The 141,638-nt window shown below is 47.1% G+C and overlaps 19 protein-coding genes across 19 annotated transcripts; 11 read left to right on the forward strand and 8 right to left on the reverse strand.

The window, feature by feature from the left end:
- Positions 1-5,368: 5,368 nt before the first annotated feature.
- Positions 5,369-12,335, forward strand: PtA15_7A650 (uncharacterized protein; the record flags this gene model as incomplete). The annotated part of the gene is made up of 13 exons (XM_053171279.1): positions 5,369-5,512; positions 5,596-8,058; positions 8,127-8,384; positions 8,459-9,719; positions 9,803-9,969; positions 10,050-10,253; positions 10,355-10,532; positions 10,605-10,714; positions 10,806-10,973; positions 11,054-11,179; positions 11,261-11,515; positions 11,592-12,190; positions 12,272-12,335. 13 exons carry the CDS (start codon positions 5,369-5,371, stop codon positions 12,333-12,335), a joined length of 5,997 nt encoding a protein of 1,998 aa, XP_053022476.1.
- Positions 12,336-13,333: 998 nt separating this feature from the next.
- Positions 13,334-15,177, reverse strand: PtA15_7A651 (uncharacterized protein; the record flags this gene model as incomplete). The annotated part of the gene is made up of 8 exons (XM_053171280.1): positions 13,334-13,505; positions 13,560-13,774; positions 13,855-13,932; positions 13,995-14,138; positions 14,212-14,328; positions 14,389-14,550; positions 14,629-14,846; positions 14,925-15,177. The coding sequence occupies 8 exons, from the start codon at positions 15,175-15,177 to the stop codon at positions 13,334-13,336; spliced, it is 1,359 nt and encodes a 452-aa protein (XP_053022477.1).
- Positions 15,178-15,779: 602 nt separating this feature from the next.
- On the forward strand, positions 15,780-17,249 carry PtA15_7A652 (uncharacterized protein; the record flags this gene model as incomplete). Its single annotated transcript, XM_053171281.1, has 6 exons — positions 15,780-15,825; positions 15,907-15,942; positions 15,997-16,514; positions 16,645-16,951; positions 17,024-17,148; positions 17,238-17,249. The coding sequence occupies 6 exons, from the start codon at positions 15,780-15,782 to the stop codon at positions 17,247-17,249; spliced, it is 1,044 nt and encodes a 347-aa protein (XP_053022478.1).
- Positions 17,250-20,848: 3,599 nt separating this feature from the next.
- On the forward strand, positions 20,849-22,207 carry PtA15_7A653 (uncharacterized protein; the record flags this gene model as incomplete). The annotated part of the gene is made up of 1 exon (XM_053171282.1): positions 20,849-22,207. The coding sequence occupies one exon, from the start codon at positions 20,849-20,851 to the stop codon at positions 22,205-22,207; it is 1,359 nt and encodes a 452-aa protein (XP_053022479.1).
- A 10,253-nt stretch (positions 22,208-32,460) lies between these two features.
- On the reverse strand, positions 32,461-37,654 carry PtA15_7A654 (uncharacterized protein; the record flags this gene model as incomplete). Its single annotated transcript, XM_053171283.1, has 5 exons — positions 32,461-32,612; positions 32,925-33,027; positions 33,337-33,612; positions 34,872-35,071; positions 37,201-37,654. The coding sequence occupies 5 exons, from the start codon at positions 37,652-37,654 to the stop codon at positions 32,461-32,463; spliced, it is 1,185 nt and encodes a 394-aa protein (XP_053022480.1).
- Positions 37,655-49,109: 11,455 nt separating this feature from the next.
- PtA15_7A655 (uncharacterized protein) lies at positions 49,110-49,447 on the reverse strand (the record flags this gene model as incomplete). The annotated part of the gene is made up of 2 exons (XM_053171284.1): positions 49,110-49,209; positions 49,332-49,447. 2 exons carry the CDS (start codon positions 49,445-49,447, stop codon positions 49,110-49,112), a joined length of 216 nt encoding a protein of 71 aa, XP_053022481.1.
- A 1,325-nt stretch (positions 49,448-50,772) lies between these two features.
- Positions 50,773-51,150, reverse strand: PtA15_7A656 (uncharacterized protein; the record flags this gene model as incomplete). Its single annotated transcript, XM_053171285.1, has 2 exons — positions 50,773-50,938; positions 51,059-51,150. 2 exons carry the CDS (start codon positions 51,148-51,150, stop codon positions 50,773-50,775), a joined length of 258 nt encoding a protein of 85 aa, XP_053022482.1.
- A 68-nt stretch (positions 51,151-51,218) lies between these two features.
- On the forward strand, positions 51,219-54,490 carry PtA15_7A657 (uncharacterized protein; the record flags this gene model as incomplete). Its single annotated transcript, XM_053171286.1, has 4 exons — positions 51,219-52,106; positions 52,189-52,722; positions 52,825-54,285; positions 54,365-54,490. The coding sequence occupies 4 exons, from the start codon at positions 51,219-51,221 to the stop codon at positions 54,488-54,490; spliced, it is 3,009 nt and encodes a 1,002-aa protein (XP_053022483.1).
- Positions 54,491-62,789: 8,299 nt separating this feature from the next.
- PtA15_7A658 (uncharacterized protein) lies at positions 62,790-64,419 on the reverse strand (the record flags this gene model as incomplete). The annotated part of the gene is made up of 6 exons (XM_053171287.1): positions 62,790-62,916; positions 62,987-63,306; positions 63,411-63,517; positions 63,610-63,771; positions 63,918-64,247; positions 64,377-64,419. The coding sequence occupies 6 exons, from the start codon at positions 64,417-64,419 to the stop codon at positions 62,790-62,792; spliced, it is 1,089 nt and encodes a 362-aa protein (XP_053022484.1).
- A 4,680-nt stretch (positions 64,420-69,099) lies between these two features.
- PtA15_7A659 (uncharacterized protein) lies at positions 69,100-72,162 on the forward strand (the record flags this gene model as incomplete). The annotated part of the gene is made up of 2 exons (XM_053171288.1): positions 69,100-69,147; positions 72,058-72,162. The coding sequence occupies 2 exons, from the start codon at positions 69,100-69,102 to the stop codon at positions 72,160-72,162; spliced, it is 153 nt and encodes a 50-aa protein (XP_053022485.1).
- Positions 72,163-75,901: 3,739 nt separating this feature from the next.
- PtA15_7A660 (uncharacterized protein) lies at positions 75,902-77,586 on the forward strand (the record flags this gene model as incomplete). Its single annotated transcript, XM_053171290.1, has 9 exons — positions 75,902-76,061; positions 76,165-76,319; positions 76,424-76,434; positions 76,519-76,682; positions 76,750-76,829; positions 76,910-77,042; positions 77,120-77,228; positions 77,316-77,447; positions 77,520-77,586. 9 exons carry the CDS (start codon positions 75,902-75,904, stop codon positions 77,584-77,586), a joined length of 1,011 nt encoding a protein of 336 aa, XP_053022486.1.
- Positions 77,587-79,019: 1,433 nt separating this feature from the next.
- On the reverse strand, positions 79,020-79,521 carry PtA15_7A661 (uncharacterized protein; the record flags this gene model as incomplete). Its single annotated transcript, XM_053171291.1, has 2 exons — positions 79,020-79,413; positions 79,487-79,521. 2 exons carry the CDS (start codon positions 79,519-79,521, stop codon positions 79,020-79,022), a joined length of 429 nt encoding a protein of 142 aa, XP_053022487.1.
- A 213-nt stretch (positions 79,522-79,734) lies between these two features.
- PtA15_7A662 (uncharacterized protein) lies at positions 79,735-81,385 on the reverse strand (the record flags this gene model as incomplete). Its single annotated transcript, XM_053171292.1, has 3 exons — positions 79,735-79,919; positions 80,057-81,295; positions 81,364-81,385. 3 exons carry the CDS (start codon positions 81,383-81,385, stop codon positions 79,735-79,737), a joined length of 1,446 nt encoding a protein of 481 aa, XP_053022488.1.
- Positions 81,386-81,872: 487 nt separating this feature from the next.
- On the reverse strand, positions 81,873-83,179 carry PtA15_7A663 (uncharacterized protein; the record flags this gene model as incomplete). The annotated part of the gene is made up of 3 exons (XM_053171293.1): positions 81,873-82,055; positions 82,151-83,068; positions 83,135-83,179. 3 exons carry the CDS (start codon positions 83,177-83,179, stop codon positions 81,873-81,875), a joined length of 1,146 nt encoding a protein of 381 aa, XP_053022489.1.
- Positions 83,180-83,795: 616 nt separating this feature from the next.
- Positions 83,796-85,575, forward strand: PtA15_7A664 (uncharacterized protein; the record flags this gene model as incomplete). Its single annotated transcript, XM_053171294.1, has 4 exons — positions 83,796-83,921; positions 84,035-84,454; positions 84,573-84,603; positions 84,701-85,575. The coding sequence occupies 4 exons, from the start codon at positions 83,796-83,798 to the stop codon at positions 85,573-85,575; spliced, it is 1,452 nt and encodes a 483-aa protein (XP_053022490.1).
- A 37,030-nt stretch (positions 85,576-122,605) lies between these two features.
- Positions 122,606-123,438, forward strand: PtA15_7A665 (uncharacterized protein; the record flags this gene model as incomplete). Its single annotated transcript, XM_053171295.1, has 4 exons — positions 122,606-122,661; positions 122,752-122,871; positions 122,935-123,022; positions 123,082-123,438. The coding sequence occupies 4 exons, from the start codon at positions 122,606-122,608 to the stop codon at positions 123,436-123,438; spliced, it is 621 nt and encodes a 206-aa protein (XP_053022491.1).
- A 3,838-nt stretch (positions 123,439-127,276) lies between these two features.
- PtA15_7A666 (uncharacterized protein) lies at positions 127,277-127,620 on the forward strand (the record flags this gene model as incomplete). Its single annotated transcript, XM_053171296.1, has 2 exons — positions 127,277-127,547; positions 127,610-127,620. The coding sequence occupies 2 exons, from the start codon at positions 127,277-127,279 to the stop codon at positions 127,618-127,620; spliced, it is 282 nt and encodes a 93-aa protein (XP_053022492.1).
- Positions 127,621-129,095: 1,475 nt separating this feature from the next.
- Positions 129,096-131,956, forward strand: PtA15_7A667 (uncharacterized protein; the record flags this gene model as incomplete). Its single annotated transcript, XM_053171297.1, has 2 exons — positions 129,096-129,546; positions 131,931-131,956. The coding sequence occupies 2 exons, from the start codon at positions 129,096-129,098 to the stop codon at positions 131,954-131,956; spliced, it is 477 nt and encodes a 158-aa protein (XP_053022493.1).
- Positions 131,957-137,787: 5,831 nt separating this feature from the next.
- On the forward strand, positions 137,788-138,345 carry PtA15_7A668 (uncharacterized protein; the record flags this gene model as incomplete). Its single annotated transcript, XM_053171298.1, has 1 exon — positions 137,788-138,345. The coding sequence occupies one exon, from the start codon at positions 137,788-137,790 to the stop codon at positions 138,343-138,345; it is 558 nt and encodes a 185-aa protein (XP_053022494.1).
- Between the last annotated feature and the right edge of the window lie 3,293 nt (positions 138,346-141,638).

Genomic DNA, 141,638 nt, shown 5'->3' on the forward strand with positions numbered 1-141,638 from the left:
TTCAAGAGTGTCTTCAGATAGAGGGCTTGTTTTTAGATATGTGGGTCGCTTATATTTTTCCACAATCTTCTTGGCCATTTGTGACTGATCAAGAAAAACCTCTCCTGATTTCTTCTCAATATTTATCCCAACTAGACGTTCAACCTTCGCCGACCACTTGATCTCTAGTTCCTTCGTCATACCATCGCGCAATTGATCGAGTAGGGCTTGGTTTGAGGCCATGGCGAAACCATCATCGACGTGTAGCCAGATGACTACAAAACCGGATTCCTTGCGAAAAAGGTAAAGAGAAGGCTCGATTTCACTCGCCTCAAAACCCAGTTTTTCTACAGTTTGCTTGAAAAACTTCCACCAGCATCTAGCGGCCTGTTTCGTCCCGTAAAGGGCCTTTTTTAACTTCATGACTTTCCCTTTAAATTGCGGCATGATTTCGACCGGCGGCTGGACGTAAACTTCCTCCTCGATCGGACTGTACAGGTACGCCAAACTGACATCAAAAGTAGCTGTGGGTAAGAAGAACTTATTCGCCATTGATATTAGAAGACGTAAGGTATTCAACAAGGCAGTGGGTGCATAAGTCTCGTTGCAGTCAATCCCCATCTGTTGATTGAACCCTTTCGCCACGTAGCGAGCACGGAATTTTTCAATTGATCCATCCGGTCTCCTCTTCAGCGAAAACACCCAACGCGCCCCCAGCACTTTCATCCCTTTAAAAGGATCGACAGCCTCCCACACATTGAGTTCGCCAAACTTTCCCATCTCGTATTCCGCCGCCGTTCTCCACGAATTCGCATCCAATCCCGCCAGCGCCGCCTTGATGGTCTTTGGTAAGTCGATTTCCGGCCCTGAGTCCAATTGCGCTAGTTGTTTCGCCTCTTCCGCGGCTATCACATCCGTTCTTTCTTCTCCCAGCTTTAGCATTATTTGGTTTAGCACAAAATCTAGGTCTGATTTCTTGATGCTCTTTTTCACAGGAAGGTTCAGAAAATCCGGAAAAGTAGCTGAGGTCGAGTGGATAGCCCTCCGTTCACAAGGCAAAAAAAATAGCCAGCCAGCTCCCGCGTCTGGATATCCAATGAGAATTGCCTCCTGCGCACGTTCATCGAGTTTCTTACAACGATCACTGGGAATATGGATCAAAGCCTTCGCCCTGAACGGATACAAGACATCAGGATTGGGTTTTATCCCATAGAACGCCTCGACAGGGGATTTATCTCCTGTTCGTGCATTTGGGATTCAATTATGGATGTGTCCGGCTGTTGACCACGCGTAACTCCAAAAACGGCGCGGCAACCCACTCTCGTGGAGCATTGTACGTGCCATGTCACCAATTGTCCGATTTAACCGCTCTGCCTCACCATTTTGTTGGGGTGTGTAGGGGGCACTTGGTGCTGTCTTCACTCCAATCACGTCTAGTCTCTTCCGTAGCGCGTGGACATACTCCGGCGCATTGTCACATCAAATGTGCGTGGGGTGGCGGCCGAAATAGTTCTTCAGGTGAGACATCCAAGACATGATTTTGTCTGGAACATCGGCCTTTCTCTCAATGGCACCAACAAACGAGAACGTACTAGCATGATCGCGGAGGGTGACACAGTACCGCATACCATGCAAGTCCGTCTCGAAAGGTCCCGCAACATCCGACACCATCAGATCAAGCGGCTTACTTCGACCGATTTGCGATTCAACTCCTAACAACTTGCGATTTGTGCTCTTTGATTTTACACACCGATCACAGAAGAATTCCGACCACTTTACTTTGACTTCAGGGTAATTGATCTTTAGGTACTTCTTGACAACGTCATCGGACGCATGGCCGAGGCGGAGATGCCATTTGTAGGAGTCAAAAGAAGGCAATTGAGACATCCTATTGATTTGGGGTTGGTTGGTGAGTGTTTCGAGAGACCAACAGTAATTGTGGAAGATGGTTGTATAGCTATTATTACAAGGGTCTAACAATGTCGCTTCTGTTCCCTCATATTGAAGTTTCCAACCACTTGCAATTAACCGCCCAGTCGAGAGGATTATACCGTCAACACCAGGAACGTGATAGACTTTGTCAATCGTGATCTTCCCTGTCGGAGTCGGGATCGTTACTTTTCCGACATCGACAACAGTGACGTTACAATCGGTGACCGCGAGGTAAAACGTCCGTGGGATCGTCAGCTTACGAGTCGGTTCAAAGAGTGTAGAGTTGCCACTCACATGCGCCGATGCTCCAGAGTCAAGAAGAACTCCCTCCGTCATGCCTGGGAAGTTGACCTTTCTCACGTGATGCTCAGAACGCCTTGGAGGAACATATTTCGAGTCCTTCGCTTCGAAATCCGCGGGGGGAGGAGCAATCTTCTTCATCGCCACTGCACGCCAATATTCCGAGCAGTCAGCAAACCAGTGGCCGTGTTGGGAGCAATAGGCGCAATCGAGGCCGTATCTCTGAACTTGCGCTTCCGTCGGCCCCTTTCCTTTGTAGAATTTGGCACGTTCGACCGCTAAGCGTGGATGGTTAAGCTTCGATGACTTATCTTCCGGTGTACGTCTTTGTGGAGCGACGTACTTCCCACGGCTTCCTTGGTTAAACGCATGAATCCGGTCTAAGTCCATGGCCATGGTATCCGCGCCTTTCTTGGTGACTTTTCCGGTCGCAGACTGGATTACGGTGGCAACATCGGCGAAAGATGGATCTTTCTTGTCGTTCAGGTTTTGATCTACTGTGAACTCGAACTTCGTCAACGCCGCACCGGTAACTGGCTTGAAGTTCATCTGGAGCAAGATCCCAACCGCTTCGTTGAGAGTGAGTTTGGTTTGTTCAAGCTCGCTCATGACCTTCGCCCATGCTGACATCGTCACTTCGGTCGCTATACTGGTGTCGTTATACAGCTCCATGAGGGACGTCATAAGGTCGATCTTGTGCCGACGATCCAACCGTTCACACTTAAGTTTCAGCGCCTCAAAAATCGCTTTGGCTGTCTTATGACCGGCTGCTTTGATAATCCCAAGCAACGACTTGTTGATTGTGTTCTTCATCAAGCTCGCGATTGCATGATTATATTCGGTCGCCAAATCACTGAAGTTGTTCGTTTTTGGGATCATAGGCTCAGTCACTGAGAACGCATATTGGAGTGTCGCTTCTATCGACTCCTCCCATTGCGCGTAGTTAGCCGAGTTGTAGGACAGAACCACATGGTCCGGGTTCACTTCTCGGTGGAGTTTGAGGGGGGATTTCAAAAAGCTACTGAGAATAACTTCTTGGCGATGCTCTTGGGCTCGAACGGCGGCAGACACAGGATCATGCACATGGGGTGGAGCCGCTTTCAGATGATTTAATTCAGCCGTCATATCGGCCATCTGTTGTTGGAGGGTGGCGAGCGCATCGTTTGGATTGGCTGCCATGTTGGTCGGGTTATGAGGGTTCTGGGGGTATTTTTCCTGTATGATTTTTTCAATTTCTTCCTCAGGGATTCCTTCTTCCCGTAGACAGATCCTTTCGATTTCAATTTCCTGTTGAGACCTGTTCATTAACCGACCTCCCGTAGATATGGAACACACAGTCTGCGACAAACGTGACCTAGGAATGAGCCGGCTTTTAACCTATTGAGGCACGGAATCTGCACGATACAGTCCGGCGGTGGGTCAGCTCTCACGTGTCAGTCCCGGGGCTCCAATCTCGGTATGAATTGCTAATAATGTTGACTAACCTGCACGATACAGTCCGGCGGTGGGTCAGCTCTCACGTGTCGGTCCTGGGGCTCCAATCTCGGTGAGGAAAGAGAAAGGATCCCGGGCACGTGAGGCCGGAACTATACGTGCGCGTCGGTGACAGTTAAGGTTGGTACCTGTCACCGACTGGGTTAGGATCTATGTACATAATGGTGAAGTACATAGATGCTAAAGACAAGTTTTCGCATAAGTGTATACCCAAGCTCTAACAAAGGAGAAAAGGTGCATTAATACCCAGAAGCCGTGCCGCAATGTCTCCGTAAGATGGACAAAAAACCACCCGATCCTGATGGCGGCCATGCGAAAATAGCTTCTTCGATTTCCCGCTGGCCACCAAGCCCCACACATAAATCATATGTGCTTCATCTACCACCACCAACAAGACACGATCTTGGAATGTCTCATTATAAAAGATCCGACTGAATATTGGGTTGTTCAACAACACCTCGGGGCTCTGCAAATCTGTCAGCTCAAATCTTCCTGCCAAGGCTATTCAATCTGCCGGCTTACCAGGTAGATAAAAGAATAAACCCCCTTCAATATATCTTTTTCGACTGTCTCATTCAAGTTCATCTTTGTCAGATTGATTGCTGGTATATTTAGATTCCTTTTCTCCTGTACCTACATGTGCAGTAGGAATTAGTCTTTAGCCTTCCTGTCTTAATTTGACAATAGGACATACCTGATTATCGCCGAGAGAGTCCAGAGGGTTCAATACCAAGACGATCGGCTTTTTATACTTGGGAAATAAATCCCAATACATCTCAGCAATGCGCGTCTTCCCAACACCTGTTCCGGCGAGGACGAACGTGTCGCGACGGTGAATCAAATCGATAACCGAGTCCAGCTGGACTTGCTTTGGCGGCTGGGGTCCATATACCGCTGCGGACCGATTGTTCTGTAGTTAATTTTCATTAGCTCTTCTCTATGTAGTTCCTCTTTCGTTAATTATAGCTAGTCATCGATATGACATGATGTTCTTCATTATAATGTGACCGCTTAATTAACTGGGATGATTTATTTCGAATTTCTTGTTATCCGTTTTCAAAAATGAAGGAATGGAATAACAACCACCAAAAAAAACAGAAAAATCACGAACATGATAAGCAGTCAGAAAAACAAACCAACAAGAAATGGTGACGAGTAGTACAGAAGCCAGAAGGAAAAGCCTTTAAAATGGCCTCTATATCACGCCACGCTCACGCGAGCTTGGTGTTCGAGTGCATAAGCCTCTCTGGTGAGACTGGGCTGCCGCCCAGACCCGCTCACCACGAGTGTTGGCTTAGTTAAGCTCGGGATGTCACGCAAATCAGGAGTAAATATTGTACCTCGCTGTATTTATCTTGTAGACATCTTTTACCGAATTGAGTTCGGTTGGAGATGACCCGACTCAGTGCACCACCGACAAATTGTCTGCATGACGTCACCACCCACCAAGTCACCGCACTCAGCATCGAACTTGGACAACTCCGACCGCCTTCAATCAACTCAGCAGCACATTGGCCATCGTTCATCCAAGCACAGCGGTATGTACAGCAACCTCCCTTCTGCTTTCAATACTGAGAATGCAGCTTGGAAACTTCACGCACTGACGAAACCATTGGCTTCCATCTCAGGTTCCTAATATCGACCATCTTGGGTTCGGGACAGGATGGATTCCCTCGACCTCAACGTCCATTCGGCTATATTGACCTCACTGGCTCAGTGCTATGCCACGTCTTCACCAAACGATGAACCGGTTGCCATACTTACGAAACTTTCGGCGTTGAGCCTGAGCAATGGGACCACTAAGGATGTGAGTGTCTAGATTTCAATTCGTTGGTGTCAACCACAACCAATGCCTCATCAATGACTAATGTGATCTCATTATTATATCAGTCTGATACTGGCGATCAACATTCCAGTCAACCAGAAACCTTCTCCAATGCGGCATCATCCGTCGAAATAAAAATTACCGATTCTCAAGCCCATTATGTGGTTGCATATGCTGCTTACATTTCGCAATCAGCTGTCTCGCGGACCTCAATTTCTTCAGTTGAAATTCAACGGCTTTGTGATATGATCCGGAACCTAGGTTGCTGGTCTATCGAACTCAACCTCAGTACGGAGAACGCAGCAGAATGGCCTATTGTCGACGAGATTACATATCGCTTGGTATTGGCCATGTTGGAGATCGGCGTGCTGGCTAAGCCTTTGGACAGAGAGAAGCTCGTCGGTGCATTATGCGCTTTCATTTCTGAACTTGGGATCGGATTATCCAACGGATCACCTATTCGCATCGTAACCCACTTTCTACCATCGCTGTCTGGCCTGAGACGCGCCCTTGGATCAGGTTTTTTCCCATTCACCACAACTCACCTCAACCAACTATTCTCGTCAACCGTCAACTGCCCATTCTTTCCACTTTCTGCACAATCGAAGGAGCATATCGAATCGGCGCTCGCGGCTTCCTCCGAAAGTAACCTAACCGATTATTATCGCCAACAAATCGACCATTTCAAGGCTAGATATTTTATGATTGGGTTTCCGCTTTCACCAAGCATGATTGTTTTTGCCGGATTGCAGCAATTCCGAAATTGTCTTGAGCAGTGTCTTATTTCTGTTGACCTGGCGTCATCGACTGAGGATTCGGAAACAGAATCTAATGACGGCGGATGGACTCATCTCAAACATTCAGCTAGCGCGAAAACGGGGATTGGCTTCAGCTCGGACACAGTTCATGATATAAACTCGAAAATGACTGTTCTATTTGAAGATTATTACAGTCTCTATCAAGAAGAATTAGATACCGGAAGTCCTGACGATTATACTATCAAAATTATTTGCGAAATCATCAAGCTTTCGTCTGTTTGCGCCGTTATTCTGGACAATGTTTCGGATCAAGTGTTCGATCAAATGTTGACACTGCATACTGAAGAGGCTATCATTTTCCACCCTGCTATCCAATTCGCAGCATCGGAGTCACTCATTGTGCTGGCCCGCAACTTCCCGGACTTACTCGATAGAATCACGGAAACCTTGCGCGCCTATGTTTCCTCCACAATCCCTCCGACCGAAATGGATGCAAACCACGGCGATGAAGCTCCCCAAGCGGTGCTTGCTGCTGCACACGCATTGGCCGTATGCCTCGAGCTCAAGAATTCTCCGGACTTCACGAAAGCTGCGATTTACGCCCTCCTCAATCATGTCAACACCACTCAGGTCGATCTCACCTTGCAAAGGCCTACCAACGTGGAAATGACGCCACCCCTTCAGACTTCCTCCAAAGAACAGGCAGAATCTGTTTCCCTCGATAATCAGCAGCTTGTCTCAATGAACGCCCTCGGCACATTATTGATTCTATTAGAAAAAGCGGATCAAGTCGAGTTGAATTCAACCATAGCGCCAATGCTCCTCCTCTGTCTGAAAGGCGCTAGCTCAAACTTGGAAGCCGCCATCCTAAACGTTGTAGCGGATTTGGCTGTTCATGTCAACCAGCAGACTTTCGAAGATGTGATTTCTACCTTTACATCTCTTACGAAAACGGCAGGCGTAGAGCTCGGGACAACCGATTCGAAAGAAGTCTTTCAGCTTGGAATTTTCCGCGCTCAAGCTAAGCTTTCGAAGAACTTGTGTGAAAAAGAAGACTTCAGCGAGATTTACTTGATAGAGCTGTTGACGTTGTTTATTGACAAGGGCCAAGCAATTCAGAGCTCCCATGCTGGTCTACCTAGCTTTCCTCATCTTATAAACCAGCTTGCTGTGCTAGCACCCCTCATAGCAAATCTTCTACAGCCTGATAGCACTTATAATCCTAGGAAGACCGCTTCGTTGAAGATCTCGGAATTATTCCGAAATTTTTGGTATGTTTGTGTCATGTTCGGCTTCCTCTCATCAACCAGCTCCCCCAGGGCAATAGTCGGTAGTGCATCAGGATCTCCGGATTGGCTGATCGAAAGTCTCCGGCAAATCGCTACGAAATCGCCCACCTTGACCCACTTGACATCAATAAACTACCTGACTACCGAGCTTGATTTCAACCCAATCTTGAAATTCCCTGATCCTGTATTAACAACACCATCCAAGTCCAAGCAAAACCATGCTCACGTTCCAAGCCCACACCAGATAGCGTTGGATCAGGCTAAGAAGCAGGAACTAGCCAGCTTGATCCCTACTCATTCCGGACAGATCAAAAGTTTAAATTTTATACAGACGATATTTCTTTTGACGACTACTCGGCTTGAAATCTTCCGCGCCGAAGATTGTAGGGCTTCCAACATATTGGAATACTTCAGTCATGTTAGTCCTGATGAAGTTGATGTCCACAATCTCTTCGGGTGCCTGGTCACGATATCTGAAAAAGTAAGCCTGACCCTAAAAATAACTTTTTGGTTCACATTCCCAGGTCTGATGAATCGAATTTACTGCAGGTTCTTGGCGCATTTGTTAGCTCATTCCAGCAGCACGCCATCAGACATACGGCAGTTCCGCATGCCCATGATCAAATCCCTGAAATCCTGAAGTTCACGTGCCATCATTCAACTCGGATTCGGGGAATTGCCTTGAGATACTGTCAAGATATGATCATCGCGTTTCCAACTCTAGTCTGCGACTTCGATACTGTGCTCATTATGCTGGAGTTAATAACTTTGCTGAGAGTTTCGTGCGAAGGCGAATACGAGGATGAGGTATTGCTTGTTTTGTCTGCGGTCTCATTGTTACATTTACATCTTTCTGACCACCTTTTTCTTCCGAAAATCAGTATTCTCCCAAATACGAATTTTACTCCGAGAGAGCTGATCTCACAATTCAATTGATTGACGATTATGCCGTTCGTCAGCAAATTCTCAACGATCTCTGTCGATCGGTTAAAAACTGGTTATCTATCGCGTTGGCTCGTGCACCTTTGGAAATGAAGAGCATATTCTTGAGATACTTGGATGCTGTTACGTCTCCCATCTCGATGAATCCGATGGGTAACATTGAGATGGGCAAATCGATCGCACTGGAAATGGCCAAGATGATACCATCCAATTCGCAGTTGTCTCATTTACCATCGTGGGGAAACTGGGCTCCCGATTTATCAAGCGATCTCGCGCGTTCGTTTTCAAACAGGATGTTCTACAATGGACAAGCCATCCATCTTTCTTCGCTCCCGGATAATGAATGTCAGGCTCGCTTGGAGGAATGCCGAGCTGAACTGAAACAGATCATGAAACAAATCACATCTGGCGGGAAGAAGACTTCGATAACCCAATTATCAAGTGCTCTCTACCGGGCTGGTTCTCATGTGATCGCCAGTCCCAAGCCGGATCTCGAACTGTTACAGCGCTTGGTTTCTCTTCCTATCAGAATGTTTACCCCGTTGTCGGTCTCACTAGGTCTGGAAGTGTGGACTTGGTTGATTGATGTGAAGCCTGAAGTCCAAATCAAGTTGATCGCTGAGGTCATGACCATGTGGAATTGGACGCACCGTCAACGAAAAGGACTCTTCTCCAACTCTTTGAATTCGAAGAACCCGTTGAATCAAAGTATCCAATTCAATCCTACCGATCGAGACGAGATGCACCACCATCTTAATTCGATCAAGAGGATGCTCAAGCCTCATAGCATTATGCTCGACTTTCTCTCGAGCAGGTTCCAAGCTGCCCGTTATCAAAATCGCAGTTTGGTGATGGCCACCATGCAATTCTTGCGGAAATCTTTCGAACATGTTTCCGATTGGTGTAAACATCCCTTGAGCAGGGAGTTGCGGATTCGAATGCTAATCTTTGGCTTTAGCATATGCCAGGGTAGTCGAATGGAAGATAACGTGGAACACCTGTTGCGGGATTTATGCTACCACGCTTCGTTTGATTGGTTCAGTTTGACCAGCAGTTTTGGTTTTGGGCCAAACCGTTTGCAGCATGAATCCGAACTCCGCTTGCTCCAAGAGCTATTGGAAATGGTGAAGGTTGACGTACCGGTCAACGCATATCACCTCTCTAGCATGGATTTGAAGGCCAATCTTCGCTTGCTCCCAGGTACGTGTTCTGTCTGATCAGCTTGGCTCCGTGCCATATGTGATGTGTAAAGTGACTAGGTCTGCTCTCGAAACAAAACCCAGGCCGCTTGAGCCCCTCGGCAGCATCCCTGGCTCACACCGATCGCAATCGACTCCTTCAACTGTTTTTGGAGAACGAGATTCTACGCTTGATGGTTTGGCATAATCCTTTGAACGATTCGAAGAAGGGGAAGGACGTAGAGGCCAATATATCAAAGTTAAAGGGAGAAGTGAGATTGCTTGCTTGTAGTCTTCATGCTTAAAAAGCCAGAGCTTACTTTCATCTTTTGATCATTACGACTGCTATCAGTCGGAAGTAAAATTAATGGTTCAAACCGCTTGGTCCATTAACCCACATCTGGCGTTGAGGTTGGCCGAACGGTTCAAAAATATTCACATCGAAGAAGAAACTCGTTCTCTGGTCAAAAAGTTTCCACACCAAGCTCGGAAAGTCCCAGAAGCTTTAGATTATTTTGCCCAACAGTTTGACCCATCAATCATTCCCAATTTACACGTAAGCCTTTTGATTGATGTTATTGGTCATTGTGACGATGATCTCAATTCGCCTAGCCTGATAGTTTTTGTTGTTATTTGGAATCAAATCGATCAACTCAGCAAATCTTATACTGGAAGAAAACTCCGGTAATGACTGCGCTCACCTACTTTCTGCCTCAGTATGACAGCGATCCTGTCCTGTTACAATATGCTATGAGGGTGCTGGAAGAGCACCCTGTCGATGTCACATTCTTTTACATTCCGCAAGTCGTCCAGGCCTTGCGCACAGATACTTTGGGTAAGCATGAAAATGCAATCAGCTCCCTCAGATAAAATTTCGTCTATAGCTTAGAATTGGAATTCCTTGCAGGATATGTCGAACGGTTTATTTGCGAGACTGCTCAAGTTTCTCAGCTTTTCTGCCACCAAATTATCTGGAACATGAAAGCCAACACTTATAAAGGAGATGATGCGACCGAGGTAAGGTTTCTGCCTACCGCCCCTCGTCCGGGCCGTGATTGGTGTTTTTAGTCATGGTGCCGCGTGCTAAAACCTGCAATCGTTTTATTAGGCCGATTCTTTAAAACCCACATTAGATAGGATCATGGAATCAATCATCGGCTCTTTGTCAGGCGAGGCAAAAACGTTTTATGAGACCGAGTTCTCGTTTTTCGATGAAGTAACCAGTATTTCCAAGACGCTGAAAGACTATCTCAAAAAGGACAAAGCCGAAAAAAAAGCAAGTCAAGACAATGAACAAAGGATTTAAAGAACTCTAAAAGGTTTTCTTTGAAGCTGACCCTAACTTCCTCTCCGCAGGCAAAAATCGCTGAGGAGTTGGCCAAGATCAAATTGCTCAAAGGTGTCTATTTGCCTAGTAATCCTGATGGGACGGTTGTGGATATTGATCGCACCTCTGGCCGCCCTCTGCAAAGCCATGCAAAGGTTCGTTGTGTGCATTTAAATAATATTCCAAAACCGTCCCCTTGACTGATCTCAATTATCTCGCATCTGATTTGAATTCAGACGCCATTCATGGCGACGTTCAAAGTTCTCAGGGAAAAAACGGTCCATCTCGACGATGATGGTAACGATGTTGAAGAAAGCCAGGACGTAACTAAATCTGTCGAAACTTGGCAGGCAGCAATCTTCAAGGTTGGCGATGACTGTCGCCAAGATGTCTTAGCCTTGCAACTGATTGCTATCCACAAAACGATGTATGAGAGTATGTGCGTCGATCTTCATCTCGTACCGTACAGAGTTACCGCGACGGCACCCGGAGTAAGTTTTTTTTTGTCACCAACGCATCTCTGCAAGTCGATGAACAGTATCTGACGTGTCTAAACGTGTACATCAGTGTGGAGTAATTGATGTGATTCCTGATGCAACCTCACGTGACGAGATGGGTCGTGCGAAGATCAACGACTTGACCTCCTTTTTCATCGGCAAGTTTGGCCCAGTAGAATCGATTGGTTTTCAAACGGCACGAATGAATTTCATTCGCTCGATGGCAGCCTATTCAGTAATGTGCTATCTGATCCAGATCAAAGACCGACACAATGGAAATATCATGATTGATGGACAAGGGCACATCACTCACATCGATTTCGGCTTTCTATTTGACATCGGTCCTGGCGGGATTAAATTTGAGCCGAACTCATTCAAGCTGACGGGCGAGATGATCGCGTTGATGGGCGGACAGAATTCGGCTGGCTTCCGGGCTTTCCAAGAATTGGTCGTCAAGGGATTCCTGATCTCTAGACCGTTTTTCAAGGAGATCGTCACATGTGTGAAGCTGATGAGCGACACCCAGCTCCCTTCTTTCAAGGGCGAATCCACAATCACGAAATTCATCGAGCGCTTCAAACCTAACTTATCCGACCGAGAGGCCGCTATCTTTATGCAATCCGTTATTGCTAATGCTAAGCAAAACGGTCTCTCTTTACTATACGACGAGTATGTTGTTGCTCTGTCATTTTGTTATGGGAGAGAGAATGAACTTTGAATTTGACAATCTTATTTTTCCGATTGATCTAGGTTTCAATGGGTGACCAATGAGATTCCTTACACCCAAAAAGATTGGATAACAAGGCCAAGTTAATTCGAAAAAGGACGCAATTAGTCAGGAAACATGACAAGCATGCGCATACAGCCGAATGTTTTTTCTTGTCAAGTCACCTTTCCATACTTTGAATTTGCTTTACAATTTTTGTGTGTGTAGGTGTGGATTCAAAATAGAATTAGAGAGGACATCAAGACATCCTAGTACAACCTTCATAGAACTTATTATTCACTTTCATTAGATCTTTCGTCTCTCATACTCTTCAAGGTATTATTCTTCATTGTAATAGCATTTTGGTTTTTCTTTGACGTTTGAGTTTCACATTTGAGGAAACCAAAAATCTGTAATTTGTGATTTATCTCCTTATTTCCTCTATGCGTATGAATGGATCGCTTTTGCTATTTCTATCATTGCAAGGGTCATGTACACCACGGGCGCACTAAGCCGTCCCAAGGACAGCACTCTGTGGGATGACGCCAGGACGGCGCAACATACTCCACAGCCCATCCCAGGGGCATGCTCATCCGAATATAAATGATCATCACAGGGACGGCCCTACGTACCATCCCCGAAACGGCTTGAGCATACAGCCTGGGGCTGGATCAACACTATCATATTGCCATTCCGCGGCATGAAGGCTGCTAACCACGCACGTGGCCTGAATGGCCCATGTCTGTCCAAATGCCAACAACCAAACATCCCCGCCCAGACCACCCGGCCGTGCCACAGCACTGGGACATTTGTACCACACCAGGTGGAGTGCCCAGTAGCATGCATGGCCGGCTTGGATGCATCCACAGGGCGTACTCGCACTGCACGCCACCCAACAGACTGGCTGGAAAAGCGCCAGCAGAGCGGCAGCTCCGCTTTCCAGAAAGCAACTGACGGAGAGGGACGCGCGTGTCCTGACCACCATGGTCACAAAAGAACGAGAGACATGTTTGATTGCGCCGGCACAATTAAAAAAATGATAGAGAAAAAAAAGAATGTACAAAGAAAAATATGTACAAAAAACAGACTGGAAGGTATTAAACTAATCAAAAATCAGCTGCGTCATCTTGCAAAGCCGGTTCGGCGGTCGATTCGTTGGCTTCCATGCGAGCTAGAATCTCCTCCTCGGTTGGCAAAGCAATGCTTGCCGAGTCCATCTCAGTCCACAAGTCATGCCCGAAAGTGGCATGATCATAGGCCAGGACCAGCTGGTAAAAACTGTAAAAACATTGAGCGCTTTATCCAGCTGGTTATGTAGAAAAAATTACTCACGCCAAGCGGTATGGACGGCGCTTGAGCGATAATTCACACAGATGTTCATCAATATTCTTCCATTGCCGACCAACATCCCCGCCTCCCCGGCCTGCAAACTGTATGATTGTCTGGATCCGCAGGTAGGCAAGTCGTGCTTTCAACAAAGATTGGTTCCCCTGCGGCTCTGGCAGCTCAGCTGCTCCAGCAATGGGTGGTGTGAAACTCGCCTTCATCTGCAATATACATATCAAAGGATCGATGGCTTAGAAAGATAAAAAATTGCGATGAAAATATGTGAATCAGTTGCGCTTACCTGAACCAGTAAAGCACTGATTGTGGGAACTGGATGCAGTATTTCCCTGCCAGCTCCCGCATGGATGTTGGTCAATAGCTGCAAGTGATCATGTATGTTAGTTAAGTCGATGCCTCATCAAAACTTGCCAAGGTACTCACTAGGTCCCTCATTTTTCCCCGACTGTTACGAAGCTTGTCACGTACAAAAGTGTCTACACTACCCAAGGCCGCAAGCTCACCATCTATGTAACCTCGCGGCAGGTAATCACGTTTAAACTGAGTGTTCTGATTATTAATCGCCTCCTTCAAAAAATTGAGTCAAGATGCGCGCAACGTCAGCTTGAATCAGGAGGGACGTTGTATTATTGAAACATACTAGAACCAAGGTCAACAAGCTCTTTGAACGGCGAGGAGAATTGCGGGGCTGGTCGGATCCGTATACCGCACAGCTTCTACTCATCAGTATGTTGCGAGCTGTCCTCTTGACAAAGTCCTGTTATAACATGTACTTAGTCAGGGTAGTACATCCAACCAGGAGGGAGACAGCACGCACACTGAAGACCGATACATAGTGAAAGCCCCTCGCGGCGGGTGTGGCTGTCTCGGTTGGGAGGGGTCGATGAATAGTGAGGAGCTCCCCGCTAAGCCGTTCAATTGCTTGTCGGAAAGCCAGCATGCTGTAGATACTCACTACATATTGGCGAGGCGCGGGCACCTACACATGTTTATGGGACAATTTCAATTCTTATCAAGTGTTCTCGGCTTGATTTAAAAAAAAGAAACGAAAACATACATATGCCAGCTGCTCAGCAAGTTCTGCATATGCACCTTGCAGCTGGAAGATGCCCTCAATGCGGTCAACAAACTCGTCGTCTACAGGTTCGTCCTGGTGATTCATGGCTGCAACAGGGTGGGGCCAGCCTTCCAAAATGCGGTTTGTTGGGTTCGACCAAGGTGACGGGTTTGCTATGGCCGGGGATTGTGCGAGTCCTGGAACTGGAGGTAACAGACCTTTGGAAATTTTCCAAGGTTTTCCGGTTCATTCGGTAAGTTCAGATGGAGCAATAATTCCACAGTTGATGTGCTTACCTGGTCGACTGAGCTCACCACGCGCAGTGTTCGCCCTCGTCGTCTGCGTTGGAACTGTACTTGGAGTCCTTCCAGAACGGCCAGGATTCACTGCAGTTGTGTCAGATCCCCGAACTCTCCTGATAGGTCCTGCATGTGATTCTTCAGAAGCGTCGTTTGTGCGGCGGTGATTTGGGTCTGGTGTGTTTCTGGCTGGGGGCTGATCATGATCTTCGTCTGAGTGCTCGCTCTCGGACGACAAGGCAAAAGACATCGGACTGTTAAAAGTAAAAAATGTGAAGAAATTTGAGCCGTGGCGGAAGCAATCAACGATTCCTGGATTGTGAATTTGTGTGTGCTGGGGGAAGTTGAGGCACTTGGAGTGCAAGTCCCTGTTAAATAACGTCTTCCGCTGCGTGCTGGATCTCCCCAATGCGGAATGGCACCCACCCATCATATCACCTCACCTCATCTCGCATTTTCACCACTTCTTCTCACATGTGCAAATTTGGATGGGATTGACCCTTAAAACCCCGGTGAAAACACAACTGGTAGCTAGAGGCATGAGCAAGAAAAGCCGCGGTGGTGCGAGTCATGAGCAAGCCATTCGGTTATGAGCAATAAAAACCACATGAAATCAGCCTATTCACACATTCACAGCTGTTGTGCATCATGAAATATTCATAGAACCATGAGCAAGCAAAACCATGGTGACTTGGGCCTCGAATTATTCACCTTGGCATTATTTGGAGAGGCAGGAATTTTTGGCGGTAGAAGCCTGTCAAAATCAAGTGAATTTATTTTCCCCATCAACCTTTCTGGTACATCCTTGAGTTTAATATACATCACTAATCCCCGTGCTAGACTGCTAGGATCATGCCACGAAAGAAACAGATCAAATCAACTCGGGTGCTTGACCCTGGTGAGTGAAAAAACTTTTGAGAAGTACGGCCTTGCCAGTATGAGTTGATCAATGATTCTTGCCAACTCCCCTGTTCTGAAGCCGTATGGGATCAAGTAGTTGATTCACCTGAGGGAGGTGTGTATGTATGCATGCTCTGCCGCTCACGCAAAATATCGTGGGCATCTGTAGCAAAACACGAAGCATCCGCGAAACATGTCGCAAAGCTGGGTGATTTTCATGCCATGCGCGCCACAGCTGCAGAACTCCGGGAGGACAACCAACAAAATCTCGATGAAGGTGGCAATGTTGAGCCAGCTAGCGCGGTATTGGCGCCGGAAATAGGAAACCCAGCAAACGAGCAGGTGTGCCCACCAGAGCTGCTAACATGGGCCCCATACGCGGGAATTGCACATTTCCCCGATGGCATGATCCGTGAGGATAATCACACAATCGATGGAGCTGGTAGTCAGTTTAGCAAGGAAATCTCTGACTCAGACTATGTTCCATCTGAAGCTCGGTCTGTACTACTCTCTGAATTGGACTCCGACAATGAGGCCAACGGCGAAGGGTGGGAGATGAACCCCGGGGATCTCAGAGCTATGGTTGAAGCAGTCATGCCTTCAGTACAAGGAACTCGTCCTCAACTGCCACCGACCCAAAAGCATCGGCAGACTGATAAATCGTGGTGGCCCTTCCGTTCCAAAGAGGTGAGCTCACAGTATTTTGTCAAAGTTGATGGTAGCTGACAGTGCCATCTCTTTCCAGCACTCAATTGCTTCGCTGGTGATAGGCTATACTCATTCTATTGTATCTCGAAGCTTGTACAATCACCTCAAGTTAATGTTCCGACTATTTGGAATCAAGCTACCTGATTGGACCACCATTCGTCGGGCGAAGGCCGACATGCGGGCCCTACTTAAAATGGATGTCCAGTATTCGAAATCCATCTTCAACACACCCACCTACGCATTAAGTCTCAAGCAGATCCTTGCCCAGGAAATAGCCAACCCCTTAGTTAGTCCAGTCCTAGAATTCTATCCCCAAGACGCACGGGGTAAAGATATATACAAGTTGTCTCAGTCTTGGAAGTGGCTAGAGGGGCTGGACTCATCTTCGCGTGCGCCCATGGTCCGAACAGAAAATGGTGATTTCTATATTTTGGAACCACTGCAGCTCTTAAATGATGTAATAGTGGTACCACTATACTTTTATACAGTCGGAGGCGAAATGTGGTCCAAATGTGTCCCTCTTGAATTCAATCCTGAAGTCAATGGGCCCCATCTCCGGTTGACGATCCCGGGGCATACTTCTTTCACATCGGCACATGTGCTCACTATTCCGGTTGGCGATTTTTTCCGTGATTACAAAGGGATTAGAGGACCCGAGGGGCTGCTTCTTTCTGGCCGATGCAATGGAAAACTTTATGGTAGGTGGTGTTGTGATATTTATGTTGAATCCTTTTATTTTATTAACAATGATCTACAACTCGAATTTCTCTGGTCAGAACTGGGGAACAACATCACATTGATCCATTGCCTCCCAAACCCGTGGAGGGAACGCGCCAAAGGCAAGATCATTCGACATATGCCAATCACATTATACTGCGACGACACCTCGGGTAATCAATCCAAGCGTTGGAACAAACACATATCTTTTTTCTTTACGCTCTCGGGCCTACCGCCAGAGATGACCAACCAACAATACAATTGTCATTATCTTACCACATCGAATGTAGCTGGCGCCATGGAGTTGGCAGTACCAATTGTAGCGGATCTTAGGTGTGTATTTCATTGACTTCCGGGGCGTATACACAATTGTTGTGGCTTACAGATTCGCTGAATCTGAGTTCTGGCAGGCACTTAGCCACCGAAGGAGTTGTAGGCTGGGACTGTTCCATTATGCAGGAGGTCCTCATCACATCAACATTGCTTTGCTTCCTGGGGGATTCTCCCATGCACGCGGAAATTACAAGCACTCCAATCCCTGGAAACTGTCTCCATCCTTGCCGTGCATGTGACCTTTCGGCTGAGAACATGAAAGGGAAGGCCACCATTGAATATGTATGCTCTTTTTGTATGCTCGGCTTGTCAGGAGAATGAGTGGGTGGCTTGCTGTGCGATTTGTGCACTTGGCTACCAATTTATGATGAATATTCTTCTGACTGTTATCATTTTGAAAGATTTCCAATCCAATCAGGTCTTGGGCCACGATAAAGGAAAATTGCTACAAAATTTGGCACACGTCTCATGAGCCTCGCAGCAAGACCGCTGTTGAAAATTTACACACCCAGTTAGGAGTTAAAGATACGCTGAACAAGACTATCATCGATAGGAAGTATGAGATCATCACCAAGGACAAGAAAAAGGAGGCCACTCGGGCTGAGCTGAAGTTCCTCCTTGATCATGGGAAATTGGACTCCAAACGTCAGAAGACAATTTTCAACTCGTTCTTTGAGCTGGACGGTAAGAGGGCGGGTCTACTATCTGATACACAAATATGTACTGAACTGATCCTTCGGATTGCAAGCAGGTTTTGATGGGTGTCTTGACACTCCAGTGGAGGTGCTCCATGTTTTCCTGTTGGGAGTTGTGAAATACCTCGTTCGCGCGTTCATGAAGGCTTTGGCTCCGGCGCAAATTCCGAAAGTAACGGCCCGTTATCAATCTTTCGACACAAACGCACTCAACATACCATCCCTGCAGCCCCGATACCTCACTAGACATTACTCAAACTTTATTGGCAAAGACTTCAAGATCGTCCTCCAGACCGCGCCTTTTGTTCTGTTTGAATACATGAGCGAGCACGAACGGCTTTTGTGGTCTGCTCTCTGTCAACTGGCCCCATTGATATTTGAGACGCGGATAAAAGACATGGAAACTTATCTATCTGAACTCACTCTCCGTATACGACTGTTTGTTTGCCTTCTGATCAAGGGGACGGCTCAATGGGTGAACAAACCCAAATTTCATATGCTCCTTCACCTTCCAGATGCGATTCGTCGATTTGGACCGCCAGCTTTGTTTGCAACGGAAAAGTTGGAGAGCTACAATGGAATCCTGAGGAATGCATCAATACATTCTAACCGCCAAAGTCCAAGCAAAGACATAGGTGTCACATTTGCCAACTTCCGCAATCTTCGACTTTTGTATTCTGGCGGGTATTTCTGGGTCGAAGAGCGCAAAACATACGAGACAGCAGCAACATCTGTGATTAACTTGTTCAAAAGCAACGACTCTGTACAGAAGTCGATGGGTTACAACACCTCACTCTTTGCAAATTCCTGTGATTCCTACCCACGTGTGCGAGACCGCAAGCTTACTGCTGCACAACGGTTTGCTGTGCCTCCCGCACTGGCAAGTCATCTTCCGGGGTCCTCATGGCGCCAATTAGCTGAGATAAGTCTAACCAGCAAGGACGTTTTGAGGGTATCTTCATTTATCCTGGTGAGTTCAGTGATTTTTGCCGTCTAGGGCTGCCGGGTGGGATGCATAGCTGATACAATTTCAATCCGATGAAATTAGTACCAATCTAAGGGGGGTACAGGAAGGCCAGATGTAGGACGTGTGGACATGTTGTGGGAAGCAGAGAAGCCGACTGGTTCTTTTCTTTTTGTCTGTCTCACTCCGTTCGAATTCGGCGGTATCAGCGAATTCTACAACATGAGGGAGATCTTTCAGGCTGGGGAGGGTCAATTTATCAGTGTACAGGTAAGTGCAAAATCTGTATTCGTCAAATAATTTTGTATCCATTCTCACTATATCATTCATTGCATTCAAGAATATCGTTGCGGTCATCAATGTACAGCATGATTGCCACAAAAGCAAATGCTCTGTAACTTTGTCAAAGAAGGTGCGAGTCGAGCGGCAGGATACGGAAAACTTGGTTGGCGAGCTCACCCATGCCAATAAGACGAGCTATATTGTAAATGTGGCGGCGTTATCTTCGCCTTTGGTGCACCGGGAATTCTCGGAAATCCATTTACAGCGAGTTGAGCCTCTTGCTCAAATCCGTTGCCTACATGAGGGCATAACACAGTGGCACTTAGCGGGGACGAAAACTGGGCCACCAATGCCCATGGAAGTGGTAGACCCCAGCCTGGTCTGACGAGGAGTACAGTGAGCATTGTATTGTATGTAATATATTTCTTTTAGTGAAACTAGATATTGCCCCCTGCGGGGCTTCGCTTGGGTTGGCAAAACGCTGCCTCTTGGAGATGTCCCTGTCACATCCACTGTTTCCTGGATGCCAGTTGGTTATGTGGGTATATGTGGGGGTAGCCCAGTGGCGCAGTTTTCCTGTTTCTGGGTTATCTGACTCTTGCTGTTGCGAGAGCATCGGATCTGCACCCATTTCCTGCCTCGGAAATGGTCAGCTGCTGCTGCCCAACGCAAGGGGGCAGCTGTGGAGCAGGGGTGGCAATACGATAGACCATTCGCAATGGTTACCCATTGTGCTGATCTCATGGCAGCCCGGGGACGGCTGCCCAGCTTGCGGGACGGCTGCGGAGCAGTCACATCCCAGGGTTGGCTGAGGCTGGGCGGTTTGCGCCCACGGTGTAGATTACTTCGCATCTCTGAATTACCAAACTTCGGCTTCGCCTTCAACAACGTGCAATTTTTGGCGACGCTGAGAACTTGGGCTTGGCTGCCATCTGGGTTTCTCTGTCAGATCATGCTATGTGTCATCTGGACCGCTTCACACCAGCCGCAGCAAGTGGGGGACTTCCCGTCGCGAACAGGATTTGGATTGGAAGCCAAAACCACAAACCAACTGATCAGATTTCCCGAAACAGCTTGATTGGATCATGAAACAAGCAGATAATACTTTTAATGGCACGGCTCAAGTAGTACACATTTGTGTCCTCCGAGATCCCTGAAGGGAAACCTGTAGCGACGTGCGGGTTTAAACTCAACAGTGATTGTTGGGTCATGGCCCAATGGGCACGCGTCTCGATTCCAAATACAAAGCAGGAAGCCGGTTGCTCCTCAAAACAGCTTCGACTATTTCTCCCACTTTCCGTTTCGACTAGAATTCGCCAAAAATGGGAACGCCATTCTTTGTCGCCTGCTTGGTCTCGCTGTTGGTAAGCTCAGCATCCCTGGGGAAAATCAAAACATTTGATGGACTTGAATTACCCGATTTAAACGGACCGGCACCGGTTCCACTATCGTTCGAGGAATCTAATTCTTGTGGGCGGTCAATTAAACACTGTTCGCAAGCTCCAGGGCTTATTAGTGTTCGCAAGTCGGCACAGGTGAATCCGACGACGGTATCCATGGATATATCGCGTGGCCAACATTCATCTGTTGGCTCCCGTAGGCAAATATCAGTTGATCTAGGCTCAGATGAAAGTCGAAAGCGGTCGAAGTTAGAACATGTTCACATGCCCCAGGCTTCGATCCAAACTGAAGCACACAAACCTCAGAAGAGTGGACCAAGCAGCCCAACACAAATTACCTCCTCCCAGGTAGAGATATCAGAAAATGTAAAGCAGCTCAATGAAGCTGGCCAAGGCATAACACAATCCACGAGCTACGACAGTCGGGGAAAAGAAACAAGCGAAACCACTCCATCATCTTTCAACGTTTACAATTGGGATTTTTTGATAGCTCGCGAACTAGACAATGACACAAGGAATGAACCTCAGAAGAACAAACTAGTGCAGCTTTTTAAGACATTCGGATTTCAAGAGACTGGGGGTTTCTATTGGGTTAACCCAAGTAATCTCAAACAATTTAGGAAAAATTTCAATAAACAGCGCCACGAAATTCGCGGAAACAGTAAAATCTATCTGAGAGAAGAGTCATTGGGTAAACTTGTGTTGACGCTATCAGATGAAAAGCTCGCACTCGATCGAAATCCAACTTTCCGCAAAATCATGTCTGACTTCAATTCTAGAATTGAAAAAAGAAATGAAGAGCTTGAAACGCTAACAAATCTTCCCAAAATAAGCAACAAGAAAATCAAATCGATACAAAACTATATATCCAGTGTAACAAAGATGAGCACATTCTTAGCAGTCGTCCATCTTTCGCTTTTCAAGCAACATGATGTTGGTGATGGAGATCAACTTCTGCTGAGCCAAAAAACAGTCCAAGATATCTTGCTTTTCATCGAAGATTTTTGGATACAAGCTGAATTAACCGACGGCCATTTACCATGGGAAAAAACATGGGCTATCCAGCTATCCGAAATGCTACGACTTCGATTTGATTTCTGGGAGATTTATCCCATACGAGCGCATTATCACAGAGCCTGGAGTCTAGTGGAATACTGGGCAATCGGCCACGGGAAAAAAGTAATAGCACGCGATGGTCCCACATTCCCCGTTGAATTAGTGAATATCATGTTGATCTATTTGAATCCTGCCTTTTTCCTTAGCCGTCCTGAGAAAAACTAGATCCACTTCTTTTCATATATGCAGGTAGCAAGATAAACCTTTCTTGATCAATGAAAAAGCCCTGTTATTTTACTTCTTGATTGCCAAATTGGTACCTCAAACCATCTTAGCACTGGCAGTTGTTAAGTCTCCTGGTCAGTGCTCCAATGTTGGCCTGCAAAAAAAGGCCTTCCACCTTCCAATTAGCCATCTTTTTGTTTAAAAATTCACATCCCTTTTAGTAGAGAAAAACTAGCTCTTACATTGAAATTCATACCACTTTGAAGCATAAACAAAAAAATAGATGTTGATAGACTTGTTTTTAAGCAAGAATTATGACCGGAAAGTAGTAGAGGAGTAAATTATCAATTGGGCCAGGTGTCCATTTGGCTTTTTTGGCCTTTTTAAAACTGAAGCACTTGTAACTCCCAAACCACAAATCCAATCAACCTGCATCAAACTTTCCCATATAGGCATCTTGGCTTTGTGGTTATGTATGTATTTTTTTTAAATATTTTTGAGAATTAATATCATTTCCTTGGATGTTAGCAAGAATCACCGCTGGAGGTTGGATTTTGGAGTTATCCCCTACTTGCTCTGAAAAATGTCAATTTAATAAATTAATTAAAAGTGAAGGACATAACCTCTGGCTATCTTTCCAGTGCAGAAAAACAAAGAAAAAATCAGGCCTTTTGGCCAGTTCATTTGACTCAATGGATTTCCTCCAGGAAGGTGAGGCAAATGGCAGGGAAATACTTTCCCTGCCAAAACACCTCAAGCTCTCAGGCCAAAATTTTGACATTAGTCGTAAGTCCCTCCTTCAGAGGCTTGCGCTTTGTGCAAGGGGCTCTTTGTGCCAGCGCAGGCTATACCAAGGCCCTCTGAAACAAGTTACTTATGTTAATTTAGAATACCCCAATACCTGTAACCTACCCAAGCATGTAAATGGATGTGCCCTTGGCCAAAGACCCTTCATGGGATCTCTGAGAATATGCAGTATATTGTACACAAATTCACCAGACCAATGTGTCCACTTTCCTATTCTCACTGTGTTGTTAAAATATCTATAAAAATTATTTATGTTAAAAATAGGGTCTTGGAAAAACGACTCCCAAGTTTTGGGAAAACAACTCCCATACGTCCTTGCAACCATTTTTCGACCAGCGCTCAACGTCGACCTAGACCCTTTTTTTGGGAGTCGTCGACCCAAAAAAAATTATTTTTGGGAGTCGTCCGCACTAATTTTTATGAATATTTTTATTATTTTTTTCTTGGGGGGTTTGGGAGTTGTTCACCCAAAACGAGTGCCCCCTGCGTTATTTCGGGAGTCGGCCGCGGGGGCCACGGAAGCCCCCAGGGAGTCGTGACGACTCCCCTTTGAGCCCCCCACCCATCACACAAGTCACACACCACAACCGCCACACCAACCGCCCAATCACCGCTCACCCGTCCACACCTACCGCCTGATCAATCAAAGAATATGATTAACCCAGCCGCCCCCGCCGCCGTCCAGGACCAGGACTCCCAGGCCCCTGTCGCCGCCATGGAGCACGCCGGGCCCCCTATGACCGCCGTCGAGCTCGCCGACCCCCCTGTCGCCGCCATCCAGTAGGCCAAGGCCCCAGTGCCTGGCGAGCACGCCGAGGAAACCCCAGCCGCAGGGCCAGGTAAGCTCCCTCCCCCATCCAAAATGGAGGCACTGAGCCCCCAACACCCTTGTTCACACCCTTGATCCAGCTGCCGATGAAGACACCGCCAAAGGCCCCGCGAACGGGTCTGGCATCAACACCGACTCCCTTGCAATCGCGGCCCAGGACCACGGAGCCACCCTGGCCATTCTAGACCCCCAAGGAGCTGTCCTAGCCAGCGGTGCTCAAGGTCTAGCCCCCGCCGACTCCCGTGATCAAGGTCTAGCCCCCGCTGACTCCCGTGACCCTGTCGACTCCCCACGTCCCGCAGCCGCCGACTCCCAACCTCCTGCAGCCGCCGACTCCCAAACGGCAGCCGCCGACTCCCAGGCCATTGCCGCCGTCGAAGCCTGCATTCAGACCACTGAAGCCCTTCAAGACGTCACCCTAGACCCCCTCCTCCTTCAAATTACTCAAGAAATTGCCAAAAAAAAACTAGAAAACGAAATCCACAAAGAAAATGAGGAAGAAGTATTTGAAGATTATAGGTTAGATAATCCAGACGACAAGAAGACACTTGAGGAATATGTAGAGCTAGCCAGAGAAGAGAAAACCATAGAAGATTGTATTGTAATGTTAGAATTAGATGAAGATAATACTAACAATGATCCAAACTCTGGAACGGTTCCAACTGAAAAAAACGCAGAAGAAATTGAGAAAATACTTGAGAAAATTGCTGAAGAGAGAACTGAGAAGGAGCTCAAAGAAATGGAACTTGAGAAAAAGAATCAACCGGATGATGAAGACTCAGTAAATGAAGAAGGAGAAAGGACAATCTACGGCAACATTCATGCGCCGCCAGCTGGAAATTATGACAACATTGAATCGGTTAAGGAGGCCATCCAAGAATTTGCTTGTGCGCATGGCTATGGGATATTGGTCAAACACTCTGTTCCTGGAAAGAGTGTCCATTTTAAATGTGTCAGGTCTGTTATTCCCCACTTCTTTTTCATTCTTCTGTTAGTATTGACTGACATTAAATCCACATTGAAATGATACAGAGGAGGTGATCCTGCAAAAAACAAACGTAAAGGTGATACTCGTGAAAATATATCATCTCGATTGATTGGCTGTCCGTTCGCCGCTGCCGTATACAACCAGAAGAAGAAGGGCCACTGGAAATTCACAGTCTCCAACTTGACTCATAGTCACCGCCCCACCGCCGCCGTTGCCCACACTGTTCACCGTAAGCTCAGCGACACTCTCTACGAAGAAATGAAAAGACTTGGCGAGGCCGGATTGCGACCGGCACAAATACTTGAATGCCTCAAGAAGCTGCACCCTGACCAGACAATCCTGGCCACAATTGATACAATTTACTCAGCACGAAAGCGGGCTGCGCAAGAGATGTTGCAAGGAATCAGTCCCATCATTCACCTGAATGAAATTCTGGCTGGAACCAATTTCACAACTATGACGAAGGTCGACGAATCTGGCGAGCTCAAGGGCCTTTTTTTCTGTCATTCCCTCTCTGTGAAGCTTCTCCATCAGTACCATTCAATACTTTTCCTCGACTGTACGTACAAGACGAATAAGTATCGGATGCCTCTCCTCCACATCACCGGTGTCACTGGAGCCAACAAGTCTTTCAGTTTGGCATTCTGCTTTCTTGCCAAAGAGACACAAGATTATTACAACTGGGCGCTCAAATCTCTCCTGACAGTTTTCACCTCAAACAAGATTCCCCTTCCTGCTGTTGTTCTGACCGACCGAGAAGAAGCTCTCATCTCCTCTCTCCAGTCCAATTTTCCCGATTTGACCCACATGCTTTGCACTTGGCACATACAGAAGAACTTGGTCTCCAATGGCGCAAAACACATCAAGAACAAGGTGAAGGAGTTCGAAATGCTTCAACACTGGAGCAACTTAATCAAGATGACTAGTCCTGGCGATATCCGTTCAAGCTTCAGTCGGTTTTGCGCAAAATACGGCGAAGCTTTTGGAGATTATATGATTGAGACATGGCTTCCAGTGTGTGAGAAGTATGCTAACGCTTGGACAAAGGATATACCTCATTTCGACCATTGGACAACGTCTCAAATTGAATCATTGCATGCTTTCATCAAATCTTATCTCCTGGGCCCCAACAATTCTTTTGCCGCCGTCATCAAGTTAATCAAAAATGCGCTTGAAGCTCAATCCCACAAAATATCCGCGGCGCATCACAAGGAGAAGATTAGAAGCCTTCAATCAATAGGGAAGATTTTCTTGCTCTGTCACGGCCGGATCACCCACTTTGCTCTCCAGAAGGCGCAGGATAACCTGAGAGCAAGTGTTGACCTGGAGAATTGGCACAGGTGCAACGGGTGTTACAAAAACCGGATGGGAATTCCCTGTAAGCATACACTCCGGCAGCGCGCAATGGATGGCGAGAAGATACTCCCCAAGGATTTTCATGTCCAGTGGCACATGAAGGTAAGATCTGGGTTTTTTTTCTCTTTTTGTCATGTGGGGGGGCCTTGGATGGCCGGTTCTCGTGGACGACTCCCGTTTTTCCTATGACGACTCCCATTTTTCCGCGGACGACTCCCATTTTTCCGTGGACAACTCCCATTTTTCTCCAACAACTCCCGTTTACCCCCGCGCGCCCCAGGGACAGGAACGACTCCCATTTTCCGTCCGTGCGGCATGCCAATTGGGATAACAACTCCCAACGACTCCCAAATCCCCCAGCCGCGGAGCCTTGATTGGAAGAACAACTCCCGCCGACTCCCATTTGTCCAGCCATTGCCACCCCCCCTCTGCCACCCCTCCCTCCAATTTTTAACCTCCCCTGCGCCATTCCCTTACTAACTGGAGTCTTTTCATTCCCCCCAGGATATTCATGCTCTTGGCACCAACGCTGATCTCACCCAAATTGAGCAAGTCGACCGGATCCGCGAAAGGCTCCTGCAGATGAATCCCGCGCAGATGGCGGCCCAGTTACAAGCTATCAACAGCCTATTGGAAGGCTCTGGAACCTTCGTGAAGATCCAGGAACCAACACAAGCTCAGACCACCCGTGGACGTCCAAAAGGCGCGCCAAACAAACCAAGAACTACAAAAAGGGACCCCTCCGCCTTCGAACACGTTGAAAATAAAAGGAAGAATGAAGAAGGAGCAATGATGAAGTCCAAGAAACAGAAGCTAGCGGAAACCAGAAAAGCGGAGAAGGAAGAAATGAAACAAATTAAGAAAGAAGAGAAGGAGCAACAAAAAAGCAAGAAAGAAGAGGAGAAGAAGAAGAAGCAAGAAGCAAAGAAGAACGAACCAGCACCCAAGAAGAGGAAAATCCCGGCCCAAAAGTCAAAGACCGCCAAGAAAGTCGCTCAGTCTCCTTCTCCAACTCCTTCCCCGTCGCCGTCTCCATCACCACCACCCTCCTCACCTGCGCTTCCTCCTCCCCCGCCGCCGAAAGCCCAAGTCCCAACAAAGTGCTTCAAACCGGTCCGTGTCGCACCTAAGAAGCCAGCTTCCCCTTCCCCTCCTGTGAACTCCGCCTCGTCTGCCGCCGCCCCTCCGCAGCAACGTACGTCCCGCGCCACTGGGAAGATGTGAGCTCTGCCTTCCCCTTCCCCTCCTTTTCAATCAACCTCGTCTGCCCCCGCGCCTCCGCCGCAACGTCCGACCCGCGCCACCGCTAAGAAGCCAGCTCCACCTTCCCCTCCTGCTCAATCAACCTTGTCTGCCCCCGCCCCTCTGCCGAAATTGAGCCAGGTACCTCCTCCGCGAGCCGCGCGAGCCACGCGAGTCCCTCCAGTCCCTCCACCACCAACAGCACCAGTCCCCCCACCCCCATCCAAAGAACCAGTCGACCGACCAAATTGGCTCAATCAACTCCCAGTCATCATCAGATCCTCGGTCAAGCGGATACTTGATGTCAAGTCAGATGGCCATTGTGGATTCCGCGCGGTGGCATGGTGCTTGGGGAATGGTCAGGGCGCTTGGAGTGCAGTCCGAGAAGCTCTAGCCGACAAAATCAGCAAACGAGGCGAGTGGTACGTGAAGTTGGGACATTTTCACAACATCAAGTCGACTCTGGCCAGAATAAACGTTTCCGGTACCAAAGGTTGCGGTATGGCTCATTGGATGGCGATGCCCTCCTCCGGCGAAGCACTGGCCAACACTTTCCAACGGCCAGTTTTTTATTTCACTGAAGAGTGGTCTCAAACTTTCCTTCCCTCCTTCTGCCCTCCTAACCAAAACCCCCCAATCTTCTTGACTTTCATCCGGCGACTTGATCACTTTGTGGCCCTAGAACTATCCTCCCCTCACGTCTTCCCTGCCCCAATGGTGTATCCGCTGCGCTGCGTTTAGCGCAGCGAAGCGGGTAGCGCAGCGATTTTTCGGGTCGCTGCGCTACGCGCTACGCGCAGCGGGCAGATCGCTGCGCTACACGCTTTTTGATTTTTCCGGAAAAAAAATCAAAAAATAGCGCGCTAAAGAAGCAAACACGTAGCGGTCAGCGCCGCTTTTCTCTATGCCATGTGGGAACCAAAAAAAATAAATGAAAAAGGTTTTAAACCACATAAAAACATGTTTAGAACATAAAACTGTTCTGCTATCCGCTAATTTAGCGGGTAGCGTAGCAAATTTTCGCTTTTGCTGCGCTTCTGCTAATGGCCCTGGGAGGTAGCGGACAATCGCTGCGCGTAGCGAGTAGCGCAGCGGTGTTCTCGCTGCGCTATTGCTTTTTGGTCTGGTCACGTAGCGGTCAACCGCTGCGCTACGCTAAAAGGCCGCTTTTTTTAGCGTAGCGCAGCGGATACACTGTTGCCTGCCCCTTCCCTACAAAAGAGCTGGAAGCTAAATGCCAACCCAGAGGCACGAGGTTGGGAGGCAAGATACTCTGATTGTTTTGCTCAAACAGGTGTAAGAAAGCTCCTCTTTCCTGATAAGAGTGGTAAATTTTACTGGTATTTCCATTTGTAGTTTTCATGTATTGGTGGTTCAGTTGTTCTAGTCTTTTTTGAATAAATATTGTGAATATTATTCCTCTCTAGTATTTTTTGAATAAACACTTTTTATATTTTCTTTTCCTCATTATTTCTGGCAGCTCTGAGAGTTTGTGTCATCAAACATGAGGTACAAATTGTGCGCTGGTAGGGAGCATGTCTATTGTGGAGCTGCACCCCTCATATCTCATGTTCTGATGGCACACTAAGGCCCCGTTTGGCTGACACGTTATACGTCATAAATGGTCGAATTTATGACGCGCGACCCCCGGGGGTTTCAAAGTTTTGGTGGCAACGGGGGGCGAACTTTGGGTCGCGGCGTCATAAATTCAACAATTTATGACGTATGACGCGGCAGCCAAACGGGGCCTAATGCCACAAACCTTATAGCGCAGAGGAGTTACAGTCTTGAAATATCCCTGAAAATTTTAGACTGTTTGGGTGTGTAACACAAAAGTTACACAGTTAGCAGTCATTTCCTACTGAGCATTTGGCACACCCCTTATGTGTCATGTTCTGATGGAAAAATAATGCCAGAAATTTTATATCACAGAGTTTATGCAGTCTTAAGATATCCCTGAAATTTGTGGACATTTTGGGTGTGTAACGCAAAAGTTACACAGTCAGCAGTTATTTTCCTACTAATTTTGGCGCACATCCCTTATATCTCATTTTCTGATGGGACAATACTGCTAAAACTTTCAGTATTGTCTTTTTATTTATGTTTCTCTGTGCTCTCAAATTTTTATGTCTCTAGTACGTGGAACAAAAAAGTTATACATATTAAAAATAATAAAAAATAATATGGAAAATTAGTGGGGACAACTCCCAAAAAATAATTTTTTTGGGTCGACGACTCCCAAAAAAGCCGTACCAAAAAAAAGGGTCTAGGTCGACGTCCAGCGCTGGTCGAAAAATGGTCGCGCGGACGTATGGGAGTCGTTTTCCCAAAGGGTCAGGCTTTAGGCACGCCAAAAAAAACCCAGATGCACGCCAAAAAAGGCGTGGACCTCCGACCACGCCAAAACTGTTTGGCGTAGGGAATAGTTCACGCCAATAAATTCTTTGTTTTGGCGTGTCCAGAGGATCACTCCAATGTTTAATGGAGTGAACATGGCTGCACTCCAAGAAACATGGAGTGTACTCAAGATTCACTCCAAGAATTTTTTTTGCGTACGCCAGCATGTGGATCTCTGGAGTGAAGTGCCACCCACTCCAAAAAAATTGGAGTGAAGCTAGTGCCACCCACTCCAAATAATTTGGAGTGTGGACGGTTAGGCACACCAAAAATTGTTTTTTTTTTTGGAGTGCAGCATACTGCATTCCAAAAAAGTGGAGTGCAAGTATGGAGATTCAAAACAAGTAACTAATATTTCATATGATCACCTACCATTATTATCAAGAAGAAAGAAGAAGGGGAAACCAAACATCAGAGATGAAAACAAGTGTATCTACTCTTTCAAACCCTGGTTGTATAAATTGATGCCCTTTTGTACAAAGTTCAACCAATTTTTCCCGCCTTTTAAAGTATTCGCCGCTGCAAATTTGGGCTTAGGCCTCTACAAATTAATTACACAGTTCACCATTATCCCTGTTTACATTAGTAAATTTAACACCAGTTTCCTAAGGTTGTTCAAAGTTGACTTGTGTAAAATCATATTTAAGCTGAAACAAAGTGGTTCCAACCAAACTCAAAAAAGAGCTAATTTCTAGAATGGTACATAAAAAGTTATCACTCAAAGGTGTCATGATTCATGATTTCAGAATTCTTCCCTTCCAACCATTCTTTTTGTGACAATCATCAGTAAATTGGTGTTTAGTTTACCAATGTGAAAAGAGCTGTTGTGATAACTGATATAAAATTTAATTTTCCAAACAAAATCTAAATTTACACTTTGAGTGGTAGATCACTATACTCTCAGCTGCACTTCAATCTTTTCCTATTTTCTGTTCTTATCTGTACCAGAGACAGACCACAAGCCACTGGAGGACTTGCCATCAAGTCTGGGAGCCTCCCAGATCTCAATTTACACACCCAGACTCTTAATTTTTGGTAGAAGGGAAAATTATTTCCTAACCCTACATCTCATGACTTTCATGTGCACTGATTGTTCATTTGGTAGAGGTCTTAGTTTAGGAGTTGGAGGGGCATCTAGATCTCTCTGTATTCCGACAGGAAGTCCTCCACTCTCAGGTACACATGTTTTTCTTCTGGGGCAGGCTAAATGCACTACCAACTGTTACTACATGTACTCCAAAATATTGGAGTGGACATTAGTCTACTCCAATAATTTTGGAGTGAATATCAGTCCATTCCAAATTTATTGGAGTAGATAGACCAATTTTCACTCCAAAAATGTGGTAAATTTTGGAGTGGAGTCGTGGACCACCTGTGCACTCCAAAAATCTGGAGTGCACCATGTGTGCACTCCAAAAATGTTGGAGTGCACAATTTATGCACTCCAATGTTGATCCTGTGCACTCCAAAATTTTTGGAGTGTGCACTCCAGATTTTTGGAGTTCACAGGTGGTCCTCTCCAAAATTTACCACATTTTTGGAGTAAACATTGATCTATCTACTCCAGTAAATTTGGAGTGGACTGATATTCACTCCAAAATTATTGGAGTCAGAAAAAATTTGAAAATGAATTTCTTTGTTAAATCAACTAATAACTAAAACAAGAAAATAACCAAAAAAACCAAATCATTCTGTATGGATAAGGAAACCAAACAGAAAAAATAGACAAGGGATCAAGAAACTTGGCACTCTGTATGTATAGACTCAAGTCAGGCCATTTTGAACAAGTTAAAGCAACCCTGGAAGGTCTTGGAGGTTGACCTTGTGTTTAGTATAGGAGTGCATTGTGTTTCACTCCATTTCCCAGAGCAAAAAATAGATAAAAAAGTCAAAAAAGGAGTGCACAATAGTGCACTCCAAAATATTAGTAGTGCAAGGATTGCACACTCCAAAAATTGAACATCTTTTGGAGTGGCTGTATGTTTACTCCAGTAATTCATGGAGTGGACCATTGTACACTCCAATATTTTTGGAGTACATGTAGTAAAGTTTGGTAGTGCATATAGCCTGCCCCTTTTCTTTTCATCTCAGTCTCTGAGCTTTTCAGATAGAACCATGATTACTGAGAAATAAATGCTTCTTAGTTGTGTGAATTATTTTAATGTTTGCTTGCTCTTGGCGCAAAATAATTCCACATGGTACTGATTTTAGCAACGTTGCCAAAGTTTCAAAAGCTACAAGAAATTAGATATTCTATCCAACAAATTTATGGGGGTAGTCAAGTGTAAAATTTTGGATTCTTTCTTGAGAAGGTCAATCAGATGTACAATCAACTTGGAGGTTGTGGGGATGGGAGATATATGTTACTAATAAGGAGGCTCCTTAGTACTAAACAATTATTTGACAAGATTGTTGAGTTTGAGTGATATTTTGGGGTGATGTGGATATCTAAGATGTAACTCCTCAACACTGCCTACAATTTTCCTGAAAAGGAGTGCAGCAACTGGAAATTTCTCTTTTGATGGAAGAAATTGAAGAGCTTGGTGCAGTAATTGTATTGGACCTCAATTCTGAAGTTAGTGGTGGCTAAGGACGGGCTCTGAAGCTGCTCAAAGATAATGTTTGGGAGAGTGTTCAGGGTTGGCGTACGCTTGCTTTTGGCCGCCTGAAAGCCGTTCCATCATGGACAAAGGCATCACAGAGGACGATAGGAGAGGAGGACTCGGCAGATGGCATTCGCAGGCGACATCCCAAAGTCACGGATATGGAGCGGGAAAGCCTCGGATCTGTAGGCATACAGTACAGGCTATCAACGGAGAGGCTATTTAGCAAGCCAGCATTGAGAAAGAGGAGAAGGGAAAGCTCACACTCACGCCTTTGCCTGGAATTTAGAAGGCCATGTAGAGGTAGATTGCCGCCGCAAACATTTGAGTTTTGATGGGAGAAGTTGACCTCGGTGTATTAATTTTAGTGGACATCAAATCTGCATTTAGCAGTGGCTAAGGACGGGCTCCGAAGATGCTCGAAGGTGATGTTTGAGGGAGTTGGCAGGGAAGGTGTATGCTCCCTTTTGGCTTGAAAGCCATGTCATGACTGACAAAGATAGAAGAGGAGGGCTCTGCAGATGGCTATAGCGGGCGACATCCCAAAGTGACTGATGTAGAGCGGAAAGGCCTCGAAGCTGTAGGCAAACGGCACAGGCTATCAAAAGAGAGACTCTTGCCAGCGGTGAGCAAGATAAGAAGAGAAAGTGCCCACTCACAGTCACGCCTTCGTCCGGAATCGAGAAGGTAGATCGCCGCCGCCACAAAATCCACTTGAAAGTGGTCACCAGGCCGTTGACTGGGATAAACCAGACCCTGCATAACACGACTAAACAGGGTAAATTCGCCGGGAACGTCGCCAGGAGCAGGTTTCATCGCCCAAACCTGTGCGCGAGCTATTATAATAAGTGATCTAAAAACATAGGAAAGAGTGAAATGAGGGGAAGAGATAGAAGAGAGGGCTTACCATAATGCCAAGGGATTTTGCATAAGCATTACAATCCCCAGGGCCCAAGGCCTGAGCTGCGCGGCGGACTCTGGGGATGCAAAGGATCTTTTTGAGCTTGCGGGTGAGCGTGTTCACCAGACATTGCGCCTTGGCCTTGAGTGTGTTGATGAGGTCCTTCTGTTGCTTTCTATCTCTGGCAGCACATAGCGATCTCGAGGTGGCAGTCGAGCAGGTTGGGTCGGCTCGGCCAAGAGGTGGCAGTCGAGCAGGTTGGGTCGGCTCGGCCAATGCATTCTGGGATGGAAGAAAGGGTTGATTTATTTTACCTGTATCTTGCTGCGGGGCGTGTTATGAATGAAATTGGGCGGGCCCAAGGGGCTGTTGAAAACGCCAAGTTGGTCAAATACACGGCCATGCAGATCAGACGTACCTACAGGGAGAGCATGGCGGTGGCGGTGGCCGTAGTCGACAAGGCGAGGCAGTTTCACTGGTGTATTTCGAACCTCGTACATACATATAAAAGGTAGGCTTTTGTGTTTGCTTTACCCCCCAGGGCGTCCTCTGCCGCTGTACTTCCAGCGTGCGGTTCGTCCTCAACCCCCTCCGCTGTTGCACTTGCACAGTTTGAGGGGCTAAAGAGTGGGCCCCCCCGGGTTCTGCAGCCTTCGCTGCGGGATGGGGGCCTTCAACGCCCTTCCTTTTTGACCCGTGCGCTTGACGCGGGCTGAAGGTTGGCCCAGACGCAACAGCCATTGCTGTTCACAACACCTTTGGTGTTGTTTGGGGGCATTTGAGATTTCATTTTTTTCCAGTTCTGTTGTGCGTAGATTAAACCTTGTAATTTTTTTGGTGTTTTATAATAAGGGGAAACCCTTCATGTTTTTTTTGCTGTTTTGATGTGTTTACAGGGGGAACCCTTGATCTTTTTTTTTCTCAGTTGTGGAAAAACTGTGTCTTTAATAAACTTGGATGCTTCTTTACGAGAATGGGGGGAGGGATGGGTTTGACCCCATTGATACCCTCAACAGATGCCAAAACCCAGTGATTCCCGTTGACATAGACCAGATAGATCGGCGGAGAATCAGTCAAATCTTTTGGGGGGCCTAGTCGTAGAGGGAGGAAGCTACTACATGAAACCAATGATAAAAAAATTATTGGACGGTTATAAGTGTTAGCAAGAATTTGTCCGTGTTCCAACTTATTGAGCCATTTTGCCGGTGGGATCAGTTCTGTCTTGCATGTCACGTTGAGTGCGTCTGAGATCCTGTTGATTTTGATGTCGCCACCCTGTAATTTTGAGTATATTGATTTGTTGTTGGCGATCTTGTCAATCATTTCCTGCCTGACGCGCCGCCATCCTTCTGTGCGCTCGTAACCAAGAGCCTTTGACATGCAGTGAAAGCCACAGTTACCGTCTCCGTTTGGATCAAAAACATCCTTAATGTACGTTCGGAGGTGCACTGGAATCTGCTCGAGGTAAGTGGCCTATACAGTTTAAGTTAAATTTTCAATTAGTCACATTTATGATTGTTAAAACATAAAAATTTGCATACCTGGTTTGACTCGCACTGGTCACTTTTTGACGGTGAAATTGGGTCTGCTTCTTGCTTTTCAACTGTCTCAAACTGATTGTCAGATTCGGAAGCACCACTTGTTCCATTGTCTTTAGCTTTGTAATCGTCCAAGTTGCTGTCTTCAATGTCCTCTTTGGGGCTATCCGAATCGGACTCTTCGGGGCTATCCGAATCGGACTCTTCGGGGCTATCCGAATCGGACTCTTCTGAGAAGTTATCATGTTTGATTTGCTTAGATCTTCGTTCTGGCAGGGTAGAAGCTTTGGCCGCTCTCTTTTTCTGTAATTGCTGCTTCTACAACCTCAAAAGCTGAAGGATCTCTCTTGGTTGATTTCGACGCTTGCTTCTTCATTTTTGGCTGGCCTTTTGGGTTTTTCTTGACTCCTGGGGCTTGGATGGGGACAACAGAATGAGTTCCGGCGACTAGTTGGTGGATTTGAACAAATATATTTTCTAGTCTTCTTGGTGGCTCCTCGGACAGGGCCAAAGTCAGCTTCTTAATTTCGTTGTCAAGGTTAAGTTTGATTTCATCTTTTTTCTACATAAGATCAGTAGAAGCTAGCTACAATCAAGTCCAATAAGCGTTATCACATGCCAAGTACTTACGTTGGACTCTGGATTGTACTGCAAATTCCATTGAGAATGGAAATCACTTGGCATCAATGCCCTTCCATCCTCCAAGATTTCGGAAATCTTATGAGCGCAAGGAATTCCAATTCCTTTGGTGAGAGTTTGAGAACAGGGTACATTTGGGTCCAGGTTCTTCAGGCAATCAAATTGTTCAATTGCTTGCTTGATCACAAAAGTCGAGATCTTACCAAGGATCGGAATGAATGCTTTGGGGACGTTGATGAGGGTCTTGATGGTGTCTGTACCAACGGTTTCATGTACTTTCTTGATCTGAGCATTGACCGCGAGTGATAATGATTGAAATACCGATAGCAGATCACCTGTCGAGTTGGTTACAAACGTTTTGAGATATGCGTGACCAGATTCAACCCAAGACGTGTTGAGATTGCAGAGGTGTGGATACTGGCAAGCCCAGGCCACAACAAACCTCTCTTTTTGTGGAATAATCCACTTATCAAGATATTTGAGAGCTGCCGGGCAAGTCGCTAAGAAGATCTTCAACTGATTGTATTGTTCCACATATATTTCGGCCGTTTTGGAGTAGGTGACCTGATTCCAAAGATTCATAAACTTCTCCCACGGGTGTTCTTTTTTCTCTTTTTTCTCCTTCTTGTCCTTTTTATCTTTCTTGTCGGCGGCAGGAAAGTACTTTTTACAATTAGTCGTGATGTTCTTGTTGATGTGCCAAGTACAGAGGTTGGCTCTAGCATCAGGGAAAACAGTTTCCAGCGCTCATTGTAAAGCTGCATCTTGATCGGTAATAAAAACTTTTGGAGTTTGTTCCGGATGCCAGACAAGCTTCTTGAGAACTTCAACAGCCCACAAGTAGCCCTTGTTGTCTTCATGAGTCAAAAAACAGAAAGCTATTGAAAAAGATTGATTCGTTGCAGCCTGCCCGATGATGTGTAAGAGTGGGATGTCATAGCAATTCGTCTTGTATGTGGCATCTAAGAGTGCTATGTGATGGTTGATTTGGGCGAGGTGGATGGATCCTGGGTGAGCAAAGAAGATTTTCTGGACGGCTCCACTAGCGTCTACCTTGAATTCCCATGCCCAGTTCATCTCCTTCAAGATGGACAACATCTTTGCCATTGGGCTCTTACCGTCTAAATCCTCCCGTCGTATCTTCTGTAAAGCGTTTGAAATGGTCTTGTTAGTGGCGAGTGTTTGATTGTTGGAAGTTCGGAGTTGGAGGAGAATTTGTGCAGGCTTCAGTTTTGCCTTTGAGAGCCTGCGGATATCGTCAATTTCCTCTGGCAAAAGTTGCTTGTAAGCTACATGTGAAAAAGGTCCAGGCAAAGGCTCGTGGTTGTGGGCGGCACATCGAGTATCCAAGGTCCAAGTCTTGTCAAAAAATATTTTGCTGGTTGGAACGGTGCCCCTGAGTTGAAACGGGCAGTCAATCTTCACTGTCGAGGTTTTTTGTCCACTTGGATTTGATGTCAAGCCACAATATTTTCCTGATTGATCACAGCCAATATAAATGTTCTTGTTGGGTACGGAGTTTATCTTTGCCACTGCGTATCCGTGGGTTTTAGCCCATTCTTGACAGAAAAAAAACTAGGTCGTCCATTGATAAGAAACATGCGCTCGGAGGAGGGTCCAGTGGTTCTAAGCGCAGGAAAAACCCCCTTTTGATTCATCTGCACAAAACAAAAGCCAAGAAAACTGTACATACCTCCTTGTACATAGTTATAGCTCTTGGGGTCCCTGATCAAAGTTGGGGTACTTGAAGAATCAAGCTCGCCGCTGGGAGTGGATTGGGTAGGTACACTTGAGTCGGGCTTATTTTGGTCCGCTTGAAGATCGTTGATTGGAGCCTTTTCACTAGAGTCTTCAGTAGATGTTTTGGAATGTTTGCTTGGATTTTCTGGAAGACAGTTGTTCAGAGCTTTTGGACTACACTCATTGCTCAGAGCTTTTGATTGGGATAAAGACGTGACTAGATTGGGTAGAGATTGATTGTTGTCCATGATGGAGCCTGCTTGTTCGGAAACCAAATCTGTGGGCGCTGAGATTGGATTGGGTGGTGCTGGTGGTACTGATGCTGGAGCCGAGGGGACTGGTGGTACTGATGCTGGAGCCAAGGGGACTGGTGATACTGATGCTGGAGCCAAGGGGACTGGGAACATCGCCAGAATGCTTTGCATCTGTTGCCACATTTCCGGGGAAACAAGAATCCCGTTTGCCATTGGAGTGCTTGTTTTTTCTGCCATTTTTCAGCCTAGAGAAGAGCAAAGACGAAGAAAAAGTTCGTTGGATCTAGGTGTACCAAGGGTGAAGAATCAGGACTTACAGCTGAACGTAGTGCGCTGATTTCTTGGCAACTGATGACTTTAGTGCTGGGTTGAATCGGAGAGGTTGAATCCTGAGAGGTGGAGCGCAAAACGTGGAGGTTGGATTGGAGAGACACAGGTTGGAGCAGGACTTTGTTGCTCTGGAAGCGGGTGGCTTGGAGTGCACGGGAGTATGTACATTTGGTGTGCACTCCAGCTTGAATTGGTGTGCACAGCGGTCCACTCCATTTCTGAAGTTCACAGTTGGAGTGCCTGGGTGTCCACTCCTTCTTCTTTGGAGTGGGCTTTGGTTTACTCCAATTGAGACTAGCTTTTGGAGTAATCCCTAGTTCACTCCAATACTCGTTGGCGTGAACTATTCCCTACGCCAAACAGTTTTGGCGTGGTCGGAGGTCCACACCTTTTTTGGCGTGCATCTGGGTTTTTTTGGCGTGCCTAAAGCCTGACCCTTTCCCAAAACTTGGGAGTTGTTTTTCCAAGACCCTAAAAATATTCATTTCTTGAACTTGATTGCAATTTTCATGTTGATTGTACCACTTGTTTCCTTCAGTTTTCACATCAAAATCTTTATCTGTTGGCTCTAGCCACCTCTGTGTTTGGGTCAGGCTTTAGGCACACCAAAAAAATGCCGGATGCATGCCAAAAAAGGCGTGAACTCCGGACCACTCCATAATTTTTGGAGTGGAGGATTGTTCACTCCAAAACCAGCCCCCTATAAGACACCAAGGGTGAATGCAAATCTGACGACAAGATAAGCGTCGCAGGTCAGCTCAGGCACGGCCGGTATCGGGTCCAATCTCGGTGAGGAAAGATTGGAACCGGTACCGGCGAGCTGAATAAACTAGATACAAGGCGCAGCCGCAACTATGCATGTAGATACAAGATTCGGTTACATGCATAGTTCAGATGACTAAACTTCTGACTAAGTTTACCACCTTGGCACCCCGGACTCCTCACCCCCATTTGGAGTGCCCAACCCGGCACTCCAGGCTGGTATGGAGCGAACACTCTGCCACGCCAAAACCAGCCCCCCCTCGATGGCCGGTCTGCGCCGGCCATCGAGGGCAGTATGTACACTCGATGACCGGCACAGGCCGGCCATCGAGGGCAGTACACTCGATGATCGGCACAGGCCGGCCATCAAGGGCAGTACACTCGATGACCGGCACAGGCCGGTCATCGAGCGGACACACCCCTCTCGATGACCGGCATAGACCGGTCATCGAGAGACACACCCCTCTCGATGACCGGCAAAGACCGGTCATCGAGAGACACACTCCTCTCGATGACTGGCATAGACCGGTCATCGAGAGGATCCATCCATCTCGATGACCGGTTTGTACCGGTCATCAAGAGGACACACCCCTCTTGATGACCGGCATAGACCGGTCATCGAGAGGATCCCGGTCATCGAGAGGACAGATCCCTCTTGATGACCGGGATAGGCCGGTCATCAAGAGGACACGCCCCTCTCGATGACCGGGACTGACCGGTCATCAAGAGGGATGTATCCTCTCGATGACCGGTCTATCCCGCTCATCGAAAGGATAGATCCATCTCAATGACCGGTACAGACCAGTCATCGAGAGGGATATATCCTCTCGATGACCGGTCTATGCCGGTCATCGAGAGGGATGGATCCTCTCGATGACCGGTCTATGCCGGTCATCGAGAGGAATGGATCCTCTCGATGACCGGCCTGTGCCCGTCATCGAGTGTACTGCCCTCGATGACCGGCCTGTGGCCTGTGCCGGTCATCGAGTGTACATACTGCCCTCGATCCCGGCGCAGACCGGCCATCGAGGGGGGGCTGGTTTTGGCGTGGCAGAGTGTTCGCTCCATACCAGCCTGGAGTGCCGGGTTGGACACTCCAAATGGGGGCTGGTTTTGGAGTGAACAATCCTCCACTCTTGGAGTGGTCCGCAGTTCACGCCTTTTTTGGCGTGCATCTGGCATTTTTTTGGCATGCCTAAAGCCCAACCCTTAATTTTCACTCAATTATCATTTGAAGCAAATTCAAAGCTAATTTTTAGTTTTGCGCCTGAGGTGTGTGTTTTTCTGTCTCATCCTTGGACCTCTACCTCTCATCTCCATCCTAGATCAAACTTGTTTTTTTATGTCTTTGTCTTCTTTTTATGCAATCAATCTTCTCTCCATTTTTTTTCTTTGGTGGATGGGCTGCCCGCTTTACCTGTCTATCTCTAAGCCCGCCCAAGTCGCCGGCGAGCTGCCCGTAGAAAGGGTTTGGGCTAGACTGTTATGAGCCGTAGCGTGGGCTCTGCAGCACAGACTCACATGCACATAGACTACATGTACATGTCATGGACCATACTCAAGGTTTGAGAGGCTGGAGATCCAAGCTTCTTCCTCATCCTGCAATCTACCATCTTGGATCCAGAACCCCCAGACTCCATCTTCCTCTCCATAGAACAGACCATAACATATTGCAGGATCTACTCTACGGAGACAAAGACCAAGAACCAGATTCCTCCACCTCCAAAAAACTTGAACATCCCGACTCCAAAACCTTGAATATCTTGCACTCCGCTCTCAGAAACCCAACTCCATTCTTAGAGACCTTGAATATACCGCTCCAACGTCACACAGCAATACAATGGACGCCTCCAAAGCCGCCAAAATCTGACAACAACTGGCCAACATCACCAAGAAGGCCAACAAAGAAGAGAAAAAACACTGTGAGAACTCCTTTGGGACGTGTGGAAGTTCTGTGAGGGGGAGATAACAAATATAATATTGCAGTTAAGCAATATTTATGTTACAGGTGGTTTGAAGGACCAGCCCCTCTATTGTACTACACAAGGATTGTGACAACAAAATTTATTTATTGTTGTGGCAAAACCTTGATAGAGATCACTATGTGCAGTAGTCTCTATCAGACTTAGATCAAACAATGCAGATGATGTGAAATGACAAAATCTATTTAAGAAGCTGATTATGATCACAGGTGTTGGGTGAGTGGATGTTTGAGATCACACTGTTAAATGAATGAGTGACTGGTTGGTTGGTGGCTGCTATTCACAGGCTGAATTCAGATGAGGGGGGAGGAAGGGCTCCTTATTTAGCCTATTCACAAGGCGGCCGGCTTATGGTTCTAGCCCTAAGTCTAATTGCATATGCATACAAATATGGCCAACTTGTGGTTATAGCCCTAACTGTAATTGAATACATATGCACAAAAAAAGGCCCAGTTGTGGTTGGCTTTAAAACCATATTATGTACTACCAATGTACTACTATACTATGTACTTATGTTGGATGAAAACTATTTAAACAAAATAACTTTTGACTGAGTGGAGCTATCCTAGTGGTTCAAGTGAGTGACTAGGGGTTAAATGACCTGTAGAATCTAATTATGCAATAATAAATCTAAGAATATACCTCCTTCTCATATTCAGCCATCACTTTATGTAATTTGATACTTGAAACAGATTTGGCACACCACAACACCGTCAGGCCAAGGCCAATTTGGAGGACGCACTCCGCAAGCAGAACCCAACCCCCCCCCCCCCTACCAACCACCGGAGCGGAGGTAGCCACAACCAAGGCCCCCAAGGTTGCCCAACCCAACAAGTTCAATGGGGAACACAGAACAGCGGCGGAGACGTTCGCCAGGCAGGTCGCCATCTACATGACCTTGAACAAGGCCTTTTTCCCAAACAACTCAACACAAACCTTATTCGTGTCCTTGTACATGACCGGAACCGTGGGCGTATGGGCCGCCCTGTTCCTTGACCAGGCGGCAGCGGACCCACCCACCCTGACCTACGCGGAGTTCACGGCATCCTTCTGGGCCATGTTTTTTGACCCGGAAAAGAAGACAAAGGCGGAACAAGCCCTCCAAGCGCTGAAGCAGACCGGTTCCGTGGTGGACTACACCCACTCCTTTGTCCAGCATACTTCCGCAGCGGGATGGGAAATCCCCACCCTGATCTGCCAGTACCGCCAGGGCCTGAAGCGGGACATCCAGATGGGGCTCATAATTTCCCGCACCACATTTGCAACTGTTAATGAGGTTACTAGCTTGGCACTAGAGCTTGTCACGGCGATGAGCAGAGCAGAGACCGGAACAGCGCCAACCAAACAGAAGATTGGCCCCAACGCTATGGACCTATTGGTGTTAAACAGACGACTCTCCGACTCTGAGAAGGCCCGGATGATGCAGGAAGGACTCTGTTTCCAATGCGGAGTGCAGGGCCACATATCCCGCAACTGTCCCACCAAGAAGGGAAAAGACCCTGGAAACGCCAGGATTGTGGCAATGGAGGATCAGATTGGCCAACTAGTGGAAGGGATGGCGGCAATAGGCGGAGGGAAAAAAGGCTGGGCCAACTTGTCAAAAAATGGAGGTGCTCAGGAATGAAGGTTGTGCCTTTCCTGACGTGGCGGAGTTGTCTTGTAGTATTAGTGCTAGTCAAACTTTAAACAGAGATGAAATTGATCCCCAATGTTTTATCTCTTGCACCATCACAACTCCCAGAGCCACACCCCAGAATCCCTTTCCCCCTGCCTCCTTCTTGATTGATTCCGGAGCAACCCACGATGTGTTGAGTGAATCCTACGCTGCCCCGGCGGGATTACTCCGCAACACCATCGCCTCAAGGCGGACCGTCTCAGGATTTGATGGATCCACATCCCAAGTGGCATATTAGATTGACCTGACTCTGAATGAAGAACCCCGCCCTTCAAAATTCATCATTACCCGACTGAAAGACATGTACAATGGCATCCTTGGGCTGCCATGGATCCGCAAACACGGACACCAAATCGACTGGACCACCTGCACCCTCCGCCCCAACCACTCCAACATTGCAACTGCCTCTGCATTTTTTTCCACTCCAAAAACATCCTCCACAGAGGGCCAAGGGCCCATGATGGGGAAATCTAGGATTTGTGACAAGGGGGTGTGTGTTTTACCGCTGTGGTAAGCCAATCCTGATCTACCCAGAAAACCAGCAACCATAAATCACAAGGCTGTCACACCTCAAGACTAAATCTCATACCTCTGCCCCCCTTGTCAGCAAAGCCCAAGGCCCTCAACATCCCCACTCAATGGTCATACCCTGGATAATAGTATTTCCTATTCCCACACTCCCCCTCTCTTGGGTAAACCCTCTCCCTACTCTCAAACATCTACCCAGTTCACATGTTACCCCCTTCTTCTAGTATTTCCTTAGAACCATGTGCTCAAAGATGTATAAGCAACCTTGAAACCCTTCACCCTCCAAACCCAACATGATACACATTATACTAGACATAGCCCCAAACACCACCTAGATTATTACTTCCTGAAACACTTCATGAAACACCTGACTCCTCCTATCTTAGATCCTTAGATTACTTCTTCCTGAAACACTTCCTGAAACACCTAACTCCTCCTATCTTAGATCATAGAATATTCTACCCCTGTTATGTCTCACACATCCCCTCCTCTAACTAGGAAGATTGCACCATAGCCCCCAGAAGATGGCATCATCCCCACCCACTATTACACCATCATGTGACTCCTTGACCCACTACTCTGACCACATGGCTGTTTCATCCTATAGAAGTAGAATGTTCTATGCTTCCCTCCAGTTTATCCTTGTTTCCTCATGGCTCCTCTTTCTTGTGTATATAAACCGGGTTGTTTTCCTCTTCATTTGTTCCCCATCATATCCTGTCAAAGTAATTCAGATCACTGGTCACCTATCATTAGCCTTGCTTATGCCAATAAATCAGATTGGACAAGCTTGTTATCTGTGTAAAAAATATTAGATTAGTAGAAAAGTAACCCTCAAGACATATCTCAAGAATCCTCTATAGCCACACCTTTCCATAAGAGTCCACACTCTTATATCTTTTTCTTTTTCCCAGAGAGGCAGCCCATTAAAGCACCAATTCCCTCTCAAGCTCTATACATCCCAAAGAGTAGTTCCACACCGCCCCCGCAATGTGAGTTCTATAGACTACCCTCATCCATACTCCCTGAAACGGCTGGCAAGCTTGTTTTCCCCGTAGATAGTACTCCACACCCCGACTGGAATCCTGCCCCTCCACAACCTGAATGGAACCCCGCCAACCCCGCCAACAATTTTGCTGCCGCTTTGGCGGTATTTTCCACTCCGCAAACATTCTCAACAGAGGGCCAAGGTCCCATGATGGGGAAAGCTAGGATTTGTGTTGGGGGGGGGGGGTGTATTTTACCGCCCCCGCAATGTGAGTCCGATAAAGTTTCTCCAAAATCATTCTCCGAAGAAGCTGGCAAGCCCCTTTCTCTCCTAGAACATTACACCACAGAGATTAGCGCCACCAAAACATTGTGGTTGACCTCTTCCCGGCTAGCGGTGGCAGGAAAGGCCGCTATTGCAGCGCGGACCACCAAAGAACTAGTCCCACAGTGCTACCATTGATTCATTGACATGTTCCGAAAATCCAGGGCTAAGAGCCTACCTCCACAAAGAAAATATGAATTTTGTGTTTACCTAGTCCCCAGAGCCACACCACAAGCAAGCTGGATCATTCCACTTTCACCAGCGGAGAACAAGGCACTTGACAAACTGATTGCGGAAGGACTGGCCAGTGGAACAATCCAGCAAACCACATCACCATGGGCAGCCCCAGTTCTATTCACCAGGAAGAAGGACGGAAACCTCCACCCCTGTTTTGACTACCAAAAACTCAACGCGCTGATAGTGAAGAACCGCTATCCCCTTCCACTGAACATGGACCTGGTTGCCAGCCTGCTAAACGCCGACACCTTCACAAAACTAGACCTCTGCAACACCTGCGGAAACCTCCGTTGTGGTAGACGGAAAAGTGGAAAAATAAAAACTTTTTCCTATGCCACATAATTACTCATACTAGGACTCAAGATACCATCAAATGGACCCCAGAAATGGATTCTACGGCCAATTTCACCGCTAGTCACCACTGGAAGCACCCCTTGACCCCCTCTAGTGTGGAAGTTACACCTCATGGACATCTATCACACGGCCAGCCCCAGTAACCCAGCTGTCACCTGCCTCAACCCAAGTTTCACAGTAGTACACATATACACATCACAGGATACAAACATACATCTCCCTGTCCGGCTACACTCATTACATATTAACTACATACACTCCTTTATATACATAATATGACATCATTTACACTGTTTCTGCAGCCTCAGACTTTGTGTATACACTAATTCCCCCTGTATGACAGCTCATGCAGTCTACTGTCACCTCATGCATGCGTTAGAATTTTCTGTTGTATATTCTTACATCATGTATGCACCCCTGGCATGTTTAGAATGTTCTGTTGTATATTCTGACACCATTCATGCGCCCCTGAGGGGTTATGACATCATTTGTATCTACTCCCACCAGCTAAAATCCCTCACCCTGTTGTCTAGATTAGCTGAAACCCTAACCCACAAGCCCCTTTGGGGCTCCACTTTTGTCTATAAAAGGAGCTCTCTCCACCCCCAGTGGCCTGCTCCCCAGTTCCTCACCCGGAACTCACAAGTCACCCAACACTCATCCACACTCAAATCCTAAAACCCTTATAACAATAAATCAACCCTTATAACAACAATTCAACCCTTATAACAAAGTAATTAAAACACTTACATGTTGCCAGTCAAACAGATTTCATCTGGAACAGACCAGACCTATCACTTGATAAAACTTGCCAAGCTGAGCTTGGTGGGTCTTGTTGACTGATAACAGAAGGGCAGAGCTTGCAACTCCATCATACCCTTCACCATTCAGCAAAAGGGTTTCATTACCACTTTTGAGTCTCACACCGTGTGGCGGAGGGAGATGAGGATAAGCTAGCTTTCATCTGCAAGGCGGGGCAATTTGCTCCGCTCACTATGCCATGTGGACCCACAGGAGCGCCAGGATACTTGCAATACTTCATGCAAGACATTTTCCTTGGACAAATTGGAAAGGGCACCGCCACGTACCTGGATGGCATTATGGTGTACACACAGAAAGGTTACAATCACATGGCAGCCGTTAAGGGAATTCTGGAGACCCTGGGCAAGCATTGATTATGGCTGAAACCAGAGAAATGTGAATTTTCACAACCAGAGGTGGAATATCTTGGCCTCATAATTGTGTGTAACTGGATTAGGATGGACCCCACAAAAGTGAAGGCAGTGAAGGAGTGGCCTGCACTGCGGAAAGTTACGGAACTCCAGCGGTTCATTGGATTCTCAAAATTTTACCGCTGGTTCATTGTCCACTTTTTGGGGAAGACCAGACCCTTACACAACCTGACCAAAGCAAAAAACCCCTTTGTTTGGGACAACAAATGTAACTCCGTGTTTGAATGCCTGAAGACCACCTTCACCTCCGCTTTGATACTCAAGATTGAGGACCCGTACAAGCTGTTTATTTTGGAATGCAACTGCTCCGACTTTGCGCTTGGAGCATTTCTGTCTCAAGTCTGCAACAAAGACAAAGAACTCCACCCCGTCGCTTACTTATCCCAATCATTGGCGCAGGCGGAGAAGAACTATGAGATTTTTGACAAGGAACTTTTGGCCATTGTTGCCGCTTTCAAAGAGTGGTGGCAGTACCTTGAGGGAAACCCGCACCGCCTGACCGCCATTGTTTACACCAATCACCGGAACCTAGAAAGCTTCATGACCACCAAGGAGCTCACTCAAAGACAGGCGCGGTGGGCGGAGACCATGGGTTGCTTTGATTTCCAAAATCATCTTCCGCACGGGCCGCCAAGCCACCAAACCCAATGCTCTTTTGAGAAGACCGGACCTAGCCCCCGCCCCTGGCGAGAAACTGACCTTAGGGCAGCTGCTGAAGCCCAACAACATCATGCAGCGGACCTTTGCGGCAACAGTGGTTCAGCTATGCTACCATAGCTGTTGGCGTAGCGTAGTGCAGCGCAAATGCACCATTTTTTGGCGTAGTGTTAGCGCAATTGCGTGCATCTGCGCTAACGCTACGCGCACAGGGTGCAAAGCTATTTTAGCTTTTAGCGTAGCGTTAGCCCAGATTTGCGCAATGGCGCTAACGCTAAGCACGCAGGGCGCAAAAGAGCGTACGCTACGCTGCGCTACAGCGCTTTTTTGAGGCAAAAGAGGCTTTTTTTCCGCTAAAAGCGCCTTAGCGCAACGTAGCGCAGCGCAGCGGCTGTAGTGTAGCGCTAACGCTAAACAAAAATTGGCGTGCTGTTAGCGCTGCTGAAAATTAGCACAGCGTAGCGGCGCTAACAGCGAGCTAAAGCTATTCAAAAAAGGCCAGCAATTTTTCCCGCTACGCTAAACATTAGGGCTAAAATAGCGTAGTTTAGCGTAGTGGCCCACTGTTGCTACTGTGCACCCATTTTGACCGGTGTCCCACTGCAAAAAAAAGAAAAAAAAGTTCAACTGCTCACAGTTGAAATGCAGCATAGTGGATTAATTCCTGTCACCTAAGAGCATCCTTATAACCAGTCAAGCTAAGATTGTGAAAGTTGTGAATCATCACTATTGCTAGCCAGAGTAGCAAGAGTGATATCAAGTGTACTGGTAGCTAGTGAAGCATTGAGTTCAGTTTTGTGAATGGCTGATGGCAGTTAGCTTGCAAGCTAAATGTTGCTAAATGTATCAACAGTTAGCTTGCAAGCTAAATGTTGCTAAATGTAGCAACAGTTAGCTGGAATCAGAGCTTTCAGCTAATTTAGCTTGGGCTTAGCAGGCTTATCTCAGCCTGGTGTGGTTGAATCTGGTAGCTAACCTTGGTGTGGTTGAATCTGGTAGCTAACCTAGTTAGCTGCCAGCCAAACTAGCCACTGGTAAGGATTCTCTAAATGGATAGACTGTGTGTTTGTACTACCTGAGTAACTGGATCTGTGGCTGATATGCCCCATGTGCCAATTGAACAAGGTACCTCCAACCCTCACTCAAATGCCAGGGAATGGGTGCTATTAGCCCCAAATATGAAAAAAGGTATGGCCATAATGCCAAGATGCTATACTTCATGCCAAAGGTCAGCATGTTAATTGGCTTGATGGTTTAGGAGTTACAAGGGTCTGAGTTGCAAAAAGGCAAAAAAAGCCACAACAAGCCACAGCTCTCAGGCCATGGCTGGGACTTTACTCACAAGCCCCTCTTTCAGAGGCTTGCTTTGCAAGGCACCTTTGGTGCGCTGGGTCCCTTGGCACCTGAAACAAGAGGATTTTGCTAAAGCATTACAGGCAATTGTGGGAGGAATTGGAAGCAGTGGTCCTGAAATGATTTGTGGTGTTCAAAATTGATTTTCAAACCACTTTCTACATAAAATCATAAGATCTACATGTCCGAACTTTTGATGGGGTGAAATTTGAGGGTTCTCTTCATTTCAAGTGCCTCTCAAAACTTTGACAAATCTTATGATTTTATGCAAAATGATATTCAAAAATCAATTTTGAACACCCTAATTGTGAGCACCTGTTTTTGGCAGGAATGTTATTCAAGAAATCCGTATATACAAAGTTGCAGGATTTGCAACAAAAGTAAGCAATCAGAATTGAGACAGAGAAAAGGGATACCAGAGGGGACAAGAATATGAAAGGAGTGATCAAGATAACAAGTCGGAATGTATTTTAGATGATAGAGAAATTCTGTTGGTGAAATCAAGAGTGCGAGGTTGGGTTACAACTTTTTAAATTTTTCTGACAATGAGATGAAGGAAATGTTGAAGGATTGACGATGCAGCGGATCAGAGATGTTTACAGAATCAAATACTTGGTAAAAAAAAACGGTGTCTGTTTCTGGTTTAGTTTTGTTCTCCGATGGAGAGTTTTCTGTTTTGTTGAGTTGTTGATGCAGTCGATGGATCTAGTGAGTGAGTGTGAATCCAAGCGAGGCCAATGAGAAGAGAAAAAAAAGTTGAACGAAGGTATAAATTTTCGGCAAGTGGGATCTAGCCCAAGTAGATGTGAGATATCGACGCATGCGCGTCTGCCTTGATTGAAAATTCCGATCGAAGAAGGGCCGAGCTGATTGAGAGACACATGCGCTAAGATCAAATGGAGGTAGAAGTAAAAGTCTTGTTAGGTGGGTGGAAGTACTTGGATATCTACGGAAGAAGATGAGGCCTACCTCGCTACCCAGTAGCTTGCTTGTATCTCCGACAAAATTGAAAGAAGAAAACTCAACCCAGTCGAGAAGTACGAAAGACGATGGATGAAAGGAAAGCGAATGACTCCAGAAAGACGCGTCGTGCCTGTGATTTGGGGTGTAATGGGTAGATCGATTTCGGGTGGATGTAAAGCGGAACAGGACGAGATATGGTTGCGAGTTTTGTGAAAGATAGGGCTCAAAAGCCCAGCAGCAAGTTTCTGATGGTTTTCCTCGGATCGAAGTAAGCACAATGATCGGACAGCCTGACAACCAGCGAGGTTTCGCTAGTAGTCCGTCTAGGTATGGTGACAAACGAGCAGAACCAGAGAAAAGATTAGTCTGCTGCTGATCGGGGTCGGATGTCTTTATGATACCGTGTGTAAAGCTAAGCGATGCGGGTGACAACCAAGTGACTTACGATCCCCTTTCTTGTTTGAGTAGTTCAGAATGTTTCTTGATTAGTTGGAGGTTGAGCTTCCGAATAGCCGAAACGAATAAGTAGATCTTTGATATTAGACGGATGATCTTGAGCATGTTTGATGACTGCCTACTCTGTTGGATTGCTGGATCCGCGTTTTCTCTTGAATACCAAGGATATTGACTTGTTTGTGGATGGAATCAAGGTGAGACTGGCCCGGTGGGGGTTATTAAGAGCAAAGAGAGTGGCGAAAGTCTGCAGGGCGACAAGTTTTCCTGGGTTGGTTGATGAAGGTGGTTTCTCGGGACTGCCGATCGGGATGACTGTTGCTGACCGTCGAGGATGGCCCCCGGGTGATGTCCAATTTCACATGGGCTGGACGCCAGCCTCGCGTCACCGTGTGAGAGCACCGCAAGGTTTGCCACCACCCTTCTTCCACTTCGTCCACAAACTTTACTCAGTTTATAACACCACTGCAACGCGCTCCTCCCCTCACACAACCCTGCGGCTATCCAAAAGCCTCCGCCAACCATGCCAGACCACCTTCCGCTGACGGGCAACGACCTGCAACGACCTGTCCGGTTTGGACATGTGTGCTGTAAACATACGTCGGTGAGGGCTCCCCACCAGCGACAATGGAAAAATTGACGAGACGAAGCTGGCCGACACTTGGCAAGGCAGACAGATCACTGGACCTTACTCCGTGTACAAGCAGGGTGACATCGATCCACGAATCCGATGCCTAAAGCTGTCAGGTGCATGCTCATGTCGAAATAAAAGTGCAACCATGAAAAATATGTAAATTAGGTACACTTTGTCTGGCTTTCCATTTGCCCTCTTCTGGTTGCATGGTATGATGAGAGAACTTGGTCCACAATTCTCAGTGTTTGGGTTAGGGAATCAAACCCCACCATTGCTTCCGGAACTTGCTAAGGCTGTGCCTTGTCCCCTACGAGCCTCGGCTAACCTCACTGATGCCTTTTTCCCCGGATGGAGCGGGACATGAATCCTGGTCGCACGGCGCCAACCGGAGCGAGGTTCCTTTAGGATCCTTCGAAGGGACCCTGCGGGAAGGCCCTTCAGTTACAGAGGAACTCTGGCACCAACAAGAAAGCTAGTGAAGGTTATGAACCCTACTCAGAACGTGCGCCATGGGAGGAGACTAACTCAAGAAACTCCCAGCTCGCTGCTTGCAGAGTGGTGAAATGGAGAGTGAACTTATAGGTATATTCTGCTGACAAAAAGCGCGTGGCTTGTTAACTCCTGACAGCTTACAGCTGAACACAGCTTGAAGGACCTATATTTAAATTACTATCACATTGCAAGAACGGCCTCTAAAGAAAGAAGTTGATCGTATTACAATATAGCAGTGGGAGATGTGAGAACCGTTTGACAGTCACCTGACCAAAGAAATACACAACCATGACCCAGATCCGAAGATCTAGTGGTCAGGGTGCCGGGCCGAGGCAACTTCTAATACGAGATCTCTGGTTAATCTTCGCTTTGACTCTGAATCTCCTGAAGCCGTTAAGGGGATGATCTCGGACGAGCCGAGATGATCGTACGGATCGGAACTGTCTAAAAGAGTGCGGGGGTTTGTAAACTCACTTCGGGATAAAAAGGGTCATCGTTAATCGTTGATTGGTTTGATTGGGATTTGGATTGGCTTGCGGCTGTGTAAGAGGTGAGCGGCAAGGTGGTGGGTTTTTTATGGAGAAGCAGTCGACTGGGCGAGCTGTGGTTGGCGAGGGAGGGGGGCTCGATTATGTAATCGGCTAGCCCTCCTGGGAGAGCTGATCGGGGGGCTGGAGTAGGTCATGGTGGTACCAACAGCCCCACAGCGGTCATCGACGCACACACCAACCAAAACAAGCACGCACCCGACCCATGTGGATCATCTCATCATCCATCATCACGCGGCCGAGGAGAAGGACAAGGACCGCCAACAGCCCATCCTGGTCCATCCTCACCCTGCTGGTCATCTGTCTTCCGCAGACACTCCTCATCGCAGCCAGACAACGGCCTCAGCCACGGTCCTACGACTCGCATGCCTACTACGTCATCGAAACCAGCTCGACAACCTCCGAAGCAGATCCAGCCTCGATCCAGTCGATGGCACGGGATCTAGCAGACAGGCTGGATACCGAGTTCGTCGAACGGGTAGGCGAACTAGAAAACTTCTGGCTCGTCAAAGCACCCAAGACAAGGGTCGAACAAGGCTATCAGCTGTCTGTCGACTCCCATCATCCCCGGAGTCTGCCAGAGGATCCTTCTCAGCAGAAACCACGCGACTCGGTCCTCGAACATTTCCAACTCATCAGGCGCTCAGCTTATGATCCCCTCCTCGAATCTCAGATCAATCACTTCGATCAGAAAACCCGCCAGAAACGTTCCCTCTCCAAATCCACACTCTCCGCACGACATCTCGCATACTCGATCAGATCTCTCGAACGGCAAGTCCTACGTAAACGTCACAAACGGGATCTGATCTATGTACCCGGCCCAGAGGGACCAGTCGCACTGGAGCCCCGCCAGACTGTCTCAAGACCAACCAAGGGTGGCAAGACCCTCACTCCTTCCCAGAAAGTCGCCAGGCAGTTCGAAATCTACGACCCTCTCTGGCCGAAACAATGGCATCTCGTCAATGATGTCATCCACAAACATATGATCAACGCATCCGGAGTTTGGGAGATGGGAATCACCGGCAAAAACGTCACCGTGGCAATCGTCGATGACGGTATAGATATGTCGTCTGATGATCTCAAGTCTAACTTTGTGCATATTATCTCCCCCCCCCTCTCTCTCTTTATCTACTTCTCACTTATCGTTTTTTATTTTTATTTTTATGTGTGTGCAGTTCGAGGCAGGCTCATGGGATTACAACGATCATACGCCTCTACCTGAGCCACGTCTACCCGATGACTTACACGGCACGAGATGTGCTGGAGAAATCGCAGCGGTGCGGAATGACGTCTGTGGGGTTGGAGTGGCCTACGATGGGAAAGTAGCAGGGATCAGGATCCTTTCGGCATCAATCAGTGATGCCGATGAAGCCTCGGCACTGAACTACGGCTACCAAGAAAACCACATCTATAGCTGCAGTTGGGGCCCACCGGATGACGGCAAGAGTATGGAAGCACCATCCCGATTGATCTTCAAGGCTATGCTCAATGGGATCCAAAAGGGAAGAGGCGGCAAGGGCAGCGTTTTCGTCTTTGCTAGTGGAAACGGCGGAGCTGTTGGTGATCAATGCAATTTCGATGGCTACACAAATAGCATCTACTCCGTCACCATTAGCGCGATCGATCGACAGGGGCTCCATCCATACTACTCCGAAGTTTGTTCTGCGAATATGGTGGTCACCTATTCATCCGGTAGCGGTGACAACATTGTAAGCTATTTCTCCGTCGCTTTTTCGCTCTTGTTTTTGAGGAAATATGTTCATGAATTTCCCTCGCCCTCAGCTTATCTTCATCTTCATCTTTTCTTTCAGCACACGACTGATGTGGGCAAGAACAAATGTACGGACCGACATGGAGGCACCTCGGCAGCAGCCCCATTAGGCGCGGGTATATTTGCGCTCGTCTTACAGGCCCGACCCGATCTGACGTGGCGGGATGTGCAGTACTTGGCAGTCACCACGGCAATCCCGTTCAGCTTGGAAGACCCAGAATGGCAAAAGACGGCGAGTGGAAGATTGTACAATCACAAGTTCGGATTTGGAAATCTGGATGCTTATCAGATCGTCCAAGCGGCCAAGACGTGGAAGTTAGTCAAACCACAGGCATGGTGGACGAGTGCCAACGTCAATGCTCATAGTCAGCCGGTCACTGCCGCAGGAGCCAATGCGACCATCGTCGTCAGCCAGGCCGATCTTGATGGGGCCAACTTCGAATCCTTGGAGCACATCACCGTTGCGGTGAACATCAAGCACACTCGGAGGGGGAACGTTCGAGTCTTACTGGTCAGTCCGCATGGCTCGGTGTCCATCCTGGCGGCCCATCGACGGTACGATGATGCCTCCACAGGCTTCCCGGGATGGGTATTCATGACCGTCAAGCATTGGGGGGAGAATCCGGTAGGGGCATGGACATTGAGCGTGCAGGATCCGATTGGGGCGCCGGGGACCAACGGGACGTTTGAGGACTGGGCCATGGGCATGTGGGGCGAATGCAAGGACCCGACGATCCAGAAGCTGTTCAAGATGCCCGATGATGCTGAGATCCTGCTCCCGCCGAGCCCGCTTTCCGGCGTGGCACTGGAGACGGTGATGCCGGCATTGAGCTCGAGCGTGTTTGGGGCGACAAAGCCGACGGCTGTGAACCCACCCCCGCTGGTGACGGACACCAGCATGGGATTTTCGAAGACGAAGTCGCTCGTCAAACCGACGGCCCATCTGCCACCGGACCATGCCGGCGTTCCAGGGGATATGGTGACGGGGATGGGGAGCATGTCGGGCTACCTGAGGGGCAAGTCCTCCTGGGTGTTTGTAGCCTTCGGGATGGCCATCGTGCTCGGCGGCTGTCTGTGTGGGTGGTTCTTCCTGCTTCGGATCCGTCGCCGACGCGATCGGGCCCGCTTCGAGGCCGACCCGGACCCGGACCAGGGCGTGGGTCTGCTCTCGGGTGCCCGGCGCCCCGGCGGGCTTTTCCAACAGGTGCTCGGAAAGGCGACGACGAGACGCGGGAACGGATATGGCTTCGAGCCGGTCGCTGGGGAAGAGGACCTTCCGATGCGCTCGTTGGGCCGCGGGCCGCTCGATAAGCATCCCAAACCTAAGCCCAAGTCGACCACTAAGGATCTCTATGACGCCTTCGGGAACGCCTCTGGATCCGAGGACGACAGCGATCACGAGAACGTCGATGGCCGGGATCAGCAGGAACAGAAAGAGGACACCGATGGTGAGAAGAGGCGCGCAGCTCCATATAACGATATCGATCCCGACGACGAATATGTAATGTCCCCCCGCTCCCTCTCCCTCTCTCTTCCTTGCTTATCTTCTAGAGGAATCTGACCTGGTTCTTGGTTTGTAGATGGACTCGTTCTTGGAAGACCCTGATGCCCACTCTCCTCTCGTTTCTCGGACCTCCCCTGCGGCCGAAAACCAGCATCAAGATGATGACGACGACGATGATGATCTCCAGGATCGGGAAGATTAAAAAGTTTACCTTTCCTGCGCCCATCCTCTCGCGTCTCTGATCACTCCTGGTCTTCCTCCCCCCTCAATCTACTCCCTACCCCCCCTGGAAACAACTTCTCCTTTTAACAACCAACTAACAAAATAAGGTTGGACATATAAAAAGCCCATACCTTCTCCCAAATCTCAAATGACGAAACAAAAACTGGTTGAATTTTCTTTTAGATTTACACCGATAGAGACCACCCCAATCCTTCTGTGCTTTTCATTTTTCGTCGTTTTATTTAAATGAATCCTTTCTCTCGGTCATACATAAGCAATTCCTTCTCTCTACTTGACTCTCCTCTCCTCTTTCTCTCTCTCCTTTTTACAAAGAAGACGAAACAAAACGAAACAAAATGAATGCATTGTGTTCATATCCATCATCACCATCATCATGATGTTTAATGGTTGTATGTATGGGACAATTTGGTTGATGTATTAGATACTTTATCTCACTTCTTTTCTTTTGTTCTTTTCGAAAAAAGCATCCGTAGATATGAATATATTAAATAGAACTCTACTTGTTTTGTTCCTTTTCGCGAATCTTCACATAATTACAAATCTTCTTTTTTTTCTCTTTTTCTTCAGTTTTTGACATTGATATATTATTGAGGCTTGTTTCTTGACTTGAATGTGTGCTTCTCTCTGATTATTACAAGAAAATGAACAAACTGCTCTTAAGATAAATAGTTGAGAGGTTGTTCTGAAGATCTTCAACGTGAGAGGAAATTGATTACAAGTTGGCCGGAGTACTACATATACCTGTCCTCTTTTGGGGAAAGGGTGGATGATTTGCTGGTTAAGTCTGCTTGAGGTTGAGTTACACAGTGTTGGGCCCTTCTTAAATTGTTTGAGCCTCATGTTGCTTTTCTGGATGACAGCTGCTGGGAAACATTGCACTGCTGTGACAACCTGAAAAAAATATTATGCTGTATTGGCGATGTCCACACTGAAACGCCCTCAATCCCACTCAAACCATGCCCCACCTCCAACTCCGACGATAAACCCAGGCTGCGTTTTGTTTCGAGTACCTTGAACGGCGACTGCCGCAACTAGTAAGTTATTTCTTTTTTCCTGTCTGCTCTAACCCCTGCTAAGCTGCTCTTCATCATCTGTGTTGTGGGTGATCCAGGAAGAAAGCGACAAGGTTAGAATAGGTCATGAAGGTTCGCAGCCCATCCCACTTGTTCTCTTCCTTTCCCCGCCGTTTTGAATGTCTGCAAGCCATCAATGGCTTGATGACCAGCTGACTCTCGACTTGTATGGCAGTTCGGAAAGCAGCTTCAAGCTCAGCAGATTCCCAGCTGGACCGCGTACTATCTGGACTACAAGGGCCTCAAATAGGTGCGATTGACCGCTCTACGCCACGCCCCCTTTCTTTCTCCCTCCCCCTCCTTCTTTCTCTTGGTCTCCACTCTTGAATTGTGTCGGGGTGGACGCGCCTCAACCCCAAGATATTCTCCGACAGATCATCAATTCTCTGGCCAAAGGACGACCCGCAGATGCTGCCCTCCTGGATGCTGGCATCTCCCCCGCCATCGCCTCTCCCAGTCCTGCAGACCCCCTTCAACACTCAGAAGCAGACCAACAGCTCCAGCTACTCCCCGAGTCCTACAATGGCCAAACTGCAAGTCCGGAGAGCAACCTCAAACTGCACAAGGCTGCTTTCTTTTTCAAGCTGGAGCGAGAACTTGAAAAGGTCAGAATCCCTCACCCACCTCTACAGCCTACATAATAGTATTTCTCATCTTAGATATCTCCCCGGATTCGCGGCAGATCAATCAATTTTACTTGCAAAAAGAATCTGATCTCAAGGTCCGGTTGAGAACACTGATCGACAAGCGCAAGGTGGTCCAATGCAGCCGCACTCGCAAATTGACTAAGGATAACTCAAGTTTCGCAACTCTCTACGAAGGATTTCGACATTTTGAGGAACATCTCCGCAAGCTCCAAGCCTTCGTCGACATCAATCAGACCGGCTTTCGAAAGATTTTGAAGAAGTGGGACAAGCGCTCGAAATCGAGTACCAAGGAGCTATATCTGTCCCGCCAAGTCGAGGTTCAACCGGTCTTCAACCGTGAATGCATTGCCGAATTAAACGATGCAGTGGCCGCAAACATCCTCGAATTGGAGGAGCTTCTCGTCGACTCCGACGATCGCCAGCCCCGCTCGCATGCCTCCGATCCTAGTGCTGATCAAATCTCAACCGATTGGAAGCAACAGCAACAACGAGTTGTACTTGACCATCCCGCCTCACAGCGAACAACAACCCTCCAAACCGCTGTCGAGATCGACATCATCGAATTTGAAGAGCTGGAAACCAATCTGATCCAAGCCGTCAAGGCTGACAATCGGGAGCAGGTTGCCGAGCTACTCCATCTCTTACCTCTTCCCAGCTCCCCTCTCGAACAGACAACGTCGGTCCGGAGCAGGCTGGGCCGAATCCTTTGGAAAGCCGCTCTCAGCGTCGAAGAACCACAGACACAAGCCGGTCCCAACAGGCATAGCGCTCAGATTGGCAGCAGTCGGATGGCCATCCTTACCCCTTCAACCGCCATGGTTGAAAACGACTTGATCCCATCATCCCGGCTCGATTTCTCATTCGTGGATGACATTAGTGGTCGATCGTGTTTGCACGAGGCTGCCAGCGCTGGTCGCACTCGATTGATCCGCCAAGCCATCGAACACAAGGTCTCGGTCTCAACTCCCGATGTTTACGGTCGACAGCCCTTGCATTATGCAGCCATGAGCGGCTTTGCCCAGGCATGTCAACTACTACTGAGCTACAACGCAGATCCATACTGTGTTGATCACGACGGCTATACACCATTGATATACTCAGTCACGAAGGGGCGAGTAGATTGCGTACGAATCCTGCTCGATTCGGGTATCTCCTTGGAGCCTGCCAGGCATGCCGGTCTGCTTCCTCTCTCACTAGCATGTCAGCATGGCCACGAGGACATCGCTTTGCTGATGCTCAAACGTGGCAGTCAGGTCCTTGCCAATCAGGAGGGGATGTGGCCTCAGCACCTCGCAGCGCGTGAAGGGCATGCGGCATTGCTAGATGCGGGCGCAAACATGGATGAGCGGGACACATTCTCTCAATGGACCCCACTGTTCCATGCGGCAAGTGAAGGCCATACCGAATGCGTCGAGGCGCTGATTGCGTCAGACTGTGATTGCCAGGTGTTGGACGAAAGCCGCAAATGTCCGATCCATTACGCTGCTTGGCAAGGGCACATTGGCTGTGTCAACTTATTACTTGCTAAACAGCGATCGATGCGGTTGAACGGCGTGGCAAAACAAGATAGCGAAATGACCACTTCCACTCAACGCGCTCCTTCTGTTCCTAATGGAGCGCTTCCTTCTGATGTAGCGAAATCCGGCAGCTTGATGACGGGCTCGTCTACAGAGATAGAGCTGGCCGACACCGATATGGATTTGATTCCTGATCTTTCCCTTCCACCGCCAATCATCCCATTCAGAATATACGGCCATACTTACTTGGACAAGAAAGCGTTGGTGCAGCTCTTCCTAGGACATCCGAACACGGCCCGGTCGACACGCAAAGCGATCCAGTTATACGGACAACCTGAGCTCACATCGCTCAAGCTGGTCATCAGCAACCGTTCAGATGTGGCATCGGCGGTCCACAGTACGATTTTACCGCTCGACTATGAGCGTGAATCATTCTCTTTCCACACGGATAGCGTTGATCACTTTGCGCTGGAATTCGAGCTGTTCCCCACCTTTGGAACGAAGGTCATGAGCAAGGCCGTTGGTCTGCCCTCCAACTTCGAAGGGCCCTGCAATCAGAAACCCTGCGTATTACCACTCTTGGATAAGTACCTCAAGGTGATCGGCGAGGTGGCATTTGAATTGAATGTGATCAGGCCGTTTCGAGATGTTCAATTATCATTTGGAGGGCGGGTTGAAACGTACTGGAAAGCCATGACCAGCTTCTCGGCTTCAACCATCCAAGCCGACTCGCCAATGGGATCGCCCTTTGGAACTCCATCCATCAACCTCGCCTCAAACGCCTTTGTAACGGCATCGTCTCTTTCTGGAAAGTATGTTCAGGTATCCGTGCAGGTCACTCGGGATGGCGTCCCTGTCGTCTATTCCGGCACCACTCTCAACGTCTATGGCTTCGAAATCCCGATGTACAATGTAACAAGTGTCCAATTCATGAAGCTTGCCAGCGATCTTTCACGGACGTTTGAGAGTTGCTCGTTGGCTCCCGACGATCAATCGGCGGACCATTGGCACAACTTCCTCAAGAATAGCATGGTCACCTTGGAATCCGTCTTGGACCGACTCCCGATCAGCTTGGGGCTCGACCTCGAGATCGCCGACCCTGGGCTCAGCCAACATGGCTCGTTAGACCTCAACACTTTTGTCGATGCTATCCTCAAAACCATTTACGACTCCACCACCAAATCGACCCCCCAGAACAATTCGCACAGACGCCATCGACGTCGGCTTGTTTTATCTTCCTTTGAACCTTTGGTGTGTACCGCATTGAATTGGAAACAACCGAATTGTACGCGCACCATCCATCCAAGTCCTCTTCAGAGAAACCTTTCGAAGAGATCCTCACTCTACCTCCTCTCTTGCTCCTTCCTGTGCTTGCGCTTTCCCACAGATGCGGTCTTTTTCGCTTCGGATTGCGGGGTGTCGGGATGGAACGAGGCCGCCGGACAGCTCGTTACGCTCTCCACTCCGACAACAGAAACAAGTACTGCTACAGGGCGTGGGAATCACGAGCTGGGTCGCCGGAGGGGGAGTATTCTCGAGGCCGCATAAGTGGCTAAAGCCAATAACTTGCTCGGAGTGAGACTCAATGCCACACTATTGGTCCGCTACCCTTCCCTTCATCCCAGCCTCCCCAAAAATATACTCCTCCTTTTTCATCTAACTGTTCCTTATTTATTTTTTTTGGCTGGGATTTTGTTTTGTTTGTTTAGTTGCGGGTCCCGTCGTTGATCCAAAGCACCAAAGAGATGAGCCTGTTGTTGTGCAGCTTCGGGCCGGAAAGTAACGCGACTATCGGCCTCGGAGTCGACGGATATATGTCGACTGCTGGCGTCTTCGAATACGCGTCGCACGTCGAACACGACTTGATCGAATCCTAACTCCCCTTCTTCCTTCCTTCTCTTCCCATGTTCATCATCCCAAACTCTCACTTTTATTTTGTTTTCTCATCAGTCATAGATCCAATTTGTTTCTCTCATTCAAGATTCTTTATACATATATACTTGTTTCGTAATCATGAAATAAAAGCCACTGGTCCTTGTAGTTGGAACGCCGATTGATCTATCTGAGTACCTTCGCAGACCTGAATGGCTGACCGTCCGTGGAGGGGACATATCAGCCATGGAAGGTCAATTTTCCATTGGCCTCTACTCTACGCTCTCCTTTTGGCCCGTTTGGATTGGTGATAGTATTTGGGCTCTGACTGAAGCCACCGTGGAAGGCATCTTTGGATAATGGTAATATTGGAACTGACCCCGGTGCAGACCGGTCTCCATCCTCGAATCGGACACAGGAGAAGTAATGTCTATAGCACCAATGATGACGGCTATGCTTCCATGGCAGACTTACCAGGTGGCAGTACCTCAGTGATTCATTTACTAAGCACCCTGTAGTCACAAAAACATTTGTTTTGCGAGATCGGCAGTCAAAGTACTCGGGCATCTGCTTCTCAAAGATGAAATTTCATTTTGAGTCGCTAGAATGGACTCCACCCACCTCCCGCTACTCTCCTGGTAACATACCACAAGGATTTGCCCCCGGGCCCGTGCCAATGTCAATTCCTCCCTGGACCCAGAGGGCGGTGAGTCTTGGGATGTAAGTATACGTAGACATCAAAACACGCCGTCCAGCCTCTGGAACGTCCGCTGTACATCTGAGTGGGATGTAACATATCAGTACACCTCTCCGTCAGAGGCTCCTTCGGCCACCTGGTGATTGACGGGAAGCAAAACCTTGGCAGCCAAGAACAGCAACTACATACAATTACTCACGTATGGCCTGCAGTTTCATTGAGGAATAAGCATCGCTCCACAAGACGCTCCCCGAGTCTAAGCAGTTGTTCAGTGTGTTCATTTACAGCCCAAATAAATAGTACCCACATGGCAACCTTTATGATAGGTGACTCCAACGATGTGAATTATGCGGCAATAGTTATATTTTCTAGGTAAATCACCAGCTAGCAGCACCTTCTCGGCTCCAAATTATTCTGTAGGGAGTCGTTCGCCCGAGAATCCCTGCAGTTTGACTGATAAAATCGTTTAATCTTCTCCGATTTGACTGATAACTTAATAGACGAATCGCACCAGGTAAACCAAGGGTGGAAACAAAAAATGGAATGAAAGGTAATACCTTGTTTCTATAACGTAAGTAATCATAGTACGAGCCAAGTCACGAGACCTACAATGGTCGGTAAGATTGAGTGTCTGGATAGTCTTCCCATCGGGTTTATAAACCCGAATTCAGAAAACAAAACTCATGCCAACTACTTCCCATGTTTGTTTTGCCACAGAGCTTCCCGAAGACACTTAACTCCTACGTCTCAAGTTAGCCATCTGGAAATCGCACCAATCTCCTACTCCAACTTACTTTGCCAAATCATGAAGTTTTCATACACATCATTCTTTGCATCTAGTCTCTGTTTCAGCCAGTTAGTGGACTGTAGTCCATTTATTGATTTTCAGTCAAGGGATTTCAATATCCGTAAATTTGTCAAACAGCCAACCATCAAAAGACTGGAGTATTCAGAATTTCAGGTGAAGAACAACTATGACAGCCCCTTCCAAATGTCATCCACTGATAATATTATGGTAAAATATATTATATGTGTGCTGAAAGTAGATATCAGATGGGCTTGCTGGAAACTGCTCAAAAAACGCTGAGAGAGTTTTTTTGACACCATACAATTTAACTCAAGTCACCGTACTCAACACAGAAAGCCCGAATCCGATCGGCCCCATTGATGGCATTCCTATTGACAAAAATGATTTAAGCGTCTGCAAGAAAATGACACGAGCAGCAATTGACGCCGAAGAAAGCTTCACTACAGCAATAGATGTAAGCCTTAGTATCACTTGTTTCTTTGATCGTGATGACTGAGTGATATTGACTGGGTGATATTGTGCTATAGCAAAGCGGGGGTCCCAAAACAGAACTAGGAAAAGAATTTCAAAATGGAAAGGTACTGAATTTCTCGGTTTATTACCATTTTATTGATCTTGAAAGAAAAACGTAAAACATGGCTCACATCAAATTCTCCTGATTGTAGATATGCAACAAAGTACTCAAACTGACTGGCAAGTTCTTTAGTTTTCTAAAAAAAATGATATATAAGATATCAATGGGATCTAATTCACTTTGAATCATCCCAATTTATAGGGTCTGTGCTATGCCTGCAGGTAAGTCCAAGATCATAAGCCTCCCGCCGACTTGGGAAACATGATTCAAAAATATTAATAAGACCTATCACAATACCATTCTACTGATAGATGGAAGTACAGTTACGAGTAGCTACTCCAGCTCGAAGAAAAAAACTAGCCGAGCAAATCACCAAGTCAGTATTTTAGTTCATCATGAAATTTTCCATGATTAGCCGGCTTATTGGCTCAAATGTTCGACACTGCTTGAGGATAGACTTGAAGAGGCCATCCTTGGTGATCAAGCAGCTAGCAGTCAAAAGCAGCGGTCAGTCGAGTTATGATGAGCTCCCACTGGGTGGAAGTGTATCACTGGCGTGGCCAATTCACACCGCGGGGTTAGATTCTAGTGAAGCTGCCTCCAAGATCAGATATATGAAGTTTAAGCATCACACTTTCTTTCTTTCATGTTTATTTGCCTTCTTTTTCTCTCCCTTAAAACTATGGAATGAAATTTGGCTGGTTCTCCTTTCTTGTTCGTGCCTTCATTGAAATTTCTGTACTTTTTCAAGTAGTTGTAATTTTATTCCAGCTTATTCGGCACATCCCATTCAACAAAGTTAAAAAGACAATGATATCTGAAATAAACTAAGATACCTTAGAATCCGCTACAAATAAGCTATAAGCTCGGGAGGGTGAGATTTAATTTCTTTGGGGCTTCAATTTTTTCTTGTTCTATTTTTCAAGAGGCTTCGTAGATACTCCTGATTGCCAAGTAGCGAAACCGAATAAAGTGAAGCTTGTATTTTCTTTTGATAAGCTGGGATGAATGTCTTTTTGACAAGATGAACCACGTTCATGCATGATTGTTTGAAATCCAAAAAAAAACTTTCATTGTTGCGTTCTGTTACCTGCGCTGGGGGATCGGTCCGTGTTCTTCAACAAAGGTTGCTTCTCACAGGAGACTTGGATCCTCGGGTAGTTTGCCTTCTTTTCTCTCACGTCGTCGTCGGTATCTCTGTTTCAAGCAAGACGTTTTTTAATGTGGATATTTCTTATGCGGATTGAAACAATAAGAATTTACTGACTCTGAGTCCGACCGCGTGTCCTCAGGAGCATGTCCTCGGGCTACCTTCCACAGTACTTTCAATATCATGAAGAGCCAAATCATTAAAAGGATTTCGAGTGCAGACAAGAGGCCCAAGAAAGCAATCCATAGCGATTGGCTAGCAATCTGGCCCTCGCTAGGATTCCAAATAAATTCGATATCTTCCGGTAGGTCTTTCCATATAGCGAAAATTATTCGGAGGAGTACATAATGTCGCGTGTATATCCAGGAAAATACGAAGACCAAGAAGGACGCGTCTCCTATAGGTCCAACCTTCAAGTAGTTTAGCATTTTGGCGAACTGTGTGAAAGATAGATGTTATGTTGAGTGTTATGCGGTAAGCGGTTTTACGACCATTGTGCAGTTATAGATTCATCCAACAGATAGACGAGTCGAGGACTTACAGCCAACAGAATATCCGCTAAATCCATGGTTGTATGCACCGCCGTTCCTATACCTGTAAAATTTGTGGCATAGCTACCACATACTAGAATGACAGTGACAATGTGATCTATTTCGTCATGGAAGGAAGGAGCTTTGTATGAGTACTACGGAGATGAAAAATGAACCAAGACGGCAATGCGCAAAAGAAATCTAACTGACGTGCAAACATCTGATAATAGTCTTTGCGACGCTTTTCAACCTGCAGGACAACGATTTGCTGGAACCAAAACGCGATTTGAGACAAATAGTAGAATTTGCTCAGGGCATTCAACGAGGTGTGAGGATAACCTTGCCAGTATTGCCGTATGTTGAAAGAGAGAACTGGGTCAGGGTATGCACATAGTATTTTCTGGGAGAGGATTGATGTAAAAAATTCAGTTAAAGTCTTAATAAGAAAATAAAATACAAAAGAAGGCTCCTCACTATTCCCATACACCAAAAAACAGTACAGTAAACTAGAGTCCAACCCTGTTCTGAAAGTCGCTGCAGCTTTTTGCCTTTGGCCAGGCCCATCATTGATCCCAACGGATTCCAGAAGAGCTTCATGAGGAGCTCTCGCAAGCTTAACCAGATCACCACCCAGAAGCCAATGAAGTAGAGATCATCCCGACCCTTATGATATCTACCAGTTTCGGGATTCAGATAAGATAAATGGATTAATTTTGGTAGGGTGTTGGTCAGTTGAATGATTGATAGCGGGGTCGGGTCTATCGAACTCGAAGGTTTCGGGTCGTCAGAGAGCTTGGGAAAGGCAAGGTTGAGGACGGCAGTCGCGGTGATGACAAGGAGGCTAGCAGCTAAAAAACACATCGTCAGTGAATAATGGTTCAAATTGGCACAACTTGATCATGACATTGGCTCTAGCGTCTCAATTGAACGCAACGCCTTCCTCCATGGTGACGTCTTCTCCAAGGAAAAACACTTACTCAAGTGGGAATCTGCGGGTTTCTTGGGTGCCATTCTTGCCATTGATCTGTAATGTGTCCAGATATTGTGACCAGACGATGGTTCAGAAGTAGTTGATGATAGTGCAGTGATTTGAAAATTCAAGGCTCTGGTGAGAAGGAAACCCTGTGGAGTGTTGCTTCCCAGCCTTAATGGTGCACGACAAGCTCCAAGAAAACAAGGATATATGTAGGAAAGTAGGCGACAGCACCAGAAGCCCGTTGGGAAAGTAAATGTAAAAGATTTGCGTGTTCAAGTGAAAAGGGATACGAGGTTATGATGCGGGGGGGACATGTCGGATTGTTACACAGTAGCTTGCGCTTTTGTGAGGGAAATCTTACGTCGATGACTGGATTCGACCGTGCTTGTGATGCATGCGGACAAAAACTTCAAGCATGACCACTGTTACCACTACAAATTTCAGTGATGAACCCTTTCCGAATTGGTCCCTTTGCAACAGGTTTACTTGCGCAAGAAATTGGTCGGTCGACCATCCGGCGCCCAGCGATGAGGCGGGCCAGGAACCAAGTATTGACGTGGCCTATTGAATTTTTCGTTGCCTGGTCTGGTGAACAGTTATCGTAACTACACAGGCGCAGTTAGGGCTGGACCCCGGGGACGGGGTCGACGGGTATACCCGGCTGTCCGACCCGACGGGTCGGGGGCCGACAGAGTTTTTTTCTAAAAATACCCGTCGGGCATTCTCGGGTATAAAAGTCGGGGCACTCCTCCGATCTCACGGGGACCAACGGGTATTTGGGCTAAGACAACTGCCTCAGGAGTCAGGCACTGTTGCAAGGGACAAGGGACAAAAAACCAAAGTTCACTGCTGACAAGCAAGTGACACTTTAGGAGTGAGAAAATGTTGTTCTGATTCACTGAGGATCAAACTCCAGGCGCCAATCTAGTGTAGACTAAATACAAGATTGGCCGTGTTTGGTTGAAGCATACAATGTACTAAATATAAGCATATATGTATCTCAACAGGCACTTCACCATTCCTGAGAGCAAAGGGTAGGTTGATTTCTTGTGCTTCCAGTATCCCAGTACCTTGGTGTGCCCTGGTTTGGCTCTTTGTGTTATTGACTTATTTCCGCTTGGAGGTTGTTCACTGTCTGTACAGACTGCCAGGAACTTGTAAATATTGTGTTTACTAGAAAGCTTGGACCCGGTGATTTTTTGAAATTTTCACATTCCAAAAATGTATGGGGTTCAGCCAAGTTTAATACTGTGTCCAATCCTGCCGCTACCGTTCCGCGTGGGTTTGGGCTGAGTAACATCAATGGTACTCAGTTCCTGTGTGTTTCTCTTTGCAATCCCCTGATTTGGGATTGCCTAGGTGACCTGGGAGTTGTCCTCACAACTCCCCAAGCCGCCTGAGTGTGGGAAAGGTCCTCTCCTCATCTCTCTCCTGACATGCCGCGTCTCCTCTCCCCGTGACAGAGAGCTTGGCGCAACGGAAAGGTGAGCTGGGAGGGTGGCCACTGCTCCTAGGGAGTGTGGCCTCTCCTCCTGTGTGAGCACTAAGATGTGGGGTCTGAGCCCGACGGGCGGGTGGGACCCCCTACTGGGCGGGTGGGAGGGGGCGAAAATTCCTGTGCAAATTTCCTTGGCGATGTTGCGTTCGGCGTTGAGCGTTGTGTTGCCGGTTCCGTTGTGCTAGCTCCTAGCTGGTACCGGTTGCTCCTCGACTCACTAGGTTTGGGATCTGCCAGGCGCACCTCAGCTGCGCACTGCAGTTGCCTCCGCGTGCTTGCCTTGCGGTGGCTCCACTGCCGCTGTCCCTTGGACTCGGCCCACCTCCTGTAAGCGCACATTATTATTTTAGACAATTTCCAACTGTCAATACAACCTTGTGATAAAGTTTATGCAGCCTCCAGCATACCTGTCAGGCTGTCAGACATTTGCAATGTTGATTTACCTCTCCCACACGCAACACCCACCAGCCAGCCCCCCATTGGTCACCCCCCCCTCTCCAGTGTATCTACAACCCAATCAATCGTTCCGCAAGCTCAACCATGGTCTATGTGCAGTACGATCCGCAAATCAAGGCAGTTGCAGTCAGAATGGTAATTGAAGGACATTCACAAAACAAGATCCACAGGACCCTGGGCCAACAAATTTCAAAACAATCTTTCAACCACTGGATTTACCTTTACCACAAAACGCAATGTGTCATCCGCAATCCCAACCAGTATGAACTTCTTGGTTGCCCAAGGACACTTACATCCGATGAAGCGGCGTTCATAATCCAGCTGGTCCAGGACGAACCCGGATTATTCTTGGACAAGATACGCAAGCGACTGTACGATTCCAGTGGCACCCTGCTTAGCATGAACGCTGTTCATGAAAACCTTGTGAACAACTTATCAATCACTTTGAAGAAAGCCAAAACACTCAACTCCAAAAAGTGCTTACTCAATAAGTATTGGTATGTTGAGAAAATGGAGTTTTATCCAGCTAACTACCTTGTATTTACCGGTGAGTTTTACTCTTCCTTGCCATCACATTTGATGGACCCGCTCAAGCTGACACATACCCATCAGATGAAAGTGCAGTGTGCAAACAGGATTTACTTAGAACTTGTGCACAATCAAAGCAGGGGTTGCCATTGGCACATTACATCTTTTGACAAAATCTGATGCGGCTCAGTATTCTTCCGGCCATATTGTTTGACGGTATTGTGGCTTTGACTGTGCAAGAAGATAACTTCAATGGGAAGAAGTTTGAACACCTTCTCAAATGGGACCTAGTGAGCTCAAACTTTTCTCAATCCTTGAATTGCTAGCACAAGTTTACTGACTTCCAATTGATTGGATGTTAAAAATTCCCCAGATCCCTCGGATGAACCAATTCCCAGCCCCAAACTCAATCCTTGTCTGTGACAATGCAAAGATCCACCGGGGAGATCAAGTCCAACAGATCTGTGATGACGCTGGAGTCCGGTTGGTTTTTCTTCCCCCCTACTGTCCAGAGCTCAACCCAATTGAGCTGGCTTTTGGTATACTCAAGGGTTGATTAAGACAAAGCCAGGCCCTATCTTTCACCAATCAACCCAAATGGGAAATCCAACGGGCTTGTGTGCAGGTTATGACGGGTAATTTATGCAGCAAGTTATACTATCATTCTGGCTACCATGTGCCACAATTGTTCCCTCCCATCTAAAGCACCTAGCCTTTGTTGGACCGCGTGAATCATTTCTGCTCTTCTGTTGATTCCTTTGAAATGTAAATGTTTATCTGATTCATCTGCGCAATTGAGCCAATCTATTTTGAAATCTAAGTGATTCATCTGCGCAATCAAGCCATTCAATTTGCTATGCTGATCAGATCTGTGATCATGGATCTGTAAGATCCGCTGTGAGCGTGCGAGTGAGTACATTCAATGAGAAGGCCTCTCATTGCCAATGGCATTTGCTTTATATAATCTTGGTATTAATGTTTCATTCGCTCAGATCCCCCTCCGCATCCCCAGGTGTTCTGTCCTCAATGCCATCTCATCTTGAATCCCCATTGAAGGCGTCTCCATCCATGTCTAAACCACCTCACCCTGCCGAAATGATTACTGATTATATAATTTATGTTAAGCTTTCCGACCTCAATAATATAATTTGTACTAGCCAAGACATGCTCCCCCACAGCAACAAATGGCAAAAGATCATCCCTAAATTGCCAATCAAACCTCTAGTCATGGACATTGTGTCCTTGACTTGGACCGAATTCCAAACAAAAATTTTAAAGCACTTCACGCATGATAGCAACTCAGTCTATCAACTTGTACTTAGCCTCCATGATGCCAAGAAGATCAAGTGGGTGGCGTCAATCACTAAACCAGCTGTCAGGATTCGGGGTTGATCCCAAATCAGGGGAAGCGCAAGGCTTCTAAACCTAACCCTACTAGGGATCATGGTGAGCCGGCGCGACCCTCAGGCGCATGAATTATGCATGTAGCTCCTAGGCAGATGGAACACGCAAAAGCTAATTCCTCTGCTCCTCTCCCTTTAGCCACGTCATCAACCAATGCAGAGCCCAAGCGACCCAAACACAAAAAGCCACCTACCAGGTAAGCATGTTGATTGGGATTGTCACAGCTAGGAGAAGTGCAGCTGATTAGAGACTCTCTAATATTACAGCTCACCTTCATCCAACACCAAATCAGACCGACCCGGTTCCAGCCTTTGTGATAGGATCTCCAACCACGCTAGTGGTGGTAAGTCCATCACTGTTGTGCCTTAAGAGCAAGAGATACCAAACTGACAGGTCATGTATGCTACTAGCACTTGACAGCTGCAGTTCTGGTACTCTTGCAGCTTGCATCGGCAATACTATTGCATCAGGCTCATTGAGCTAAAGTAAGAACCATCTTACTCAGCTCACCGCTAACGGGAGTCTAAACACTGACGAAGACTACAGTCTTTTCAGCAGAACCTTAGGTTCCTCAGCTGCATAGCAGCCAGTTGTCTTTATACGCAAGTACCTGAGCGGATTTGCTCTTAGTTACCTTGAATGTTTTCATTCTTATTATGTTTTTCATCTTCATTGTTCTTAGTCTAATCAGATGAAATACATCTTAGTTGTGTCAATCCTAACACCGGCAGGCAATTTAGTCACAGCCCAGATCTTTGGGGCGGCGGATTTTTCCAACTTTGCCAAATCAGCCTACAAGACTAGCCCAGGCCGAGGCCACATGGATCTCTCTTTAATAATGGCTAATCCAAGTGAAGATGTTCAGGTCCAGGATCAAGTTCCCGAGGTGAGCTAGATTAGACCCTACTTGTCTATCTTGATCTGATAATTGGGCCAATGGCTTACCCTCTGATGATGTACATTCTGAAAGCCATCGACACCCGCAAGCGCAGCTTGCACTACTCCTTTGAGTCACCAGATGCCAAAAGGAATACAGGTCCGGCGGCCCAATCCAGTAGGCCAGTTTTCCCGGTGCAATATGAATCGGAATTGGACAAAGAATTAGAAGTCCTCAATCCCCAAACTGGCCGGAGTGTCCAAGGCCACAAGCCCAGTCCAACAGTCCAGTGTCCTCCGACCCCATCCACAAAGCAGCTTCCTGCTTGTCTGGAGCTAGAGCGGTATGATATGGAGACATACCTCCATTATGTGCATATTGAACCAAACAATAAATACACTTGAGGGCGGTTGTGGGCTCATGGGATAGTGCACTGGTCGTTTTTTCGCAACTTCAATAGAGATGGCCTCTCGCACCCGGGTACCCGCCTGAAATTTCCCGCACCCGCACCCGGCACCCGCCGGCGTGTGCTCGGCGGGTATACCGGTACCTGCTGGCGGGTGCCAGGTGCAGGGGCGGGTACCCGCTCTGATATACTCACTGCCGGTGAGAAATCCCTCCCGGTCAGCAATAAATACACTTGCTGACCGGGAGGGATTACCACAGTCAGCAAGCTCATCGCGATGGCCAAGAGGGAGTCCTCCCAGCCATCAAGCCATTGATTATATCGATGACTGGGAGGGAGTCCTCCCAGCCATCAGTTATATTTATGACCGGGAGGGAGGACTTCCTCCCGGTCATTGCAGCGAGTATATTGATGAACAGGAGGAACTCCTGAAAGATTTCAGACGACTAAGAGAATTTTATTCCTTAGTAACAGTTTCTAATTACAACTAGGTCATAATTAGGTAGAAGAAATGGGGGTGAGAATTTACCTAAGAGCAGGCAATTAGGCCGCTCTTTTAGCGTGAAGCTGATAAGGATGAGATGGGTAGATGGACGGCGGTTCTGGTGTTCAACCTGCGTCGGTCTGGGCAGCGAGTACCGTTAGTTCATTTGCTCTTCTCTTATTGTTGATCAAGACTTTATTGTCCTTACCCAGTTTGGGTTTCTGGCCCTTAGGGTCCACTTGGTTGTTCTAGGCGAAACGGCGGAGTAGCGATGCTGTCTCGTCTGAGCGGAGCATTACTCATTAGCCTGTCTGTTTCTTTTTGCCAGCTTGGGACACGATCACTCACCGTTTCTCTCTACTTCCCTTTGGTAGTAGGCGGTGCGGTCGGTCTTGTCCTCCTCGACTTTGTCTAGGGGATTTAAGGTTTTTTCATGGAAGAGGCATTAGCTTTCCATGTCGCTTTCAGAGTTTCGAGATGTCAGTCACTCACCTTTGGTGTTGACTGATATTCTAGCTCTTAGTTGCTGGGAGCCGGGATTAACCACGAGCCTGATTTTGTTGCTCGCTGGTGTCGGACCTGCATACATCAGATTGATGTGTCAGTTTTACGACGCCTCGCGGCTGTTTTGGACTGCGGAAGATGGTTCGCTTTGCTTACCAAGTTCCGCAGCTGATTCAGCTCCGGGCCGCTCTCTCAATTTATGAGCGCTAAGCCTTTCGCCTTGGTGAGAAATCTCACAAGTCCTCCCAGCCAGCAATTATATCAATGACTGGGAGGAAGTCTTCCCAGCCATTGATTATATTGATGACCGGGAGGAAGTCCTCCCAGCCATTGATTATATTGATGACTGGGAGGATTCCCTCCCGGTCATCAATATACTCGCTGACCTGGGGATTCCACCCGGAGTCCCGGGGGTATAGTACCTCCTTGACCGGAGGGATCCCTCCAGTCAAAGAGGTGTACAAGCTTTTTGACCGGAGGGATCCCTCCAGTTGAAGAGGTGCACAAGCTTTTCGACCGGAGGGACTCCTCCGGTCGAGCAGTCCCTCCGGTTGAGGAGGTGTACACACCTCTGGGCGGAGGGATTGATCCGGTTGAGGTGGTATGTACACCTCCCACCTCTTCAAGTGGAGAGATCCCTCCAAGGCTCCAATCCATCTGGCCCACCAAGATGAGCGGGTACCCGGATGGGTACCCTTTTTTTTCCTGCCCAAAAACTGAACACCCGCACCCGCACCCGGCACCCGCCGGCGGGTGCTGAGCGGGTGTTCCGGGTACCTGCTGGCGGGTGCCGGGTACCCAAGTGCCATCTCTAGACTTCAATGAGGCGGAGCTCATGCAGCTCGGCTTTCCAATAGGTACGGTGCTTCCTTTTTTTCAGGAGTAGTTGGCTGTGTGTTCTGTTCAAGCTAATTAAATTAACACTTTTGCGGCCGAATAGGTACAGCGCGGTATTTGTGTGAGGGATTTAAGCACCTTGAACAACATCACCATAACACTGACAATTATGTTGGAGGTATCACGCCACGCGAACACACCCCTGGGACCCCATCTCCCCTCATTTAATGATTTTGTTGTTTTTTGTTAAGTGAGATTCAAATGGCCCATGACTTAAAATATGGATTCACAAATCATGTTAGAATCCAAGAAGATTCAAAATCACATTTATAAATACCTTGATAACAAGTGAGATATGAGAACTACTGAGGAATAACATAACACACCAGCAGAATAGATGAATACGACATAAGATTCACAAGTGAGAGAGAACAGGAAACTGAAAGGAACAAGCTCATTTCTACTATGTTAACAGTACGCTACCGCTTGTTGTTTCCCTATTAAGCAATCATATTTGCTAGCATTATCAAACAAAGAAGTTACAACACCTACCGTTAAGCCAAAAGAAATGGCTTCATTTCTACTCAATGAAGTACCTGGAAGGAAGAACTCCTGCGTGCAGATGTTGTTTTTGAGAAGCTTTTCATGAACTACAGAGATGTTCCTGATATTTAAATACTCCAAGTAGCCAAGGATTGGAGGGGCCACCGCTTGGACTGAACCACCCAATTCCGAACTAGGTGGGGCAACGGCCAAAGATTTCCCGGTGACCACTGCGGGGTCCAGCAATTGAGCTCCAATTGCCTCAACAAAGAGAAGACACAGTGCAGTATTCTCAGCTTGCAGGGGGAATCAACATCAATATCACTAATATCAATGGTGGGTTTGACCCTCTTGTTTGGGCTTGCGCAAGTTTGGTATGGCAAGGACCTTGGTGGGGATGATTTGTCTACACCGGGCATCTTCACATCAAGCTATACAAAAAAACCAAGCAATACAGCCCATTAATCAAGACACGCATGAGCAGTTAAGTGAAGTGTGAAATAAACTAACAATCGCCATGGCCCACTCTTGGCAAGCAGCCATTTTAAGGACAATGTACCTGTTTGGATAGGAAGGGTGGACAAAAACGGGTATCTTTGTGTTGTACTCAACTCGGAGAGGATATGCATCCATAATGGCCCGCATGTGGAAGTTGACATTGTTTCATTCCTTGGGGTCTATTTTGGCCTCTTCGTCATTGCCATTGGAGCTATCATCAGAATCCTTGGTCTTTTGCTTGCGGTCCTTCAGTTCTTGGATGGACTTCTTGTATTTGACTTGCTTTGCAAGAAGGTCTGCCTGTTTCCCACGTTTGACGGCCTTGACTGGGCTGGGCATACGGAAAGCCAGGGTAGCCTTGTAAATCTTCTTCTTTGCCAGGATCGCATCAATCCATTTTTGGTAGGAAGATGAGTCGATAATCTTGACCCAGTCCAATTTCAACCAGCCCGGTACCAAAGGTATGTACTATGCTGGCATACCAGAAGAGTTTGAGTTTTTTCTTCTCAAGCACCTCCAATATGATATCCGCGGAGTTTGCAACAGACTGATCACATCCTGTAGCCACTAGGTCTTGAAAGTTGTTGTAGGTTGTGTTTGAGTCAATAGTCACAATGAAGGCAGTTGGGGATGGAACTAGAACCAAAATATTTTTGTTCTTCTTCCCTTTGGTTGTTAAATAGAGCTTGAATGTGGTCGAGATTTCTATTTTGTTGGCCTAGAAGTCAAATCACTCCACAGTTTATTCATTCACTCACTAGCACTCTGATCCAATGGAACCAACAACTCTTACCTGTTTGGAAACGGGCTCATCATATGGTACAGCTATTCGTGCGCGCGGTTTGATTACATTGGCCTGAGTCATAGAGATACAATTTTAGACAATATACCAACCAACCGAATGAATAAAATCATACCATTTCGGGAGCCAGGGACTTTATTTTCTCTGGGGGTGATTCAGGTTGTTCTGAGCGGGGAGGACTGTGCACTGGCGGAGGATTTGACATGCTTGCCGGTTGGTGGATGATTGGATGAAATGGGGGAAGGAAGCTTGGTCGGTCGGTCCGTTTAGATGTTTTGATTTGGATCAATGAGGGGATTCTTTTTGCGGGTTTGAGGGGAAAGAGTGGATGGGATACTTGAATCAGCTGCAGTGAGTGGAGCCCTGCCGAACTTGCCAGGAAGTGGCAGGTGTCAGATATTTAAGTTCATGATTTGAAAATGCTGTCAATGATTGCATGAGAGTGTCATGCATTGCCTAATAGAATTTGATAATTTCAAGAGGCAGAAACAAGCCAGAAACAAAATCTCCTGAGGCCGAACCCCATACATTTTTGGAATGCGAAAATTTCAAAAAATCACCGGGTCCAAGCTTTCTAGTAAACACAATATGTACACGTCCCAGAAATGGGCTGGAGAGACCGGGTACCCGCAGGTATACCCTGTATCCGCCGGGAATATCCGCGGGTACCCTCCGGCTAAAATACCCGCACATACCTATGTACCCGACCCGGTAGCCACGGGTATTTCCACGGGAGCATCACCTATGTACTGATATTCCGCTCGGGTATTACCACGGCTGGGCTGCAGGCTCTTGGGTATCACCCGGGGTCCAGCCCTAGGCGCAGTAGGCTCCATCGACAACCCGCAAAATTGGGTTCTTTTCCTCTCAGGATGCTGCACTACTTGCCAACAGAGACTCAAGGGCATTACGAAGCATGCACCCTTGATTTTGACATGATTCCACGTGTCACACCAATTTTTCTGAGCAAACATACACAGGTGTAATTTTAAACCGCCAGGCAGCTTCACAAGGTACACATGAGGTTCAACATTCCTTTCCATCAGAAAACTTGAGCAATTTCACTATTGAAAACTCAGACATTTGATTAGATGCATGTATGTCCCGTGGGTAGGCCTATTCGCGGACAATTTAGTTCAGGTCTAGCTGGCGAGTTTGTGTGCATGCGGATCGCCAAGGACAAGCCCTTCCCGCCAAGCAGCACCGAGCTAATGTGTGCACACCGGCTCACACTTCCTCATCGGCATGTAAATATGTAGTCCTATTTTCAAAAAAGAAATAACCGCGCGACCCCCACAAACCTCCGGCAGCAACCCCCAAGGCGGCCCTCGGTCGTCCTGGGACCCTTCCACGGAGGCCGCAAAGGCGCGCCCGGACGTCAAGTCAGATGAGGCCTTGGGGGGTTGTTTGCCTCTTACTTCTATTTCAGAAGAAGGTGGAAATAAAATTCAACTTTCATAGGATATGCACTATAGCCACCCCCACATTTTCTTTGTCCTTGAATCTTTGCCAAGAATAAAGGAGTAATTGTTTTTTCATGCAAAATATATTTTTATTGGATTGCTCTTTGAAGTAAAGAGGTGTAAACATGTTGATAAGAAACCTACAAAGACAGGAGACAAAACTGGAAAAACCAAAACACTACCAACAAGAGATACAAAGAAAGGAACAGTTGGAATGGAGTGGAGCAACCCACCATTTTACAAAACACAAGATTTTGTTGATTTTTAAATGTTGTTTTTGTATGCTTGGGATTGAAAATCCCTCCTTTGTCTGCAAGCCTGCAGACATCGTTCATAAGCCACCCTGGGAGTCCTACGGATAGTCCTCCGGGCGGGGTCCCACAGACCCTCCGTTCGAGAGGTTTAGTTAAGCTAGGAGTGTTTTGTAGGCAGGCTATCCAAGTCCCGCCTGCTGGTGGCAAAACTGCCCCAGCCCCTCCCTTCGTTCGGCGGGCTTTGTTAAGCATGATTAAAGCCCCCGACACCTGATTCTATCTTGGGGAAAATTCAGACATTTACCGTTGGCGGGCAGCCCAAAAGTTCACATCGGTGGCTCTGCTCTTAGAGGCTTGCCTTTTGCTTAGGAGAGCTCAAGCGGGACCGATACGCTGGCCTAAAGCTTCAAGGTCCGAGTCTCATGCGGAGAGCTCCGCGATGTATTTTAAAATCTTGAAACTCTCAGATGTTGCCAAAGTATTCAAGCCGGTTTCCAATCCTGGCACAGTACTTTTTTTTAATTACTTACATACATATCCATGCGAAGCAGAAACGGCCATTGTAAATCCCAGTTTCTCAATGATATTATGACGCAGGTTCTGCCGTGCGCGGCGGGTGCGGTCCCCACATCCTTGGTATGGTATGATTCCAAAACCGTGACGACCCTCGTCAATTATTTACACGGAGCATCATGTGTACTTCCGGTTGTGCCCGGCTCGGGTCGGCGCGGTCCCCACCTGGAGGCTGGAACTTGATGGGATGGATCGGATTCGGAACCTGGGAGTGATGTCATGAGGTCGGGAAGACTTTCAACTCTAATGATTGCTTATGTAATCATCCTGGTTTAAAACACCCACATGGTCCTCACTGCCAGCCTCTGCCAGCCACTCGTCCGGTCGGGTTTCCATTGTCTCGACAACAACCATCTTCCTCTTCCTAACGCAAAGCACTCGATTAGTGTTCAATCCAACATGTCTGACAAAGCTCTGATTTCTCTCAGCAATGGGGTCAAAATGCCTCAGATCGGTCTTGGTACTTGGCTGTCGAAGCCAAATGAAGTCAAGAATGCTGTCACCCACGCTTTGAAATCAGGCTACCGTCACATTGACTGTGCCAAGGTCTATGGAAATCGTAAGCTTCACACCAAATTTCCTTGGCGTCATTATCAGAGCATCCTTGATTTGAAGTTAAAGAGTTGCCGATGTTGATTTGGGACAATTGATTGTCGTTCCAGAGGGAGAGGTCGCCGACGGAATCGAAGCCTCCGGGGTTAATAGAGAAGAGATCTTCATTACATCAAAGCTTTGGAATACTTGGCACCATCCTAGTAAGGTGGCCGAAGGATTGGAGGATACTCTCAAGGAGTTGAAGACAGACTACCTTGATTTGGTTGGTTGACGATATCCTTATCAAATTATACAAGCTCAAGTGTTTCTCACTCTATTTATTTATAAATTCTTTGGTATTATATTCATCCCGTGCGCGAACAACAGTACCTTATCCAGTAAGTATCCTCACTCCATCACCAGTTGCAAAATACACACCCCGGACATTTCGATTGATTTGGTGGTTACCTCACCCCCGATAGTTTCCCCGTATCGTTTGCCTGGCCCGAATCTGCAAAAGCCGCCGACTCAGAACTTTTGTTTCCTCTGGCAGAAGACGGTGTGCATGTCAAGCTGGATCTTCAGACATCTATTGTCGACACCTGGAAAGAGATGATCAAATTGCTAGACACTGGCAAGGTCAAAGGTAGGAAGATGTCGTTTTGTAGGTCTAATCAAATCTGGAGATGACTGATCCTTCTACTTGATTTTAGCGATCGGTGTGAGCAATTTTGAAATTGAACATCTTGAAGCGCTGAACAAAGCTACTGGTGTCGCGCCAACCGTGAACCAAGTGAGTTCCCAAGCCACATTTCCCTACTATGTTGAAGCAGTTCATCCATATGTTTTCATTTCTAAAACCCCATCCGTCAGATCGAAAGGCATCCCCTGTGCATTCAATCCGATTTGGTCAAATACTGCAACTCTAAAAACATTCATGTGACCGCTTACTCGCCTCTGGGTAACAATCTGGTCGGAGAAACAAAGATTGTTGATTATCCTGAAGGTAGCTTCAATCCTTCACATTTTGAATACAAAATACAGCATTATTCATCCGGTTCTGTCCCTTTCCTCACCTATCAGTCAAGGAAGTCGCGGCGAAGCTCTCCAAACTATCAGGTGAGACTGTTGACCCGGCTCAAGTATTGATTGCATGGGGAGCTGTTGGTGGGATCTCAGTCATCCCTAAATCGTAAGTCCACGGTTTCCCTTCTCGAATACTAACTCTCGGAGGCAGAATACAGGGTTGATCCTGTTTAACTGAACCCATGTAAATCAGTGTAACTCCGACGAGGATTGATTCCAACTTCAAGCAAGTCAAACTTTCGGATGAAGATTTCAACAAGATCACTGAATTGGGCAAGAACAAAACCGTTCGCTACAATGTTCCAGTCACATACGAACCGAAATGGTAAGCTACCTCCAAATTCTTATCTTGCAGTTGCTCAGATAATATGCTAACTTGTTTTTCACTCGTGTTCAGGAACGTCAACGTTTTCAACACTGAGGCCGAGAAGTCTTGCGCCCACGGAATTGTTTTGGGAGTCTGAAAGCATTGCTTACCAATTACACGATGTGACATGTGTCACGAATTTGATTGTTTCTGTTCAATTAGCCAGTTTGTCCGCTTGATGTAGCCTACTACATACAAACGAATAAAATTTATGAGCCTCTCGAGGAACGACACACAATGCACGTTGACCATGTCGCCTGTTTTGCCTGGTGATCGAGCAAATTTGTTTTTGGGGAGAGAGAGTTGAAGAGAAAATTCCAATTTCATCGCGAGGCCCTGTTCGACATGCATCTATAAGATGCCTAGGGCAAAAACGTACTGACGACAGTGGGATTCGAACCCACGCCCGAAGACCGCCGATTCGCACCCGCTCGTGACAAGCCGCCAACCTTAAGACGGCGCCTTAGACCACTCGGCCATGTCGCCCTGATTATCACCGCGGGCATCTCGCTGTCGGTCCGGGCCGCAGCGACATCATGACGCTGCATATCAGAATGCAGCGTCAGCTGCAGCGACATCTGGCCGGCTGATCGATTTGCCTTTGGACAGCCGGCCACCAATACATAACAACCTCCCGATGACCGGGCCTTGGGCCAGCCATCGAGAGGAGTGCGTACTCCTCTCGGTGACCGGTCGTTGTGCCGGCCATCGAGAGGTGCGATGTGTGTACATACCCCCAGCCGGCCAAGTGTCGCTGCAATACTTGTCGCGCGGGGTTCGAATCCCCACTGAATCGTCAGATGTCGCTGCGGACCGCAGCGACATCGAGATGCCCGCAGTGTAAGTAGCGAGCCCAACAGGTCAGTTCGCAGCAGTTCGCGTGACCTGCGCAGTCACTGCGGCCACCAGAATTAGGTGACCCTGCGCGCAGGAGCGACAGCTGTCTGCCTGTAGTGTGATCACGCTACAAAACCCATTGCCACAGCTGGGAATGCTGCGGATGCGCTGAAGCGAGGCAACATTATTAAAACTGCTGTTTCACTGCCCTGTTGACAAGAGTACTAGGAGACAGTACCACAATGCAAGAATGGATCTGGATGTTGGACTGCCTTTCTCTCAAATATGAACAACTGGAACACTGGATAATTGACCCGGTTGCCAATACTTCAAGTGCATTTGGCAAGGGGGCAAATGAATTAGAAATAGGTTCAAGGTTTAAGGACTCGAGCCAACTATGGGTAACGAATGGGGTTGTTGAAACAAGTGGGCAAGAAATGATATTATGAATGTGAATGTGAAACAAATAAAGAGAGAAGCATGGTTTTCCGGGAGGGATCGGCGCGGACGGGAAAAGCTGAGGGGGGAACCAGCTGCACTGCGAATTCGATGGCCAATGGGTAGCCACTGGTCCTAGAGCAATGTGAACTGAGGAATGTCAGTGGCTGTTTGCAAGGTTTGGAACGTCGAAACAAGATGAAGTGAACATACCCCCTCAAATTGGGTCTGCGCAATGGTTTCGAACTAGGTGCCCTAGTAGCTGTAGCAGTTGACAGAGGTGCCGACGTTGAGATTGGCGGCGGCATCGCCTTGGTTGGCACAGCTCAAGTCGGAGCCGGGAAAGCCGCCGCAATTGACTTGGGTCAGAACGTTCGCGTTGATAGCCGCATAGCCCTGGTTGCCGCAGCTGACTTGAGAACCTTGTTGACCCCAGATGGATGGAGATGGAACCGATGGTACGAGACCATTGAGGGACCAGCCGGAAACAGAGTTCAGGAGAGCGAGAAACAAGGCAGCGGTGGCGGCAATGGTGGAACGCATGGTGGGGGCTTGATTAGGTGGTTGAGGCGGTTTTCGTTTGTTGGAGGCGGTGAGTTCTTGTTGGTTGGCTTTGGGGATGGTGAGGCTGGAGATGTCCGGGTTGATGCTGATGAGGTGCAAATAACCTGATGCACAGGGGCTATTTATATTCTGCAGGGCTCTGCCAAACCAAGGTTCACTCTCCTCGGCTTGGCCATGAGACAACGTTTTCCATTTGCAGAGGTCCGGATGAGCCTTTGTCAAGGCTTATCTGGAGACAGACATGACAACGGTTGCTCATTTAGGCTCAAGGCCAATGGCTGTAGCTCCTAATTCATCCACTGAAGTCGTTCACCTTTGGAAATATGTCACATTAACAAATTATCTCACAACGATGAAGAAACAGAATGGAAGTCGGGGAACACGGCTCGTCTGAGAAGAGTAAAAGTTACCAATCGGTGATACTTCCGTCAGCCTCACTGCAGACGCTGGTCTTGAGAAGTTTCGATTCAACATTGATGACTGGCTCAGTCGTGAGGACTGCGTCATCCCCGAGTTTTCCCGGAAGGTCGTACAGGTGCGGTAGTCTTTGACGAAGATGCAAAAGAACGTGTCGATTGATTTGCTCGAACTCTGGTTGATAGTGAAGAGGGAATAGGGGAGAACCAATTGCCAGAACGTTCAGCTTACTCATTTTAAAGTCTTCAGCGTCGAAGGCGCAGAAACGTATGTAGGTTTTTTATTTTTTTATTTTTTAAAGGAATACTAACCTAACAGAAACCCGTCGTGTCCATCCTTACTTTCAACAACAACCAGTCGGGCCGCGGGAATTGAATTAGCCAGTTCCTGCTGCTCAACCAGTGTGAAGAGACCGTCTGAATTGATTGCTACGACCAAAGCGCCGGGAGGAATTTTCAGCAATGCCGGCCCATCCTCACGCCCATAATCGACGTCATGGCTGTCCAGTTTACGCGTGAGATGGATGTAGCAATTCGCATCGAATCGTCCAACGAACTTATCCCCTTGGTATCTCAAATAAGATTGAGCGGAAAATATTTGACATGGTGACTTAATTACATACATTTCCGAATGCGCATTCTCGTTGGGTTTCTGTCGTTCTTGTGAGGGTGCAGCTTGAGATTGGAGGCGATGGCCGTCGTTGTGAGCTGTAAGTGCCTCCAAGGTGGCTTTCTCGATGAGCTGCTCTTGCTGGCTAGAAGTTTTGACGGCTGTGCCGTTAGAATTCCCAGTTGTTGGAGAGCTAGACGAGTTGGGCTTGGGTAGTACTTGCTTCCTACCAAAGCGAGATTCGAAGCTATCGCGACTACGATAAGTCAATAACGCGGCCATGCGTGCAGCAGCGAGTCCGATGGCCGGCGGATCGTCCTGATCATAGTAGCCATCAAGATACTTCGGATCTGAGTATATCGATTGTCGTTGGGCTTCACCCCAGCTGATACCCCAGGCGGAGTGTCTAGGGCATGTAGCTATTGGTACAATATTGAGGACGTAGCCAGGTGGAGTACAGAGAGGCCATTCGAGGCACGTCATGCCTCCCATACTCCCACCGATCACGACTGATACGGTTCGGACGCCGAAGTGATCCAGCAGGATTTTCTGGAGGTTGACATCGTCCCTCATGGTTGTGGAAGGGAACTCTGGGCCCCATCTCTTACCAGTTTTAGGATTGATAGATACCGGTGAAGCGCTGCCATAAGGTGAGCCGAGGGCGTTGGCGCAGAAGATGAAGTAGCGAGTCGGGTCGAATACCAAGCCTGGGCCTACGAGCGGTCCCCACCAATCCTCGACATCAGCGGATCCTGTCAAAGCATGGCAGATTACCATGCAGTTCGTGCCTTCGGCATTCAATTTGCCCCAAGTGCGGTAAGCGAGTGGGACATCAGTCAAGAGTACTCCAGACGTGAGCTTGAGCTGTGACACGAGGGCAATATTCTGGTTGGGTATCAGATGGGTAAACGGTGTCTGAGGTGATACCTGGGGGAAAGTGACTTGACCATCAACCACAGTAAATCAGTACCTAGAAGTATTTCAGATGAAAGGTAGGATATTTACTCACTGGTTGTTCCTTCTAGCTGCATGTCCAACTCCGTGTGTGCTGGATGTCCGGTCACATTCCGGTTTGGTGTTCCAGTGGTGTAGCCCCCGGGGGACCACGGACATCGGGTGTTTTACCCACCCATGGGTGGCCTCCAGCCTCCATCCAGCTTCTCTGGGCTTTTGAACCCACCAAACCATGTAAGTATTGATGTACTTGATCTAAATATGTATGAATTTGTATGGAAATAAGTAACTAGACAAGACAAAATACAAACAAAAATATAATGCAGAGCCTCCGCTCTCATGTCAGATTGTGTTTTTATTTATCGGTCCTGATTGCTTGTTTTTGAAGAACGAGATAAAAAGACAGAGATATTCGCGTGAAAAAGATAAGCTGAGGAAAAGAAGAAAGGGAGAGGTATTTCAAGAGCCAAAATGAAATCTACAATAGTGAGACAAGGAGATGATTCAAAGATCGTGAAGTGATCAAAATCAGGTGAAGGGGCCCGAAGGCCGAAGGGGTAAGGGTCAATAAGAAGAGAAGGAGGGCTCAGGATAGACGTTATCGATCCAGCTCCGCAGTTGGTCTCGAGACTGATGATTCAAATTTTCAGAAGAACTCAAGCCCATGGTGTGTTTCATAGTTTGGATCGTCGGATTTGATGATGCTCGACACGCTTGCCGCTCGACATTTTCCCAATGTTCATGAATCTAATATTATTTTAGGCGGGGAGGTATCCAGTCATTGCTGAGTTGCGTATATTGATTTTAAAAAGTGGTTAAGGATAAGGAGGGCGTGACTATACCTGGGCTCGATAGCTTCCATCTTTCATGAGTGCAGAGCGCTGAAGGGTGGTAAGTCTAAGGCGATTGACCAATCCTTCAAGGTTAGCGGCGACGGTAGCAAGGCCGACGCCAGTTTTATTGATGGGAGAGAGGAGTTCTCTAGGAGGTTCGGAGATAACGGCCCACCAAGAGGCGATAAGGATGAGAGAAAAAAAGGCGGCTCGGAGAGAGAAGAGAGCCTCCCAGGTCGTCCGACTGTCGTTTACCGAAGCAGAAAGACTGAGGAAAAAGATTAATACGGAAAGTATGGCAGCTTCAACGGCGAAGTAGAAGATGCTCAGGAGAGCCAGTCGGGCCCGCCAGACCCGACGCTTCATCCCTCGCTGACTGGCCCCAGTGGTCATGATCCCGACGACAAGTAATACGGTGGCATATTGGAGAACGAGGCGGGAGAGGGTGAAGAAGAGATGGTCGGAGCCGCTGACCTTGCTCGACGGAGGCCGACACCAGCCGCAGTGAAGGAACGGATCTGGGCCGACGGTCGAGTAGACTAGCCGGGCATCGAGCGTGTTTAATTTTTGGATCAGTCGCGCCTGTTCGTACGGAGTCTCATTGATGCCCTTCGAGCGATAGTACCGCTCCACAGAGCTCACCAGCGTCGTCGAGGGCACGTTCAGCAGCAGGTTCGTCTGGCGGAATGGGTTGCTCTGTCTCGGGTTCGTGCTCAAGAAGCGCACCCAGTGAGCTAGTAGAACGAATCCGAGGAAGAAAGTCTGTGGTCTCATATATCGACGCGGCGGCGAAACTTCAGGCGCCCTCTTGGATGTGCTGACTGGGTTCGGATGAGAGGCTGGAGACTTCTTAAAGGGATCGCGGATGAATCGGAGGATGGCACGGATTCGAGACAATGAGCCCCAGATGAAAGGGAAGCCGATGATCTGTTCAAGCAAGAAAACCCCGTTTCAGTTTAATGAGTCCTGGATTGAGGATTTAGTGGTACTGACTAGCAGAGTTTGCCAGGTAACGAGCGAGAGACCAAGGAAAGCCATTGGAGAATTCGTTCGGTCGGTGCGTATAGGATGGACAATCACATTTTACTGGGCAGGTCGTGGAAAGAGCCCGTTCCGAGGCAGGCGACCCGGAGCCCTGGAGCTCAACATCGGCTCCGACGTAGCCCCCCTGGAGCCCGGGCAATGGCCAGTTTGCGCCGCTTCCCCAACCGGTCGGACCCGAGCCGTCTCCAGCGTGCTCAGGTGGAAAAAGTGTCTCCGGGACTCGTCAAGACCCGTCTGCACCACACGTTCTTGGCAGACAGTCCGGGCGACTCGCTGAGTCCCGGCGCGGGTGGCTCGTCGGGCCGTGTATTTTCTTGGTCTGCACTCCGATACAGAATCTGACACCGACATTGACCACGACTTTCGTCATGTTCTTTTTACATATTTCCTGGTCCCTCAAACGCTGGGTAGCTCTCTCGGATTGATTTCGGGATCCGGAACATGTAGGGAGAAATCCCTCGAGCTCGCTCAACCAGGTTTACCAGGAGCCTTGCAAGTCCATCCACTTTATACTAAACAACTAGTTCAACTCAGGTATCGCTTTCTTGTTATAACAGCGGCCGCCTCCATCATTAATTCAACTTTTCATAGAGAATACCGACACTTTCAGATGAATCACTGCCTCTTTCTTTGGCACTCTTGTGCCCTTCTTGCACTCTCAGGCGTTACGTCCAGCCAATCATCTAGAAATCCCTTGGGCACTCAGCCAGGAGGTTCATCTAACCAGACGAGCTTGGTGAGTTGAACTCATTTGATCCTCTTCGGATTCCTGGGGTTCCCCATGAGGAGATGAAGAGATATATACTTGACTAATCTCTCTGGTAATCTGCCCGTCATTCAAAAAATCAGACAGGCTCAGATGTCCATGCGGGTGTAGCTAACACCTTCAACGTAGCTTTACACGACCCAACCGTAGCACTCGGCACGCCCGGGATGGAAATCGCAATAAATTGTCCGGCAGCAGTACGATGGAATGAAGAATACGCGAGGAATCTAACAATTCAAGGACCAACAGATGATGAAAAAGAACAAGAATGGATTGTCTCTTACATGGCCCAACATCCCGACCAAACACTATGGGAATTATTTACGAAAACACTGGGTGAAGACCTGCAGAAATGGGTCAACGGCCCTAACCCTGTCGAGAAAGCGGCAGACGGCGTTGTTCACTTTACGGCCGGTGTGATCGAGCAATTTATAACCATGATTTGGGCCGCCTTCAAGTGGGTCGTCAAGTTTCCCTTTGAATTCAAGAAGGAATGGCATCAGGTGCGTCTCGCGGTTCCTTCTGAGTTCTTTCTCAAAATCTTACCTGGACTCCCATATTTGAGGATACTGCCCCTAAACTATCACCGATTTTTATGATTTTCTTCTGTAAAATTCATAGGTCAAAAGCCTGGGTGCCGAATTGTGGGATGGTAAGATCAGTCATCTCTTACCTATTCGAGGATTCAGTTGACCAATTAATTGTTGTTGAATGTTTCCAAAACCCAATTTTTTTGAAAAAATAAAAAGGGACCAAGATAGCAGCACATCTGTTTGCCCAAAGCCCAATAAACGGACTCAAAACGGTCACTGGTGGATTATTTTTGCATCTGTTATTACATCCAGAGGAATTTACAGCAGAGTCTATCCTGCTGGTTGGTGCTGGATTCAAAGTGATTTATTGGCTGATGGCTGGAATTGAGGCCCTTGGTAAGCAGATATGTTCTAGTACTGACGCCATTCCACACCCGATGAATATAATGCTCGTGGCTAAAAGGAAAAAACATCTCTTGCATGACGTCCCTAATCTAGCTGGGAGCTTACCACCAATCGTGGGGAAAGGATTAATGAGTGCTTTATGGTTCCTTCATTCATTGGACGACCCACTTTTAATCCTGACGCCGATTTTCACAAACACGGCTCAAGCACTCCAGGCAGGAAAAGCCAGTGTATTACTCGATGTAGCAAGTGAAGAGAATGGTGGATTTACGTCTGATGATGGAAGTAAATCAGTCACTTTACCCGCCGCAACAGTATTACCAGCCTCAAAGCAATGTCCACTTTTGCCGCCGGATCTAGGCGCACCACCCTTGACTTACGGCAATCTATGCCTCAGCCCGGACTCTAATAAAGTTAGAAAAATAATCTTTGGCACCCCAAAGCCTTCAAACGAAATGACTCGTGAAGAACGATTAGAGGCCTTTAACCACGTCCAAAAGTTCTGGTGTTGCTACGGGGACAGCAAAACGAGTTCAATCCCCATTCCGGATGCTATCTTGCAGGATATTCCTGGTAGAGAACACTGGGAAGGTAAATCATTTTGGAAATCTGTTGACATTGACTGCCAGAAAATCTTTGATGAAAACCCCAGACCTTCCAGCGGAAGATTGACAATTGAGTTGTAATATCTAATTTATTTGCCAACTTTGCTATTTTCTGTTGCAGAAATATCCTCTGATTTTTCTCCATCACTGTTTATTGAACACATTTTTTATCCTGACAACAGATCAATTTTTTTGTGTCTTTGAATATTATAAATCAATGATGCTTTGAACTTTCACAACTGATAAGGTCAATTGACATTGTTAGAATTCTGGGATCCTAACTTCTGCTTCTTTTCCCTATTTCATTTCTTTCATTGATATACTCGATGGCTGGGAGGATCCTCTCCCAGTAATCAATATACTTGATGGCTGGGAGGATTCCCTCCCGGTCATGGATATGCTTGACTGCTGGGAGGATCCCCTCCTGGTCATCAAGGAGCTTGCTGACTGTGGGAATCCCTCCCGGTCAGTGGCTGGGAGGATTCCATCCAGGTCATCAATATACTCGATGGCTGGGAGGATTCCCTCCCAGTCATTGATATACTCAATGGCTGGGAGGATTCCCTCCCAGTCATTGATATACTCGATGGCTGGGGGGATTCCCTCCCAGTCATTGATATACTTGATGGCTGGGAGGATTCCCTCCCAGTCATTGATATACTTGATGGCTGGGAGGATTCCCTCCCGGTCATGGATATGCTCAACGGCTGGGGGGATCCCCTCCTGGTCATCGAGGAGCTTGCTGACTGTGGGAATCCCTCCCGGTCAGCAAGTGTACATGGCGGACGCACTTTTGAGGTTTTTTGCCAAAAAACCTTTGAAGTGAGGGTTTTAATTTGGAGGACCTCTGAATTTGCGGTCCTTTGGATGATCTTTGAAGAAAATCCAAAAAATTTCCAAAGGTGGGGCAAAAACTTTGAATGACATTCACAGTTGAAAGAAATATCCATCCAACCACCGGGTTGGACCGGATAAAACCTTATTTTCTGACATCTCACTCTACTCCGAAGTCCATTGGGAGGAAGGACCCTCCCCTCCCAATATTTGGAGTACCTTTTTGAATGCCCCTGACTTCAATGGATATTTGGAAGCGGAGCCCTTCCCTTCAATTATTTTTTGGAGGGCCTTCGGAGGCGTAGCCCTCCCCTCCAATTATTTTTTGGAGGGCCTTTGGACGACCTTTGAATGTCAACCCCTTCAATGGATCTTTGGAGGCGAGTGGTGCTGACATGCATGGCAAAGGACATTGCTCACCTGGACACTCCCCTTGACATCCCCCACCAGCTCCCCTCCGCAAATGAAGCCTCCAATGCCGTCTCAGCAGAAGGGCACCCAACCAACGTCAAGAGGGTAGTTTTTTCCTCCCTCCTTGCTGACACAAACACAAATTGACCCCACAAACACGATTTGACCCAATAGGCTCGCGAGGTGTCCTGCGACGGGTTGCAGCCTATTGGCCCCCAACAAGACACCGTGTTGCAAGAAGACAATGTTGTGTTGCAAAAAGACGAGGTGCCCCCTCACCCCCCCCCCCCCCCCCCCCCCCCCCCCCCCCCCCCCGGCGAGAAGTGAAACGCAAGTCGTTCTTGGAGACGTTTGTGGAACAGACAAACCAGTTCTTCTTCGGCAACTTTGGTGACAACAACAATTGAGGCAACAACATCCACTTAGGAGCGGTTGTCAAAGGTTGATCAACCAGCTTTGTCTGGTTTGTCGGCTCATTTGATTCAATCTCCCCCAACACCGAAGTGAGTGAAGACCAACAGTCAACCTGAACTTGTGACCCCAACCCAGCCTCCAACCTCACCACGTGACCTTTCAATGGACCAGTATCTTGAAATGTGCCACATCAAGGCCGGGGAAAAGGTGACTTGAGCCACAATTGAGAATCACTCGCTCTACCACTGGTCTATCTTCAAGACCCTCTGCGACCTCAGGATGCGCTACAGGCCTGCGATTTTGCTCACGCCCTGGCTCTGCTCATCAAGGTTGGTCTCAAAGGGGCGGCACCCTCCAAGGTACCCAACCTCTATTCCCTCATTGCGCACAATTACTCAACATTCCACCCGGATTTCATGAGGAATTAATTCACCGGAAGGTTACCCCCGGCGCTAAGATCCACTTGTGCTACCTGCGCTTCATGGCCAACCATAACCAAAACACACAACATCAACAATTGACCTGGAAGCAAATCTCCTTCTGGGACAATATCGACAAGGACCTAGTCAGAATCAGGAAGAAGTCGCCCACATACGGTGTTGCATACTCTAAGCTCATCTTCAAGCTTGACCAACAACTCTGGAACAGTAAAAAGACCGTCAGCGATGTCGACGGGAATCAGGCCAAGAACCAAGAGCCTACTTCCAAAGAAGAAGCCATGGAGCGTGTGGCCTCCATTGCTCAAAATCCACCCCCAACAGAAGTTGTATTACCTTCCAACTAAAATTATTTCCCCCTTCTTTCTCTCTCCCCCCCTTCTGTCTCTCCTCTGTACGTACAACCAAATATTAGCCAAATGAGAAATACACGCAGCAACAGATCCCAAGCCATTGTGAGGGGCAGGCCCAAGGGCCCACCCAATTCCAGAGCATTCCGCCCAATCAAGCCCAATTGGGGGAGCCCAATTGGAGGGCCCAATTGGGGGAGCCCAATTGGAGGAGCCCAATCGGGGGGCCAATCTGGGGAGCCCAACAGGACACACACTTTGAATGGCCTTTGAAGAATCTTCCAAGTGCCTTCAAAGGCCAGTTCAAATACACTCAAAGCCTCTTTGAAGTCGCCATTTGAAGGGGCTTTGAAGTAGCAATAATTTGAAGCTGTTCCAAAGGCCTTCCAAAGGATCTTTGAATGTCCTTTGCAGAGCCTTTGGAGGATGGTTTTCCTCCAAAGGCTCTCCGAACATTCAAAGTTCCATTGAAATCTTAGTTTGGAGGAACTTCATCAGATATTTTGACCAAGTGCCAACCGTCCGCTGCTGCTGCTGGGTACTTTGGAGGCTCTCCAACATATTTTCAGAGATACTTTGGAGTTTTGCGTCCATTGTGTATGTATGTACAGTGGGTCATCTAATGTTTTTGGCACCACATTTTTGAATGAAGAAGCTCAGGCCACAGCCGTTAAGTCATGAGATTGGCTACAGGGGTGGAAAATAAGTTCCTAAGAATGATTATGAAATAAAAAAAAGTAAAAATAAAAAAATGAAAAATGTGGAAATTTTTCAATTTCTTGCAAATTTCTCAGAATGTTCATTACTGTTCAAACCAAGGGGGAGAAATTAGAGAGCAAAGTATGGCATACAACAAGAATGATAAAAAATGAAATTTTTGAAATGATTTTCAATGATTTTTTGGGTGGATGGGTTATCAACCAATTTCATTTGAACTCAGGGACTGTAGCCCAAATCAACACTAATTTGACTCAATTTATTTCATCCAATAAAAATCATTGGCAATGGTTTCAAAAATTTTCATTTTTTATAATTCTTGTTGTATGCCATACTTTGCTCTCTAATTTCCCCCCCTTGGTCTGAACATTAATGAACATTCTGAGAAATTTGCAAGAAATTGAAAAATTTCCACATTTTTCATTTTTTTATTTTTACTTTTTTTTATTTCATAATCATTCTTAGGAACTTATTTTCCACCCCTGTAGCCAATCTCATGACTTAACGGCTGTGGCCTGAGCTTCTTCATTCAAAAATGTGGTGCCAAAAACATTAGATGACCCACTGTATTGCTGAACGGGCGGGATTTCTCATGGGCAGTGCATATATCAGAGCGGGTACCTGCCCCTGCACCCGGGTACCTGCCACCTGGCACCCGGGTACTTGTCACTGCGGGTGTGGGTGCGGGTGCAGGTCATTTCAAGAATTTGTGGATTTTCAGGCGGGTGGTACCCGCACCCGCGGTACCCGTGTGCAAGAGGCCATCTCTGCCTGCAGCGCAGCGGTGTTGGAATATAGCGCGTGCGCGCTCTCGTTTCCGCTCCCTGTCTTCCGGTCTCTGCCTCGCCAGACTCACCACATTGCTCTCCCTGAAACTTCTCTCCCAATCCATCTACTCTCTCAATCCTCAAACATGTCTCAACAGCCTCAAGAACCATTCTCCACCTCAACCACATTCTAGCTAGAGATCGCCAAGTGGACCCGCGCGCGGGTACCCGGCACCCGTGGGCGGGTACCCGCGCGCGGGTGCCGTGTACCGGTTTGGGTGCGGGATTTCGGGCAAAAAAGCACCAGGTACCCGGATACCCGCCAAAAATACCCGCGGCAGGCGGGTCTTCCAGGCACCCGGGTACCCGCTGTTACGGTCACCGAGGGGGTTTGACCGGGACAGATCCTGGTCATCAAGGGGAATCAGCCCTCTCGATGACCGGGACAGATCCTGGTCATCAAGGGGAATCAGCCCTCTTGATGACCGGGACAGACCTCGGTCATCGAGAGGAATAGTACAGCCCTCTCGATGACCGCATCAAGAAGAATCAGCCCTCCCGATGACCGGGATCTGTCCTGGTCATCGGGAGGGTTGTTTTCTCTCGATGACCGGGACAGATCCTGGTCATCGGGAGGAATCAACCCTCTCGATGACCGGGACAGACCCCGGTCATTGAGAGGAATTGAACCCTCTAGGTGACCCGGACAGATCTCGGTCATCAAGGGGAATCAGCCCTCTCGATGACCGGGACAGATCCCGGTCATCGAGAGGAACCAACCCTCTCGATGACGGGGACAGAACCCGGTCATCAAGAGAAAACAACACTCTCGATGACCGGGACAGGACCCGGTCATCGAGAGGAAACAACCCTCTCGATGACCGTGACAGAACCCGGTCATCGTGAGGAAACAACCCTCTCGATGACCGGGAAAGAACCCGCTCATCGAGAGGGTTGTTTCCTCTCAATGACTGGGACAGACCCCGGTCATCAAGAGGAAACAAGCCTCTCGATGAGCGAGGTCTATCCCGGTCATCGAGAGGAAACAAGCCTCTCAATGAGCGGGGTCTATCCCGGTCATCGAGAGGAACCATCACTCCTGATGACCAGGATCTGTCCCGGTCATCGAGAGGAAACAACCCTCCCAATGACTGGGACAGAGCCCGGTCATCGGGAGGAACCATCACTCCTGATGAACAGTCTGTAGCTGTCATCGAGTGAGGGTGTTGGATGAAAAAGAGCACAAGTACCGCAAAAAGTACCGCCGGTACCTGCCGTGTACGGGTATGGGTGTCTGAATATCACAAAAAACACCGCGGGTACCCGGACACGCGGCGGGTACCCGGGTCCACTTGGCGATCTCTAATTCTAGCCATGGGTTGCGACATCTTCAACCACAAGTTGGCCCCTCAATCAAGACTATAAAAGGACCATCTCTTCACAACCTGATTCTCTCCCTCAACAGTCTCAGTGATCTCAATCTCTCTCCTGTCGCACTCACCTTAAATATACAGCCTCAACTGCTTGGCCTCTGCTCCTCAACCTCATACAAACCATCAACATTCCCGTCCTCAACCTTTCAGTTTGACTCCAACTATTCCCTTCCTTTTTTCTTTACTCTCTATCCCTATTCTGACTACTCATCCAATCCAACCACCTTTGTCATCACCTTGACTCTCCATCATCATCTCCACAGTTGATTCTAGTTGTGACAACTCTCTTTTTGGAACTCATCAATTGGCTTCTTCCAATTTGGTGAGAAACACTAACCACACTGACTCCTTGATATCATCATCTCCTTGCCGCCTTCAATCCATTAACCTCTATCCAAATTCTTTTTCCTTCCGCTCACAGTGTCTACTATTTCTCCTTGTTTGATATTGTCTATCTCAGTATGTCTGTTCTGATTCCTTCTAAAACTCACTCCTATTGTGGTATGCTCTCTCTCTCTCTCTCCAAAAATCCAGTTGTTTTCTCACCAGGGGCAACACTGGGTTGCTAGGCTACGCTACGCTACGCTACGCTACGCTACGCTATTTCAGCGCTACACGTTAGCGTAGAGGCAAAAAGCGCCCATCTATTTTGCATAGCGTTAGGGCGCTGTTAGCACCGCTACGCTGCGCTAACAGCGCGCCAATTCTTTGTTAGCGTTAGCGCGCCGCTACAGTCGCTACGCTACGCTGCGCTGCGCTACAGCGCTTTTAGCGGGAAAAACCCTTTTTTCCTGCTAAAGGCGCTGTAGCGCAGCGTAGCGCGCGCTCTTTTGCGCCCTGCATGTGTAGCGTTAGCGCAATTGCGCGCATCTGCGCTAACGCTACACTATCAGCTAAAATAGCTGCGCACCGCGTGCGCGTAGCGTTAGCGCATATGCGTGCAATTGCGCTAACGCTACGCTAAAAAATAGCGCATTTGCGCTGCGCTACGCTACGCTAACCGCTATGGTTAGCGTAGCAACCCAGTCTTGCCAGGGGGGAATGTGTGGCACTCTCTAGAGATTGCCAGACCGTAATTTTATCAGCCAAATGGTCTGATGTGAGTTCAATGTCAGTTATAACTCTTTCTTCAAGTTTCTTCCCCATACAAGGGTAACTGTAGGTGAATTTGTTGCAAAATGATCTTGAACTCAATGTCAACAGATAAAAATCTCTCTGTTTGTTGAGTTTATACTTAGGTTTTGTTTCTTATGTCTGCTTTTCCAAATTTCACTCATACTTGTACATTTCACACTCATGTTACATGTCAGACCATAGCACATCAAATCAAATCAATTCCAGTATTTATATTTGAATTTGATTCAAGTCAAATAATGCCTGGGCAAATTTAAGCTCAAATATTTGAATAAATTTAGATAATGGCTCAAAGGGGCGCGTAGAGGGCCAATGCAAGCTTTCCTGGGGCCCAAAGGCCCCAGATGAGTTTGAAATGGCCCAAAAGTGGGTCAGCTACGCTATCCATAGCTGTTAGCATAGCGTAGCGCAGTGCAAATGCGCTATTTTTTAGCGTGGCGTTAGTGCAATTGCGCGCATCTGCGCTGACGCTACGCGCACAGGGCGCAAAGCTATTTTAGCTTTCAGCATAGCAGTAGCACAGATACGCGAAATTGTGCTAACGCTAAGCACGCAGGGCGCAAAAGAGCACGCGCTAAGCTGTGTCCGCCACTATCAAAAGTGTGTCTGCCACTATGAAAATGCACCCGCCACTATCAAAAGTGCGTCCACCACTATCAAAAGTGTGTCCGGCACTCTGAATAGTGCGTCCGCCATTATGAGATATGCCTCTGGCAATATTGTAAGTGTCTTTGGCACCATGATATTTTTGAAGGATGACCTCCTCAAAAATGAATGGGCCAGAAATCAAAAACACAAAAAATGTAATTTTTTGGTGTTTTTAATGTATTTTGGAGGTTTTTCCGTTGAATATCTCCGAATACTTGAATATTCGACGAATCAGTATTTGACAGGCCCAAAAAAAGCATCGAATACCACCGTGCTATGGTCTGTTTCATGTTGTATGTAGGCTACCTGAGGCAGCAGGCGTGGAAGGATTCCTTTCATCATCCTTCCACAAACCTCAAACACCGCCCGGCATCATGCCTGCTGTTCTCAGGTAGGTTTCTTTCTCTTCCATCTTTTCTCCTCATTTCTTTCCTCTTTCTGTATTTTCTCTCCTCTTTCTTGATGTTCTAGTCTGACATGCAATCATCATCCTTCCATGAACCTCAAACACTGCCCGGCATTGTGCCTGCTGTTCTCAGCTTCATTCAGCTTATCACTGTTAAAATGTTTTGTTTGATTCATCTTGATCCCAATTCTCAACGTGAACTTCAATGTACAACTTTTTTTTGCCATGAACATGAATATCCTTATGCTCAAAAATATCCTTGACAAAATGAGAAGTAGTATTTTTCAGAGCTGATTTTTTTGATTCAAAACACATGTAAAATGAAATCATTAAAAAAGCTTGTGAAATATAGCAACTGCAAAATCTCAGCCAGCTGATATATATTATTAATCCTTGTGGTATATTTCTGCCATGCCTATTCTGATGATAAATTGGGAGGAAAGATGTTGTGTGAAATAAAATTCCTATTCTTTAAGCATTAAACAGTGCCAAAGCTGGGAAAGCCTGGGTAACTTGTGATTTCCCTCCTTGCAAGGTGAAATTTGAACAATCCTAGAGGATTTTTCCACTGCCATTTTTACCAAGAGATGTTCCACCTATGAAGCATAAATTTAGAAGTGCCATCAGCTGTTTGTTTGGTACCCTGCACCTTGCATATGTAAATACACATTACATAGTTCTAAGAACTTGTCCTCCACCTGACTGAAGAACTCAGAGGCTGGAGGCAAAAAGAACTAAGCTTCTCAAGGGAAAGGGGGTAGATTTATGGATATCTACAGGTGCATTAATATTTCAGTGATCCTGGAACCAGTAAGAGAAAGATTTCAAAAGCTTGTCTGATAAATCCATGGTGATCAACAGTTAAATATGAAATTCCCATGCCCATCCCAGCATGGGTCACAGTTTTGTCTTGTAGATTGATCATCTTCAGATCTTTTCTCCATTTTTTCCGTCAATTATTTCCTGTGGGTAGCATGCCTTCATTAATGGTACCCTTATATCTATGTACATTGTGCAACAGTGTGGTGTTGATTGCTCTTATCACAAGGTACTAATTAGTAGCACCGGGTGTTGGATAATACAGAGGCCCTTTGGACCTGCTTTATTCAGATCAATCAAAACTACTTGAATTGCAGTAGCACAAGTGGCACACATATGTGGTGAAATGCACCAAAAAAAATATGTTCATGGAGTTTCAAGCTGGGCCCAATTCAACTACGGCTGCAGGGGGCCAACAGGGACCAGTTCTGTATCCCCGTGAGTCCCTGCGCAGTTTCTTTTTTTTCAATGTCCACCGTCATGTTTGGCCAAACATGACGGCGGACATTTGCATGTGACTGATGTACACGGACTTGATGGACGCCGTGTGCTGTCATCAAGCTGGGAAAGCCCCTACACAACTAAGTTCTAACATCACAGTACTTACTGGCCATCAGTCTTGGATCTTCCAGGCCCAATGACCACTATTTACTGTGCAACAAGCTTGGATAGGCCGATGTTAATGACCACTATTTCCTGGTCATCAGAATGGGTCTTCTCCAACTTGATTGCCAGAAAAAACTGGTCATCGAGCTGGGAGAGGCTGTGCTTGGCAGCCATATGATGCCCTGTTCATCAACCCGCGGCCTGTCCGAAGTCAAATTCAATGACCAGTACCTACTGATCATCAGACCAGGCAATCTCTAGACCAATGACCAGGACATACTGGTCATCGCGCCGACCTTTCCGAGCTCGGTGGGCATTATATACTGTCCACTCAGCTTGGCGAACTCCAGCTAGCTGGACAGCATGTACTGTTCATCAAGCCGCGACTTTGCCAGCCCAAGCTACATAAAATTCATACCAATCCTTCAAGCTGGGAAAAGTCCAGCTCAACAAATAACACATACACTGGTCATCAAGGCTAAGCTGGGCTTTTCCCAGCCCAGTGACCTATAATTGAGTGGAGTGTTTCTCCACTTGACGGCCGGTAGACACCGGTCACCAGGTGGAGAACCTCTACACTCAATGGCAAGTAAAAAAAACTAGGGAAATCGCGGCTGCGCCGCAGAACACAAAGATGATCCAAGAAACAGGAAATGGTTTGAGCTTCTAAATGAAAACTTATAAATAAACAAAGGCTTAAAACCTGAGTGCCTCAATCAAAAAAGGAAATTGTGCACATCTTAAGTGCACAGGCATGATATTATCTCAGGAATCATGTTGTAGAATTTCTATGTCCTGAACAATTTTCCTTGTGAAAAAGTCAGGCCCATTAATGCTGGTATAGACCATGCCAAGCTATGACAGACTTATACCAATGTTGAAGCACTTGTATATACCAATGTTGAAGCACTTGCATAGGATTTCTGCCCTGAACCGGCCATTCTTCCAAAAATTCATATCAACACTGGTTACTCTATGTGTGTCAAAAAGTTGACAGAATGGCTTCTGGTTTAGTGTTATTTACTACTGAATTAAGACAAATGTGAATCTCAGCACAGCAACATCAATGATAACAGACCTTGGCAAAAACCCAATAATCATCTTAAAGTTGAAAAGAGTTGAACAATGTTTATTCTACAGGCTAAAGATACGTGGGCAGAATGTATTGAATAGTAAGAGGAGAAATGTGAATTTATTATGGTTCAAGGACTTAAGTGGGAGGAAAGAAGGCTGATGTTTACAACAGAGAAATGTGAATTTATTATGGTTCAAGGACTTAAGTGGGAGGAAAGAAGGCTGATGTTTACAACATTGGTGATGACCTCATTATCTTCCTCTGGTACATAAGCCACACCCAATCCACTGACGGAGGTGGCTCTTGATAATTCCACATACAATTGACCGTGTGCAAAGACTGGGCTAGGTAAAAAGACCCTGACATGGTCCAAGGACTGTCCTTGGCACTTTTTGATAGTCATAGCAAATGCGCTGACCACAGGAAATTGAAATCGTGTGAAGGAACAGGAAAATTCCATGTCAGGTTTGTATTTGAGCTTAATTTGAGGTAAAGCTGTAATATTCCCAGTTTCCGTGCCTGTAAGGACCTTAACTCTTAGCACCGTCCATTCAATATTGAGGAGCAACAATTTAGTTCCGTTTGCCAAACCATCATCTAAGCACAAGTTCCGGAGTAGTACTATGGGCTGTCCAACTTTCAATTCTAGTTTGTTTTCAGGAAATTTTGGTACATTGATTTTGTTCAAATATTCTTCTGGCAGAGCCTTCTCAGTTGAATCGGTCATTTGATCTATTGAAACAAATATGAAAAGATTGGTAGAAAGGAGTTTTGGGCACTGCTTGTTGATTGTTTTCACATATTTATTGAGGGGTGTGATTATGGAACTGCTTTTGTAATATCCTGTCAAGAATTCTTCTGAAAATGGGTTTTGATGGACCATCAAGTCCCCGTAAATGAATCTAATGATGTGGGATGATAGAGCCGGGATTGAGTGGTTTCTGAACAGAGTGCCAAAGGGCAATGGAATTCAATCAACCAAGTCCTCTGTGTAGTACCTTCTCCTGTGTTCAGCTGCCATTTATTGAACTGAACAACGCCTTGTTCAAGGGGCTGGTCACCTGAGCCCAACAATTGGATGTTGCGCCTCAAATGTAATTTTTTGATGTTTTTCCATAGGGGAGAGTTTAGCATGCATAGTTTCCCTTGTGACAGCATATCACCCATTTTCACAACATGCAGAGTCTGACAAAAATCACCTCCGAAGATGACCCTTATTCCGCCAAAAGGAATGTCCATTTTCTTCAAGTCTCAAAAAGATCTGTCAACAGCTTCGACGGAAAGCTGGTTCTGCATTGATATTTTGTCCCATACTATAATCTGAGCTTCAGATAATTCTTGGCAAAGTGCCGATTGCGACTCCCATACACAAATAGAGGTCAAATTGATTTTGAGAGGTATCTTGAATCAAGCATGGGCAGTGGTAGCATTGTGCAGGACCAACAATGCAATTCCAGAAGAAGCAACAGCGGCAACCCTGAGACCTCTACAGTTCGAAATTATCAATCAGAGTGTTGAGGACAAAAGTTTTGCCGGTTCTTCCAGGGCCATCAATATAGATTGTCCAGGGTTCCTTCCTGTTGGTTTGTTTGATGATGTCGTCTACAGATCGTGTTGGTCAGGTGTAAGTTTTGAGTATTTCTCCTCATACCCCTCAGCTGGATTGTAATTTGACAGCTTCTTGGACAAAAAAATGCGCTCAAGTTGAGGCCATAAAGAATGGTTAGTGCCCAGAAAGCCAACCTCTTCAAGCGACTTCAATTTTTTTTAACTGGGCCTCAATTTGGCATTTAGTTAGAGAAATGCAGTTCTCGGCAGTGGGCTTGATGCCTCCAGGACTATATCTGAGGCTGTACTTTGAATCGTCGCCTAATATGTCTATGAACTGATTGAGGAGCCGTTGAGGGTTTGCTGGGGGCTGTGGACCAGCATGATGCAAAATAGAGCTCTTAAACCAGCGCCTAACATCCACAGAGAAGCCTCCTGAAGACAGGTAGCATGGTGCTCATCTGATGTGAGTAGTCCTAGGTGTTCAGCAGCAGCGCGGAATGTTGAATGTTGTACTGCGGCAACAGTTCGGAGATTTTCAGAACTCTAAGGACCTTGGACGTGTATGAGCAGGAGTCTCAAATACATCACGGACGCACTTTTAAGATTTCAGTTCGAAGAAACTTTGAATGGGCATTAATCCATCTTTTTAAACAAGCATTTGAAAAAAACTCAAGTATTGTTTGGACAATATGCGAGATTTTTGATTTTGACCCAGTTGGCGACGTCCCAACTGAATTTATTTTCCTTTGAAGTTCATTAAAAGCACCTTTGAACAACCTTTGGAGTTTTGCATTTGTGGTGTAGTATTGTTCTCCTTCTGAAATGGTTGTGAAATAGATTCGTAAGTTTTAATCAGATGGCGGGGTGAATTTGAGAGAGTGGAGGATGGGAATGTGAAAGAATTTAATTGGCGACAGTTCCAAAAAACAAACATGGATATGGGGTCAAATTTTGAGGAAATTGGATAACAAAGGTGAGATAACGTGCAGAGGTCATCCTGGTTGGGGAGGATAAGGTAATGTGACCTGATGTAGGTCGTGAGTAGAGCAATTTGGTGTGCGGTTCCGGGTCGGGAAAGGAAAGGGTAGGAGATTAGGGCAGGGAAAATGCTTGAAATGGTAGGAGTATGGAGCAGGGAAATTGCTTGAATTGGCTAAACAAAACGTAAAGGAGGAGGTGTTTTTGTGAGAAGGAAAACAAAAAGGAATGTCAAGAGTTGGAGGTGAGGAAACAATAGATTGCAATGAACAAAGAGGAAATGATTATTTGAGTGGAGAAAAAGGTAATGTAATGTGCACTCAAGGGAAGAGGAAAAGAATATAAATAGACGGGCTTTGAGAGCGAAAGAACGGCAAGGCTCCGGAGTTTCAGGCTCATTATGGAGGCCTTCAGGCGGAGAAATGCTGCATTTTTTTTTCCAGAAAATGGGAAATCTCTGGTTGGGATTCATGGGATGGAGAATCCCTCAACCTCATGGCATTAAAAACCGGTCATCAAGTGGAAGCTGTCCCCACTCAATGGTTGGGAATTTAGATATGGTCATTGGTGGATACCCCTCCCCTTGCTGCTTGTCCAACAGCCATTGACTGGAGGGTATTTCCACTCAATGGTTGTACACCCCATTCATCCAGTGGAGGGTGTCTGAGCTTGATGAATGACAAACACCAGTAAGTGTTGAATCCCAGAGTGTACACCAGGGGGGGAATGGTCATACACTCCAGAGAGTGCCAGACTGTAATTTGGTTGTTGGAGTTGTCTGATGTCAGTCCAATTCCAGTCCTGATTTCAACTCCAACTAATGCTTATCTCATGCTCAAGTCATCCTGAGGTCTGCAGGAAACTTTTGCTGAATTTATTTGTATTCCAGTCTGAACTCATGAGTGACTCCTCCTGATGTGAGTTTTACCCTCAGTCCATCATAATTGTATTTGCAGGAGGTCTGATCAATTTCAATGGGACCATAAATGAGCCTGTGGCCAAGTAAGCCATAAACATTTTACAAAGTCATCCCTCTTCCCAAATTAAATCAAACTCCAATCTACTTTTCTTCAGTTCCTGATGTTTTTGAGGGATTGTGGTGTTGAAGTGATTCCAAGCCAAGCTGCAGCAAGACTGAATCACTCTCTGATACCCACATGATCATATTTATCATATGATTATTCACTTTGTATTGTGTGCCATGCAATTCTTTGGAAATAACTCAAACTAAGTGCTCTTCATCTTTTACCCAAAATAATAGCCAAGTCCCATTATTGGCATATGGAAAACGGTCTGGAAGAAACACTACTCAGTTTGCTATCTTGTACTCACATTTTCTCACAACCAAATTTGTACTGTTGTTGTTATTACTGATTGGGCTTTCCTCATTCAGGCCAATTGTGGATGTTGCAAGCACCTGCCAGATTTGAGTTTATGGGAAAGCTAATGCTTGCAACAGAGAACTTCTGTCAATCATTGTGAAGTAAAAAAAATCTTACTTTTTGTTGACCAAAAAACAGCCTGATATTGTGCAAGTTGAAATTTTGGCCGGGTGCGCTCCCTGTTAAAACTCCAAGGTCATGAGGGAGGCAAAGGTGGGCAGGAAACCAGACGTAAAAGTTTTGAGATTGAATTGTGAATTGCCCCTTTGAAGGGATTCCTTTAAGGCAGGCCAGTTGCCCTTTTTTGAAGGGTGGGGGTGTGGGTGTGCCCCCAGAAAGGAGTGTGCCTTGATCAATGCTCAGAAATAAGGGCCAACCTGCGCCCTTGTCCACCACAATGTTTGGCCAAACCTCACAGTGGACCAGATGACAGCTTCCCCGACCTTCAGAGGGTAGAACTTAGAAGTAAGTGGTAGGGCAACAAGGATGTATAGCCTCATCACCCAACTTGCCATCAAACTCCTTCAACAGCCAGGTTGCACCGGCCATTGAAGGGAGTGTGTCTCCTCAATTGCTGGTGCAATCCTGCCATTGAAAGGAGTACACACTCCCTTCAACAGTTGAGTCGTACCAGCCATTGAAGGGGGTGTGTACTCCCTTCAATGGCTGGTAGAAGAAATCCATCAATGGGAGTGTGAACTCCTCTTGATTGCTGGCACAACTTGGCCGTCAAAGGGAGACTCCCTTCAATGGCCGAGTTGTGCCAATCATCCAAGGAAGTGTGTACTCCCTTAGATGGTCAGTCTAACCCCGCCATCAGAGGGAGTACACTTCCCCTTTGATGGTTGGTACAACTTGGCCATTGGAGGGAATTTGTACTCCTTTTGATGGCCTCTTAGACCAATCATTGAAGGGGGTGTACTCCCTTTGATAGCCAAGTCGTACCGGCCATTGAAGCAAGTACACATTTTCCTCAATGGCCGGTACCATCCGGCCGTTGGAGGGAGGCTCCCTTCAATGGCCAAGATGTGCCGGTCATTGAAGGGAGTATGTACTCCCTTCAATGGCTGAGTAGTACTGGCCAACAATAAAAATACACAATCCCTTCAATGGTAGCCACAATCTGGCCATTGAAGGGAGTCAGAATTCCTTGCAATGGCTGGTACAACTCAGCCATCAGAGGCAGGCTCCCTTCAACGGCCGGGCTGTACCGGTCATTGAAGGGAGTCTCCCTGAGATAAACGATTTGCACCTGTGACATAGGTGTGCAATGTCACAAGGGTCCGTGCTTGACATGTCCACCCTCAGGTTTGCCCAAACCTGAGGGTGGACATGGGCAACGACATTCCTTGCCAAGCTGGATATATACAAATATATCCAGTTGACCTAGAGGACTCCTCCCAGCAAGCTGGATACAACAGTACCCAGCTTGCTGGGAGGACCCCTCTTGGCGAGCTGTATGCATAAGTATCCAGCTCTCCGGGAGCAGTCCTCTTGGCAAGCTGGGTATATATATATATATCTCCAGCTCGGAAATGGAGGTCTCCAGCTCTCCGGGAGGACCTCACTCACCAAGATCAATACATATTTATCCAGCTCACTGTGGTGATTCATCTTGGAAAACTGGATTCATATGTATTCAGTTCACTGGGAGGATTCATCCCAGTGGTAGACTGGTATGTCAGCTTGCCAAGAGGCATCCTTCCAGCCTGCTTGGCTGAGAGGGCCTGTTAGGAGCAGTCCCTTGTCTTGGCAAGCTTATCCAGCTTGGCAAGGGAGGTCCTCCTGGCAAGCTGGTCACATATCAGCTGCCTGAGTGGACTCAACTCTTTGATGGAAGGCATTCCTCTGATCAAAAAGGTGTAAACAAAGCCAACAGGAGGGATTGATTCCTGCAGTCAGAGGTGTGTAAAACTCCTCAAACACAGTGATTCCTCTGGTGGAAGAGTTATACATAAATTCAACAGGGGGGATTGATTCCTGTGGTCAGAGGACCTTGACCGCAGGTATTCCTCTGGCCAAAGAGGTATGTCTGCTTGACCAGAGGCACTACCAGCATATTTTGCTGGGCTCAATTCATCCTAGTTTAACTGGGATGCACTCAACCAATTTAAAATTGGTTGATCTCAACCAATGAAATATAAACCCAAGGGGGGTACCTTGGATTCACATTTCATCAGTTGAGATCAACCAAGTTTAAATTGGTTGAGTGCATCCCGGTTTAACTGGGATAACCTCAGCCCAGCCAATTTTGCTGGCAGTGAGGGATCCCTCTGGTCAAAGAGATGCACACAGCTCTTCAACAGGAATACCTCCGGCAGAGGGGGGTATGCCTCCTCAGCCAGGGGGATACCTCCATTCAAAGAGGCAGTGCAGCTCTTTGACATGAGGAATCCCTACAATTGAGGACTGTTATTGGAGGCATTTACCCAGTCAGAGATGTGCAATTGTTGGAATTTCTCCAGCCAGAGCCTCAGAGGTCAATTTGACTTGCAGCACAGCAGTTTTGCTGTTGTATTATGTGTAATCCAACTGTTAAGATGTGGTGCAAACAAGACAACCTACTGGTCACAGATGTATGGTGATTACATGTACCAAATACTTGCCTGTTGTAGGGATGGCGTTTGGGTACCCGGCACCGCCTGGCGGGTGTGGCGGGTGCCTTTTGGGTACCTTCCAAGCGGTGCCGGGTGCGGTACCGGGTCCCTGGTTTTTGGGGTAAGGGCAGCAGGTACCCGGGTACCGCCTGCCCGCACCCACCCCAAGCCCCCTATTTTTCCCGGGGTTCAGGGGAATCCATTGGGTGTGAGGCAAATCTTAGGCGGCCACCATCCACCACTGTAATCAAATACATCAAGCTAGCACATGAATGAGTTAAAACTGAGGCACAGCTCACATCTGGAAGCCTTCCTGAAAGAAGTTACCATCTGGCACTATCTGGAGAGCGCAGCCATTTCCCCCCTGGTGGTACCAAGCATCAGGTGGAGGTACCCTCCACTCAATCAAAAGTGTGTATGCAATAGATTGGATCAAAGATCACCCTTAGTTGAAAATCAACTCAATATAAACACAAGCTTGAGTCACACATACCAGAACAGCTGACATCAGACACAGTTCCCCGAGGAACATACAATCTGGCACTCTCCAGAGAGTGCCACACATTCCCCCCTGGTGTCTTTGTCAATTCTAAACTTGTTTTCTCATCCAGTTCTGGTTCTAGTTTCAATGATAAAAACTGTTTTCTCTCAAGGGGTGGTGGATTGCCTGATTAGCAGTGGCCTGAATATCAGGTTTGGTTTTGTTAGAACCCAGTGGAGATCCCCAAAAACACTGAAAGAGTACTCACTTGAGACTGAAGTGTGTGATGGCTCTTGGGTAGGCACGCAAGGGGTTTCCGGCAGATTTGTAACAGCTGCGCTGCTTTTAGCCCAGCAAAGCGGGTTTTTGTGCCGCTGCGCTAAACTCTGCGCACAGCGGCCATACCGCTGCGCTAACCGCTTTTTGTTTTCCTGGAAAAAAAAAGATGATTTTAGCGCGCTAAAGAAAGAGGTCACGTAGCGCTGAACCGCTGAACCGCTGCACTTCTGCGGTAGCGCAGCGGTTTGAAAAAGAAGAAAGAAATGTTTTGTGGGCTTGAGTCTCTGTGGATCAATTGGAGAAGCGTCAGCTTGAGTGTCTGAAAGGGTATAAAGATAATAATCATCAAGATGCACTTTTTTGGTGACGGCAATTGAGTTGGGCAGATTGTTCTTGCCATTCTTGAGCAGCATCTGGGTGAACTGGTTTGAGAAGTCAGGTAGATGGCTGAGTTTGATCTTTTTGGTGGGTGAGCTCGGCACGGGCTGCTGCTGCTGGTGGTTGCGGTGGTCCATTTTGTAAAAATAAAGACAGAATTTTGTTAGATAGTTAGTGGTGCGATCTTCCAGGACAAGACAATCAAGAATATCATCATACCGACGCTGAACTGTGCATCGCATGGACAGATTGGAAGAGAGAAGGGGCCTTTGTTAGCGGAGTGGATGATTTTTTTCTCTTCATTCTGTTTGTTTGCTGACCTTGAGCAATGCTGGCTTGGACTTGGTTGAGCTGTTAGTTACTCTTGGATGAGGGCTGCAGGGAGACCATTGTTGCTCATGTTCTTGGTGTTTTCAGAACTCCGACTGGGTTATCTGTGGCGAAGTCTATTGCCGGCCCGGCACACCAGCGGAGCTGAAAGAAGATCCTGAGGCCAACACTCCGGTGTACACAGCCCTAGCTCAACCAGGATGTACACGGTTTGCCTGATAAGATTGATTTGGATAGTGGTAGCACTGTTGTAAGCAATTTTTGGCAAGCCCTCATGAAATATCTCAATGTAGGCTCTGCATTGCCAACGGCTTATCATCCTCAGACGGATGGACAGACGGAACGCATGAACCAAGTTGTTGAGGATTGCTTGCGGCATTTTTGCTTGTACTACCAGGACAATTGGGACAAGTGTCTCAAAATGACTGAGTTTTCCATTAATAATATGGATTTGGCAAGTCTTAGGATCTCTCCTTTATTTCAATTATGGATTTCATCCAAGGTTCAATATTATGACTGAGAACACGGGGTGTAAAGGGTTAGATGAATTTCTGGTTGACTTGCAGGTAACACAGCAGATGGCAATGGAATGTTTACATCAGGCCCGTATTAAAAAAGCCAAAGATTGATAAAGGAAGAAGAGATTTGCCAGTTTATGAGAAAGGGGATCAGGTTCTACTTCTTTGAAAATTCATACAATCACAGAGAATTAATGCTAAACTTGATTACAGATATATTAGGGGGGTTCACAATAGGATAAAAATAAAACTTTAGAGCTAATTTTAAGGCCTTCATGAACAATCTTTGAAAAAATGAAGAAGTTGCTCTGAGTCTCAGGGGACACCCAGTTCTGTACATTTTGCCGGGTTTTTAAAAATTTGTTGATAAAGGCCTTAGAATTGACTCTAAAATTTTATTTTTATCCTATTGTGAACCCCCCTATTGGTCCTTTTAATGTGATAAAGATGGTTGGGCCTAATGCAGTTGAGCTAGATTTAATTAAGGATTATCCTAAATTGTACCCGGTCTTTAATGTTTCTTTACTGACTCAATACATGAATCCTAATATCATTGCAGGCTGCTTGCTTAATTTGGGCGTCAAGAACAAGTATTATTTGGAGAATCAGATTGTGGATTGGTCAAATATAAAGGTGGTGTTAGATGTTAGGATGGTAAAGAAGGGGAAACTTGATCATTTGCTATTGTGGTGGAAATCTTATCTGGGCAAAGACACGTGGGTGTCTCAGAATCATATTCCAGTAGTGGCTGATCCTTATTTACAAAACTTCCAAAGATTGTTGAAAGCAGCTAGAAGAATAAAGAGAAATTACAGGTGAGTGACAAAGGTTAAGAGTATTTAGGCTGGGCTTATTTTGCAACAATTATTGTGATGAGTTCATGCTAATTGTTGTGATCTGTGGTTATTACTTGGTTTATTCATTGGTCTGATGTTATAGCTCCAATCAATTATTAAGATCTTTGTAGATTGAATGAAGGTTTTGATCTGATTTATGCTATGTACTATGACGTGTGATCACGCAGTTTTTATTTCATTCTTTCTTTGAGATTTTCATACTTCTCTTTGACTATGTTTACTTGTCTTGGGTTTTGTTCTCCTCTTTTTTCCTCCCTCCCTTTCTTCTTTTCTTTATCAAGATATTCTTTGTTATTATTTCCTCATTAATCTATATCCTTATCAATAACAAGAATAACATCATCAACTATACAAAAAAAAATGGTTATCTTATTGTGAAGTTTCTATCGTACATCACATAGAACTTTGAATCACGCTACTATTTAAGCATCCGGCGAGTCCTCCTCTTGGATAGACTTCATAGCCTATATATCGCGAACTGAGTAGTATGTAGCCTGACCCTCACACCCAAGCAGTCTAGGTTTCTGACCTGCTCGGAGGAGATTCCTGAGTCATCAGAGAGGCCTAGCCATCTGACACGTCAAAGGAACCTCCTCCTCCTGTCTCACACACAGTCGGCTCGCAGGCCAACAAACAGGGGCTCCCGCGAGGGTTGAGCCCCGCCTTTTGCCTCCTGCCGACTGTGTCAGGTGCAGGGTGCAGAAACCTGCACCTACACGGCGGGCGCGTTTTGCCGTCAAGAGGACAGAGATTTCCCGTACTCGGGACTCTGTTTGACCCACCAGTGGTTGACGACATCGTGGCGGGGCGCACGATGTCTGCCAAAGAGCTGGCAGGCACACCGGTCGGATGGCCGGTGTAATAGCAGTGCCAATGCCAGCAAGCAGATTGTCCATCTGACCTGGGCCGTGTTGAAGACAACAACATGTGTGGCATTGCGACCAGCCCACCACGCCATAACTTTGTACACCGAACCAACCAGGTCGGCCATTGAGGCGGCAGAATGCTGGCGTTCAGACCCGGGTGGGCCGCCGGCCCGATTGGCAATATTATTGATAGACAGCAACAATATTTACATTAGCAGAATGGTTTTGTTTCAAGAATTAAACAAGGAACAAGATATATGTACACTGAGCTGATACAACTACAAACATGTCACACAGACTACTATTACAATGATTTGAGCTGATTATCCGCAATAAACGGGCCAAAAGGCAAACAAGAAGAGAACAAAGTGGGGATCAAGAGACAAGGGAGGAGCGATGGAGAGAGGAGCGAGGGAGAGAGGAGCAATGGAGAGAGGAGCGATGGAGAGAGGAGCGATGGAGAGAGGAGCGAGGGAGAGAGGAGCAATGGAGAGAGGAGCGAGGGAGAGAGGGGGAAGGAGCAAGGGAGGGAGGGGGGAGGAGTAAGGAAGGGAGGATGGAGGAGTGAAGGAAGGAGGAGGAGCAAGGAAGGGAGCTGGATGGAGGAGCGAGGAAGGGAGGCGGATGGGGGAGATGATGAGGGGGGACTTAAGACTCGAGAAGACAGGAGCAGTGAGGCTCTCAAAGTCAAGAATTTCTGAAGCAGGTGACGTCACCCCTGCTGTTCAAAGTTGCCCCAAGGACTTGTGCACAGGACCGACCGCCATCTGCCCGGGAAACTGACCGAGTTGAGCAGCTCCCAACAGGTCTGGAATCATGACCGATAATATCTGGTCATGATGCCGGTCCCTAGCGAAGCGGACGTGGTTTTGCCGGGGTCGGGTCCGACCTCACGTCCTGGCCGTCAGAGATGGGGCAGCGCGTCGTCTGCAGGGCCCTGATCAGGCAATTTGCCGTCATCTGGGGACATTTCGGCGTCAATCCGGCCCGCCCGTCGGCTGGACGGGCTGGATCATCCTCAATCGCTTCCGCCGTGTAGAGAGCGGCTGAGTAGGTAGGCTGCGCAAAGGCAGCCGCCGCTTTTTTTGGCATCCACTCACAGAGCGCCACGGAGGCGGTAGTGGATGACGGCCGAGACGATTGCCCTGCGGCCACCTCGATGGTCGACCCGTCCCGGCGAGCAAAACTTCACGGTCTCGACTGCCGGGAAGGAATCCCTTCGGTCATCGAGGCCGTGAAGTCTTCGTAGTCGAGGGCCTAGTCATAAATACTGCGCAGTCTCCATGGCCAGGGCAATAGTCCAAGCGGTGTTGCCCGGGCACCGGTCCTACCTAGCACCACACCCGGCACCGCCGCAGTGCCACGGGGGCGCGGTGGGTGCGGGCGGTACCCGCCAAGCGGGTTGACATCAGATGTGCTCCAATATGTATGTAATGTTTAGATGGGACCCATCATCACAGTAGACTAAAAGTTAGTTCGTTGTGACAGCTGGCGAGTGGTTATTATTCGAAAGTGCACCTGATTACGTACATAATAGTGGGGGACTTGCAAGTTGCAGCTGCGCCGCGTTAATACATGTTGGAGACCGGGGGTGCCAAGATGACAAACTTAACTAATCATAGTTTAGTCATGTGTATGCATGTAGACAATCCTGTAGATACATGCATACGCCACTTGTACCTAGTCTAACTCAGCGCGCCCGGTACCGGCCACTCTCTTTCCTCACCGAGAGTGGACCCAATACCGAGCGTGCCTGAGCTGATCAGCGACGCATTTCTTATTGTCAGGTGTGTAATCAATTACCGAGAGTGGACCCGATACCGAGCGTGCCTGAGCTGATCAGCGACGCATTTCTTATCGTCAGATTTGCATTCACCCGTGCGGGTGTCTTATAGGTTAAAAGCCGACTCAGAAGAGCGCTCCGGATCGCATCCATTTTTCGGGAGATCGTCAAATTGATGGTCGGTCGAGGAGGAAAATTGAAACTACAAGAAATCCAAAAGAAAGCAATCGAAGAAACGCTAGAAAAACAAAAAAAAGAAAGAGAAATCGAAGAAAAAGAGCGACTTGAAACGATCCGAGAATTCGAAGAAAAATCTAGAAGATACTACGAAGAAAACGAACAACCAGTTCCATCGACTTCAAATTCAACAACAATGACAGCGGCACCAACCGCTGAGGACTACTTCCACCTCAAAGGAGAACTACAACGACTTGAAGGCCTACTCAACAACACCAACATTCTCCGCCAAAACCCACAAGCCCCGATAGATGGAGCGAATAGCGTGATCCAAAGCTTCCACAAGAAGCCACTAGACCTCCACTATATGCATAATCCCAAGAAGACACGACTAGCAAAAGGGAAAGCGAATTTTAAGATCTGGGATCGAGAGATCAACCGTACCCTTAAGTACGTCTTCGAAAATGCCGACGTGTTCACGGCACAAGAAACGAATTTCAAGACCCGTTCGGCGAAGGACCAAGCAGCTATTGCCTGCCTTCTCCGGTCCACGATTGAAACCCCTCTCCTAGACATAGTCGACGGAAACAACTTGGACGACCCTTGGGTCATCTTCAAGAGCCTCAAGAGCCAATGCGATCGGTCCGACAGACAACACAAACTCGACCTCGTCAACCAATTCGCTGATTTAATTGCGAACCGATCCCAACCTGGTACCGACACTGATCTAGCGAAATGGAGCACGGTATGGGCTGAGATGTCGCAACTGAAGATTACGTTTGAAGAGCTAGGTGGATTGTGTCTTCAGAACAGTTTCGCGGCACCAATTGGGATTGACTCAAAAACCTTCGAATTCGTCGTTAGCCAAAAAATTGGAGTCCGCAGCCGCCGTCGAATTGAACGACGTGATGACTGTGATACAAGCGGCAACTGGGAAGTCCCAACACAAAGCAAGCACGGTTGTGGACAATTCCTACGCACCGATGGATCTAGACGCCGTCAACGCCATACGGGCAAACCCTAACAGATACGCCCCACCCCACCGCTGGAACCCTCAGCAGTCAGGACAGGCCGTAAAAAACCCGCCTACCCAGAAACAGCAACTTTCGATTGAGAAGGCAGCAGCATACCGAGGTTATCCACTCAGCAATCATCTAGTCCAAATCCATGGCCCTCGATGCCATTACTGCAAACAATCGGGCCATTGGTATAACAATTGCTGAATGTTCTGGGAAGACGTTAAGGCAGGAATTATCGGACAACCGCCTGAAGACCACGGAACGCCTCAATCAAACTACGTGCCACCCGATCGACCGTTCGGTCAGAATAACCGCCTCAGACAACTAGACGTGCCTGAAGTAAGCGACGGAAAAATACTGTTAGACTCTGGAGCCTCAACCCACGTGAGTGGTTCTCTAGATCTCTACACATCAAGAGAAACACTCAGCAAGCCTAGAAAGATTTTACTGGCGGTGGCTGACTGCTCTGTTGATGTCAGCATCAAGGGGACGATATCAATCCCAACGAAACAGGGCGCAGTGACAGTTGAGGACGTCTACTATTGTCCGGGTGTCGATGGCATCATCCTATCGGTCGGTCGACTGACGAGCTCAGGGTGGGAACTACACTTTCATGGGCAAGAAGCGACACTTGCTAGTCCGAATAACATAGTTTTCAGAACATTGTATAAAAACTACTGCTGGTTCCTGAGTAATCTAAATGAATCCTTACACCTGAATAAAGTTTCCCAGCGCCCGTCGTTTGATCCCTTCCTCTGGCACCGAAGACTTGGTCACGTGTCTGAGGAAGTAGTCCGAAATTACCTTAAGCAACACTATCCTGAGGAAATTGAAGGAAAGTCGTGGGCATCATTTTTTTGTCAACAATGCGCGACGTCAAAAAGCATTGACCGTAAATCTCCTGGAAGCAACTCTCTAATTCCACGAGACGAACCTCTGGACTTGCTGGTATTGGACGTGGCCAGACCGTTTAGCCACGACATGTCCGGAAGACGTTACATATTGACACTAAGAGACCATGCCTCGACTTACATCTGGTGCAATGCGATGACTGAAAGAAGTGAGGTGCCAAGTAAGATCATGGCTTGGCTCCAGCACTTGAAAAACACCTTCGGAAAATTCCCCAAAGCAATCCGATGTGACAACGCCCCGGAATACACCGCTTCTTTGAAGAAATTGCTTATTCCGATTGGTGTCAGACTAGCCCCAGTACCCCCATACAGCCCCGAACAGAATGGCAAGGCTGAGCGCGTAAACCGAACACTTGGAGACATGGCTCAAACAATGCTCCATGAATCAAAAATGCCACGGCCTTACTGGAGTTATGCTTATAGAATGGCCGCACATATTCATAATCGCATACCCAACAAAAAAATCAACTCATGCCCTCTCACTGCGCTATATAGAGTAGAAATAGACCCTAATGCTCTATACCCGTTTGGCGCGGAGGCGATTGTGCACATCCCCAGAGAAAAGCGAGACAAGCTATCGCAGCGGGCACATGTCGGCAAGCTGATAGGATATCCTGCGACCGGCGGAGGTTGGCTAGTACACTCGTCATACGATGGCCGGATTCTACACTCCACCTCCGTCATTTTTCCTGAATTCCAATCACTCCCAGTGAAGAAGAAGAAGGAGAAAGGAAGCCTAGATTTCATAATCAACCAAATCGTCTTGAAGCTAGGTGAAGAGGCTACCGAGGAGAACGCGAAAGAGGAGGAGAGGGCTGTAGCGAACCTACCTGTACAAGAAGACCGGCGTATCCCCTTGAATATCAAAACGGCATTGAAGACTATACACTCAAAAGAATGGTTCGATGCTGCAAATTATGAGATTGACAAATTCTTCGAGCTCGACGTCTGGGAAGCTATGGAGCCGTTCGCGGGAGTGAAAGCGCTAGGATGCCGGTGGGTGTTCGCGATTAAAGACGGCGTGAACGAAGGAGATCCGGAAATATTCAGAGCACGGTACGTTGCAAAAGGATTCAATCAGGTCATGGGAAGGGACTGCAATGAGACCTATGCCCCGACTGCTTCTCTAGTAACGTTGCGCCTCCTCATTTTGTTGGCCATGAAATATCATTACCCTATAGCTACTTTTGACGTAAGCTCGGCTTACCTCTATAGTCCGATAGAGGAGGAAGTATACGTTCAACCGCCCGTGGAAATCCGACCCGAATTGAAAGGCAAGATAATGAAACTCAAGAAGGCTATGTACGGCACCAAGCAAGCGGCACGCTGTTGGTGGAAATTCTTCAAGACAAAAATGGAAAATCTTGGTTTCATTGCTTCAGAACTAGAGCAATCATTGTACATCTACCGACGCGGTGCGGATTTCATCATAATATGGTTACACGTAGATGACGGCTTTGCGGTGGCTTCCGACTCGGGTATGATGACGGAATTGAGGAAGGCAATGGAGAAAGACATGAAAATTAAGTGGTCTGACAAGGTAGCAAAGCTTGTAGGCATAAACATCAAGATGACGGCAGACGCATATGAGCTCGATCAGGAGAAATTAGCAAATCAAATTGTTACGGACTATGCAAGGCCAATGTTTACTCAAAGGAGCACGCTGCCTGACAACTCGCTAGAAATTCACGCTGGGGAACCGGTCGACCAGACCGAATACCAATCCATCGTCGGATCTTTGATGTACTTGGCCGCCGGGACGCGACCAGACCTATCCTACGGTGTGAATCTTTTGGCGAGATACACTCAAAACCCGTCACACGCACACTGGAAGGCATTGGACTTTCTGATTGGATATTTGAAAGGATCGACTTCGATGAAATTGATGATCAAAGGCGGCGGGGATTCTCTGGATTTATGGTCGGACGCGAACTGGGGAGGCGAGCACGAACGGTCGACTTTGGGTTTTGTCATCAAGCATTTGGGAGACTCAATTGCATGGGGGGCGAAGAGACAAACGGTGGTAGCACTTTCGACGTGCGCGGCGGAATACGTGGCACTTTTGGATGGAGCACAACATCTAGCGGGGATCTCGATTTTACTTGAAGACATCAATCATAAACTCGAAATGAACATCTTTTGCGATAATGAAGCCGCAATCCTCATTGCGGGCGATAACGCGTCAAAAAAGAAGACTAAGTACTTAATCAGAGCATTTTATTTCATCAACGACTTCATACGGGAAAATAAAATCAAAATCAAGTGGACAAGTACCCTTCTCCAACAAGCGGACATATTCACCAAGAAATTAGGACCAAACAAAATGGCGACAGCAAGATCACTGATAGGGCTGAAGGCGTGAAGTTTGCCATCTTGGGGGGGGATGTTGGAGACCGGGGGTGCCAAGATGACAAACTTAACTAATCATAGTTTAGTCATGTGTATGCATGTAGACAATCCTGTAGATACATGCATACGCCACTTGTACCTAGTCTAACTCAGCGCGCCCGGTACCGGCCACTCTCTTTCCTCACCGAGAGTGGACCCAATACCGAGCGTGCCTGAGCTGATCAGCGACGCATTTCTTATTGTCAGGTGTGTAATCAATTACCAAGAGTGGACCCGATACCGAGCGTGCCTGAGCTGATCAGCGACACATTTCTTATCGTCAGATTTGCATTCACCCGTGCGGGTGTCTTATAATACAGTTGTTCCCATCGCTCCGGACATCAAAAACCAGTACAATTAATTGGCCATCTTGCAAGCCAACCTGCGCTGGTCTCTAGGTGATAGATTGCTGCTGTGCTTTTGGGCGGTTTTTCCAAAAAAAAAAAAATCCGCGCCGTCGAAAATGGGACTTGCATATCATGTTTGCATTTCAACCTTTGGTGACCAATCGTCAGTCGTCGGTTGGACAGCAGGCGTTTTTCTGCTTGGCAACTGGTGGCATGGCACCACACAAAAAAGATCATAACAAATTGGCCTCTGAAGAACCCACCGATACCGGTTTCTGGGTGCATACACTGCTTCTGACACTGTGCTCCTTGGCAGTGTCTCCTATTCACGTTTTTTTGACTGCTAGTTACCCCTTGATCACCCTAGCACCCAACCGGGACCTACCCAGACCTATGCATGTTATAAATGCTTTACTTGAAAGCATGATCTCAAATTTACCACATCTTCATCATTCTGTCATCAGCAGCAAATTTTTGGCCACTTGCTCAAAAAGAAATACCAACCCCAGCTTTTCCCAAGACTACTTTGTCCTTATTTTCTTGAGTATTCAGAAACAAGCTGTCAAAATCATAATGCTCTTCTACTACACAGTCATATTTTTGCTTGCTGCCACTTCAGGAGATGCCAAAAAGAAACCCCAGAGCTCCACAAAGCTACCAACCGGCAGTCCATGTACTTTAGCTACTCTCTCTCCCGGAGGTGTACCACTAAAAGGCCAAGCTTTCTGCTATAATCCAAATGCAGAATCAAAAATTCCTAACACAAGTAAGTAAAACCATATGATTGCTAAATATAAATGTGATTGATCAGCCAGTTTTTCTCACATTTTACTTGTATTGCTTGCTTAAAGTTTTAATTACAGCATCCTCTCAGACAGATCCTCAAACAAAGAAGCCTTTCTGCCCCCGTCAGTTGGTTTCTCGTTGCTGTGACCCTAATAACCTCAAAGTTGTATTAGGGAATGATCCAACACTTAATCCAGGACTTGATCCAGGGCGTGATCCAGAGCGTAACCCAGTACGTATAAAGTACCTTGCCAATACATTCAATTTCAGAGCATTTTTGTCCAATTTTAGGAGCTGATGTGTTGAAAATTTGATTACTTGTTCAGGATAACAGCAATGGTGGTGCTATCCTGGTTGAACTTATTGCTTTCTTTAATCAATGTACAAAACCACAATGGTCAGTTCATACCTTTCAGTTGTTGAATATGAGTGAATTGAAAAAAAGTCAAGTGGTGAGCTTAAACAAACTACCAAAATTTCTTGTCCTCAGATTTGTGTTGCCCCTTTTAAACAACTTCAAGGCAGGGTGAATGAATGAATGTCCCTCAAGAGAATTTATAGGCTTGGTGAAGCAAGTTGATCTCACAAATCTGGCACATTGTTCCAATTCCAAGCATCCCTGTATCTGTATTTGGCAAAGATCAAATACATTCAAAATTTCTGCAACTCATGTTTCATGTTTTATTTTGGGGCAGGCTAAATCCACACCAAAAATTTACTTCATCCACTCCAAAAATGGAGTGAACAGTAGTCCACTCCAACTTTCATTGGAGTGAACCATAGTCTACTCCAAATTTTGTTGGAGTGAACAAAATTACACTCCAAAAAAGCCTGTTTTTTGGAGTGTACCCATGATGCACTCCAAAAATTTTGGAGTGAACCCAATTCCACTCCAAAAATATTTTTTCCAAAGTAAGATGATTCATTTTTTTGGAGTGCACAGACGTTCACTCCAAATTTATTGGAGTGGTTTTACACAATATTCTAGTGAAAGAATTCAGGGTTCTCAAAGAGGAACAAAACCTTATGTCAGCATCATATGTGTATTTAAAATACATCAAAAATGATGTATGTACAATGCTTTCAGTTTCTACAATGACTAAAACTTCACCAGAAATAAATTTGGGGGGATTCAATTAGGTTGATTCATGTAACCTGCATACTACTGCTATAAATTTTTCCTGGTACTCCATCCCAAGAGCTTGGAATATACATTTTTCTAAGTTACAAGTTTTGATTATACAGATTCAAAATTGCATTTTTTTTAAATTTGAGAAGCCTTAATCCACTCCAATAAATTTGGAGTAAACATCTGTGCACTCCAAAAAAAAAAAAAAAAAAAAAATCTCCCTTGAAAAAATATTTTTGGAGTGGAATTGGGTTCACTCCAAAATTTTTGGAGTGCATCATGGGTACACTCCAAAAAACAGGCTTTTTTGGAGTGTAATTTTGTTCACTCCAACAAAATTTGGAGTAGACTATGGTTCACTCCAATGAAAGTTGGAGTGGACTACTGTTCACTCCATTTTTGGAGTGGATGAAGTGATTTTTTGGTGTGGATTTAGCCTGCCCCTTTATTTTTACATGGCTACTTTTCCTACATGAATGTATTTTTAGCTGGCTTAGAGTGCAGCTTTTTCTTTGTACTTGTACACACAACTGTAAAAAAAGGGGCTGACTTTATACACTCCAAATATTTACTACATGCTATGGCAATCAGTTCAATTCTGCCGCCAAGTAAGCCAAGCAGCGGGGAGGGTTTGCCACATGCATCAATGTAACACCCAAAGGTGGTGACGGCAAGTTCCGACAGTTTCTTAGCAACCATTTAACACAGGAATTGATCTAGCAAGGCTTGCTTCTGTCAAGGTTACCATGGTGGCGCTGGGTCAGGGCAATTGACAACCAGGGCTATGCTAGGCAAAATGTGCGCGCGGATTGGATGTGGTCCAAAAGAGTGTGGAGAGAGATGGAAAGAAACTCACCCTTGCAAATCAAATTGGAGAGCAACAGGGCTTGGAGCTGTTTGTTCTGCACCACCGACTCCACTGCCAGCATAATTGGCTGGGTCAAGGTTATCCCAGTTAAACTGGGATGAACTCAAGTAATTTAAAATTGGTTGATCTCAAATGATGAAATATAAATACAAGGTACCCCCCTTGTTTTCATATTTCATTGGATGAGATCAACCATTTTAAATTGGTTGAGTGAATCCCAGTTAAGCCGGGATGACTTCATCCCAGCCAAATATGCTGGCAGTGCTCTTTCTGAGGCCACAAATTGATAAAACTTCCTTACAGGAGACTTTGAACTGATCTGGCTTCAATCTAGTCGTCTGTGCAGGCCTTGGACCGTTACCGGCATGGGAGGGTCAAATGCAAGTATTGATTGTTGTGGTGTGCAGTGATTCTGAAGGATCAGTGGTGGCGGGGCTTTCAATTGATAGGTTTTGTGGCGTTCTCAAAGTTGAAAACATACAAATGTGACATACTGCCATACACAGCAGGGAAGAATTTGAAAGTCCCTGCAAATAAGTTTGTATGTTTTCATGAAATATGCCGCTATGTTGCAACTTTGAGAACCCTAATTACTTGCATAATGGTGTTATGTTATCCAAAACCAAGCAAATTGGAGTTTCAAAAAAGTTACAATATCCAAAAGTGTCAGGCTTTAGGCATGCCAAAAAATTGCCAGATGCACAACAAAAATGGAGTGAATTAGTGCACACTCAAATTTTATTGGAGTGAAAACTAATTCACTCCAAAAACTGGTCTTTTTTGGAGTGCACAGCCCTGCACTCCAGGTTCATTTGGAGTGAACAGCCTGGCACTCCAATTACTCCCCTGATCAATGGCCGGTCTGCGTTGGCCATTGAGGGATTAAATACATATAGGATCTTGCCAGTCTGCACTGGCCATTGAGGTAATACATACATAAAAGATCTGGCCGTTGTGGTGATTTATATGGGCATGCATGGTAGAATGTCCACGCGGAGATAGTGCGGGCAGGAATGCACAAAGCGGCTCAGGAAGAGTGCATTCCAGTGACATAAGCACTGAGGATGATGTACTCAGAAAGCACACTAAGAAAGCTTATGGAAAGTCGCGCGCAGATGGAATGCACATATTGCAGATTGGGTATTTGGACCGGAGCAGAAAGACAGGGCTGGACTGCGGTGGACTGGTAGCAGCGGCGCGTCAGCTGAAGCGGAGGCGGTGGTGAGAAGCTGACTGGCGGGGGCTAGAAAGAGGACGGTGAGAGGTAAAGCTTTGGAGAGGAGCGGAGTCTGGGACAATGACGTGCAGAAAGCAGGCGGAGCTGAAGGCAACAAAGGGTAGTTACGTTACTCTACGTTATCCAACGTTTTTGGGTAAGGTAACTATCCTCGTTACCCGGGGAACCCCGTTACTTTACTAGTAACAGGGGCATTTTAAGCCCCGCGTGTAACGTAATGGGCCTCAAAAAAGCGGCCTGTTATTGCGTTATCCGCTGGATAACGCAAAAACAGACCAATTGAGGCTTTTTTTGCCTCAATATTTGCTTGATTTCAGCGGCCAACGCAAAAACAGACCATTGGAGGCTGTTTTTGCCTTGATATTTGCTTGTTATCAGGGGCCATGCGTGCCCCAATAACGTAAATAACATAAAAATAAGGGCCTTCCTGTGGTGCGATAACGTAATTGCACCAACGGTACGCGTAACGCGTAACGCATAGATAACGGCAGAAATTCTGTTACGTTACCTTTATCTATGCTTTACGCGTAGCGTAACTACCCTTTGTTGCTGAAGGACTAGTGCGGGAAATTTTTGGATCTGCGGAATTGGGTGGGAACAGCGATGCGCGTGGAGGCTCACGGTTTCTTTTCTCTTTTCTTTTCCTACTATCCTATCACCTTACGTATTGTACTTACACTTACGGACGTACTAGAGTATTAGGAGAGTTTTACGTGACCTTACCTTTACTTACGGAGTTACTTGCGGAATGCGGAGCTTTATTCACTTGCGGATTATTACGCTATAGATCAGGCTCAGAGAGGAGCGCTGAAGGCTAGCGGAAAGTAGCAGTGCGGAGCCGAGTCACGGATAATCACAAAGCCCGGACACATATATTCTTGAAGAGGGCAATTAGCGGACATTTCTACCAAAATACCAGCCTTTAGTCTCACTCTGGTCAGGACATCCCCCGTCAGCCACACAAACATGTAAATATTCACGTTGATCTCAACAGCCCTTCCAAGCAGTTTCCCTTGAGAAGAGGCTCAGGAGAAAAATGAACCTGGTGATCAGAGGCTCATGAGTTTTTCAAGAAAGTCCTCTATTTTGGGATTTACATTTCCTGTACAATTGCATAATCCAGTCCAAACGGGAATGTGACAATAGTGCCAGTTTTGCAGATTGTAATTTGTACCAAATCGTGGCACGTGTAGGATGGATTGAACCTTGTGAACGTTTCAGGCAGCCAGCACACCCAGAAGGATAAATATGTAGTCACAACGACATACAGCAACAGACCAGGCCGCCTGGTTGAGGGGTCTTGGCTGGACCCGGTCAAACACCGGGACCCTGGTCAACCGGCTGCAGATGGATCTTCACACTCCAACTCAGAAGTTAATGCACCACAAACTCAACTCAAACCAACTCCACCCAGTCACTGCCAGCGGTTTCAACAATTGATCTCACTGTTGTAGTATGGGGTGTGCAAACTCCATATTTGGAGCATGTGGGAGTCAAGAGGAGGTCTAGGTGGAGCAATGCATCTTCAAGGGTTTTTTGATCACAACACTCACCATGCAACCACTTCAACCACCACCAGATATCCTGAGTGGGATATCCAGTAAGAAATACAGGATACCTTGTATCCCAAAGCACACTCCTATAACGGAGTGTGCTTTGGCACACTCCTATAACAGAGTGTGCTTTGGCACACTCCTATAACAGAGTGTGCTTTGGCACACTCCTATAACAGAGTGTGCTTTGGCACACTCCTATAACAGAGTGTGCTTTGGCACACTCCTATAACAGAGTGTGCTTTGGCACACTCCTATAACAGAGTGTGCTTTGGCACACTCCTATAACAGAGTGTGCTTTGGCACACTCCTATAACAGAGTGTGCTTTGGCACACTCCTATAACAGACACACTCCTATAACAGAGTGTGCTTTGGCACACTCCTATAACAGAGTGTGCTTTGGCACACTCCTATAACAGAGTGTGCTTTGGCACACTCCTATAACAGAGTGTGCTTTGGCACACTCCTATAACAGAGTGTGCTTTGGCACACTCCTATAACAGAGTGTGCTTTGGCACACTCCTATAACAGAGTGTGCTTTGGCACACTCCTATAACAGAGTGTGCTTTGGCACACTCCTATAACAGAGTGTGCTTTGGCACACTCCTATAACAGAGTGTGCTTTGGCACACTCCTATAACAGAGTGTGCTTTGGCACACTCCTATAACAGAGTGTGCTTTGGCACACTCCTATAACAGAGTGTGCTTTGGCACACTCCTATAACAGAGTGTGCTTTGGCACACTCCTATAACAGAGTGTGCTTTGGCACACTCCTATAACAGAGTGTGCTTTGGCACACTCCTATGACGGCGTGTGCTTTGGCACACTCCTATTACGACATATATAGTAATAGAACAATTCTGATGATAAACATAGAAAAGATGATCCAGTTACAGAAAGCTGTGTTTCACATCTTGGTTGCAGAGCTATGTACCATGTAAAAAGGTGAAAAGGCTCCTGGCCAAACGGTGCTGCCTGGCCCCCTAAAAAACTTTATAGTTGTCACTGTTACAGAAAAGTGACCAAAAGTCTGGTCATTGACTAAACTTGGTTGAGGATTGAGCTGGATGTCATGGCAAGCATGTAGCTTGCAAGAGATGCGCGCCAGGTTAGCAATAATATGTAGCAGGCTTGTGGATGACAGCAACCTGCAGTGTTGAGTGTGTTTACATATTTTCTGGAAGCAGCACCCTTGGAGGTAGCTGGGATGGTGATCAGATGATGTCACTACAAACATTTATTATTTTGCCCAAAAAAAAAAAAAAGTCAACATGAAAAAATAAAACCAAAATTTCACTCAGGGGAACAAACTGAGCATGCTGAGCCAAAAAAATAAAATGTCCCAAACTGAGCAAAAACCATTGGACAATGTTTTGGGATGGTTTTTTCTCACGGGCCTGGCGGGCCTGGAGCGGGCTTGAGCAAGCCTTGAGCGGGCCTGAGACGGGCCTGCCCCAAAAGCACATTGGGTCAGTATTAAAGGAGTTTTGCATTGCCCTGGGAGCTTCTTGGGCTTTTGATGGGCCCAAAATCTCAACATGGGCTTTTGGTGGTCTAGAAGTATCAACCCGGGCCACTGAATAGCCCATGGGCCTTTGAATTCCCAGAAAGCCCACCAAGAGCCCCCACATAGCTAATGGGCTCTTGGTAGCCCATGAAGTTCCCCATGGGCCAACAGATACCCTCATGGGCTTTTGGTGGCCCATGAAGATCTCCATGGGCCAACAGATATCCTCATGGGCTTTTGGTGGTACAAAAATCTCCCCATGGGCTTTTTGTGGCCCAGAAAGGAGGCAAAAAGCCCATGGGATCCCATGATGGAAGTATCTGTTGGCCCATAGGGATCTTCATGGGCCACCAAGAGCCCATTAGCTATGTGGGGGCTCATGGTGGGCTTTTTGGGAATTCAAAGGCCCATGGGCTATTCAGTGGCCCAGGTTGATACTTCTAGACCACCAAAAGCCCTTGTTGAGATTTTGAGCCTATCAAAAGCCCAAGAAGCTCCCAGGGCAAGGTAAAACTCCTTTAATACTGACCCAATGTGCTTTTGGGGCAGGCCCGTCTCAGGCCCGCCCAAGGCCCGCCAGGCCCGTGAAAAAAAAACATCCCAAAACATTGTCCAATGATTCTTGCTCAGTTTGGGACATTTTATTTTTTTGGCTCAGCATGCTCAGTTTGTTCCCCTGAGTGAAATTTTGGTTTTATTTTTTTGGACTTACTTCACGCACTGCAAGAAACTCTTTGCGCACTGTGGGGGTCGTCGTCTTGACATCCCGCCCCCAGTGCGCGCTTTCGCCATGGCTCTTTGCGCACTGTGCATTTCCCCCAAAAAACGGCTTGCATTTCTTGAGATATTTTTTGATGAATCAATAGAATGCCTTTTTCTGATTCCCCTAAAAAATAATCAAGTCATTTAGGGGTCTCCTTGAGCCTAGAGAAAATTGACATGAAAAAATCATATTTTATGGCGGCAGGGACCTGTAATATCGCTTCCTGTGCCCCAGTAGCCCCAAAAATTTCAGTCTCATGGTACATGTGCAAATTCATGACCTGATAATTTTCAGAATTTTCACCAGCTTTCCTTTAGCCCAAATAGGTATTGCGTTTATTATTTTGCGTTTATGTATAACTTTTTTGTTACACACAACAAAGGTACAAAATTTTGAGAGCACAGAGAAATATGCTTTAAATTAATTCCCTGAAATTCCTAGCAATAGTGTGTCATTATAAAATGAGATATAAGGGGTGCGCAGCAGGCTTAATAGGAAAATTACTGCTAACTGTATAGCTTTTTTGTTACACACCCAAACAGTCCCAAAATTTCAGAAATGTTTTCATTGTGGATATTCTCCGCGCCATAAATTTCTTGGAAATAGTGTGTCATGATAACATGAGATATAAGGGGTGCGTGGCGGGCTTAGTAGGAAAATGGCGGCTACATGTATAGATTTTTTGTTACACGCTGAAACAGTCTGAAATTTTCAGGAATGTTTCAATTTTGCATATTCTCTGCGCCATAAAGCTCTTAGCACTAGTGTGTCATTAAAACATGAGATAAGTTAGCAGTCATTTTCCAACTGAGCCCGCCGCACTACATCTCATGTTATCATGACACAATGTTGCCAAGAAATTTATGGCGCGGAGGATATCCACAATGGAAACATTTCTGAAATTTTGGGAATGTTTGGGTGTGTAACAAAAAAGCTATACAGTTAGCAGTAATTTTCCTACTAAGCCTGCCGCGCACCCCTTGTATCTCTGGGAAAAATTCTGAAAATTATCAGGTCATGAATTTTCACATGTTCCATGATAATGTGAAATTTTTGGGGCTACTGGGGCACAGGAAGCGATATTACAGGTCCCTGCCGCGTTAAAATATGATTTTTTCATGTCAATTTTCTCTAGGCTCAAGGAGACCCCTAAATGACTTGATTATTTTTTAGGGGAATCATAAAAAGTCATTCTATTGATTCATCAAAAAATATCTCAAGAAATGCAAGCCGTTTTTTTGGCGGAAAATGCAGTGCGCAAAGAGCCGTGGCAGAAGCGCGCACTGGGGGCTGGACGTCGAGACGACAACCCCCACAGTGCGCAAAGAGTTTTCCGCAGTGCGCGAAGTAAGTCTGTATTTTTTTCATGTTGATTTTTTTTTTGGGCAAAATAATAAATGTTTGTAGTGTGTGCTGTTGTGGGCGTTGAGGAATGCATAATCTGTGCATAAATATAGGTTTCCAGTCCGGGCTGGGGGGGTTGCCCCAACTTAGCTAGGTGCCTCCTGGGCGCAAAGCGCCCACCTCCGAAGGAGGGACTTAGGAATGAGTCTAACTTGACACAAGTCCCCCCTGGTGGGAGGCTCGCTGTGGCTGGCCACAAAGCGGCCCCTCCCGCAGGGAGGGACTTGTGCACAAAGTCAAAATTTTGGCTGAGAAAGAAATCACCAATGGCTGAAGGAAAAATACTTAGCATCTCCCAGCCTCCCCCTCAGCTCCTGTGGACCTGCCCCAGAGCCAAATTACACTTCTTGATCTCAGCTTTCAAATGGCGCTGGTCTCATCTCCCCAATCCTTATTATTTTTGCTGTACTAATGTTTTCAAAATCCAAGTTTATTAAAGACACAGTTTTTTCCAACTCACAAAAAAAAAATTCATGGGTTCCCCCTAGAAATACATAAAATGAGAGGAAAAAAAAATCAAGGGTTTCCCCTTTTACAAAAAATCATGCCAAACAACACAAATCTCCCCTAAAAAATGATAAAAAAAAATGCAACCTAGCCCCCCAGCACCAGCAAAATGCTGTGTCCACAGGCTCACCCCCCAGCCCGCGTCAAGCGCCCGGGTCAAAAGGGATGGACTTGAAGGCCCCCAGCCCGCAGCTAAGGCTACAGACCAGTGGGGGGCCCACTCTTTAGCCCCTCAAACTGTGCAAGTGCAACAGCGGAGGGGCTTGAGGGCAAACCGCACGCTGGAAGTACAGCGGCAGAGGACGCCCTGGGGATCAATGGGAGGGGACATGACCTCCTTATATAGCCACGCATGCCAAATCACTAGCCAACTCCTTGGCTCGTCCACATGCTAGGCAACAACAACATGCCACTGCCACGCCACTGCCTCAGGAGTCAGATACAATTTGTGCGGCCCTGGGTATGTATTACTTCAATCTTGCACTTGCCATCACCGCAACGCTGTTGCCTGGCAGACCGTCTCCCACTCCATGTGCTAACATCAACCCTTGTTCCTGCGGAATATCCTTTCCAGGTTCATGGAATATCCGGTCATTTTTTCGGATCAGGCTTCCCCCTCAATCGTTCAACCAGGCCTTCAAAACCTGCTTCTTTGTCTCCGCTTCCAACTGGACCATCGTCCCGCAAAAGATCAAGAACCGGATTGCCTACTGGTCCGGCTCCGAAGAGTCCCCGGACCGCTGAGAGACCCGGCTTCTCAAGTTCTGCTCGCTCAACTGCCACCGGCTCAGCTCGATCGTCCGCGAGCTCTCGGCCCAGTTTGTCCACCTCAAGCGCGCCACCCAGTCTGACATTGCCCAACAACCAAGGGCAACAGAAGTAAGAGTACTTTCATGTTTTGGGGAGTGTGTAGCTCACAATAACTTCTTTGGATCCAGGTACGGGAGAAGGCATTTGGCCTGCCACTCCAACAAGCTCGCCCATCGTCAATTCCGGTCAAACGGCTGCTGGGACAGACTGTTCATGACAGCTTGGACGAGCTCAAGGATCCTTATATCCTCTCAACTCTTCTGCGCTCCGCCAATCGCCCCAAGGAGCTCATCAAGCGTCCTCAAGTCTCACAGCACGAGTTGCTCCGCTCAATCAAATTATCTTGTTGGTCCAAGGGTCAGCTCATCCATCGCACACAGCCCGACGGACCCAACCAGCCCATGAGCTCATCGGAGTTCCACGAGCTTCTCCCAAGCCAGGCCTGCAAGCCGTTGCTTTGGAGGACCGGACTGATTCTCTTCTAGGCCAAATATGTGGTCGGGTAGATGCTCAATTCAACCTGAGCCTGACTGAGCGCGACAACACCTTGTGCGGCGGCCGGCTCAAGGCTCATTGCCACATGTGGAGCCAGGCGGTCGGCCTCCAGGCCATCCTGAACCCTCTCCTGCTCTCTCCCCCTGCACTGGCTGTCGACTTCGGCCTGGTCCTCGAGCTCATCGACGGCGCGCTGGCCCGGCTCGGCCCCGACATCCTCCGATCCCGGTCCTGGCGACTGATCCTCCTCTCCACCCTATGGACTGGCCATGCCGGCCTCGAGTGTTGCAATGGATGACTGGAGCAGCGAGACACGAAGCGGTGTCGAGATGATGATGGGCGAGGAAGGATAAGACATTCATTGCACACTCAGAGAAAAATGAGAAAGAGAGATAAACAACAAGGAAGAAAAGAAAAGAAGAAGAAACCAGGGATGGTAATCGGGCGGGCTCGGGCCGCCCGCGGGCTGGCCCGACGCAGCCCGGGAACTTGATGGACGGGCCGGGCCGGGCCAGCCTCATTCAAATGATGTCCAAACCCAAACCCGTTTATGACTCGGGCTGCCCATGGACAGCCCGCGGGCTGCCGGCGGGCCCCGCCCAAAAACCATAAGGAGCCAGAAAAATAAAAATAAAAATAAGAATTTAGGATAAATAGCCTTCAAAATTGTTTCTACTTGATTCCCAGGGAGGAGCAGTGAAAAAACATTGGTGAAAAAATAATTTGCGTGTATAAATTTAGTAATGACGAGGGAAATAACATGAAAAATCACTGCAAGGCTGCCCGCTTGGCAGCCTTGATCCAGTCTTGAGAGCAGATCAATGCCTCGACAGAATCTTCATTCAGGTGCATTCAATCATCATCAAGAACTCGCCCGCCTGTAGAGAAAGCCGACTCAGAGGCTACTGATGTTGTTGGGACCATGAGCACTGTCCTGGCAATCTTTGATAGTGATGGGAATCGAGGTGAATTCATTTTCCACCAGCCAAGCAGGTCAAACTCGGAATCAGAATCGTCGGAGAGGATCACATTTCGTTCTTCGAGGTAAAGATCCAACTCAGCCGCAGGTGCATTCGGCGAAGCTTCAACGGTTCCAGCCATGTACTGATGGAAGGCAGTCAAGTCCTTGTTGATTGCCTTCGTTGGCCTTGTTTGATTTTGATTGGCGGTTGGCTCAGCGGCAGATGATGAAGCTGGAGCATACAGGTTCCATAGTTGAAAGACGGTCGATCGCACATTTCCGACAAATTCATTGATGTCCTGGTCGGGCGCGGTGTGCTGCTTGAGATGAAAGCGGAGGTATCGCATCTTAAAACGGGGGTCAAGAATAAGACCAACGGCCAGGAGTTCCTTTGATGGTTCCCAATACTTTTCAAATTTGGCCTTCATCGGCTTGATCATGTCTTTGAGGTTCACGAGATCGCTTGGATGGGCCGCATAATGGTTTAGTTGATGTTCAACGGCCGACATCGCTCGATATCCATAATTGATGGTTGGATATTGGGTGCCACTCAACAAAACCGTTGCTAAAACAAGACCGATATAAGTGACTCGGTCCAAAATGGTCCAATAAACAAAATTGAGAAGAAAAATAAACACCAACCTTGATAAAATGGCTCAAGGAAGTTTTCCATTGAAGCCAGTTCCTCCCATTGAGCCTCGGTCGGGCAGTAGTCATACTTATCGTCTTGGATCGCTAGTTCCTCAAAGGCTAGCTTGTAGGGTAAGGAAGACTCAATCATTAGGTAAGTGGAGTTCCACCGCGTCGGAACGTCCTTACAAGGTTGTTTCTTGTCGAGTTCAATGTCAACTGCAGTGAGCGCCTTTTCAAAGGCATCCATGCGGCTTGGTGATCCGTGGATGTAATGAACACTGTTGCGTAGTTGATCAACAGCTGAACCGGAGAATTTGAGCCCATCCTTGACGATGAGGTTGATGATGTGGGCTAAGCAGCGCACATGGAAATAACACAAGGTTGCACCGCCCGGAGTAGCAGAGCGATCATCCACATATCGTCGAAGTCTAACAAGGGCTGCTGTGTTTGAGGCTGCGTTGTCAACTGTGACAAAAGCTAGCTTGTTGATAAGCTTCCAATCACGTAGTACTTGACTGAGTCGGTCGGAAATAGCAGGGCTGGAGTGCGGAGGCGGAAGTGGTCGGAAACTGATGATTAACTTCTCAAGGCTCCATTGTGCGCTGATATAGTGGGCCGTGATCACCATATATCCAGTGAGATCGGAGGCCGTCCATAGATCGGTTGTGAGTGCAACATGGTCGGCGTCCTTGGCGATGAGAGCGATAAAGGTCGCTTTTTGTTTGTTGAACAATTTGATGCAATTGTTTCGCAGAGTCTGGCGTCCGGGCATCTTGAATTGAGGCTGAGTTTCTTTCATGAAATTGACAAAGCCTTCGTGCTCAGCCATTGCAAAGGGGTATTCATGTTGAATTACCATTTCTGCCATTCGTTTGCGAGATTGATCTTGATTGTATATCCAGACGGTGTGGCCGGCAGATTTGATCGACGAGCTAAAGTTCAAAAGACCTTGTTTCACCATGACACCGCCTTTCTCAACGAGACATTTCTTCGAGTGTTGATGGAGATGGTTGGTTCCAGCGGACGAGGCGCCTACAAGCTTCACTTCGCAGTAATTGCACTTGGCCTTCTCCTTGCCATCTGTGTCTAGAAAATGATGCCCATACCAAAGAAATTAAGAATGTTAGTATAATATTGGAATGGCTAGAGCAGGAAATATGGGAAGATTCAGGAAAGCAGAAAGATAATAACTCACCTATGAACTTGGAGAAGTGCTCCCACACACCACTCGTGAGTTTTCGCCTCTTCGATTGGCTGCCGCTGATCTCTTCTTGTGATTCGCTCTGGGTATCTGCTGGCAGTGGAGTTGGAGGCGGGTCATCACCAGATCGATTTGGTTGCATATTCGGTCCAGTGGAAGAGACTGGAATGTTGCTTTCCTCGCCAGTCGATTCAGCCATGTAGTCAAGGGTTGACGCCAAAAGTTGATAGCCGAGAGTCAATAGGTGTTCTGGTTCGTAGTTGGCAAGCGGATATCTGATAGATTTGGGGGTGGTGGTTGAACGGGTGGATTCGACAGCGGTGGTGGATGCGACGGCGGTGGTGGATGCGACGGCGGTGGGGGGAGTGGTGGGGTGTGTATTTTTTTGGTTCAGTCGTGCACTGTTGCAGTCGTGCACTGCTCTTTGGCTATGGGGGGCGGTGGGGAGGGGTGTGGGGCTGAGGAGGATGGCGGTGGTGGTGGCTGGATGGTGGGGGATTCGACGGCGGTGGTGGCTGGATGGTGGTGGGTGGCAGGGGATCGGTGGCGCTAGCTGTATCATGTGAGACTCACAGTGCACACGATATCCGCTTGGGTCCCCGCCCCCGGCCTATTCAGGGGTGGCCCGGCGGGACCCGACGGGCCGCCCGCCCCGGCCCGGATACAGTGGCGGGTCTGCCGGGTCGGGCCGACATTGATTTTTTCTCGCAAGGCGTCGCCCGAACCCGACCCGAACCCGGGGCGGGTTCGGGCCGCCCGCTGGCCGGCCGGCCCGATTATCATCCCTAGAAGAAACTAACCTGGAGCAGCGAGACACGAAGAGGTGTCAAGATGATGATGGGCAAGGAAGGATGAGGAAAGGATCTTCCGCGCCCGCTGCTCCAGAACTACACTACAGCATGAATGTCACAGAAAAAAGAAGAAAGAGAATGTGTGAAAGCATACAACCTGTGAACCTCAACATCGAGCGCCCCTTCCACCTAGACACGCGCTGGTCCAATCTACTGATCATCTCCGACAATACCCGCCGATCATGTTTAAGAAAATCATGCCCAGTGACATCATCCTGGAGATGATAGAGCGCGTCCTGTTCCTCAAGGACGATCTGGATTGGGCCGACAAGAAGAGGGATTTCCCCGCCCCGTTTTACCTGACAATCAAACAAGACTGGCGGGTAGAGGAGGCCTTCGAGCGCATCGTCGATCGCGTCCAGACCATGACCCGTTTCCTGGAAGCCAATGGAATTCCTCGCCGGTTCAGGGACCGTTGCCTGATGCATCTCATCTTCCTCAGCATCCAGAAACGTACCACCCAACCCACCCACTCTCATCACCACCATCTCCAGGAACAATACCCCTCTCCACAGGCATTCGCTGATCCGATTGGCGCCCGGCTCAAGTGGAATTTTATGCAAACCAGCCAAAATTTATTTGAATTTGAAATAGACATATCTCAGCACCTCATGAGAAATAAGCTGCTAATACATACTTTAAGGACTCATTTCATGCATGGCTGGGCCAAAAGAATTCCTATATCAGATATTTGATGATAGGAGGAAGTTTCCAGAGACCAATTTGAAAAGATAAAATACATACACAGGATAAGATAGGAAATTTTGACTTTTGATGAGTTTGATTCAGGTGATGGGTCAGGTGGAGAGGGTAATCTTGCACAGAGAGGGAATCCAAGGAGCTGTCTCAAAGAAGAATGGGAAGTTTTTGTGAGGGATTTGAGGGTTGAATTGGCCATGTGAGCTGTGAAGTCTGGCTAGATGGAGGGATTAAACACAGGACTTTAGAACCTGATGTGGGATCATACCTGGAGGTGAGACTTGTGCTATAACCTGCAGCGGCGCAGCCGCTGTAGCCTCTAGTAAATAAATAAAAACAAAGAAATGTAAACCAAGGAATTACAACCATCATGCCTTGTGGATATTGGATTCACAAGCCTGCAGATATCTGTAGATCCTACACCTGTAGCCACCCAATTGTTGCAGATAGGATATTCAATTGTGCATATTATTAGAAAATCCAAAATTGGATCTTCAGAGCAATTGAATATACTTCAGGATTCCTTTGACCTTCAAAATGGATTCCTTCAATCAGTTTTAGAGTTTATGCCTCAAAAACTTGGGTGAGGGTGCTCATCAGTACTGCCAAAAAAACTGTCTATTCAGTTTTTCTGGTACATATGTTGCTGATTTTTAACTTCCGTTTTTGTGTTTTTAGGATTGAAAATCCTTCCTTTGTCTGCCAGCCTGCAGACATTATTCATAAGCCTCTCCTATGGAGAGCCCTCCGGGCGGGGTCCCCCGGACCCTCTGTTTGAGAGGCTTAGTTAAGCTAGGGAATGAGTGAAGTTTTTTGGCCTGACAAGTTTTTTGAATTTGGCAGGGAAAAATTGAAAACTTGAATAACTTTTCAACCCCACTAGGTAGAGTGTCATGGAAAAGATGAGAGCAAAGGCCTTTATCTTGCCTTTCTCCTCACCAATTTTGGGGACCCCAAAAATGGGTGTCCCAAGTCCATCATTCTGTAGTTTTGTCTGACCGCGCGGGGCCGCAAAATGCATGCCTCCGCGTGCGAAAAAACTGAGACCCCAATTCCTTGGGTTGTTTGGTGGCAACAAGTTACTTAAAAAATGCAAGAAAAATTTTAGAATGTAGCTGAGCTTCTTGACTACTCATTACATGTTCCATGAAGTTGTTTGGATGAGTTTTGGGAAAGATATGGCCAAGTAAAGAAGGTGTACTTCTGCATAAAAAATCCATAAGTCCCTCTCTCGGAGGCGGGCGCTTCGCGCCCAGGAGGGACTTAGCTAAGTTCGGGGGTTGCCATCTCCTGCGGCCAACCATGACGATGATGACTGGCTCGACTCAACTTCCCTGCTCGCTCTCCCTCTGTCTCCGGCGTCGATTCTCGGCATCCGCCGCATCGGCCAGCAGCTCCTCCGGAACAGCCGTCCCCGCCCACCCACCGAGGCCGGTGATCGATTACAACAGGATCACGGCGAACAGGAATGCGTGTGCGAAGAATCTGGTGGATCGGAAGTCTCATCTGACGCCCGACGCGATCGAGGACGTGGCCTATCTCTACGCCGAGTTCAAGAACCTGTCCAAGAAACTGGTCGAAGCCAAGCAGCGCCAGAACTCGCTTGGAAACAAGATCAAGGAGGCCATCGGTAGCCTGACTCCTGGCACGAAAGACGGCTTGCAGGATCGGGGACGGGACGACGAGGAGCTCTCGATGAACCAGTCACCGCCGCTAAGCAAGAGGACAAACGATTCGCTTCATCAATCACTCGGTGGAAATCTAGAGCTTGCTGCCCAGGTGAAGGATTACCACTCCGAGGCAGCCGCCCTCAAGGATGCGATCTCGAACTTATCCAAGGATGGGGTCACCTTGGAACAACGCCTGTTGGATTTGGCCACACAACTTCCCAACGACATCCACCCCAGTGTTCCGATCGGCGCGTACGAACAATCCGAGATCGTTTCTCTGTCTTCCGGCTCAACGCTTTCTGCCGACCCACTGCCCTTCAACTCTTTCGAAGTTCCTTCTCGCCCACCAGACCCTCACCGGGACCATCTCAAAATCATGACCGAACTAGGATGGTTATCGTTCACAGACGGACAGAAGACGACCGGGCCGTCGTTCCCCTTTCTGCTCGGCAACGGCGCCTTTCTCGAGCTCGCGCTAACGCAGTATGCGATCTCCACTGCCGTTCAGTCCGGCTGGCATCTCACCCTGGGGCCAGACATCGTCCGAACCGAACTCTCAGAGCGATGCGGCTTTTCTCCCCGGGACGGGGGCGAATCCAATCACACGTACTTCGTCTCGACCCACAAAACCAACGACACCAACTCGGAGGAAGGAGATCGATCGTTAGAGCATCTCTCGACCCCCAATCTCTGTCTCGCCGCAACGGCCGAAATCCCCCTCGTGGGCTCCTTTCACTCATCCACCCTCCCCAACAAGATTTGCCCCTCATTCCCATTGAGGGCCATCCAGCTCGTCAGTCTAGGAACAGCTTATAGGGCCGAAGCTGGCGCGAGAGGAAGTGAAAGTCGAGGCTTATATCGAATTCATCAGTTTAAGAAAGTTGAACTCATAGCTATTACCCACTCTGACCTCGCAACGAGTGAGAAGATGCTTCAAAAGATGCTCGAGCTTCAGATTCAGATCGTTGCCAGTCTTAATCTTCCATACAGGTATTTCGTTTTGTTCTTGAAAAACATGGATTTATCCATTAAAACTTGGTGAAGCCATCGATTAACGTCTTTCCCAAAAACAAAAGGGTCTTGGAGATGTCAAGTCAGGAGTTAGGTGCATCGGCCTACCACAAATATGATATTGAGACGTGGATGCCAGGGCGGGGAAGATGGGGAGAGGTAAGTGATGAATTTGTGTTTGCCTGGGAAATCCTCCCGACAGAATTCCCAACACTCAGCCACCGCACATCTATACCTAGGTCTCGTCAGCCTCAAACTGTACGGATTACCAATCCCGGCGGCTCGGGATCCGCTCCAAAGTGCGCCAACCGTGTCCCGATCCCTGTACGGGAAATCAGGACTCAGGAGAAGGCGACCCGGAGAGCAAGCCGGTTCCGAGCCGGAGAGGAAACGACAAGCCGGCTTACGTCCACACTCTCAACGCCACCGCTGCAGCAATGCCCCGGCTGATCGTAAGTCTGGTCGAGAACGGCGTCATCCTGGACCAGAATAACAAGGTCACGGGCATCAAACTACCCGCGATCTTGAAAGATTTTTGGCTCGGCGAATCGACAGACATCGAGTGGGTACCTTCTAAACCGTCAACTTGATTCACGTCGGTAGGGTCTCCCTTTTTGGCCAGGAAAAAAATTGGTTTATGCATATCTATTTAGACCACTATTCAAAATTCTGTTAGTGATGATTTTCCTATTGAGATGCCATACTCGAAACTACATGTTCATAGTATAATATTTCTCCCCTCTCTGCATTTCTTCGACCTTGTCTTAGTGTACTCTAATGGCTGCGTGGCTCGAGATGTATTGCATGATAGGAGTTTTGTGCAATACCACCAGCTGATTCAAAATAAAAGGTATGAAAAGATGTATTTGGATCTTTTTGGAGAGTAAAGATTTATATGCAGGCAGTGACATGCCATTCCTGAGGTTACAAAATGCACCATGCTTTGCAAATCTGCCCGACCCTTGACTGTGTACCAGGCGCCCTTTCAACGGCTTCCAGATGATTATCATTACTTCTACATGTTGTGTTGTCAAAAGCAATCAGATTCAATTCATCTCACTAGCCCTGGCCTCTCTTTTTTCACTTTCTGTTATGAGCAAACAGAAGTGGCCGCCACGATGACTTATGGTGTCATCTTCTCTTGTGTACTTGTCCCACCCATATTCTCATGTTGTTTTCTTTTTGCCAGTTGGTCTATGTTGGCTTTTTGTTTGCATTTTCATGGTTTTTAGCCCTTTCAACCTTGGGCACAGGAAAAAAAAAAACCCCTGGAATTATAAACCGGGGAAATTTCTGTTGTAACTTGTAAGAAGGGATGATGCTTGTGAGAATATTTTTGGTAGAAATTGAGTGATAATAAGGAACTATTGAAGGCTGTTGGCCGCATATGAGAGCTCCTTGAGAGCTTTCTGTAAATCTTTGATTGGTCTGCTTTGTTGTTGCAGCTATTTATTAGGAAGAGGGAATGCAAGTAGCAACTGATAATAGGGGGGTTCATGATTGACTTTCACCAGAAAGATTTCATCACCTCACCAGGAGAGATGCGCAAGCTGCGCAATTAAATTTTAACCTCACCCCAGGAAGGTTTTATGCTGGCAGAGCAACGGAAACGTACTGGCGCCCATCCTTGCCCATCACACCATGAACCCGGGCGGGTTGAGACATCAAGACTGGCCATTGATCTCATATGCCTGTATTTACCATACACCTCAACCAATGACCAATCAATATCATCAGGTCAAGCAGGACACACCCATGCACCTCACTCAATGACCAACCCGGTCATTGGGTGGATACATAATCCACTTGGGTCATCAAGTGGATCACCACTACCCGGTCATTGAGTGGATCACCACTAACTGTTCATCAAGTGGGTACGCACTCCCCCACTCAATGGCCAACCCAGTCATTGAGTGGATACATACTCACTTGATGACCAATGACCCAAAGGTCATCAAGTGAGTGGGTAACCAATACCCGGTCATCGAGTGGGTACAACTCCACTTGATGATCCGGTTGGGTCATCCAGATCCACTCAATGGCCGGACCCAGTCATTGAGTGGATACACACTCCACTCAATGGCTGGACCGGGTCATCAAGTGGATACCCGCTCCACTCAATGACCGGGTTGGTCCATGAGTGGAGTGTGTATCCACTCAATGACCCGGTCCGGCCATCAAGTGGAGTGTGTATCCACTTGATGACCGGGTCCGGCCATTGAGTGCCGCGTCCGGCCATTGAGTGGAGCAGGTATCCAATCGATGACCCGACCGAGTCATTGAGTGGCATGTGTATCCACCCAATGTCCGAGTGGGGTGTATGAGTGTGTCCCATTGCCGGTGTTGGGGACTGTGAGTTGAGCGTGTACTCAACCTGATGACCCGTGTTGACTGGCCATTGGATGGAGGTATGTATTCCAGGTGATGGCCGGTCATTGAAAGGGGTGCCGGTGTGTACACTTATGAGTCTAAATTTTTATGGTCCTTGTTGGATGACCAGAAATGGTTTACCGTAATTTTATGGCACAAATGTGCACCAGCAAGAAAGATTTTATGGGGTCACCAGGAGCCAAAAAGTCAAATGTGAACCCCCCTAATAACTTGTGCATAAATATGAAAGACAGGTAGGTACACAGTTCAGGTTTTTGAGATGCATATATGTATGTAGATAAGAAACAGAATTACCACATAAACCTTTGCCAGGTACCTTCTCATTCACCTTGACGTGATTTAGAGATGGCCAAACAAACCCGCGGGCGGGTACCTGCTATCCGCTGGCGGGTACCCGCCCAAGGTCGGCGGGTACCCGCCAGCGTGTGCGTGTTTGGGTGCGGATGTCTGATATTCTGGGGATATCCCATAGGGTACCCGGGTATTTTTTGCCACACCCGCGCACAGCTGTACTTGTGTGCGCTGCAGCTGCGCACCACAGGATCTCCGACCGGGCTTCCCCTCCCCCTCCTCAACCATACCCGGCAACCTCACCCATCCTCAACCATACCCGGCAACCTCACCCATCCTCAACCATACCCGGCAACCTCAACCATACCCGGCGCCCTCAACCTGCTACCTACACAATGGCCCGAGCGCGCAAGCGACCCCGACAAAGGTCAGAAGACGAAACAGACAGACCCACCGGCCAATCAAACAACGAAGAAGATTATTGCAAAGAAGATCACGATCAAGATCTTGACTCGGCTGGCGCAAACGTTCCCTCCGGACCTGAATCAACTGATGAGCAGCGACTAGGTAAGCCTCCATTTCCTATTCTTTATCATCTATACTTTGATATGCCAGCTCACCAGCATGAATCCCTTAGAACATGCAATCAAACTTTCCCAGAATCAAGTGAGCTCAGCATACGCTTCTTACGACCCACCCAAGTTATCAGATCAGCTTGATAAGTTCAATCGCCGCATGATTGCATGGCAATGTAAATTGTGTGTATATTTTATTTTATTCGAGACAACTAGAATATATTATCCTAACCTGAATATATTATTCTCACCAGGTGTTCTAAAAAAATTAATCGCCCGACATACGACTCGTCCTGCAGCAATCTTCTGACACATGCGGGTCGATGCCTCAGGAAGCAACAAAATCCTTCAAGTAACAAGTCGCTTGCATCGTGTGGAGTAACCGGCACGGGTGACATAGACCCGCGGGAGGTGAGACTTATTTCCAGGTCTTTCTATTTGGTCATCTCATCTGAATACCTTCTTTCTTGGGCTCTAGGTTTTGCAACGATGTGCTATATGGTGCGCTGAGGGCGCAAAACCCTTTTCAGCCTTGGAGGAAATCAGCTTCAAGAGGGTTCTCCACCCAACGATCTTAAAGAATCTTCCGACTCGCAAGGCGGTATCAATCGCGATTCATAAGCTATATTTGAGTGTTCAGGAGAAGCTCCTTGAGGAGCTGAAGGTAAACTTTTGTTTTTATTTTTCTCCAGATTGATTAGAAACTAACTTCGACTTGCACTCAGGTCCACAATGGGGCACTGTACTTGGGTGTTGACGCCTGGCAGACACCGAACGGATACGATATCATCGGTGCAGTTATCTACCAACTATTGGATGATCCAAGCGGTAAGGTTGTTTTAAATGTGATGCCTCTGGATTTTGTCCAGCTCAAAGAAAGGCATACTGGTGGCTACTTGGCTCGCGTTGTACAATACATAGTTGAGAAGTTTGAATTGGAGAATCGCGTACGTACTCTTTCTTTTTCATTTTGTTTTATTCCCTTTTCAGCTTTCTGATCCTCTTTGACTCCCCTTAGATCTGTGGGATAGTTTCCGATAATGCAGCAAACAACGGAGTGATGATTGAAGAGTTGGCAAAACTCAAATGGAAGCAATTCCAAGGTGAGCCGCACTGGATCAGGTGCTTCGCACACATCCTCAATCTCATAGTCCAGGCGATACTCCGACGATTTGGACGCAAAGAAAAAACCCCTTCAAACACTCCCGTAGTTACTGAGATCAACAAATCCGATGAGGAAGAAGATGCCCATGATTTAATTGAAAGGTACGTTCGTTGTTTACCACATACTATGCTTATTAATTGTCGCTGATCATGAACAATCGTTCTGTCTCTATCTACCTTTTTAGCTTCCAAAGCCCCAGCAATGAGTTCGGTGACTCCGATGAAGAAGATGACAGCAACAATCTTCCCAATATTACCCATGGACAACTTGGCGATGACGATGAGCTGACCCTGGCTGACCTCGAAGACATTGAAGAGGAGAGCGTGGATGATAGTTATACCTCCGAAACTTGTCGCCGATCACTTGCAAAGGTGAGTTTTTTACTTATTGGCTGGTCTGTAAAACAAACACTCGAATTGACCCAATATATCTTCTCATATCCAGTTTCGTGGAATTGCAACCAAACTCAACAAGTCGCCGAACTCCAAGGCAAAGTTCATAGAGCTTTGTCAAGAAAAGAATTGCAAGAGGCCTCATAACGTCGAGCGAGACGTCCCAACACGTTGGAACTCAACTTACTTGCAGCTTTCAAGCATCGTTCGATGCGAGGACGCTATGTAAGTACCACTTTGCTAATATTAATTCAGATTGTGAACAAGGCTGACCCTCATTTCTGTAGTATCATGTGGCAACGAGACAAAACGTTTGGCACCCCTCGCGGCATTCATGTGAATCAAGAGGACTTTGACTTGGCGGCGGACCTGGTGAAGGTTCTCAAACCTTTTTACAAAATGACCCTTCAAGTCTCAACATCCTCCTTGGCTCGGGTTGCCGAGGTTGTCGTCTTGATCGATCAAATCACTGCAAATCTTTCGGCGGTGATTGCAAACAAGGATGGTGATTATCCTGCAGCTTTACGAAAAGCCTGCCGAGCTGGGCTTGCGATTACAAACAAATACTATTCGCTTACGGACTGTTCGCCAATATACAGAATTGCAATGAGTGAGTGGATTCCCGCTTCTAATATCGTATGCTTTCTGAGGTTGACTAAGCAAAACTGCCTCCAAACTCCCAGTTCTCCACCCGTCTTTCAAAGAAGAATAATTTAAGCTTGCCAAGTGGCCCAGGGAATGGATTGACGAGGCCATCAGACTCACTCGCAATATGTATAGCAAATGGTACAAGCCAAAAAATTCAACTTCACTCCCTAGAATACCAAGACAAGGACCACCAAAGGTAAATTTCCTCCTGCAATCGATATCGCTATCTCACCATGAGCTGATCAAATTTGTTATTTAGGTACAAACAGGTGTTCTTGCTGGTCTAGGTGCGGCTGCTTTAGCCAGATCAGCTGAACCTGTGTCAGATCCATTGGACATTTGGCTCTTGGGCGGCCTATTTTTGGAGGATGGCGAGCCGATCAATGCCCTCAATTGGTGGGCCGGGCAGAAACAGGGCGGAAACAATCATGATGGTCTCTTGCAGATGGCTCTCGACGTTCTTAGTTGCCCAGGTAAGATTAGATGAGACCCTCTTATCCTCTTCAGTTGATTATCCATTCTAATTTTTTTTTTATACATAGCTACAACAGTCGATGTTGAGCGCACTTTCAGCTTTGGCCGAGACTATGTCTCTGTCAGGAGGCACAAACTCAATGCCAAATCAGTAAGTCGAGGGATGGCCCTGTCGTTCTATTTGAAGAACGACAAGATCAAGCCTCTGGCCCTCCACGATTACATGGCAAAGGAGAAGAACAAGTCTAAGAGTAAGGGTAAGAAAAGTAGCGGCAGCAATGTGAATGTGGTGACTGTGGAGTGACTTTTAGCCACTCCACTGTCACCATAACTATGTATACAAGACTATGTGAAGAAATAAGAACGATATCTGTCTTTGTGAGAGTATTGAGAGCATTTTGCGTAACGGGTACCTGCAGGTACCCGCGCGGGTACCACCAATACCCGCTCTGTTCCACTCCGCGGGTGCGGGTGTCCTACTTGGGCTAAAAACAGCTGCAGGTACCCGCACCAAAACGGGTACCCGGGTGTGGCGGGGCCATCTCTAACGTGATTTGAACGGACAAAACAGGAAGACGGCAATAGTGATCAGATTGATAAGTGCGTATAAACAGCCCTCTGCAAACAGCCTAATACAGGATACCTTGTATCCCAAAGCACACTACTATTACAGAGTGTGCTTTGGCACACTCCTATCTATTACGGAGTGTGCTTTGGCACACTCCTATCTATTACGGAGTGTGCTTTGGCACACTCCTATCTATTACAGAGTGTGCTTTGGCACACTCCTATCTATTACGGAGTGTGCTTTGGCACACTCCTATCTATTACGGAGTGTGCTTTGGCACACTCCTATCTATTACGGAGTGTGCTTTGGGATACAGGGTATCCTGGATTTCTTACTAGATATCCCACTCAGGATATCTGGTAGTGGTTGAAGTGAACATATCTCTTCTTCCAACCCAACTGTGTTTACAGCCAAAGAACTCACCACAAAACTCAATGAGCTTTCAAAGCTGGTTGTGGTCCCTCCTGATCAATGGCTGTCTAAGATACCACAAATGCGCCAGCTGTTTGCATGGATTCAACATCTCATCAACACTACCAATACTCACAATGCACCACTTCAAGACTTGAAAATGCTGACCACAGAAATCAAAGAGCTCCAAATGTCAATTGACAAGTTTCCTCAGCCTAAAATCAGAGAGAACGCATTACAAATTCCTTGGCATGAGTGGCCAGCTCTTTGTTGGTCCTGCACAAAATGATGAAACTGCTTTCTTGCATGCAAATTACAAACCGTTAGACCTCATTGTGCTGTTGAAGGAGATACCATCCTTTCTACTTGACATCCTGAAGTATGCAAATGAAACCCAGATGGAATTGATTACCACGGTTACAAAGCTAGAAAACAATATCACCTCAGTGAAGCAACAGCTGAGCATCCTGGTCGAAAAAGTCAAAGAAGCAGATGGAAGAGCAGCGAAAGTGGAGGAAAGAGCAGCCAAAGTGGAGGAAACGGTAGCAAAGGCCAAGAAGATGAATGTGGTGTACGACTCTGCTCATTCAGTTGAGTGCATCCTCTGCAGTCAGCTCAAAGTCAACAACCAAGACTTCTCAATGACCATCACTCAAGCACTCAGGTCCAGTGCAGCTGACTGGAATACTGTTCAAGCTGCCCTGAAGCTTGAAGACAAAAGCAGCGAGTGTCTACTCAAAACATTTAACAAAATCAAGGACAAATGGCTTGAATATGGACACACTTCAAAGCCCACAGCCAAGAGCCCGTTTCTCTCAACTGGCCCAATTCCTATTGCTGAGGAATACTTCACACTGTGCCCCAGAGAAGTTGACATCCTCCAAAAGCTCCTGGCTTGGATTTTGCCAGACCTCCCGACCTCAGCAATGCTGGCCAACCTGAAGGAAGCAACCTAGCCCCCAAAAGAACTAATCCATTGACTCCAACTGCCCTTTCCCAGCCCGTTCTTGAGCACCATCCCTCCTCCGTGGCCGGTGTGAGAACTCCTTTGGGACTGGTGGCAGTTCTGCGAGGGGGAGATAACAAATATGATATTTGCAGTTAAGCAATATTTATGTTACGGGTGGTTTGAAGGACCTGCCCCTCTATTGTACTACACAAGGATTCTGACAACAAAAATTTATTTATTGTTGTGGAAAAACCTCGATAGAGATCACTATGTGTAGTAGTCTCTATCAGACTTAGATCAAACAATGAAGATGATGTGCAATGACACAAGCTATTCAAGAACCTGATTATGATCACAGGTGTTGGGTGAGTGGATGTTTGAGATCACACTGTTAAATGAATGAGTGACTGGTTGGTTGGTGGCTGCTATTCACATGCTGAATTCAAATGAGGGGGGAGGAAGGGCTCCTTATATAGTCTATCTACAAGGCGGCCGACTTGTGGTTCTAGCCCTAAGTCTAATTGAATATGCATACAAATATGGCCAACTTGTGGTTCTAGCCCTAAATCTAATTGAATATGCACAAAAAATATGACTCAGTTGTGGTTGGCTCTAATACCATATTATGTACTACCAATGTACTACTATACTATGTACTTATGTTGGATGAAAACCATTTAACCAAAATAACTTTTGACTGAGTGGAGCTATCCTAGTGGTTCAAGTGAGTGACTAGGGGTTAAATGACTTACAGAATCTAATTATGCAATAATAAATCTAGGAATATATCTCCTTCTCATGTATTCAACCATCACTTTATGTAATTTGATACTTGAAACAGATTTGGCACACCACACCGGTGGCTGGACATCCCAATCCGGGCAAGTAGACTGGAGCAGTTCACCTGACCAACCTCCTCAGAACCCGCCGGCTGCCAACTCAAGACCTGCTGATCCTCTTCACACCAAGATTGATCAAGGAAGAAACTCCTCAACTTTTTATCTCCGTACCCGCCACTCATGTTGATAGAGGACAACTTGTTTTGAAACATGGATCTCCTTACTTTTCACCCTTGCTTTCTCCACTGATGCCCTGAAGTTGTTGTTTTGACCAGTACATATTCCTCCTCCAAAAAAATACAACAAAAATAAAGAGAAACCCAGCCACACGTCTCTCTTCCCTTTTAGTTCTTTTTCTCTTGTTCCTCCTCCGATCTCCTTTCTATGTAGCATTTTCATCACTGAACATTACTGGCAATAAAAGTCACTTAAATGCATAACTTGTGTATCACTTGGCGCTTACATGTCCAACAAGTCTGACTTGTTAAAATCATCGGACATGTATGTCTGACTAGTCTGACTGGTTGGATATTTCAGGTCCAACCAGTCAGCAGTGAGTGCACTTGTGGTTTTTAAGGAGCTTTCTGCCCAAGTTTTTTTTCATATCCCCCCTAACCCCTAATCCCTAATCCCTAACCCCTAACCCCTAACCCCTAACCCCTAAACCTAACCCCAAAAACCTGCACCTGCCCCCAAAAACCTTCCCCCTATCCCCCAAATGGGGGATGGGGACAGGGGGGGTTGAACCAGCAACCTGCCTATTACCTGGTTTGCAGCAGAGCTGCAAACCACTAGGCTATGAAACATTTTCTGCCAGGGGCTGTTTGGGGGAATTTATATTACCCAGGCCAGCTCCAATCAGCTCCATCCAGCTCCGCCCTCCCATTGGTTCCAAACCAAAGATAATGGCAAATTTATCTTTGGTTTAAAGCGGAAGAATTGGATTGACACAGGTGCGGCTGGGGCATGTAACAAAAAAGTTATCCCCTTAGCATTTATTCCAGAAAAGCGGGTACGCAAAAAACCCGGTACAAATTAATTAATCATTTGAAAATTGAGTTTTTTGAAATTCTGATTGCATGATAATTATTTTCATCATTTTAGATGAATTTTTAAATTATTTGCGTTGCGTAGAAATGAGTAGAAAAAAACCGGGTACGCACGCGGAAAAGGGGGTACGCAAAAACCGGGTACAAACGCGGAAATACCGGGGTACGTTTATTAACCCCCAAAAGTAAAAAAAATCACAACTCCTCACTGTGGCGCCCAAGCCTCACCAAAATATTACAGCAGGCAGAAGACCCTCTCAGGGGCAGATTGAGAACTTCACAGCATTAGCTCATCCCAGGAATGGGGTGTGTTCCTGTGGATCTAATTTGGCATATTTCCTACTAAGGGAAACTAGCAAAGCCTTGGCCCCATGGTGCTCCAAAGTGCATCACAATTTTCCAAGTCAAGTAATATACTCTGACCCCATATTCTTAGCTGCTAGGCAGTAAAACATGAGTATATCTGCTATTTTGCTTTAGTAGTAGATATGACCAAAATCTGCCACCCTCTGGCACTATCAACTGTTCTGGAGGCACTATTAAACCGTACCAGAGGTACTATTAACTGTGCCATAGGCACTATTAAGCTGTACCAGAGGTACTATTAACTGTGCCATAGGCACTATTAAGCTGTACCAGAGGTACTATTAACTGTGCCATAGGCACTATTAAACTGTACTGGAGGTACTATTGACTGTGCCATAGGCACTATTAAACTGTACCGGGAGTTTTGTCCCTTTTTTAGCTGAAGAAAATAATGCATTTTTCTTTGGCTAAAAGCCAAAGGACAGCGGAGCTGGCTGGGCCAGCTCCACTGGAGCTGGCGCTGGAACGTACCAATACAATGTACATACCCATACATATCCGCTACTTGCCAATACGTATCCAATACATACTGATATGTATCCAATACGTATCCAATACATACCAATACATTTGAATTTGGTACGTATCCAATACATACCAATACATATCCAATACATACCAATACGTATCCAATACATACCAATACATGTGTATTATACACCTTGCCAAGTTTTTTTTAAAAAAACTGCCCTAACCCCTAACCCCTAAACCCCGACCCCTAACACCCAAATGGGGCATGGGGGCAGTGGGAATTGAACCCGCAACCTTGCTGTAAGGAGTTTGCAATAGGCTAACAACCATTGGGTGCGCCACCCAGGTTTTGTGGCTAGCTTCCTATGAACCCAGCTCTGCCAGCCTGGCCAGCTCCAGCGCTCCTTCAGCTTTTAGCCAAATAAAAATGCACTTTTTCTTTGGCTAAGAGCCAAAGAATTATAGTGCCACAGGTGCGTACCGGAGGTACTATTAACTGTGCCATAGGCACTATTAACTGTGCCATCACTATTAAACCATACCAGAGGTGCTATTAACTGTGCCATAGGCAATAT

The sequence above is a fragment of the Puccinia triticina genome, chromosome 7A, assembly GCF_026914185.1.
Source record: "Puccinia triticina chromosome 7A, complete sequence".
NCBI classification, from domain to species: Eukaryota; Fungi; Basidiomycota; class Pucciniomycetes; order Pucciniales; family Pucciniaceae; genus Puccinia; species Puccinia triticina.